A 114,808-nucleotide genomic window follows, 5' to 3' on the forward strand; every position below is an offset into this window, starting at 1 on the left:
CTTTGCAATTTTGCAATTTTAACACCTTTTGTATCTGATTTTCTCAAAAATACCAATTTCCTAATTCAAACATTTAAATGCCAATTCTAACTATTTAATAACTATAAATAATTATTAAATAATATTGTCATTTATTATATTTATTAATTGAACCATACAAAGTATCATAATTAACAAATATGCCCCTATAAACTCTTTCTTTACAATTTCGCCCTTACTTAGTGAAAATTTCACAAATAGACATAGTCTAATTCGTGAATTATAATTGATTAATCAAAACCAATTACATGAGTCTTACAAGCAATATTATCTCAACTAGTGGGGGGACCATGGGTCTATATAACCGAGCTTCCAATAAGTAGATCAAGAATTTAGCACTAAAATTCACTAACTTATTAATTCTTCGTTGAATCCACGCATAGAACTTAGAATTGCACTCTCAGTATATAGAATGCTCTATATGTTCCACCATATAGACACATCATTAGTTATCCATTGTTATAATCCTAATGTGATCAATGATCCTCTATATGAATGATCTACACTGTAAAGGGATTAAATTACCGTTACACCCTACAATGTATTTATTCCTTAAAACACTTGACCCCGTATAAATGATATTTCAGCTTATGTGAAATGAGTACTCCACCATTTATGTTCGTTTGGTCAAGCTCAAAGGAGATCATCCTTTGCTTACTATTCGCCAGATAGAAGCTATAGATTCCATGTTTATGATAGCGCTCCCACTCAATTGCACTACCGTGTTCCCAAAAAGTACGTATCACCCTGACCAAAAGGTAGGCTTAACTAACAATTCAAGGAACACGAATAGCCTTTCAAGATTGAGCCTAATCATAACAGGATTAAGATCATTTGATCTAGGATCAACTAGGCGATATTGACTTGAATAGATTTTACGGTAAGTTTGATTAAATCTAAGTCAAAGTTCAATATCGGTCCCTTCCGATGCATACTCCATGCATCCAACCTGAGCTTTACTTTAACCAATGTTCTGGAAAGAACATAACACTTCTCCAAATGCAAGTAAACTCGGTTGTAGATTATCATATCAGTAAAACCCTGTGTTTGATAAATCTAGGAAAACTTTATTCACATAGTCATGTTTTGTAACGCCCTAATCTATAGGGACGCCACGTGTGTGATTTTATAAACTAGTTTAATACTAATAGAATAATTAATTATTAAAAACCGTGATAATATTAAAAACTTGACTAAAATAAAACACTAAAAATGGACATTATAACTAAGCATAAAAAGTGTGTTCCGGAATCCCTATTGTAAAAAGTTTTGCTAAAGAAATATAGACGACAACCATTTAAACATAAAATCAAAATACACAAGCAGATACAAATTACCTAAAACAACTCCTGGCAACTCGGCACGCAGGCCGGCGAGGTCAATATGTACCTTGCTGGAGAAGACTGCCACCTCATGGTTGATCTAGCTTTTCTTTGCCTTTACCTGCACCACATAGCACCCGTGAGTCACAATGACTCAGCAAGAAAAGTAATAATAACAATCATATAGCTTATTATTTGAATATTGTCATTTATACACAATAAGAATCAAACCATCACACTTTGTTCATAAGATGAAATCCAAATCACTACTGGCATCTGCCACGAATAAACATTAGTATACAAATATTTGGTAATACAAAACCATTATACCAATAATGGAATTCATATTCATTTAATCATATAAATAATATATATGTTACCTCATAAAGCAACCATCTTCATGACATCATGTTGCCTAATTAGGCAAGTCGATGCTTTAATGCGATGATCTTGTATTGTATCGCCCAATCGTGCAAGCCCATGCCATAGCTCGGCACCCATATGTCGCATAACCGCATCACCTAATCGTGTGAGCCTATGCCCAAAAACCCGCAGCCATATATCAGACAATTGCATCACCTAATCCGGTGAGCCCGTGCCACAATCTGGCACCAATATATCGCATCGTCTAATTAGACGAGCTCGTACCTACGCCCGGTACTTATCAGGTCACTGACGCCTGTACTTACGCCCAGTACGTCGCCAGAAAATCGCATCACCTAATCGGGTGAGCCCGTACCTACACTCGGTACTTATCATATATCACTAACACCCGTACTTACGCCCAGTACGTTACCAGGAAAATTGCATCACCTAATCAGGTGAGCCAACATATCACATGCATAATATTATCACATTATCAATACTCAACTAATCAATCTTTTCAATATATAACTATATTAACTATATCTCAATATTAATCAATTCATAACAATACTAATTGTATTACATACAACGTACTATGCAGTACAATATACTTTTCAATATATAACAATATTAACTATATCTCAATATTGATCAATTCATAACAATACTAACTGTATTACATACAACGTACTATGCAAGATAATATACTTTTCTATATATAACAATATTAACTATATCTCAATATTGATCAATTCATAACAATACTAACTGTATTACATACAACGTACTATGCAGTACAATATACTTTTCTATATATAACAATATTAACTATATCTCAATATTGATCAATTCATAACAATACTAACGGTATTACATACAACGTACTATGCAGTACAATATACTTTTCTATATATAACAATATTAACTATATCTCAATATGGATCAATTCATAACAATACTAATTGTATTACATACAGTGTACTATGCAGTACAATATACTTTTCTTACCTTTAATCCAGATTCATATGTTTCAGCCAACCCAAGTGGAGAACTATCCCCGATGATCTCAGCCCTATGTCACAACAACGATAAACCAATAAGTGTTTATCCCAAAACACTGCTTATATTCACATAAGACAATCGAGGGTTTTCTACCGAACCCCGCAGTATAAATACACTAAAATAAAACTTATATTTTGGCTCTAAAACATACACTATGTTGTAGAGCTCGTCGCAATCTTCGAAACGGTATATAGAATGTCCAAAACGGACACCTGAGTCAAAAGTTATGATAAAAATATGATTTCTGATCTCTTAGGAATTTCTATAAACTGTGAAATACGAAAATTTCAATTTTCGCACTCACCGAAACACTACCAAAACTTATCCAAATCACTCCAAACTTCACAGGGTGCATGTATGCCATAAATACTACCATCCTTACGTAACAGAAATAAAAATCGACCCCTTAAATGAAAAACTCCATTAACGTTCGCACTAAGCTTTAAAAAGTTCCAAACTCGATTTCTAACTCAAAAATCACTTCTAATTCAACAAGAAAATATCGAAACTAGTCCCATGACTACCCAAGAACAATTCTATAAGGTCAGAACCTTCATAACTATTCTAATTCACAAAACCCCTATACGAAACCAATTGTTTTTAAACTTAAAACGAAATTAAACCATACCTTAAGCTTTCCCTCTTCAAAGATTTGCTATCCTGCTACTACCAGAGCTTAGATCGCTAAGTTTTGGATTGAAAATTGAAGAAAATAGATATAAGGGGAGAAGGTTTTATCGAAGGAGGGAGAACAAGGGTTTCGTTCGTCGAACTCGATTCGTTTCACCGATAACTTAATATATATATATATATATAAGTTAACTAACTTATATATATAAATAATATTATAATAATAATAATAATAATAATATAATAATATATTAATAATAATAATATAATAATATTAATAAAAATTTTATTATTAATAGTTATCTTATAATTTCTTAGCCATTAAGAAATTTCTATTTCTAAGGTATTTAGCCAACTTCGAGTACTTTAAAATACCCCGATATTTCTAAAATCAACTTATCCTAATAATCTCATCAATATTTCTAACTAAAACTGTTGTGACATTTTTGGCCTCCAATCGGGTCTCCAGGGTCGCCAAACTTGAAAATATTTTTATTTCACAAATAACTCATATTATATCCACGTATTTCAAATAAATCCCCGTAATTAACAAATTACGCTTATGTATCCACTTATTAAGTCTCCGGGGTCGCCCAACTCGAAAATATTTTTATTTCACATATAGCTCATATTACATTCAAACATGCTATATAAATATCCTTAATTAACAAATTACGATTATTTACTTACTTATAGCAAAATTTAAATTTTATATCGAAATAGATTAGTAAGATCATAATCCCACTAATTACCTGATTAACTCATAGTACAATATAAACTCTAATTATTTACCATTAGGCTTATCGGGATATTACAACCATCCCCTCCTTATAAAAAATTTCGTCCTCGAAATTTATTTAAACAATTCGGGATATTACCCCCATATTTATGATTCTAATTCTCAAATTGCTGCTTCTATCTTACGGTTTTTTTTATAGCACTTCCTTAACTAGTAGAATTGTCTCATTTCATCTTTCTAGTCCAAAACCTGGACAAGATATTTTTCTCATATAATAAATTTGTACGAAGTTTAACATCGTCACAACTCGAACATGGGTCGAGTACGATTCATATTTTCTCAACATGGAGACATGAAACACATTATATACTCCGACAACGCAGAGTTAAGGCTAGCTAATAGGCTACCTAGCCTATTTAATCCAGTGAACATGTATATAATATTTCTCTTGTACCACACTTATTAAGGTACCTAACCAGTGGTACATTTAATTATCACTTTTTAAATAAACACCTCATAAGGGAAGATATTATTCTAAGATATTCTAACCTTTATCAAATATGCTCACAGTATATTTCTAATATTCTATTGATCTTCGCAGGTTACCCACCTTTCAAGAATAAAGCATTATACTATTTTCGCTTTAACTTCCATGGTTCTCAATAATCTTCTTTAATTCTTAACATCATAGCCAAAAATATCAACCTTGGAATTTTACAAGATTAGACTATTCCTTTGTATGAATTTTGTATTCTCATTTATAGTATAAATTGTCTACACTGATAGACAACATATTAACTCTGTATGTCCAATCGTTACTACTCGCTCAAAATCATAAGATCGCATAGTACAAAATTCATAATTATGTCTTTCTACTTCTTCTATGAGATCTCCTAAGTTGATCTATGGACTTAACTTAGTAACAAGTTAAGTATTCATTTCTGATAGATATTCAATTAGAGCATTTCTTATTTCCACCCACTTACTTATCTCAATACCTTGTAAATTTCTGCTTATTAACACATCACTTCCTCTTGATAATCTCTGGAACGACTATCGATTCTGCATCCTAATATGAATCATTCTAGCGTACTTTGTCCTCACTCATACGCTTTCCGGGATGACTCCCCGAAAGATTTCCCATCTTGAGATTACCCAAGTTAAGTATGCTTAACTCCAAGGTAAGCTCATGGTGGATTATCAGAAAGTAGAGGCCCCCCTTTTTTTTTGTCGTTCTTAATTGTATTTCTTGCTTTCATTCTTTCATTAATAAAATTAAATTGCCATCACTCCCTTCATAAACCTCTTGCAATTCATCATTGGTTTTTGTTCACTTAAACTTGAGAAATTCCCATCTTATTGTCAACTTAAATCTTATTCATCTCCACTTATTTTAACTTGTATCAATTTCCCTTGAATTGACACAACTTTTAATTAATTAATTTTTTTTTTTCCAATCATTTACGATTAACCACCATTATAAAGTAATTTGATTGAACATATACAGTAGAGGCAACACTGCTCATACCAGGTACCCACAACTAAACTGGAAATACCCATTTCCCGAATTCTCAACTAATAACAATTAATTAAAGATCATTCCTTGATCCTGAAGTTTCTTTTCATCATCACCACTAAGGTTTCACTCCCTGATTCATATGATACCATTGCTTCTCTGCAATCATCACTATCTTCATACTTCGTTAACCACTTTAAAACTTATTCTACACTCAATTATATAACTCGTTGTTTAATAAACAACCTACTTTGTGATCCAACATCCACCAATCACTCAATTACATGTCTATTAAATTGCATCTCAATTCATAAGCTTTTCTCCATTCTAGGTGAGTATGCCTTTCCATAATTGCACAATAAAGTAATCTTTTCCAAGAATGTCAATGGTCTCCTTATATACCATATTGACTATCTAGTCAATTATAAAGTACTCTCCATCATTACCGTATCACCTTAAGGAATTTAGGTAATCTTCTTTACCTTAGTGATACCACTACTCTTCCTGATGTTCTTTTATACGTTACCTCGGCAACGTCACCGCTTCAAGCCTCCATTGAGCCCTCATTCCCACAAATTAATGGCTTTTATACATGACTGCATCACTCTAGTCAAGCTTCGGATCGACGGCGGGTCCCACGGACCAATCCAAGTGTTTCTAACGTGCTTTGCTCTTACTCGCACGCTTCATGGGAAATTTTCTTAAATGAAACCACCCCAAGTCAAGGACACTCAACCATGGAGTTCCGTCATGGTGAGCTACCAAAAAAAGATGCTTCTTGCTAACATAGGTAGTCCCACTCCTACATAATCTCAAAATTACTACACAATCGTCACCTTTAATTCATCTAGGATTCCATACAATACTCATAAATTGTCCCACCTTTGGTAACGCTAGATCACTTCTAAACAAAAGATTTTGTTATTTGAATCAATTAGATCGATGCCTCCATTAACTACTCATTTTCTATATTCCACTAGGGAATATTAACAATTTAACTCATATTGTCATCCTTCTAATCTGTCTACCCCGTTAAATGGGTTACCACTAAATAACATACATGCACAAATCATTCGCATTTCTTAATATCTCTAACTAAATGTATAATGTTTAATATCAATAGCAATTATAATATTGCCCATAAATTCTAACTTGAGTCGGCCGAAGGACCGATATCCCTGTCCCCTTGAGTCATAACCATCACTTGGGCAAGACCCGTACACTTTTCTCCTTTAACATAAGTCCTTCTTAACTACGTGTAGGTTCTTTTCAGATGACCCACTACCCCATAAAAAACAAGAAATGGCTCTACATTGGCTCAAATGGCGCCTTTTTGCATCTTGAACACTCAGGATAAGGTCGCCATTTCTTATACTCACTTTGACCGCTATCATGGTCACCCTAGAACCTTTCGTTCTATCCCATAATTTGTGGTTCATTTAGTTTTTGCTTCTTGATCTACTAGTAAGTTGGCTTCATATATTCCACCACATCCAGTGGTACAACAGGAAGTGTCAGTAGTATAAGAACAGACATAAGATGAGCCTGCCATCTTTTTAAATCTTAGATTATTATTTTTTTTTTCCTTGTCGTCTAATCATGTCCTGTATAACAGAATTTACATGTTCCCAGCATTATGGCAATAAATAATTCTCTTCCATATTGTTTGCCCCGAGCCCAAATAGCTCGCTAATCGACTATTTGATTGCCCTTATTGTATAACTTATCACATATTTAGTCCACATCTTCTAACTATTTAAAACTCAAACGGATATTAATATCAATATGCATATACCATACACATATTCTTATAAAAATTATCATTATGCTACTTTCCAACATACTTTATAATAGCCTAGGCAGGTAATCCAATAGCAATTAATATAAAAACTTACTATACCATGAGTTGACCTGTCCTCGCAGCAAATGTACGTATTCGACCGCCTTCGTGACCTTTAAAACCATGGTCGCTCGATACCAAGTTGTAACGCCCTAATCTATAGGGACGCCACGTGTGTGATTTTATAAACTAGTTTAATACTAATAGAATAATTAATTATTAAAAACCGTGATAATATTAAAAACTTGACTAAAATAAAACACTAAAAATGGACATTATAACGGCATAAAAAGTGTGTTCCGGGAATCCCTATTGTAAAAAGTTTTGCTAAAGAAATATATACGACAACCATTTAAACATAAAATCAAAATACACAGCAGATACGACAAATCTAAAACAACTCCTGGCAACTCGGCACGCAGCCGGCGAGGTCAATATGTACATTGGGAGAAGACTGCCACCTCATGGTTGATCTAGCTTTTCTTTGCCTTTACCTCGCACCACATAGCACCCGTGAGTCACAATGACTCGAAGAAAAGTAATAATAACAATCATATAGCTTATTATTTGAATATTGTCATTTATACACAATAAGAATCAAACCATCACACTTTGTTCATAAGATGAAATCCAAATCACTACTGGCATCTGCCACGAATAAACATTAGTATACAAATATTTGGTAATACAAAACCATTATACCAATAATGGAATTCATATTCATTTAATCATATAAATAATATATATGTTACCTCATAAAGCAACCATCTTCATGACATCATGTTGCCTAATTAGGCAAGTCGATGCTTTAATCCGATGATCTTGTATTGTATCGCCCAATCGTGCAAGCCCATGCCATAGCACGGCACCCATATGTCGCATAACCGCATCACCTAATCAAAGTGAGCCTATGCCCAAAAACACGCACCCATATATCATACAATTGCATCACCTAATCGAGTGAGCCCGTGCCACAACTGCACCAATATATCGCATCGTCTAATTAGACGAGCTCGTACCTACGCCCGGTACTTATCATGTCACTGACGCCTGTACTTACGCCCAGTACGTCGCCAGGAAAATCGCATCACCTAATCAGGTGAGCCCGTACCTACACTCGGTACTTATCATATATCACTAACACCCGTACTTACGCCCAGTACGTTACCAGGAAAATTGCATCACCTAATCAGGTGAGCCAACATATCACATGCATAATATTATCACATTATCAATACTCAACTAATCAATCTTTTCAATATATAACTATATTAACTATATCTCAATATTAATCAATTCATAACAATACTAATTGTATTACATACAACGTACTATGCAGTACAATATACTTTTCAATATATAACAATATTAACTATATCTCAATATTGATCAATTCATAACAATACTAACTGTATTACATACAACGTACTATGCAGTACAATATACTTTTCTATATATAACAATATTAACTATATCTCAATATTGATCAATTCATAACAATACTAACGGTATTACATACAACGTACTATGCAAGATAATATACTTTTCTATATATAACAATATTAACTATATCTCAATATTGATCAATTCATAACAATACTAACGGTATTACATACAACGTACTATGCAGTACAATATACTTTTCTATATATAAAAATATTAACTATATCTCAACATGGATCAATTCATAACAATACTAATTGTATTACATACAGTGTACTATGCAGTACAATATACTTTTCTTACCTTTAATCCAGATTCATATATTTCAGCCAACCCAAGTGGAGAACTATCCCCGATGATCTCAGCCCTATGTCACAACAACGATAAACCAATAAGTGTTTATCCCAAAACACTGCTTATATTCACATAAGACAATCGAGGGTTTTCTACCGAACCCCGCAGTATAAATACACTAAAATAAAACTTATATTTTGGCTCTAAAACATACACCATGTTGTAGAGCTCGTCGCAATCTTCGAAACGGTATATAGAATGTCCAAAACGGACACCTGAGTCAAAAGTTATGACAAAAATATGATTTCTGATCTCTTAGGAATTTCTATAAACTGTGAAATACGAAAATTTCAATTTTCGCACTCACCGAAACACTACCAAAACTTATCCAAATCACTCCAAACTTCACAGGGTGCATGTATGCCATAAATACTACCATCCTTACGTAACAGAAATAAAAATCGACCCCTTAAATGAAAAACGCCATTAACGTTCGCACTAAGCTTTAAAAAGTTCCAAACTCGATTTCTAACTCAAAAATCACTTCTAATTCAACAAGAAAATATCGAAACTAGTCCCATGACTACCCAAGAACAATTCTATAAGGTCAGAACCTTCATAACTATTCTAATTCACAAAACCCCTATACGAAACCAATTGTTTTTAAACTTAAAACGAAATTAAACCATACCTTAAGCTTTCCCTCTTCAAAGATTTGCTATCCTGCTACTACCAGAGCTTAGATCGCTAAGTTTTGGATTGAAAATTGAAGAAAATAGATATAAGGGGAGAAGGTTTTATCGAAGGAGGGAGAACGAGGGTTTCGTTCGTCGAACTGTTCTGTTTCACTGATAACTTAATATATATATATAGGGAAGTTCTAATGTACGGCCGGCCCATTCTTCCTCATGCCATGAGAACATTATTTAAACCAATTAAAAGTAAAAGAAATAAAATGTACTTAAATTATGTTGTATTCATAATAGCCAATATTTATAATGAAAAAAGGTAGTAGAAAGTTGGTCCAATAATAAAAAGACACGGTTATTTTATATATGTCCTTTATATATACATTAAATTAAATGATTTTTTTTCTACTTTATTTTAATTAGATTTGTTATTTTAATTTTTTTATTATTGAAAAAAATATATGTTAAAAAAAATACATATGATTTTAAAAATAGAAAAAAATATATATATTATATTTATAAGAATGTATTATCAAGTGTAATTTATGGCTTGGCTAAATTAAAATTTATGTATAAATAAGAAAAATGTATGAATTCAAGTTTGTATAGATAGTAGCATTAAAAAGTGCATCAGAAGTAGATTTAATTTTGTACATGAAAAAAAATTATTTAACATAGGGATGTTCGCGGTACGGGTGGTGTAATTTTTAGCTTTTTTCAAACCAACCCGCACATGCAGTTTTTTCAATTTCCCAAACCGCACCAGTACGGAAACTAAAAAACTGCAGAAATCGCACCGCAAAAAATGGTGCGGTGCGGTTTTTACAGTTTCTGCGGTTTGGACTATCACCAATAATTAAACTATCACAAATACAACAAAGTTTGAGCAACACTTGTCAAAAATATCATAAGGCTTGAAAATAAATATGAAAAAAAAATTAAGTTTCAATAATACAATAATTAGTGGACTTTGGATTTTTTTTTTTTTTTTTTTTGAGATAAAGTGGGCTTTGGGTTGGACATTCACATATTAGACCTAAATAAATATAAAAATTAGTATTTTTATAATGTGTGGTGCGGTTTGAACCGCAAATTAACAATTCAAAACTGCAAACCGCATTACACCGCGCGGTTTAGGAAAAATTCAAACCGCGACTGCACCATAAAAAATTTCAAACCGTATTTTTTTTGCGGTGCGGGCGGTTTGAGCAATTTGATGAACACTCCTAGTCTAACATAGATAAAATTTTTCTTAAAAATATAAAAGAGTTGTAAGTTTCTCTTTTGAATGGGAATTCCCTTGTGAATATAATTGACTCGGTTTGATTAATAAAAATTATCTTGATAAGAAAAATTAATAAAGTGAATTAATTTAAAAGATAATTATGGTAGAACTATATATGTAAATAAATTAGTGATGTTTTGAAAATAAATATTTATATAAAAATAATTCAAATTATTTTTAAAAAAAAAATAATAATTCAAAATAAAAATTAATAAATTTTTTATTATTAATATTATTTTTTAAAAAATAAATATATAATAAATATTATTATAATATATATGAAGTTTTAATTGTATACAAGCAGTTCTATCGTAAGAGTATAGACTTTATATTATAATAATCACATGATCTAAAATCAATGGTTAAAAAAGCTTCCCTACTGGTAGGGAACTTTTACTAAGTCCTACCATAGTCTTGCCCTATATATATATATAAGTTAACTAACTTATATATATAAATAATATTATAATAATAATAATAATAATAATAATATAATAATAATATATTAATAATAATAATATAATAATATTAATAAAAATTTTATTATTAATAGTTATCTTATAATTTCTTAGCCATTAAGAAATTTCTATTTCTAAGGTATTTAGTCAACTTCGAGTACTTTAAAATACCCCGATATTTCTAAAATCAACTTATCCCAATAATCTCATCAATATTTCTAACTAAAACTGTTGTGACATTTTTGGCCTCCAATCGGGTCTCCAGGGTCGCCAAACTTGAAAATATTTTTATTTCACAAATAACTCATATTATATCTACGTATTTCAAATAAATCCCCGTAATTAACAAATTACGCTTATGTATCCACTTATTAAGTCTCCAGGGTCGCCCAACCTGAAAATATTTTTATTTCACATATAGCTCATATTACATTCACACATGCTATATAAATCTCCGTAATTAACAAATTACGATTATTTACTTACTTATAGCAAAATTTAAATTTTATACTGAAATAGATTAGTAAGATCATAATCCCACTAATTACCTGATTAACTCATAGTACAATATAAACTCTAATTATTTACCATTAGGCTTATCGGGATATTACATGTTTACTTTCCAATGTGTTGACGGCACAATAAACAGGATCAAGTATGTGAAAAGGGTTTCAGATGAATTTATACATTATGTACATATAATCATGAAATAAATCATGTGAACCATGCAACATTAAATGTTATTTCTGATCTATATTAATAAGTAAATCTGATTATATTGAAATGAGTTTTATTTAGGGCATAAAACCCAACAAACACATAAAGACCGTATCTTTTCAGACGTCTGGTCTGAATAACTAATATACGCGACAACTCATCTTGAACCCACGAGTTCTATGCTGTCAGTACATCAATGTTCAATACGCGACCCGTATGGTCGCGGGTGTTTTACCTTATAGATTACCCCGAGTGGTTTTAAGTGGTCCAAAGACCTTATATGTGGATAACATCGAGAGCCCGAAAATTCATATGGTACTCAGGAAAATGAATCTTCCAAAGTCGCATACGTTCAAGTATTAATTAAGAACGGTGGAAACAGTTCTTTCATTTATTCTGTAAACCTTTTTTTATCTAAATCAAATGTAACTAATACTGTAATGTGGTCCTATCTGACCGGTTATGTAATCCAAAGGACCACTTGCTTTCTATATAAAAGAGTGATCGAATTTGAATAAAATCGGATCACAAACTCTTGCAAAAAGTGGACTAAGCAAACTAAGTTCTGACTGAACCACTATAATTCTGTCTCTTTTACATTTTATGTTGTCTTTATTCACATACTCGCTATTTATATTTGAGTATTCACTATTCTAGGTGAATACTCGCAGTTTTGCAAAAGAGTGTTCTTGTTTACCTTGAATACTCGCTATATTTGGTGTTGTCTATTTTCCTCCGACAACAGTAGATATCAACTGAGCCTTTCCATAATTGAGCCAAAAGATGTGCAGCTTGCCATTCCTGTCTGTTATTTTGTTAGGCTTATCTCTTTATTTTTGTCCAGTTTCATTGATAACAACTTTCAGGTTTGATCTTTGCTTTGCTTCACTTTGGCATTTTTGCAGATTCACTGATGATCCACTAGTTATTGTTACTGCTACCAACTGATTGCTTCCTCAATCGATATTATTATCATTAATAATTTGCTTTTCAGTGAGAAAGAAATAATTAGTACTGGTATGTACATGTTCTCCCGTAAACATATAATATTTGTTCGATAAAAGTTTTCATAAATTCAAAAAAAAAAATAATAATAAAAAAGGTTTAAGTTTTCATAAAGTGCGAGAGAAAATGATACCATTTCCATTTAGTATGTTCCTAATTAGGTGTATTTCTTTTAAAGGGTTTGCCTGATACTAATCCTAATTAGGTGTGCTTTGGTGTAGAAGATTAAAGATTGAGGTAAATGTTATGTATTTCTTTGATATTAGGCAAAGCTAACTAAAGGATATATCCATGCCAAAATATTATAGACAATGAAAATAAAATGATAATTTAACAAAAATTATATATTTAATAAGTTTATAAATTCACAATTGCACATCCAAAACTGAAAAATCTATCTCTTATCGGAGATCTTTTCCCATGCCTTTTTGTGAGATTCTTTCTTCTCAAGGGAACCAAGTATTAATGAAATTATACCTATAAAAAATGAAATTATAGAATTAATATATGAACTAGGCCTTATTATTATATGTAGTTATTAATAATTGGAAAAAAAAAAAAACTTATCGTGAGATAGTTCTAGTACATCTTTTATATATACTAGGTGAGTATTCTAGATGCAGCGTAATTTTTCTTATTTTATTTCATTTATACTTTTTGTTTGCTTAACTTTTATTTTATAAATAATTGTAACAAAATTTTATATAATGTAAATTTTGCATCTTAATTATAGTACAAATTATATATTTATTATTATATTGGAGATAAGAGAGTAAGAATAAATCTTTAAAATGGGCATTATAGATTTTTGAACATTGTTTTCTTTTTTCTACTTTTTTTTTAAAAAATAAAATTTGTAATATACCTTTAATAATTAGGTGATTAGGATTTTTGCCCCTCAAGCTTTAACACGTACTAAATCATACCCCTTAACTTTTAAGGTCGTTATATCACTCTATGTGTGTCATGTTTATTTTTAGTAATTTTAAACATTGATTTATATTTATATACATTACTGTTTATAATTTTTATATTTATTTTATTGAAAAAAAAAAACTTATTAGATTATAATAATTCATACTAAAATATATAATAAATATTTATTATTTAATAAAATAAATATTTAATTTGTTTATTTTTTATAAAACTATTTATTATTTATTTAATTAATTTTACGGAATTATTTATTTTGAATTTTTATTATTACTAATATTTAAAATATTAATATAATAAATATAAGGATAAGATATTATAAAATAATATTACCAATATTAATTACATTAATCTATTTATGGTAATTAGTTTAATCATTAATGATTTATATTATTTAATAATTAAAATATATGGTTTTATGTAATAAGTTTTCAAAATGTATAAATTTTTTAAATAATTTTTTTTTGCACATTTTTTGTAATTATTTTGTTTTTGTTGTACATTTATGAAAAAAGTCTTATATATAATTAGTGTACATTTTTGTATCTCATTTTTTTTACAGAAATTAAACTTGTTTTTCTTTTATTTAAACTACTATTTGTTTTTTTTTTTGTTAAAAACTAATTATTTTAATAAAAACAGCAGAAAAAAAAAACCAGTTTCATTAAAATCATCGTGAAAAAAAAAGCAATATAAAAAATCATAATCTCAAAAGAATACAAACTTTAAAAACTAGTTTCATCAACATTGAAAAGAAACTATTAATTTCATTAAAAGAATAAAAAAAAATTGTTTCATCAACAAGATAATGAAAAAAATTACAATCTAAAAACGATACTACCTTTAGAAACTAGTTTCATCAATATTAAAAGAAACTAATTATTTCATTAAAAGAGGCAAAAAAAAAAAAATAGTTTCATCAATAACATAATGAAAAATACACAATACCTAATAGAACTAAACTTTTACAAACGATACTAAATTTAAAAACCAGTTTTGAACATATAAATTTTATATCAATACCTAATAACCAAATTTCTAACTTCATTCTTTATTTTGGCATTTAATTTTTATTTGCTTGCTCAAAAAATATAATTGATTTAAACATACATTATGTAGCAAATATAACAAAGAGAAAAAGAAACTAAAATCAAAGAGAAAAAAAAGAAACAAAAAAAAATTAAAGAGACAAAAATGCAATAAAAACCATAAAAGAATAACAAAAAAAAAACAATGGAATGTGAGAAACCAGTTAGTAAAACAACCAAAATAAAAACAAACAAATAAAAACCAGTTTCTTGAAATAATCAAATAAAAAATTGAAACTTAAAACTCAATTATGAACAACAATAAAAAAACAGTTATGAAAACTAGTTACTTAAAAAAAAACAATTATGAAAATAATAAAATAATATGTGTGTCAGAAACTGATTATTTAAAATAAAATAAAAATTGTTGTTCAAATATCATACAATAATAAAACCAGTGTAACGCCCTTACTTACGTAAAATAAGATGCCATAAATAAACTGGCGTTAAGATACTAATGTTGCCTTTATTAAAAAAATAACAATTTTCAAAACATGGGTACCCAGTTAAAAATAAAGTATTACCACTTAGGGAAAACTAATAGAAAATTTAAACGACAACATCCTCGATAAGTTTAATAAATTAAAAAAAAACTTTCAGCGGAAGATGGCCAAGACCACACGCAGTTACATGATCACACGAGATACACCCCATGCTGCCCGGACTCAACTTGTCACCGAAAGCTTACAGACTTACTTATCTGCACATAGGGGGGTAAATAAGGGGTGAGCTGCAAAGCCCAGTAAGGAAAAATAAAATACTATGTACCAACATTCACACATCATAGCACAAACATATACATCAAACATACAATAAACTAATCATAAGTATAAATAGAGGCAGCCACACAAATACTGAAATACCACACACTCACACTCCAGCTTCCATACAAATCTGGAAGTCTTACGTTCTTAACCAGAACGCAGTACCAATAACCAGTGCACCCTTACGTACACTGCCTCACTTACCACATCACCATACATGTGTGGTTTCCAACCACTTCCAAGTACCTGGAACATGATTAAACAGCCATATACAATCCATCGACAAAACACTAATATTTCACCGAAACTATCACATTCCACAGTTTCAATACAATTTATTCAAGCACTCATACTAGGTACTCAAACCATATAAAAAGCAAGTATAAAGTATAATTATTTTTCCTTACCTCAACTCCGCTGTAATTAATTCCTACGATACCTTCTAGGCCCTATAACATTTAACGAAACCCTTAGTCCACCGATAAACTCAATATATTTATTACTCTTACTGTACAGCAACTTTAGCCTAGAATTTGACTTATAAAACGTTTGAATTAGAAGTCAAACTGTTCACAAAGTTTTTAGTTAATTGAAAGACCTTTCTAACGGTATAAAGATCATCAAATGCGGGCATCCTTTTTCAATAAACTAGCAGCACAAGCTACACTATCTCCGTTACATGTACTCAACAATACCTTCCACTGTTCTTAACCATTCCTCAGCTTCCATTGGATCTGAGCCCCCTTCAAAATTTGGTGGGTGTTGCTTGCGGAACCTTTCATATATTGGTTCCCATCGACCCTCCGCACGGGCGGTGTATTACACCGGCAAAAATCGATGTTGTCCTTGATTGGGTTGTTCCTGACGGTTGTGAGCCTCTTCATCTCGCTTCCTAATTTCTTCCCTGAGACGAGCAACTTCTTGCGCCAAATCTTCTTGTTGTGGTGGCACCACTACAGGGGCGTTTTGGTGTTCTTGACCAACTACCCCAGCAGGGACTTCGTGGTTGCCCCCACCTTGACCTGGTTGTTGTCCATTTACAGGGGAATTTTGATTCTCCTGGATCACCGCCTCGACAGGTACATGCTGGTTTCCCCTGCCTCGACCGCGACCTCGACCGCGAGCACCTCCTCGCCCCCGACCTCTAGCTCGGTCTCTTACAGCTGCTCGACCTCGACCGTGAGATTCTTTCTTCTCAAGGGAACCAAGTATTAATGAAATTATACCTATAAAAAATGAAATTATAGAATTAATATATGAACTAGGCCTTATTATTATATGTAGTTATTAATAATTGGAAAAAAAAAAACTTATCGTGAGATAGTTCTAGTACATCTTTTATATATACTAGGTGAGTATTCTAGATGCAGCGTAATTTTTCTTATTTTATTTCATTTATACTTTTCGTTTGCTTAACTTTTATTTTATAAATAATTGTAACAAAATTTTATATAATGTAAATTTTGCATCTTAATTATAGTACAAATTATATATTTATTATTATATTGGAGATAAGAGAGTAAGAATAAATCTTTAAAATGGGCATTATAGATTTTTGAACATTGTTTTCTTTTTTCTACTTTAAAAATAAAATTTGTAATATACCTTTAATAATTAGGCTGATTAGGATTTTTGCCCCTCAAGCTTTAACACGTACTAAATCATACCCCTTAACTTTTAAGGTCGTTAAAAATGCCCCCTGAACTATTGAGATTGTTAGATTTAAGGACTTTTGTCCAATTTTAGTAAAAAAAAAATCTAACATAGATGAAAGTTCATGAGACATGATTTAGTACATGTCAAAGTTTGAGGGACATGATTTGGTAGATATCAAAGTCTGGGGAGCATGGTTTAGTACCTAAACAATCACTGAAATAGTAAAATTAAAAGTCTTTAAATCTAACAATCTCAATAGTTCGGGAGAAATTTTTAACGGCCAGAAAAGTTCAAGGGAACATGATTCGGTACATGTTAAAATTTAGGGGGCAAAAATCCTAATTAGCCCAATAACTATAATGTGGACAATTATGAAAAAAAAAATAGTTAAAGAATATTTCTAAATATTAAAGCAGTAAAGGGTGTATTGGTGCACCATTTTTTAAGGGTTACACCGTAGATACTTTTTAAGATATATACTACTACTAAATTCTTAACATGTACTTATTTAAATAAATAATATAAAATAAAAAAAAATTAGAGAAAATCCGTAGTAGGAACATAAAAGAGTATTTTGGTAAACCCATTATTTGTTTCGATATTTTGGAGAGTTTTTTAGTCCAATTTTTTTAATGATTCTCTGTGTTATAGTTATTTAGGACCACCTGTAAATTTTTAAAAAAATTCTGAATAGTTTTACCATGCCGAAAAATAAAGTTAAAATAGTTGCTTAATACATATATAAAAAAATATCATGCATGCAACAAAATATTTAATTTTTTTAGCATTGTAAACTAAATTAATTGCAATATATTTGGTAATATATATTAGGTGGGAAAAAAAAGAATTCGATTAGGACATATGTAATTTCTGTTTTCGGGAATATACGATACCCTCGAATGAAGCAATAATAATTCCATACCACAAATGAACTTTAATTCATTTTTTTTTTCAATCATGAACTTTGATTAATTTTGTGATAATATAATAGCTATATTTTTTTTTTATTATTAATTAATCAAATTTGATTATATCTAGCGCCAGTAGTCATGGCGACGGATCGATCAATATGTACAACAAAATATACGTTTTAAGTTTTTTGAACGCGTGTGGTAAACTGTAATATCAAGAACTCTTTTTTCGGTACTGTAAACTATTCAGAATTTTTCAAAAATTTACAAGGATGATACTGTAAATATAACGAACACTGCTATGAAAAAAAAAATTAAAACAAAATATTTCGGCATGTAATTTCGGACATAGAGATTAACTATGAAGTTGTAATTAGCATTTCTCTATTATGAATCTTCGATCGTATGCATGCCTCCTAATAAGCCAACACCTCTACTCCCTAAGGTTAGCCCCAAAATTAAACTATAATATTAATATTATACGGTGCTTTGTGTAATAAAAAAAAATATATTATTTAGTGATGTAATAAAAAATAGTTGCTTGCAACGTGTGGACCGTTAGCCAGGTGAGATGGTGCTTTATAATGAACCCTCAGAGGGTCACATGCTTGTCAACTCTACTCCCCAGGTTGGCAGCGTGCGGTGCTTCAGACTTCAGCCACTTGAAGCTCCTAACCATCTTATAGGAATGGTACCACGTCCCTATAAGGGTGGGCGGAGAGAGCACCATCCATATGACTAGGGAGTACGGCCCACCAGATGCATCCCAACTACTTTGCCCCACTTGGTTACAGGCCCACGTGACTGGACCCGGCGATAGGACTGTATAAAGTAATCAATATAAACATATTAAAAAAGCTATAACAAGTCGATGTGGGATTTTTTCTTCCTTAAACCAAACCAAATCAAAAGTTGTTCTTCTCAGTTAGTGTAAAAATGATGCTATCCGACTCTCCACTCCTCATCTCACTGCACAACAGAGTCAGAGAGACCAAAAACCTCTTTTTCCCTCTCGACCAAGGAACCCAATCACCGGCGGCGGCGCAGTTGCTTCGTCCTCTAAGACCGTGTATGTCGTTTTAGTATTTTTTTTTTCCTTTCTTTCTTTCTTTCTTTCTATGTCTATCTCTTCGTGCCTTATGTATGAATTTTTGTTATTGCTCGGTATTAGTTCTCATAGGGCTTGATTTTCTTCCTTCACGCTGGGTTTATCATACAATACAAGTTTAGAATTAATTTTTTTTGGCTTCGTGTTTCTTTTAACTCGTTGCATTCCATTTTTTAGGATTTAAATCTGTATAACATTTTCTGTATCGTAAAATAGCATAAAATGCCTGAAGGTTTCCACTTAGAACGCCCTCTGTTCGCCGGTGCCTTAACTAGCACCTTCCCTCAAAGGTTCCAGGTATTTTTTTTTTCTTTTTATTTATTTATTTTATTTTAATTTTATCTCACAAAAAAAGTAATATTCGAGAAGTTCCAGATCATCAGGTGAGGACTGAGGAGCTATGCTTCTTTCTAGTTTTCACTTCGTTTCTTTGAATACCCAATTTTTCATTTTAAGCTTCTGGGCATTAAAGATTTGTTTTTTTTCTTTCACTTATGTTGTTTATTTATGCATTATTGATTGTTTTTCTTAATTATTTTGTGGGTTTAAAGGAGGTGTTTGTGGATCCTTCCCGGGATGAAAGTTTGATCTTTGAGATATTAGAATTGAAGGAAGAAGTTGGTGATGATGGAAGTGCTTCATGGTTTCTTCAAGACCTTGCCTCTGAACAAGAATCTGAAGGCTGCGTGGTAATTAAATTTTTCCCTATTATTGTTCACACTCATTAATTGTGTATTCATCTATCAATTGCTAACTTGATCATATTTTCCTTGTCTTAGATTGTTTATGGTTTTATTTTGAAAGGGTTATCCAATTTGTTTCGTATAAATGCGTACATGTTAATTTAGTCCTCTTCAGTTCTTATTCTCTAGTTTCTATCTATGTAAGATGGTAATTAAATGCCGATATATTATGATACTAGCTTTCGCAATATTTGGATATGAGAAAAGTTTCCCCAATAGTAGCTGAGATATGATTCAAACTATTGTGCCAAAGACTAATTTGCCTCAAATTAAAATTCAGGTGATTGAACAGTCAGCAGTGACTTAGGCCCCTGGACTGTGCTATAGGAGCACACCTGCTGTCATTATAACTGCAGTAGGCCAAATGGTATGTGTCCATAGTAATCTTTTAGGTTGTGTTTGCTGTTGGTTATGGGTTTTTACTTTCTTTAGTTTGCCTTCACATTTAAGTAATGGATGATTGGCCTTTGGTCTATTGTGTGGAATCATAAATGTCACCAACCTTGTATCTGTCGTAAACTTGTGATTATTGATGCTAGGTATCTGTTCTTCTACTTCCTTCAATGTGCCTCTTCTGTAGGGACAAAGATGAAAAAACAAAAGGGAAATTGTGTTCAAATATGTATATATTTCAACATTTTCTTTCAAGTAACCTTACATAATATATCCTTTTCCTTTCCTGATGACTGATATGGAATGGAAGAGAAATAGTGAAACAGTGTGCTGCTTCATCACCTGATTAATCATTATCGGTATTGAATATTTTCTTTCCAAATAATTTGTATTGAACTGCCATTAGAAACATTTACGAAGAACTATGATGATTGCAAGAAGTGCTTTTGAAGCATGGCTTGTAGTTTCTCCATTGCATGGAAAATATTCTTTGTTTATCAAACTTCCTTTGAAGAATCTCAAATTTAAACTGTATTAACCTTTTGGGCTCATATCAATTCATTATTTTGGTTACTTGAACATAGGCTATCTCTAAGGGACGGCAAGGTAGGGAAGCACAAAATGTTGTGAGGGTAAGTTATTTCTCTTCTTTTTTTAAATCTAGTTTAGGATTTTCTTTCCACCAGCTAATAACGGTTTAGTGTTTCTGTGCTCTATTAATATTTTATTGTTATCTTGTGGGTATATGTTGCAAATGTTCGTCTTAAAGAAGTTAACACGGATATCCTAATTTCTGCATATGAGCCGATTCATATAAAGTAAGTACTAGGAGTTTGTGTTCTGCTGCAACAAGTTCTCGGTTTTTTGCTTTTCTTTCTGAGAGTACAAATCATTGATTAAATGCTATCACCTATACTTGAATAAATAACACCTAAAAGAAGAGCATCTACACATGAATATACTTACAACATTCAGTCAATTTATGCATATTAGTTGCAAGTGTAAAATTAATGCATCTTTTTCTTCCAAATGTTAAGATGTTGAATTTCAAGGATACAAATTTATTTCCTCTCAACATAAATTTTCCTGCCAGCAGTGCTTTAGTAATGTAAAGAGGCAGAGCATAATCTTCCTCCTCTGCACCCTCCTTGTGTTAGATTCTCCGATTGTGGTTCAGTTCCCAAATGTTTGAACAGAAATAGATGGTAACAACACTGTTTTGTGCTGTGTTAATATTTCCGACACCCTCACACTTTCCTTATTGTTTTCAGTCCATTGAGTGAAAGTGCTACCGCCGTCGGGGCTGGTGCTGCCACTCCTGCTGAGCTTTCTGGATGTGTGCCAATGCTTGAGGTCTTCAAACTTGCTGTCTCAACGTTTAAAGTCAACAACTGGGGCCTTTTTGGAAGTGTATAGATGAGTCATAGGGCCATGTATAGATTATACATGAATAGGGTGGTTGTTTTGGATTTAATGATTATTTTTTGTTCAGAAAGATTGTTGCCAGTCACCAAACTTAGTTTCTGTTGTCATCTTCCATTTTCTTTGAATGTTGAACTGAATGGCTTCTTGGTTTGGTGACTTTGGTCTCAGTCGTTTTTGTAGAGTCTGGATTGTTAAAATTACTTTCGGGTCGTCTTCCTCTCATGCCCTCTCTGCACTGGAGATGTTACTGTTTGTGTGCAGTTTTACACAATAAAAATAAACCCCTAGGGCTTTGTAAATGATATCACTTCTTGTTTTTTTTTAACAAAATTTTGTGTTTGATAAATTGACCAGAATTTCATTGAATTATAAAACTTTAAAACTTAAAACTTTTTGAAAGGACAGTTAGTGACCACATTTTGGGTAATTTTTTTTTCTTCTTTTTGTCATGTATTTTTTAACCTTTTATTTTAATTGATTCAACATGTACTTTTTAACTTGATGAAAGCGCTTTAAGGCCACTCTGGTTAAAGAAATATAACTAATTCGATGTTATATATAGTTTTTAGAAAAATAAAATTTATCCTAAATGTCTTCAATACAATAGTATAAGTGCCCTTTCGAAAAAAAAAAAAAAAAAAAAAAAAAAAAAAAACAATAGTACATAATGCACAATGTTATTTAATAATCCCTTTACTTTAGTTAAATAACATCTCCAATTAAAGGTTGGAAATTGTTGGGAATAATTGTATATAAAAGTATGTTAAGAGTGAGACTAGTATAGTAACGCATACTTATTGAATGGGAAGTGAAGCCGGTTCAATAAGCATGATTAGCGTAAAAGGTAGTAGTACACCTAAAAAGAATAAAGAAATATAATTCTCTTAATTTACGTGGAACTGATTAGTTTATTGGTGCTCATATAGTCATATGTTAGACATGGAAAACAAAGCACAGCAATATGTGTGTGTTGTCTTTAACACGTGGGAAAAGCCTTTGATGTCCTTTGGTAACTAACAACCATATAAAAAAAACTTGGAAACTATGCATTTGATGTTCATCTTCTTAAAGAGTTCTTCAGTAAGCAAGTTCAATACTTCAACACTAAGCAGAGAAAGAGAAAAAGAATGTACAAGTCGAAGCTGCAGGAGCTTTGCCACAAGAATCAATGGGGTTTACCAAAGTACACCTCTATGAGATATGGGCCAGATCATAACCCTCTCTTTGGAGCCTCTGTTTGAGTCAATGGCATTTCTTTTGACTCTTTCGTCGTCTTCAAATCCAACAAACAAGCCCATAACCATGGTGCCATGCTTGCTTTTCTTCACTTCAGTTCTCCACCTCCTGGTTCACTTTCTTTCCTTCTTTCTTGTGTTATATAATGGTTTGTCCCCAATTAGTTTCTTTCATTAAGCATATTGATTCTTATTCGATTGTGTCATCAATGGCATAGGCTGAACATGCTGTTGCAACACCTATGGTTGAAGAAAGCAACCAGAATCTTGATATTCGATCGAATGTTTCTGGCTTGAAAAGTGGTAAGGAGCTTCAACTTAGTAAGTTTTTAAAAGCTTTCTTAAGCTAACTTGATTTACCATACTCAGAAACTACTCCAAAAAAAAATAATGATAATAATAATTGCTTGTTAAGTTAAACAATAGCTGAGATTATAAACCATATCATTTTTTGATGGTACTTCTTTGGCTAATGATGTAGAAACATGTCTCTTAGAAGTATCATATTGCTATTAAAAGGTCATATGTACCTTTATATGTGGTGAAAGATTGATATAGAATAAAAAGGATTGTAAAGATTATGCTGAAATTTGTTGGCTGTAACATCCTTTTGCTTTTCATTATGGTTTAGATTCTTCAACAATAATCAAAACCAACAAGGGAGAACGAAGCATCGAAGAAAAACTGGAGATTCTCAAGATGCAGTCAGATGATTTGGGCATCAGTGTTGGTGATGGTGAGGAGACTAAAGGTACATAATTTCAAAGTATATGTATATATAATTCTATGTTATACAGAAAGGTAATTAGGTAGTATCTATTGAAGTGAAGTTATTTTTGTTGGGATTGTCAATAGTTTAATTTCTCGAGAGTATTATGTTTTAGTCCTAATATTTTAGATTTTTCATTATCTGCAATCATCCATAGTATTCATGTGTTTCTTATTTTAAACTATCAAAGTTCATGGTGTCAACTTCTATAAGTTACACAAAATTGAACTAAAGCACATTAGTCTTTGTTAGAAATGTTCTTTTGAACCCTTAAATTTTTTAAGACTAATGAAATTTCACTCATGTATATATATAAAACTATTGTCCAGTCAAGAAGCAACTGCAGAAATATGCTAGACAGAGAAATTTCGGTTTGCCAGTGTACTTTTGTGAATGTGATCAGTGTCCTGAGGCCACTCAGTTTATGGCAACAGTTACAGTTGGTGACCAAATTTTTGAGAGCTCTGGATCCTTCAACACTTCGAAAGACGCTGAAAGTGATACTGCAAAGGTTGCTTTAATGTCTTTCTTAATGGAAAACTTTCAAGAGGCAAGCACTCCAAAGTAGCTAAGAGCTTTTTCTTTTCTTCACAAATCTTTAGATGCTGCAAAGCTTGGTGTTTTATAGAACTGTAGTTGTATTTAGTTTTAGTGAAGAATGTTTAGAATGGGTTTCTATATTGGAATTTTCTTTCTACTGCTTCAGTTACATGTTCTGCAGCATCATATCTGTGTGGATGAATATATAGAAAATTGTTAGTCTAATTTACTTTTTTCCATCTACAGGACGAGTCTCGAGTTTACAAGAATCTCTTGCAAGAGCTAGTTCAGAGAGAAGATTTAAGCACTCCAGTTTATAAAACTATAAAACGTGGTGAACCCCACAAGCCTATTTTCTTTACTAGTGTGGAGCTGGATGGAGAAATATTCCATGGGAAAGCAGCAAAATCCAAGAAACAAGCAGAGTTGGATGCTGCAAGGGCTGCCTATGTCGCTCTTCAGGAACGTAAGTCCGAAAAAACAGTTCATTCTTTCTAATTGATTCCTTTTGCTGACTCTAATCTTCTATGTTCAAGTGAATCTTATTTTGGTAGTTTGACTAGTTAGGATGTAGCAGCTTTACAAGTAAATCAGAAACTGGAATATACATTAAAAAGGTAACCAATTACCATGAAAATAGTAAATTATGAAATGAATAATGTGTTTATTTTCATGACATCTATCTTCAGGTGGATCAATTCAGAATGTCAACTTCACTTCCTCTAGTTTAGGAGCACATACTCCCAAATCAACTTGGAGCTCTTGTGTGGCCTATGACTTGGGGCAGAGTCTAAAACACCAATGCATTTTGGTTCCACATCAACCTCAGATTTATGTTGAAGCTAAAGAGAAGTTTGGTACATTAGCAGATTCAGCAGAAACCACTGTAAGCACAATGGAAGTGGACAACTCATACCCTGCAATAACATCTCATATGGTAAATTTGAGTTTATATTTTTTTTTTTTTTGGTAAATTGCGGCATAAATACTTAATGTTTCAGATTTTATACACTTAAATACTAAATGTTTACATGGGTTTTTTGCACTATTTTTTGATAGTTTTGATACCTTTTACGACTTTTGTGCCTTTTTTGGCTTTTGTGCCATTTTATGGCTTGTCCCTATTTGTTTAGGGTAATTTTGTAGTTTGGTCAATTGGCAAGAGAAGTGATTTTGCTCATGATTTCTATTTCAACGACTTGTTCTTTTTTGACAGATAAGTATTTTAAGTTTAAGTCCTTATGTTAAATATGGATTTTTTTACTATTGTTATTTCACATTATCTTTTCATTATATTAAATATGATTTCTATTTCAACGACTTGTTCTTTTTTGACAGATAAGTATTTTAAGTTTAAGTCCTTATATTAAATATGGATTTGTTTACTATTGTTATTTCACATTATCTTTTCGTTATATTGTGTAGGAATAAAGTTTTATTTTGTTATTTTGTAGGTTATTTTGTGGAGGGCACCTACAATTACAGAGAATTACTAATAATCCTAATTTTAAACTTAATTTGTTTGATATAATTTTTCAACATTTTTATATTAGGGTGCTAGTTTATTTTTGGAAGCAAAAATACCTAATATTACAATTCTCTTACACCATTACTACCACTTCCGTTAACTCATAAATATGGACACGTGGATGGTTCAGATGCATTACATTTATTTTTATTTTATTTTAAAACTTAATATTCTTAATATCATAAACTAAATGCTACTTGTTTCAAAAAAAAAAACCTGTTCTCATAACAATTTTTATATGATATTGGCACTTCAATTCGATAATAATGTTCCATATACTACACTGGTTCACTCAGCTACGGTAATTTAGTATTGCATCTCTCTTATTTTTTTAAAAAAAACAAATAATATTTAGTTTTTGATATTAAGAATATTAAATTTTAAAATAAAATAAATAAAGTGAAAATTACATAAAATATGAGATTTTGTAAAAAAGTTACAAAAATATGGCATTTATAGGTTTGCCACTCTTCTATGACATTTTTTCACATTTAAGACTTATTATGGTATTTGATATGCCATATTTTTATAAACCTATTATACAAACCCATATTTCATGTTTTTGTTTCTAACTTAATTAGTTTTATTTTTTTTTTAGTTTATTTTACATTTACATTTTAGGGTTTCTTTCTATTTGAAAAATTTACACGAAATACTAACTTTTTTTTTTTCACACATTACAGTTATAATTTGACAAAGAAATTTTTACATTTATACTTTTTTTAATTTTTTTTCTTTTTTTTTAGTTTTTTACTTATTAAAGTTTTAAAAAGCTTTTTTTTGTCGTTTTTATATATTTTTTGGTCAATTTTGGCTCTATTTTTTCTTTTTATTTTTTAAGTCAGTTGTTGACTTTTTTCTTTCTTTCTTTCTCTTCTTTCTCTCTATTTTTCTTTTTAATTTTTTTTTTTAAATTTCTCTGTCTCTCTCTTTCTTTTTTTTTTTTCTCAAACTATTTTTTTTCTCTTTGTATATATATAAATATATAGGGCAATTTACACTAATATATACATTATATAATTTTATTACAATATATGTGCATAATAATTTATTTTCATATAATCATACATTTTATCTATTATGAAGAAAATTATTTTCAATTTATTATACAATATATAAATCGTAAGTATTTGATTATTTAATTTATTATCACTCATTATTATAGTTATTGAATGATATATTAATAATTATTTTATATTTTTATATAATTTTAAAAATCAACCATTATTATAAATATTGAAAGTTTGTATTTAGATTAAATCACTATTTAATTTTTTCCTATAAAGCTATTATTCAAATACATACTATATCCAAATACAATATACTCAAATTTTAAACATTTATGTTTTATAAAAATTATAATAAGAAGATTAGTTTTTTTTTATTTATTTTTATTTATTTACAAGTGTTTTCTTTTTATTTGTATTTTTTGTATTATTATTTGTGTTATAAATGTATGCAAATTTTTTTGTTTATATTTTGTTGATATATTATCACATTTTTATTTATTGTAAATGATTCTCAATATTGATTTTTTCTATAAATAATTTTGTGTTCATTAAGTAAATCATATGCACATATACTTATCTACAATTTATGTTTTATTTTTTCTAATTAAATAATGTTTGAAGTTTATAAAGTTATGTTTGTTTATTTATTTTTTGATGTAAGAATTGTTTTTTAATAGATAAATTTATTCACTAACTCATTAGAAAATAATCAACATATAGAAACAATAGAAAAAAAATATATTTATTTTAGTATAGTATAAATATTAGCTATATGTCTATTTTTATGTTTACAATTATAATAAACATACCAATAATATAAAATATTTTGTATGTATATATGTGTTTCTTTTATTTTCTATTAATTAAACATATTAATTTAATAAACAAAATAATAATATTCACATAGGTTTATTATATCACTGTATGTGTGTCATGTTTATTTTTTAGTAATTTTTTTAGAAAATAAATAATATACATAAAAAAAATTGTTTATCTTTTTTTTTTTTTTTGTGTCTTGTTTATTTTTTCTAATTAAATAATATTTAGAGTTTATAAAGTTATGTTTGTTTATTTATTTTTTGATGTAAGAATTGTATTTCTATAGAAACAATAGAAAGAAAAAATATTTATTTTAGTATAGTATAAATTAGCTATGTCTATTTTTATATTTACAATTATAATAAACATACTAATAATATAAAATACTTTGTATATATATGTTTATTTTATTTTCTATTTATTAAACATAAAATTTAATAAACAAAATAATAATATTCACATATGTTTATTATATCACTCTATGTGTGTCATGTTTATTTTTAGTAATTTTAAACATTGATTTATATTTATATACATTAATGTTTATAATTTTTATATTTATTTTATTGAAAAAAAAAACTTATTAGATTATAATAATTCATACTAAAATATATAATAAATATTTATTATTTAATAAAATAAATATTTAATTTGTTTATTTTTTATAAAACTATTTATTATTTATTTAATTAATTTTACGGAATTATTTATTTTGAATTTTTATTATTACTAATATTTAAAATATTAATATAATAAATATAAGGATAAGATATTATAAAATAATATTACCAATATTAATTACATTAATCTATTTATGGTAATTAGTTTAATCATTAATGATTTATATTATTTAATAATTAAAATATATGGTTTTATGTAATAAGTTTTCAAAATGTATAAATTTTTTAAATAATTTTTTTTTGCACATTTTTTGTAATTATTTTGTTTTTGTTGTACATTTATGAAAAAAGTCTTATATATAATTAGTGTACATTTTTGTATCTCATTTTTTTTACAGAAATTAAACTTGTTTTTCTTTTATTTAAACTACTATTTGTTTTTTTTTTTTTGTTAAAAACTAATTATTTTAATAAAAACAGCAGAAAAAAAAAACCAGTTTCATTAAAATCATCGTGAAAAAAAAAAAAAGCAATATAAAAAATCATAATCTCAAAAGAATACAAACTTTAAAAACTAGTTTCATCAACATTGAAAAGAAACTATTAATTTCATTAAAAGAATAAAAAAAATTGTTTCATCAACAAGATAATGAAAAAAATTACAATCTAAAAACGATACTACCTTTAGAAACTAGTTTCATCAATATTAAAAGAAACTAATTATTTCATTAAAAGAGGCAAAAAAAAAAAATAGTTTCATCAATAACATAATGAAAAATACACAATACCTAATAGAACTAAACTTTTACAAACGATACTAAATTTAAAAACCAGTTTTGAACATATAAATTTTATATCAATACCTAATAACCAAACTTCTAACTTCATTCTTTATTTTGGCATTTAATTTTTATTTGCTTGCTCAAAAAAATATAATTGATTTAAACATACATTATGTAGCAAATATAACAAAGAGAAAAAGAAACTAAAATCAAAGAGAAAAAAAAGAAACAAAAAAAAATTAAAGAGACAAAAATGCAATAAAAACCATAAAAGAATAACAAAAAAAAAACAATGGAATGTGAGAAACCAGTTAGTAAAACAACCAAAATAAAAACAAACAAATAAAAACCAGTTTCTTGAAATAATCAAATAAAAAATTGAAACTTAAAACTCAATTATGAACAACAATAAAAAAACAGTTATGAAAACTAGTTACTTAAAAAAAAAACAATTATGAAAATAATAAAATAATATGTGTGTCAGAAACTGATTATTTAAAATAAAATAAAAATTGTTGTTCAAATATCATACAATAATAAAACCAGTGTAACGCCCTTACTTACGTAAAATAAGATGCCATAAATAACCGGCGTTAAGATACTAATGTTGCCTTTATTAAAAAAATAACAATTTTCAAAACATGGGTACCCAGTTAAAAATAAAGTATTACCACTTAGGGAAAACTAATAGAAAATTTAAACGACAACATCCTCGATAAGTTTAATAAATTAAAAAAAAAACTTTCAGCGGAAGATGGCCAAGACCACACGCAGTTACATGATCACACGAGATACACCCCATGCTGCCCGGACTCAACTTGTCACCGAAAGCTTACAGACTTACTTATCTGCACATAGGGGGGTAAATAAGGGGTGAGCTGCAAAGCCCAGTAAGGAAAAACAAAATACTATGTACCAACATTCACACATCATAGCACAAACATATACATCAAACATACAATAAACTAATCATAAGTATAAATAGAGGCAGCCACACAAATACTGAAATACCACACACTCACACTCCAGCTTCCATACAAATGCGGAAGTCTTACGTTCTTAACCGAACGTTTACAATAACCAAAGTGCACCCTTACGTACACTGCCTCACTTACCACATCACCATACATGTGTGGTTTCCAACCACTTCCAAGTACCTGGAACATGATTAAACAGCCATATACAATCCATCGACAAAACACTAATATTTCACCGAAACTATCACATTCCACAGTTTCAATACAATTTATTCAAGCACTCATACTAGGTACTCAAACCATATAAAAAGCAAGTATAAAGTATAATTATTTTTCCTTACCTCAACTCCGCTGTAATTAATTCCTACGATACCTTCTAGGCCCTATAACATTTAACGAAACCGTTAGTCCACCGATAAACTCAATATATTTATTACTCTTCTTGTACAAAGAACTTTAGCCTAGAATTTGACTTATAAAACGTTTGAATTAGAAGTCAAACTGTTCACAAAGTTTTTAGTTAATTGAAAGACCTTTCTAACGATATAAAGATCATCAAATGCGGGCATCCTTTTTCAATAAACTAGCGAGACAAGCTACACTATCTCCGTTACATGTACTCAACAATACCTTCCACTCGTTCTTAACCATTCCTCGGCTTCCATTGGATCCGAGCCCCCTTCAAAATTTGGTGGGTGTTGCTTGCGGAACCTTTCATATATTGGTTCCCATCGACCCTCCTACGACAGTGTATTACACCGGCAAAAATCGATGTTGTCCTTGATTGGGTTGTTCCTGACGGTTGTGAGCCTCTTCATCTCGCTTCCTAATTTCTTCCCTGAGACGAGCAACTTCTTGCGCCAAATCTTCTTGTTGTGGTGGCACCACTACAGGGGCGTTTTGGTGTTCTTGGCCAACTACCCCAGCAGGGACTTCGTGGTTGCCCCCACCTTGACTGGTTGTTGTCCATTTACGGGGGCATTTTGATTCTCCCGGATCACCGCCTCGACAGTACATGCCGGTTTCCCCGCCTCGACCGCGACCTCGACCGCGAGCACCTCCTCGCCCCCGACCTCTAGCTCGGTCTCTTACAGCTGCTCGACCTCGACCGTGAGATTCTTTCTTCTCAAGGGAACCAAGTATTAATGAAATTATACCTATAAAAAATGAAATTATAGAATTAATATATGAACTAGGCCTTATTATTATATGTAGTTATTAATAATTGAAAAAAAAAAAACTTATCGTGAGATAGTTCTAGTACATCTTTTATATATACTAGGTGAGTATTCTAGATGCAGCGTAATTTTTCTTATTTTATTTCATTTATACTTTTTGTTTGCTTAACTTTTATTTTATAAATAATTGTAACAAAATTTTATATAATGTAAATTTTGCATCTTAATTATAGTACAAATTATATATTTATTATTATATTGGAGATAAGAGAGTAAGAATAAATCTTTAAAATGGGCATTATAGATTTTTGAACATTGTTTTCTTTTTTCTACTTTAAAAATAAAATTTGTAATATACCTTTAATAATTAGGCTGATTAGGATTTTTGCCCCTCGAAGCTTTAACACGTACTAAATCATACCCCTTAACTTTTAAGGTCGTTAAAAATGCCCCGAACTATTGAGATTGTTAGATTTAAGGACTTTTGTCCAATTTTAGTAAAAAAAATCTAACATAGATGAAAGTTCATGAGACATGATTTAGTACATGTCAAAGTTTGAGGGACATGATTTGGTAGATATCAAAGTCTGGGGAGCATGGTTTAGTACCTAAACAATCACTGAAATAGTAAAATTGAATGAAATTAGACAAAACTCTTTAAATCTAACAATCTCAATAGTTCGGGAGAAATTTTTAACGGCCAGAAAAGTTCAAGGGAACATGATTCGGTACATGTTAAAATTTAGGGGGCAAAAATCCTAATTAGCCCAATAACTATAATGTGGACAATTATGAAAAAAAAATAGTTAAAGAATATTTCTAAATATTAAAGCAGTAAAGGGTGTATTGGTGCACCATTTTTTAAGGGTTACACCGTAGATACTTTTTAAGATATATACTACTACTAAATTCTTAACATGTACTTATTTAAATAAATAATATAAAATAAAAAAAAATTAGAGAAAATCCGTAGTAGGAACATAAAAGAGTATTTTGGTAAAGCCATTATTTGTTTCGATATTTTGGAGAGTTTTTTAGTCCAATTTTTTTAATGATTCTCTGTGTTATAGTTATTTAGGACCACCTGTAAATTTTTAAAAAAATTCTGAATAGTTTTACCATGCCGAAAAATAAAGTTAAAATAGTTGCTTAATACATATATAAAAAAATATCATGCATGCAACAAAATATTTAATTTTTTTAGCATTGTAAACTAAATTAATTGCAATATATTTGGTAATATATATTAGGTGGGAAAAAAAAGAATTCGATTAGGACATATGTAATTTCTGTTTTCGGGAATATACGATACCCTCGAATGAAGCAATAATAATTCCATACCACAAATGAACTTTAATTCATTTTTTTTTCAATCATGAACTTTGATTAATTTTGTGATAATATAATAGCTATATTTTTTTTATTATTAATTAATCAAATTTGATTATATCTAGCGCCGATAGTCATGGCGACGGATCGATCAATATGTACAACAAAATATACGTTTTAAGTTTTTTGAACGCGTGTGGTAAATCGTAATATCAAGAACTCTTTTTTCGGTCGTAAACTATTCGTAATTTTTCAAAAATTTACAAGGATGATACCTGTAAATATAACGAACATGCTATGAAAAAAAAATTAAAACAAAATATTTCGGCATGTAATTTCGGACATAGAGATTAACTATGAAGTTGTAATTAGCATTTCTCTATTATGAATCTTCGATCGTATGCATGCCTCCTAATAAGCCAACACCTCTACTCCCTAAGGTTAGCCCCAAAATTAAACTATAATATTAATATTATACGGTGCTTTGTGTAATAAAAAAATATATTATTTAGTGATGTAATAAAAAATAGTTCTTTACGACGTGTGGACCGTTAGCCAGGTGAGATGGTGCTTTATAATGAACCCTCAGAGGGTCACATGCTTGTCAACTCTACTCCCCAGGTTGGCAGCGTGCGGTGCTTCAGACTTCAGCCACTTGAAGCTCCTAACCATCTTATAGGAATGGTACCACGTCCCTATAAGGGTGGGCGGAGAGAGCACCATCCATATGACTAGGGAGTACGGCCCACCAGATGCATCCCAACTACTTTGCCCCACTTGGTTACAGGCCCACGTGACTGGACCCGGCGATAGGACTGTATAAAGTAATCAATATAAACATATTAAAAAAGCTATAACAAGTCGATGTGGGATTTTTCTTCCTTAAACCAAACCAAATCAAAAGTTGTTCTTCTCAGTTAGTGTAAAAATGATGCTATCCGACTCTCCACTCCTCATCTCACTGCACAACAGAGTCAGAGAGACCAAAAACCTCTTTTTCCCTCTCGACCAAGGAACCCAATCACCGGCGGCGGCGCAGTTGCTTCGTCCTCTAAGACCGTGTATGTCGTTTTAGTATTTTTTTTTTCCTTTCTTTCTTTCTTTCTTTCTATGTCTATCTCTTCGTGCCTTATGTATGAATTTTTGTTATTGCTCGGTATTAGTTCTCATAGGGCTTGATTTTCTTCCTTCACGCTGGGTTTATCATACAATACAAGTTTAGAATTAATTTTTTTTGGCTTCGTGTTTCTTTTAACTCGTTGCATTCCATTTTTAGGATTTAAATCTGTATAACATTTTCTGTATCGTAAAATAGCATAAAATGCCTGAAGGTTTCCACTTAGAACGCCCTCTGTTCGCCGGTGCCTTAACTAGCACCTTCCCTCAAAGGTTCCAGGTATTTTTTTTTCTTTTTATTTATTTATTTTATTTTAATTTTATCTCACAAAAAAAGTAATATTCGAGAAGTTCCAGATCATCAGGTGAGGACTGAGGAGCTATGCTTCTTTCTAGTTTTCACTTCGTTTCTTTGAATACCCAATTTTTCATTTTAAGCTTCTGGGCATTAAAGATTTGTTTTTTTCTTTCACTTATGTTGTTTATTTATGCATTATTGATTGTTTTTCTTAATTATTTTGTGGGTTTAAAGGAGGTGTTTGTGGATCCTTCCCGGGATGAAAGTTTGATCTTTGAGATATTAGAATTGAAGGAAGAAGTTGGTGATGATGGAAGTGCTTCATGGTTTCTTCAAGACCTTGCCTCTGAACAAGAATCTGAAGGCTGCGTGGTAATTAAATTTTTCCCTATTATTGTTCACACTCATTAATTGTGTATTCATCTATCAATTGCTAACTTGATCATATTTTCCTTGTCTTAGATTGTTTATGGTTTTATTTTGAAAGGGTTATCCAATTTGTTTCGTATAAATGCGTACATGTTAATTTAGTCCTCTTCAGTTCTTATTCTCTAGTTTCTATCTATGTAAGATGGTAATTAAATGCCGATATATTATGATACTAGCTTTCGCAATATTTGGATATGAGAAAAGTTTCCCCAATAGTAGCTGAGATATGATTCAAACTATTGTGCCAAAGACTAATTTGCCTCAAATTAAAATTCAGGTGATTGAACAGTCAGCAGTGACTTAGGCCCCTGGACTGTGCTATAGGAGCACACCTGCTGTCATTATAACTGCAGTAGGCCAAATGGTATGTGTCCATAGTAATCTTTTAGGTTGTGTTTGCTGTTGGTTATGGGTTTTTACTTTCTTTAGTTTGCCTTCACATTTAAGTAATGGATGATTGGCCTTTGGTCTATTGTGTGGAATCATAAATGTCACCAACCTTGTATCTGTCGTAAACTTGTGATTATTGATGCTAGGTATCTGTTCTTCTACTTCCTTCAATGTGCCTCTTCTGTAGGGACAAAGATGAAAAAACAAAAGGGAAATTGTGTTCAAATATGTATATATTTCAACATTTTCTTTCAAGTAACCTTACATAATATATCCTTTTCCTTTCCTGATGACTGATATGGAATGGAAGAGAAATAGTGAAACAGTGTGCTGCTTCATCACCTGATTAATCATTATCGGTATTGAATATTTTCTTTCCAAATAATTTGTATTGAACTGCCATTAGAAACATTTACGAAGAACTATGATGATTGCAAGAAGTGCTTTTGAAGCATGGCTTGTAGTTTCTCCATTGCATGGAAAATATTCTTTGTTTATCAAACTTCCTTTGAAGAATCTCAAATTTAAACTGTATTAACCTTTTGGGCTCATATCAATTCATTATTTTGGTTACTTGAACATAGGCTATCTCTAAGGGACGGCAAGGTAGGGAAGCACAAAATGTTGTGAGGGTAAGTTATTTCTCTTCTTTTTTAAATCTAGTTTAGGATTTTCTTTCCACCAGCTAATAACGGTTTAGTGTTTCTGTGCTCTATTAATATTTTATTGTTATCTTGTGGGTATATGTTGCAAATGTTCGTCTTAAAGAAGTTAACACGGATATCCTAATTTCTGCATATGAGCCGATTCATATAAAGTAAGTACTAGGAGTTTGTGTTCTGCTGCAACAAGTTCTCGGTTTTTGCTTTTCTTTCTGAGAGTACAAATCATTGATTAAATGCTATCACCTATACTTGAATAAATAACACCTAAAAGAAGAGCATCTACACATGAATATACTTACAACATTCAGTCAATTTATGCATATTAGTTGCAAGTGTAAAATTAATGCATCTTTTTCTTCCAAATGTTAAGATGTTGAATTTCAAGGATACAAATTTATTTCCTCTCAACATAAATTTTCCTGCCAGCAGTGCTTTAGTAATGTAAAGAGGCAGAGCATAATCTTCCTCCTCTGCACCCTCCTTGTGTTAGATTCTCCGATTGTGGTTCAGTTCCCAAATGTTTGAACAGAAATAGATGGTAACAACACTGTTTTGTGTTGTGTTAATATTTCCGACACCCTCACACTTTCCTTATTGTTTTCAGTCCATTGAGTGAAAGTGCTACCGCCGTCGGGGCTGGTGCTGCCACTCCTGCTGAGCTTTCTGGATGTGTGCCAATGCTTGAGGTCTTCAAACTTGCTGTCTCAACGTTTAAAGTCAACAACTGGGGCCTTTTTGGAAGTGTATAGATGAGTCATAGGGCCATGTATAGATTATACATGAATAGGGTGGTTGTTTTGGATTTAATGATTATTTTTTGTTCAGAAAGATTGTTGCCAGTCACCAAACTTAGTTTCTGTTGTCATCTTCCATTTTCTTTGAATGTTGAACTGAATGGCTTCTTGGTTTGGTGACTTTGGTCTCAGTCGTTTTTGTAGAGTCTGGATTGTTAAAATTACTTTCGGGTCGTCTTCCTCTCATGCCCTCTCTGCACTGGAGATGTTACTGTTTGTGTGCAGTTTTACACAATAAAAATAAACCCCTAGGGCTTTGTAAATGATATCACTTCTTGTTTTTTTTTAACAAAATTTTGTGTTTGATAAATTGACCAGAATTTCATTGAATTATAAAACTTTAAAACTTAAAACTTTTTGAAAGGACAGTTAGTGACCACATTTTGGGTAATTTTTTTTCTTCTTTTTGTCATGTATTTTTTAACCTTTTATTTTAATTGATTCAACATGTACTTTTTAACTTGATGAAAGCGCTTTAAGGCCACTGGTTAAAGAAATATAACTAATTCGATGTTATATATAGTTTTTAGAAAAATAAAATTTATCCTAAATGCTTCAATACAATAGTATAAGTGCCCTTTCGAAAAAAAAAAAAAAAAAAAGACAATAGTACATAATGCACAATGTTATTTAATAATCCCTTTACTTTAGTTAAATAACATCTCCAATTAAAGGTTGGAAATTGTTGGGAATAATTGTATATAAAAGTATGTTAAGAGTGAGACTAGTATAGTAACGCATACTTATTGAATGGGAAGTGAAGCCGGTTCAATAAGCATGATTAGCAGAAAAGGTAGTAGTACACCTAAAAAGAATAAAGAAATATAATTCTCTTAATTTACGTAGGAACTGATTAGTTTATTGGTGCTCATATAGTCATATGTTAGACATGGAAAACAAAGCACAGCAATATGTGTGTGTTGTCTTTAACACGTGGGAAAAGCCTTTGATGTCCTTTGGTAACTAACAACCATATAAAAAAACTTGGAAACTATGCATTTGATGTTCATCTTCTTAAAGAGTTTCTTCAGTAAGCAAGTTCAATACTTCAACACTAAGCAGAGAAAGAGAAAAAGAATGTACAAGTCGAAGGCTGCAGGAGCTTTGCCACAAGAATCAATGGGGTTTACCAAAGTACACCTCTATGAGATATGGGCCGGAATCATAACCCTCTCTTTGGAGCCTCTGTTTGAGTCAATGGCATTTCTTTTGACTCTTTCGTCGTCTTCAAATCCAACAAACAAGCCCATAACCATGGTGCCATGCTTGCTTTTCTTCACTTCAATTCTCCACCTCCTGGTTCACTTTCTTTCCTTCTTTCTTGTGTTATATAATGGTTTGTCCCCAATTAGTTTCTTTCATTAAGCATATTGATTCTTATTCGATTGTGTCATCAATGGCATAGGCTGAACATGCTGTTGCAACACCTATGGTTGAAGAAAGCAACTGAATCTTGATATTCGATCGAATGTTTCTGGCTTGAAAAGTGGTAAGGAGCTTCAACTTAGTAAGTTTTTAAAAGCTTTCTTAAGCTAACTTGATTTACCATACTCAGAAACTACTCCAAAAAAAAATAATGATAATAATAATTGCTTGTTAAGTTAAACAATAGCTGAGATTATAAACCATATCATTTTTTGATGGTACTTCTTTGGCTAATGATGTAGAAACATGTCTCTTAGAAGTATCATATTGCTATTAAAAGGTCATATGTACCTTTATATGTGGTGAAAGATTGATATAGAATAAAAAGGATTGTAAAGATTATGCTTAAATTTGTTGGCTGTAACATCCTTTTGCTTTTCATTATGGTTTAGATTCTTCAACAATAATCAAAACCAACAAGGGAGAACGAAGCATCGAAGAAAAACTGGAGATTCTCAAGATGCAGTCAGATGATTTGGGCATCAGTGTTGGTGATGGTGAGGAGACTAAAGGTACATAATTTCAAAGTATATGTATATATAATTCTATGTTATACAGAAAGGTAATTAGGTAGTATCTATTGAAGTGAAGTTATTTTTGTTGGGATTGTCAATAGTTTAATTTCTCGAGAGTATTATGTTTTAGTCCTAATATTTTAGATTTTTCATTATCTGCAATCATCCATAGTATTCATGTGTTTCTTATTTTAAACTATCAAAGTTCATGGTGTCAACTTCTATAAGTTACACAAAATTGAACTAAAGCACATTAGTCTTTGTTAGAAATGTTCTTTTGAACCCTTAAATTTTTTAAGACTAATGAAATTTCACTCATGTATATATATAAAACTATTGTCCGATCCAAGAAGCAACTGCGAAATATGCTAGACGAGAGAAATTTCGGTTTGCCAGTGTACTTTTGTGAATGTGATCAGTGTCCTGAGGCCACTCAGTTTATGGCAACAGTTACAGTTGGTGACCAAATTTTTGAGAGCTCTGGATCCTTCAACACTTCGAAAGACGCTGAAAGTGATACTGCAAAGGTTGCTTTAATGTCTTTCTTAATGGAAAACTTTCAAGAGGCAAGCACTCCAAAGTAGCTAAGAGCTTTTTCTTTTCTTCACAAATCTTTAGATGCTGCAAAGCTTGGTGTTTTATAGAACTGTAGTTGTATTTAGTTCTAGTGAAGAATGTTTAGAATGGGTTTCTATATTGGAATTTTCTTTCTACTGCTTCAGTTACATGTTCTCAAAGATCATATCTGTGTGGATGAATATATAGAAAATTGTTAGTCTAATTTACTTTTTTCCATCTACAGGACGAGTCTCGAGTTTACAAGAATCTCTTGCAAGAGCTAGTTCAGAGAGAAGATTTAAGCACTCCAGTTTATAAAACTATAAAACGTGGTGAACCCCACAAGCCTATTTTCTTTACTAGTGTGGAGCTGGATGGAGAAATATTCCATGGGAAAGCAGCAAAATCCAAGAAACAAGCAGAGTTGGATGCTGCAAGGGCTGCCTATGTCGCTCTTCAGGAACGTAAGTCCGAAAAAACAGTTCATTCTTTCTAATTGATTCCTTTTGCTGACTCTAATCTTCTATGTTCAAGTGAATCTTATTTTGGTAGTTTGACTAGTTAGGATGTAGCAGCTTTACAAGTAAATCAGAAACTGGAATATACATTAAAAAGGTAACCAATTACCATGAAAATAGTAAATTATGAAATGAATAATGTGTTTATTTTCATGACATCTATCTTCGTGTGGATCAATTCGTAATGTCAACTTCACTTCCTCTAGTTTAGGAGCACATACTCCCAAATCAACTTGGAGCTCTTGTGTGGCCTATGACTTGGGGCAGAGTCTAAAACACCAATGCATTTTGGTTCCACATCAACCTCAGATTTATGTTGAAGCTAAAGAGAAGTTTGGTACATTAGCATTCGGCGAAACCACTGTAAGCACAATGGAAGTGGACAACTCATACCCTGCAATAACATCTCATATGGTAAATTTGAGTTTATATTTTTTTTTTTTTTGGTAAATTGCGGCATAAATACTTAATGTTTCAGATTTTATACACTTAAATACTAAATGTTTACATGGGTTTTTTGCACTATTTTTTGATAGTTTTGATACCTTTTACGACTTTTGTGCCTTTTTTGGCTTTTGTGCCATTTTATGGCTTGTCCCTATTTGTTTAGGGTAATTTTGTAGTTTGGTCAATTGGCAAGAGAAGTGATTTTGCTCATGATTTCTATTTCAACGACTTGTTCTTTTTTGACAGATAAGTATTTTAAGTTTAAGTCCTTATGTTAAATATGGATTTTTTTACTATTGTTATTTCACATTATCTTTTCATTATATTAAATATGATTTCTATTTCAACGACTTGTTCTTTTTTGACAGATAAGTATTTTAAGTTTAAGTCCTTATATTAAATATGGATTTGTTTACTATTGTTATTTCACATTATCTTTTCGTTATATTGTGTAGTAATAGAGTTTTATTTTGTTATTTTGTAGGTTATTTTGTGGAGGGCACCTACAATTACAGAGAATTACTAATAATCCTAATTTTAAACTTAATTTGTTTGATATAATTTTTCAACATTTTTATATTAGGGTGCTAGTTTATTTTTGGAAGCAAAAATACCTAATATTACAATTCTCTTACACCATTACTACCACTTCCGTTAACTCATAAATATGGACACGTGGATGGTTCAGATGCATTACATTTATTTTTATTTTATTTTAAAACTTAATATTCTTAATATCATAAACTAAATGCTACTTGTTTCAAAAAAAAAAACCTGTTCTCATAACAATTTTTATATGATATTGGCACTTCAATTCGATAATAATGTTCCATATACTACACTGGTTCACTCAGCTACGGTAATTTAGTATTGCATCTCTCTTATTTTTTAAAAAAAAAACAAATAATATTTAGTTTTTGATATTAAGAATATTACATTTTAAAATAAAATAAATAAAGTGAAAATTACATAAAATATGAGATTTTGTAAAAAAGTTACAAAAATATGGCATTTATAGGTTTGCCACTCTTCTATGACATTTTTTCACATTTAAGACTTTTTATGGTATTTGATATGCCATATTTTTATAAACCTATTATACAAACCCATATTTCATGTTTTTGTTTCTAACTTAATTAGTTTTATTTTTTTTTTAGTTTATTTTACATTTACATTTTAGGGTTTCTTTCTATTTGAAAAATTTACACGAAATACTAACTTTTTTTTTTCACACATTACAGTTATAATTTGACAAAGAAATTTTTACATTTATACTTTTTTTAATTTTTTTTCTTTTTTTTTAGTTTTTTACTTATTAAAGTTTTAAAAAGCTTTTTTTTGTCGTTTTTATATATTTTTTGGTCAATTTTGGCTCTATTTTTTCTTTTTATTTTTTAAGTCAGTTGTTGACTTTTTTCTTTCTTTCTTTCTCTTCTCTCTCTCTAATTTTCTTTTTTTTTTTTTTCTAATTTCTCTTTGTGTCTCTCTCTCTTTTTTTTTTTTTTCTCAAACTATTTTTTTTCTCTTTGTATATATATAAATATATAGGGCAATTTACACTAATATATACATTATATAATTTTATTACAATATATGTGCATAATAATTTATTTTCATATAATCATACATTTTATCTATTATGAAGAAAATTATTTTCAATTTATTATACAATATATAAATCGTAAGTATTTGATTATTTAATTTATTATCACTCATTATTATAGTTATTGAATGATATATTAATAATTATTTTATATTTTTATATAATTTTAAAAATCAACCATTATTATAAATATTGAAAGTTTGTATTTAGATTAAATCACTATTTAATTTTTTCCTATAAAGCTATTATTCAAATACATACTATATCCAAATACAATATACTCAAATTTTAAACATTTATGTTTATAAAAATTATAATAAGAAGATTAGTTTTTTTTTATTTATTTTTATTTATTTACAAGTGTTTTCTTTTTATTTGTATTTTTTGTATTATTATTTGTGTTATAAATGTATGCAAATTTTTTTGTTTATATTTTGTTGATATATTATCACATTTTTATTTATTGTAAATGATTCTCAATATTGATTTTTTCTATAAATAATTTTGTGTTCATTAAGTAAATCATATGCACATATACTTATCTACAATTTATGTTTTATTTTTTCTAATTAAATAATGTTTGAAGTTTATAAAGTTATGTTTGTTTATTTATTTTTTGATGTAAGAATTGTTTTTTAATAGATAAATTTATTCACTAACTCATTAGAAAATAATCAACATATAGAAACAATAGAAAAAAATATATTTATTTTAGTATAGTATAAATATTAGCTATATGTCTATTTTTATGTTTACAATTATAATAAACATACCAATAATATAAAATATTTTGTATGTATATATGTGTTTCTTTTATTTTCTATTAATTAAACATATTAATTTAATAAACAAAATAATAATATTCACATAGGTTTATTATATCACTGTATGTGTGTCATGTTTATTTTTTAGTAATTTTTTTAGAAAATAAATAATATACATAAAAAAATTGTTTATCTTTTTTTTTTTTTTTGTGTCTTGTTTATTTTTTCTAATTAAATAATATTTAGAGTTTATAAAGTTATGTTTGTTTATTTATTTTTTGATGTAAGAATTGTATTTCTATAGAAACAATAGAAAGAAAAAATATTTATTTTAGTATAGTATAAATTAGCTATGTCTATTTTTATATTTACAATTATAATAAACATACTAATAATATAAAATACTTTGTATATATATGTTTATTTTATTTTCTATTTATTAAACATAAAATTTAATAAACAAAATAATAATATTCACATATGTTTATTATATCACTCTATGTGTGTCATGTTTATTTTTAGTAATTTTAAACATTGATTTATATTTATATACATTAATGTTTATAATTTTTATATTTATTTTATTGAAAAAAAAAACTTATTAGATTATAATAATTCATACTAAAATATATAATAAATATTTATTATTTAATAAAATAAATATTTAATTTGTTTATTTTTTATAAAACTATTTATTATTTATTTAATTAATTTTACGGAATTATTTATTTTGAATTTTTATTATTACTAATATTTAAAATATTAATATAATAAATATAAGGATAAGATATTATAAAATAATATTACCAATATTAATTACATTAATCTATTTATGGTAATTAGTTTAATCATTAATGATTTATATTATTTAATAATTAAAATATATGGTTTTATGTAATAAGTTTTCAAAATGTATAAATTTTTTAAATAATTTTTTTTTGCACATTTTTTGTAATTATTTTGTTTTTGTTGTACATTTATGAAAAAAGTCTTATATATAATTAGTGTACATTTTTGTATCTCATTTTTTTACGTAAATTAAACTTGTTTTTCTTTTATTTAAACTACTATTTGTTTTTTTTTTTGTTAAAAACTAATTATTTTAATAAAAACAGCAAGAAAAAAAAACCAGTTTCATTAAAATCATCGTGAAAAAAAAAGCAATATAAAAAATCATAATCTCAAAAGAATACAAACTTTAAAAACTAGTTTCATCAACATTGAAAAGAAACTATTAATTTCATTAAAAGAATAAAAAAAATTGTTTCATCAACAAGATAATGAAAAAAATTACAATCTAAAAACGATACTACCTTTAGAAACTAGTTTCATCAATATTAAAAGAAACTAATTATTTCATTAAAAGAGGCAAAAAAAAAAATAGTTTCATCAATAACATAATGAAAAATACACAATACCTAATAGAACTAAACTTTTACAAACGATACTAAATTTAAAAACCAGTTTTGAACATATAAATTTTATATCAATACCTAATAACCAAACTTCTAACTTCATTCTTTATTTTGGCATTTAATTTTTATTTGCTTGCTCAAAAAATATAATTGATTTAAACATACATTATGTAGCAAATATAACAAAGAGAAAAAGAAACTAAAATCAAAGAGAAAAAAAAGAAACAAAAAAAAATTAAAGAGACAAAAATGCAATAAAAACCATAAAAGAATAACAAAAAAAAAACAATGGAATGTGAGAAACCAGTTAGTAAAACAACCAAAATAAAAACAAACAAATAAAAACCAGTTTCTTGAAATAATCAAATAAAAAATTGAAACTTAAAACTCAATTATGAACAACAATAAAAAAACGCTTATGAAAACTAGTTACTTAAAAAAAAAACAATTATGAAAATAATAAAATAATATGTGTGTCGAAGCGATTATTTAAAATAAAATAAAAATTGTTGTTCAAATATCATACAATAATAAAACCGATGTAACGCCCTTACTTACGTAAAATAAGATGCCATAAATAAAAGGCGTTAAGATACTAATGTTGCCTTTATTAAAAAAATAACAATTTTCAAAACATGGGTACCCAGTTAAAAATAAAGTATTACCACTTAGGGAAAACTAATAGAAAATTTAAACGACAACATCCTCGATAAGTTTAATAAATTAAAAAAAAACTTTCAGCGGAAGATGGCCAAGACCACACGCAGTTACATGATCACACGAGATACACCCCATGCTGCCCGGACTCAACTTGTCACCGAAAGCTTACAGACTTACTTATCTGCACATAGGGGGGTAAATAAGGGGTGAGCTGCAAAGCCCAGTAAGGAAAAACAAAATACTATGTACCAACATTCACACATCATAGCACAAACATATACATCAAACATACAATAAACTAATCATAAGTATAAATAGAGGCAGCCACACAAATACTGAAATACCACACACTCACACTCCAGCTTCCATACAAATGCGGAAGTCTTACGTTCTTAACCGAACGCAAGCACCAATAACCAGTGCACCCTTACGTACACTGCCTCACTTACCACATCACCATACATGTGTGGTTTCCAACCACTTCCAAGTACCTGGAACATGATTAAACAGCCATATACAATCCATCGACAAAACACTAATATTTCACCGAAACTATCACATTCCACAGTTTCAATACAATTTATTCAAGCACTCATACTAGGTACTCAAACCATATAAAAAGCAAGTATAAAGTATAATTATTTTTCCTTACCTCAACTCCGCTGTAATTAATTCCTACGATACCTTCTAGGCCCTATAACATTTAACGAAACCCTTAGTCCACCGATAAACTCAATATATTTATTACTCTTACTGTACAGCAACTTTAGCCTAGAATTTGACTTATAAAACGTTTGAATTAGAAGTCAAACTGTTCACAAAGTTTTTAGTTAATTGAAAGACCTTTCTAACGATATAAAGATCATCAAATGCGGGCATCCTTTTTCAATAAACTAGCAGCACAAGCTACACTATCTCCGTTACATGTACTCAACAATACCTTCCACTTGTTCTTAACCATTCCTCGGCTTCCATTGGATCCGAGCCCCCTTCAAAATTTGGTGGGTGTTGCTTGCGGAACCTTTCATATATTGGTTCCCATCGACCCTCCGCACGGGCGGGTATTACACCGCAAAAATCGATGTTGTCCTTGATTGGGTTGTTCCTGACGGTTGTGAGCCTCTTCATCTCGCTTCCTAATTTCTTCCCTGAGACGAGCAACTTCTTGCGCCAAATCTTCTTGTTGTGGTGGCACCACTACAGGGGCGTTTTGGTGTTCTTGGCCAACTACCCCGGCGGGGACTTCGTGGTTGCCCCCACCTTGACCCGGTTGTTGTCCATTTACGGGGGCATTTTGATTCTCCCGGATCACCGCCTCGACAGTACATGCCGGTTTCCCGCCTCGACCGCGACCTCGACCGCGAGCACCTCCTCGCCCCCGACCTCTAGCTCGGTCTCTTACCGCTGCTCGACCTCGACCGTGAGATTCTTTCTTCTCAAGGGAACCAAGTATTAATGAAATTATACCTATAAAAAATGAAATTATAGAATTAATATATGAACTAGGCCTTATTATTATATGTAGTTATTAATAATTGAAAAAAAAACTTATCGTGAGATAGTTCTAGTACATCTTTTATATATACTAGGTGAGTATTCTAGATGCAGCGTAATTTTTCTTATTTTATTTCATTTATACTTTTTGTTTGCTTAACTTTTATTTTATAAATAATTGTAACAAAATTTTATATAATGTAAATTTTGCATCTTAATTATAGTACAAATTATATATTTATTATTATATTGGAGATAAGAGAGTAAGAATAAATCTTTAAAATGGGCATTATAGATTTTTGAACATTGTTTTCTTTTTTCTACTTTTTTTTAAAAATAAAATTTGTAATATACATTTAATAATTAGGTGATTAGGATTTTTGCCCCTCGAAGCTTTAACACGTACTAAATCATACCCCTTAACTTTTGGTCGTTAAAAATTTCTCCTGAACTATTGAGATTGTTAGATTTGAGGACTTTTGTCCAATTTTAGTAAAAAAAATTTAACATGAATGAAAGTTCAGAGGGTATAATTTAGCACATATCAAAGTTCGAGTGACATGATTGGGTAGATATTAAAGTCTGAAGAGCATGGTTTAGTACATAAACAATCACTGAAATAGTAAAATTGAATGAAATTAGACAAAAGTCCTTAAATCTAACAATCTCAATAGTTCTGGGAGAAATTTTTAACGACGTAAAAGTTCAAGGGAACATGATTCGGTACATGTTAAAATTTAGGGGGCAAAAATCCTAATTAGCCCAATAACTATAATGTGGACAATTATGAAAAAAATAGTTAAAGAATATTTCTAAATATTAAAGCAAGAAAGGGTGTATTGGTGCACCATTTTTTAAGGGTTACACCGTAGATACTTTTTAAGATATATACTACTACTAAATTCTTAACATGTACTTATTTAAGTAAAATAATATAAAATAAAAAAAAATTAGAGAAAATCCGTAGTAGGAACATAAAAGAGTATTTTGGTAAACCCATTATTTGTTTCGATATTTTGGAGAGTTTTTTAGTCCAATTTTTTTAATGATTCTCTCGTGTTATAGTTATTTAGGACCACCCGTAAATTTTTAAAAAATTCGAATAGTTTTACCATGCCGAAAAATAAAGTTAAAATAGTTGCTTAATACATATATAAAAAAATATCATGCATGCAACAAAATATTTAATTTTTTTAGCATTGTAAACTAAATTAATTGCAATATATTTGGTAATATATATTAGGTGGGAAAAAAAAGAATTCGATTAGGACATATGTAATTTATGTTTTCGGGAATATACGATACCCTCGAATGAAGCAATAATAATTCCATACCACAAATGAACTTTAATTCATTTTTTTTTCAATCATGAACTTTGATTAATTTTGTGATAATATAATAGCTATATTTTTTTTTATTATTAATTAATCAAATTTGATTATATCTAGCGCCAGTAGTCATGGCGACGGATCGATCAATATGTACAACAAAATATACGTTTTAAGTTTTTTGAACGCGTGTGGTAAACTGTAATATCAAGAACTCTTTTTTCGCATCGTAAACTATTCGAATTTTTCAAAAATTTACAAGGATGATACCGTAAATATAACGAACACTCGCTATGAAAAAAAATTAAAACAAAATATTTCGGCATGTAATTTCGGACATAGAGATTAACTATGAAGTTGTAATTAGCATTTCTCTATTATGAATCTTCGATCGTATGCATGCCTCCTAATAAGCCAACACCTCTACTCCCTAAGGTTAGCCCCAAAATTAAACTATAATATTAATATTATACGGTGCTTTGTGTAATAAAAAAATATATTATTTAGTGATGTAATAAAAAATAGTTGCTTTGCAACGTGTGGGCCAGATTAGCCAGGTGAGATGGTGCTTTATAATGAACCCTCAGAGGGTCACATGCTTGTCAACTCTACTCCCCAGGTTGGCAGCGTGCGGTGCTTCAGACTTCAGCCACTTGAAGCTCCTAACCATCTTATAGGAATGGTACCACGTCCCTATAAGGGTGGGCGGAGAGAGCACCATCCATATGACTAGGGAGTACGGCCCACCAGATGCATCCCAACTACTTTGCCCCACTTGGTTACAGGCCCACGTGACTGGACCCGGCGATAGGACTGTATAAAGTAATCAATATAAACATATTAAAAAAGCTATAACAAGTCGATGTGGGATTTTTTCTTCCTTAAACCAAACCAAATCAAAAGTTGTTCTTCTCAGTTAGTGTAAAAATGATGCTATCCGACTCTCCACTCCTCATCTCACTGCACAACAGAGTCAGAGAGACCAAAAACCTCTTTTTCCCTCTCGACCAAGGAACCCAATCACCGGCGGCGGCGCAGTTGCTTCGTCCTCTAAGACCGTGTATGTCGTTTTAGTATTTTTTTTCCTTTCTTTCTTTCTTTCTTTCTATGTCTATCTCTTCGTGCCTTATGTATGAATTTTTGTTATTGCTCGGTATTAGTTCTCATAGGGCTTGATTTTCTTCCTTCACGCTGGGTTTATCATACAATACAAGTTTAGAATTAATTTTTTTTGGCTTCGTGTTTCTTTTAACTCGTTGCATTCCATTTTTTAGGATTTAAATCTGTATAACATTTTCTGTATCGTAAAATAGCATAAAATGCCTGAAGGTTTCCACTTAGAACGCCCTCTGTTCGCCGGTGCCTTAACTAGCACCTTCCCTCAAAGGTTCCAGGTATTTTTTTTCTTTTTATTTATTTATTTTATTTTAATTTTATCTCACAAAAAAAGTAATATTCGAGAAGTTCCAGATCATCAGGTGAGGACTGAGGAGCTATGCTTCTTTCTAGTTTTCACTTCGTTTCTTTGAATACCCAATTTTTCATTTTAAGCTTCTGGGCATTAAAGATTTGTTTTTTTCTTTCACTTATGTTGTTTATTTATGCATTATTGATTGTTTTTCTTAATTATTTTGTGGGTTTAAAGGAGGTGTTTGTGGATCCTTCCCGGGATGAAAGTTTGATCTTTGAGATATTAGAATTGAAGGAAGAAGTTGGTGATGATGGAAGTGCTTCATGGTTTCTTCAAGACCTTGCCTCTGAACAAGAATCTGAAGGCTGCGTGGTAATTAAATTTTTCCCTATTATTGTTCACACTCATTAATTGTGTATTCATCTATCAATTGCTAACTTGATCATATTTTCCTTGTCTTAGATTGTTTATGGTTTTATTTTGAAAGGGTTATCCAATTTGTTTCGTATAAATGCGTACATGTTAATTTAGTCCTCTTCAGTTCTTATTCTCTAGTTTCTATCTATGTAAGATGGTAATTAAATGCCGATATATTATGATACTAGCTTTCGCAATATTTGGATATGAGAAAAGTTTCCCCAATAGTAGCTGAGATATGATTCAAACTATTGTGCCAAAGACTAATTTGCCTCAAATTAAAATTCAGGTGATTGAACAGTCAGCAGTGACTTAGGCCCCTGGACTGTGCTATAGGAGCACACCTGCTGTCATTATAACTGCAGTAGGCCAAATGGTATGTGTCCATAGTAATCTTTTAGGTTGTGTTTGCTGTTGGTTATGGGTTTTTACTTTCTTTAGTTTGCCTTCACATTTAAGTAATGGATGATTGGCCTTTGGTCTATTGTGTGGAATCATAAATGTCACCAACCTTGTATCTGTCGTAAACTTGTGATTATTGATGCTAGGTATCTGTTCTTCTACTTCCTTCAATGTGCCTCTTCTGTAGGGACAAAGATGAAAAAACAAAAGGGAAATTGTGTTCAAATATGTATATATTTCAACATTTTCTTTCAAGTAACCTTACATAATATATCCTTTTCCTTTCCTGATGACTGATATGGAATGGAAGAGAAATAGTATAACAGTGTGCTGCTTCATCACCTGATTAATCATTATCGGTATTGAATATTTTCTTTCCAAATAATTTGTATTGAACTGCCATTAGAAACATTTACGAAGAACTATGATGATTGCAAGAAGTGCTTTTGAAGCATGGCTTGTAGTTTCTCCATTGCATGGAAAATATTCTTTGTTTATCAAACTTCCTTTGAAGAATCTCAAATTTAAACTGTATTAACCTTTTGGGCTCATATCAATTCATTATTTTGGTTACTTGAACATAGGCTATCTCTAAGGGACGGCAAGGTAGGGAAGCACAAAATGTTGTGAGGGTAAGTTATTTCTCTTCTTTTTTAAATCTAGTTTAGGATTTTCTTTCCACCAGCTAATAACGGTTTAGTGTTTCTGTGCTCTATTAATATTTTATTGTTATCTTGTGGGTATATGTTGCAAATGTTCGTCTTAAAGAAGTTAACACGGATATCCTAATTTCTGCATATGAGCCGATTCATATAAAGTAAGTACTAGGAGTTTGTGTTCTGCTGCAACAAGTTCTCGGTTTTTTGCTTTTCTTTCTGAGAGTACAAATCATTGATTAAATGCTATCACCTATACTTGAATAAATAACACCTAAAAGAAGAGCATCTACACATGAATATACTTACAACATTCAGTCAATTTATGCATATTAGTTGCAAGTGTAAAATTAATGCATCTTTTTCTTCCAAATGTTAAGATGTTGAATTTCAAGGATACAAATTTATTTCCTCTCAACATAAATTTTCCTGCCAGCAGTGCTTTAGTAATGTAAAGAGGCAGAGCATAATCTTCCTCCTCTGCACCCTCCTTGTGTTAGATTCTCCGATTGTGGTTCAGTTCCCAAATGTTTGAACAGAAATAGATGGTAACAACACTGTTTTGTGTTGTGTTAATATTTCCGACACCCTCACACTTTCCTTATTGTTTTCAGTCCATTGAGTGAAAGTGCTACCGCCGTCGGGGCTGGTGCTGCCACTCCTGCTGAGCTTTCTGGATGTGTGCCAATGCTTGAGGTCTTCAAACTTGCTGTCTCAACGTTTAAAGTCAACAACTGGGGCCTTTTTGGAAGTGTATAGATGAGTCATAGGGCCATGTATAGATTATACATGAATAGGGTGGTTGTTTTGGATTTAATGATTATTTTTTGTTCAGAAAGATTGTTGCCAGTCACCAAACTTAGTTTCTGTTGTCATCTTCCATTTTCTTTGAATGTTGAACTGAATGGCTTCTTGGTTTGGTGACTTTGGTCTCAGTCGTTTTTGTAGAGTCTGGATTGTTAAAATTACTTTCGGGTCGTCTTCCTCTCATGCCCTCTCTGCACTGGAGATGTTACTGTTTGTGTGCAGTTTTACACAATAAAAATAAACCCCTAGGGCTTTGTAAATGATATCACTTCTTGTTTTTTTTTAACAAAATTTTGTGTTTGATAAATTGACCAGAATTTCATTGAATTATAAAACTTTAAAACTTAAAACTTTTTGAAAGGACAGTTAGTGACCACATTTTGGGTAATTTTTTTTTCTTCTTTTTGTCATGTATTTTTTAACCTTTTATTTTAATTGATTCAACATGTACTTTTTAACTTGATGAAAGCGCTTTAAGGCCACTCTGGTTAAAGAAATATAACTAATTCGATGTTATATATAGTTTTTAGAAAAATAAAATTTATCCTAAATCTGCTTAAATACAATAGTATAAGTGCCCTTTCAGAAAAAAAAAAAAAAAAAAAAAAAAAAAGAAAAGAAAACAATAGTACATAATGCACAATGTTATTTAATAATCCCTTTACTTTAGTTAAATAACATCTCCAATTAAAGGTTGGAAATTGTTGGGAATAATTGTATATAAAAGTATGTTAAGAGTGAGACTAGTATAGTAACGCATACTTATTGAATGGGAAGTGAAGCTGGTTCAATAAGCATGATTAGCAGAAAAGGTAGTAGTACACCTAAAAAGAATAAAGAAATATAATTCTCTTAATTTACGTAGGAACCGATTAGTTTATTGGTGCTCATATAGTCATATGTTAGACATGGAAAACAAAGCACAGCAATATGTGTGTGTTGTCTTTAACACGTGGGAAAAGCCTTTGATGTCCTTTGGTAACTAACAACCATATAAAAAAACTTGGAAACTATGCATTTGATGTTCATCTTCTTAAAGAGTTCTTCAGTAAGCAAGTTCAATACTTCAACACTAAGCAGAGAAAGAGAAAAAGAATGTACAAGTCGAAGCTGCAGGAGCTTTGCCACAAGAATCAATGGGGTTTACCAAAGTACACCTCTATGAGATATGGGCCAGATCATAACCCTCTCTTTGGAGCCTCTGTTTGAGTCAATGGCATTTCTTTTGACTCTTTCGTCGTCTTCAAATCCAACAAACAAGCCCATAACCATGGTGCCATGCTTGCTTTTCTTCACTTCAATTCTCCACCTCCTGGTTCACTTTCTTTCCTTCTTTCTTGTGTTATATAATGGTTTGTCCCCAATTAGTTTCTTTCATTAAGCATATTGATTCTTATTCGATTGTGTCATCAATGGCATAGGCTGAACATGCTGTTGCAACACCTATGGTTGAAGAAAGCAACCAGAATCTTGATATTCGATCGAATGTTTCTGGCTTGAAAAGTGGTAAGGAGCTTCAACTTAGTAAGTTTTTAAAAGCTTTCTTAAGCTAACTTGATTTACCATACTCAGAAACTACTCCAAAAAAAAAATAATGATAATAATAATTGCTTGTTAAGTTAAACAATAGCTGAGATTATAAACCATATCATTTTTTGATGGTACTTCTTTGGCTAGTGATGTAGAAACATGTCTCTTAGAAGTATCATATTGCTATTAAAAGGTCATATGTACCTTTATATGTGGTGAAAGATTGATATAGAATAAAAAGGATTGTAAAGATTATGCTGAAATTTGTTGTAACATCCTTTTGCTTTTCATTATGGTTTAGATTCTTCAACAATAATCAAAACCAACAAGGGAGAACGAAGCATCGAAGAAAAACTGGAGATTCTCAAGATGCAGTCAGATGATTTGGGCATCAGTGTTGGTGATGGTGAGGAGACTAAAGGTACATAATTTCAAAGTATATGTATATATAATTCTATGTTATACAGAAAGGTAATTAGGTAGTATCTATTGAAGTGAAGTTATTTTTGTTGGGATTGTCAATAGTTTAATTTCTCGAGAGTATTATGTTTTAGTCCTAATATTTTAGATTTTCCATTATACGCAATCATCCATAGTATTCATGTGTTTCTTATTTTAAACTATCAAAGTTCATGGTGTCAACTTCTATAAGTTACACAAAATTGAACTAAAGCACATTAGTCTTTGTTAGAAATGTTCTTTTGAACCCTTAAATTTTTTAAGACTAATGAAATTTCACTCATGTATATATATAAAACTATTGTCCAGTCAAGAAGCAAGCTGAGAAATATGCTAGACGAGAGAAATTTCGGTTTGCCAGTGTACTTTTGTGAATGTGATCAGTGTCCTGAGGCCACTCAGTTTATGGCAACAGTTACAGTTGGTGACCAAATTTTTGAGAGCTCTGGATCCTTCAACACTTCGAAAGACGCTGAAAGTGATACTGCAAAGGTTGCTTTAATGTCTTTCTTAATGGAAAACTTTCAAGAGGCAAGCACTCCAAAGTAGCTAAGAGCTTTTTCTTTTCTTCACAAATCTTTAGATGCTGCAAAGCTTGGTGTTTTATAGAACTGTAGTTGTATTTAGTTTTAGTGAAGAATGTTTAGAATGGGTTTCTATATTGGAATTTTCTTTCTACTGCTTCAGTTACATGTTCTGCAGCATCATATCTGTGTGGATGAATATATAGAAAATTGTTAGTCTAATTTACTTTTTTCCATCTACAGGACGAGTCTCGAGTTTACAAGAATCTCTTGCAAGAGCTAGTTCGGGAGAGAAGATTTAAGCACTCCAGTTTATAAAACTATAAAACGTGGTGAACCCCACAAGCCTATTTTCTTTACTAGTGTGGAGCTGGATGGAGAAATATTCCATGGGAAAGCAGCAAAATCCAAGAAACAAGCAGAGTTGGATGCTGCAAGGGCTGCCTATGTCGCTCTTCAGGAACGTAAGTCCGAAAAAACAGTTCATTCTTTCTAATTGATTCCTTTTGCTGACTCTAATCTTCTATGTTCAAGTGAATCTTATTTTGGTAGTTTGACTAGTTAGGATGTAGCAGCTTTACAAGTAAATCAGAAACTGGAATATACATTAAAAAGGTAACCAATTACCATGAAAATAGTAAATTATGAAATGAATAATGTGTTTATTTTCATGACATCTATCTTCAGGTGGATCAATTCAGAATGTCAACTTCACTTCCTCTAGTTTAGGAGCACATACTCCCAAATCAACTTGGAGCTCTTGTGTGGCCTATGACTTGGGGCAGAGTCTAAAACACCAATGCATTTTGGTTCCACATCAACCTCAGATTTATGTTGAAGCTAAAGAGAAGTTTGGTACATTAGCAGATTCAGCAGAAACCACTGTAAGCACAATGGAAGTGGACAACTCATACCCTGCAATAACATCTCATATGGTAAATTTGAGTTTATATTTTTTTTTTTTGGTAAATTGCGGCATAAATACTTAATGTTTCAGATTTTATACACTTAAATACTAAATGTTTACATGGGTTTTTTGCACTATTTTTTGATAGTTTTGATACCTTTTACGACTTTTGTGCCTTTTTTGGCTTTTGTGCCATTTTATGGCTTGTCCCTATTTGTTTAGGGTAATTTTGTAGTTTGGTCAATTGGCAAGAGAAGTGATTTTGCTCATGATTTCTATTTCAACGACTTGTTCTTTTTTGACAGATAAGTATTTTAAGTTTAAGTCCTTATGTTAAATATGGATTTTTTTACTATTGTTATTTCACATTATCTTTTCATTATATTAAATATGATTTCTATTTCAACGACTTGTTCTTTTTTGACAGATAAGTATTTTAAGTTTAAGTCCTTATATTAAATATGGATTTGTTTACTATTGTTATTTCACATTATCTTTTCGTTATATTGTGTAGTAATAGAGTTTTATTTTGTTATTTTGTAGGTTATTTTGTGGAGGGCACCTACAATTACAGAGAATTACTAATAATCCTAATTTTAAACTTAATTTGTTTGATATAATTTTTCAACATTTTTATATTAGGGTGCTAGTTTATTTTTGGAAGCAAAAATACCTAATATTACAATTCTCTTACACCATTACTATCACTTCCGTTAACTCATAAATATGGACACGTGGATGGTTCAGATGCATTACATTTATTTTTATTTTATTTTAAAACTTAATATTCTTAATATCATAAACTAAATGCTACTTGTTTCAAAAAAAAAAAAACCTGTTCTCATAACAATTTTTATATGATATTGGCACTTCAATTCGATAATAATGTTCCATATACTACACTGGTTCACTCAGCTACGGTAATTTAGTATTGCATCTCTCTTATTTTTTAAAAAAAAACAAATAATATTTAGTTTTTGATATTAAGAATATTAAATTTTAAAATAAAATAAATAAAGTGAAAATTACATAAAATATGAGATTTTGTAAAAAAGTTACAAAAATATGGCATTTATAGGTTTGCCACTCTTCTATGACATTTTTTCACATTTAAGACTTTTTATGGTATTTGATATGCCATATTTTTATAAACCTATTATACAAACCCATATTTCATGTTTTTGTTTCTAACTTAATTAGTTTTATTTTTTTTTTTAGTTTATTTTACATTTACATTTTAGGGTTTCTTTCTATTTGAAAAATTTACACGAAATACTAACTTTTTTTTTTTCACACATTACAGTTATAATTTGACAAAGAAATTTTTACATTTATACTTTTTTTAATTTTTTTTCTTTTTTTTTAGTTTTTTACTTATTAAAGTTTTAAAAAGCTTTTTTTTGTCGTTTTTATATATTTTTTGGTCAATTTTGGCTCTATTTTTTCTTTTTATTTTTTAAGTCGATTTGTTGACTTTTTTCTTTCTTTCTTTCTCTTCTCTCTCTCTAATTTTCTTTATTTTGTTTTCTAATTTCTCTTTGTGTCTCTCTTTTTTTTTTTTTCTCAAACAATTTTTTTTTTCTCTTTGTATATATATAAATATATAGGGCAATTTACACTAATATATACATTATATAATTTTATTACAATATATGTGCATAATAATTTATTTTCATATAATCATACATTTTATCTATTATGAAGAAAATTATTTTCAATTTATTATACAATATATAAATCGTAAGTATTTGATTATTTAATTTATTATCACTCATTATTATAGTTATTGAATGATATATTAATAATTATTTTATATTTTTATATAATTTTAAAAATCAACCATTATTATAAATATTGAAAGTTTGTATTTAGATTAAATCACTATTTAATTTTTTCCTATAAAGCTATTATTCAAATACATACTATATCCAAATACAATATACTCAAATTTTAAACATTTATGTTTATAAAAATTATAATAAGAAGATTAGTTTTTTTTTATTTATTTTTATTTATTTACAAGTGTTTTCTTTTTATTTGTATTTTTTGTATTATTATTTGTGTTATAAATGTATGCAAATTTTTTTGTTTATATTTTGTTGATATATTATCACATTTTTATTTATTGTAAATGATTCTCAATATTGATTTTTTCTATAAATAATTTTGTGTTCATTAAGTAAATCATATGCACATATACTTATCTACAATTTATGTTTTATTTTTTCTAATTAAATAATGTTTGAAGTTTATAAAGTTATGTTTGTTTATTTATTTTTTGATGTAAGAATTGTTTTTTAATAGATAAATTTATTCACTAACTCATTAGAAAATAATCAACATATAGAAACAATAGAAAAAAAATATATTTATTTTAGTATAGTATAAATATTAGCTATATGTCTATTTTTATGTTTACAATTATAATAAACATACCAATAATATAAAATATTTTGTATGTATATATGTGTTTCTTTTATGTTCTATTAATTAAACATATTAATTTAATAAACAAAATAATAATATTCACATAGGTTTATTATATCACTGTATGTGTGTCATGTTTATTTTTTAGTAATTTTTTTAGAAAATAAATAATATACATAAAAAAATTGTTTATCTTTTTTTTTTTTGTGTCTTGTTTATTTTTTCTAATTAAATAATATTTAGAGTTTATAAAGTTATGTTTGTTTATTTATTTTTTGATGTAAGAATTGTATTTCTATAGAAACAATAGAAAGAAAAAATATTTATTTTAGTATAGTATAAATTAGCTATGTCTATTTTTATATTTACAATTATAATAAACATACTAATAATATAAAATACTTTGTATATATATGTTTATTTTATTTTCTATTTATTAAACATAAAATTTAATAAACAAAATAATAATATTCACATATGTTTATTATATCACTCTATGTGTGTCATGTTTATTTTTAGTAATTTTAAACATTGATTTATATTTATATACATTAATGTTTATAATTTTTATATTTATTTTATTGAAAAAAAAAACTTATTAGATTATAATAATTCATACTAAAATATATAATAAATATTTATTATTTAATAAAATAAATATTTAATTTGTTTATTTTTTATAAAACTATTTATTATTTATTTAATTAATTTTACGGAATTATTTATTTTGAATTTTTATTATTACTAATATTTAAAATATTAATATAATAAATATAAGGATAAGATATTATAAAATAATATTACCAATATTAATTACATTAATCTATTTATGGTAATTAGTTTAATCATTAATGATTTATATTATTTAATAATTAAAATATATGGTTTTATGTAATAAGTTTTCAAAATGTATAAATTTTTTAAATAATTTTTTTTTGCACATTTTTTGTAATTATTTTGTTTTTGTTGTACATTTATGAAAAAAGTCTTATATATAATTAGTGTACATTTTTGTATCTCATTTTTTTTACAGAAATTAAACTTGTTTTTCTTTTATTTAAACTACTATTTGTTTTTTTTTTGTTAAAAACTAATTATTTTAATAAAAACAGCAGAAAAAAAAAACCAGTTTCATTAAAATCATCGTGAAAAAAAAAGCAATATAAAAAATCATAATCTCAAAAGAATACAAACTTTAAAAACTAGTTTCATCAACATTGAAAAGAAACTATTAATTTCATTAAAAGAATAAAAAAAATTGTTTCATCAACAAGATAATGAAAAAAATTACAATCTAAAAACGATACTACCTTTAGAAACTAGTTTCATCAATATTAAAAGAAACTAATTATTTCATTAAAAGAGGCAAAAAAAAAAAAATAGTTTCATCAATAACATAATGAAAAATACACAATACCTAATAGAACTAAACTTTTACAAACGATACTAAATTTAAAAACCAGTTTGAACATATAAATTTTATATCAATACCTAATAACCAAACTTCTAACTTCATTCTTTATTTTGGCATTTAATTTTTATTTGCTTGCTCAAAAAAATATAATTGATTTAAACATACATTATGTAGCAAATATAACAAAGAGAAAAAGAAACTAAAATCAAAGAGAAAAAAAAGAAACAAAAAAAAATTAAAGAGACAAAAATGCAATAAAAACCATAAAAGAATAACAAAAAAAAAACAATGGAATGTGAGAAACCAGTTAGTAAAACAACCAAAATAAAAACAAACAAATAAAAACCAGTTTCTTGAAATAATCAAATAAAAAATTGAAACTTAAAACTCAATTATGAACAACAATAAAAAAACAGTTATGAAAACTAGTTACTTAAAAAAAAAAACAATTATGAAAATAATAAAATAATATGTGTGTCAGAAACTGATTATTTAAAATAAAATAAAAATTGTTGTTCAAATATCATACAATAATAAAACCAGTGTAACGCCCTTACTTACGTAAAATAAGATGCCATAAATAAAGCTGGCGTTAAGATACTAATGTTGCCTTTATTAAAAAAATAACAATTTTCAAAACATGGGTACCCAGTTAAAAATAAAGTATTACCACTTAGGGAAAACTAATAGAAAATTTAAACGACAACATCCTCGATAAGTTTAATAAATTAAAAAAAAACTTTCAGCGGAAGATGGCCAAGACCACACGCAGTTACATGATCACACGAGATACACCCCATGCTGCCCGGACTCAACTTGTCACCGAAAGCTTACGGTACTTACTTATCTCGCACATAGGGGGTAAATAAGGGGTGAGCTGCAAAGCCCAGTAAGGAAAAACAAAATACTATGTACCAACATTCACACATCATAGCACAAACATATACATCAAACATACAATAAACTAATCATAAGTATAAATAGAGGCAGCCACACAAATACTGAAATACCACACACTCACACTCCAGCTTCCATACAAATCTGGAAGTCTTACGTTCTTAACCAGAACGCAGTACCAATAACCAGTGCACCCTTACGTACACTGCCTCACTTACCACATCACCATACATGTGTGGTTTCCAACCACTTCCAAGTACCTGGAACATGATTAAACAGCCATATACAATCCATCGACAAAACACTAATATTTCACCGAAACTATCACATTCCACAGTTTCAATACAATTTATTCAAGCACTCATACTAGGTACTCAAACCATATAAAAAGCAAGTATAAAGTATAATTATTTTTCCTTACCTCAACTCCGCTGTAATTAATTCCTACGATACCTTCTAGGCCCTATAACATTTAACGAAACCCTTAGTCCACCGATAAACTCAATATATTTATTACTCTTACTGTACAGCAACTTTAGCCTAGAATTTGACTTATAAAACGTTTGAATTAGAAGTCAAACTGTTCACAAAGTTTTTAGTTAATTGAAAGACCTTTCTAACGATATAAAGATCATCAAATGCGGGCATCCTTTTTCAATAAACTAGCAGCACAAGCTACACTATCTCCGTTACATGTACTCAACAATACCTTCCACTCGTTCTTAACCATTCCTCGGCTTCCATTGGATCTCGAGCCCCCTTCAAAATTTGGTGGGTGTTGCTTGCGGAACCTTTCATATATTGGTTCCCATCGACCCTCCGGCACAGGCAGGTATTACACCGGCAAAAATCGATGTTGTCCTTGATTGGGTTGTTCCTGACGGTTGTGAGCCTCTTCATCTCGCTTCCTAATTTCTTCCCTGAGACGAGCAACTTCTTGCGCCAAATCTTCTTGTTGTGGTGGCACCACTACAGGGGCGTTTTGGTGTTCTTGGCCAACTACCCCAGCAGGGACTTCGTGGTTGCCCCCACCTCGACTCGGTTGTTGTCCATTTACGGGGGCATTTTGATTCTCCGGATCACCGCCTCGACGGTACATGCCGGTTTCCCCGCTCGACCGCGACCTCGACCGCGAGCACCTCCTCGCCCCGACCTCTAGCTCGGTCTCTTACGAGCTCGACCTCGACCGTGAGATTCTTTCTTCTCAAGGGAACCAAGTATTAATGAAATTATACCTATAAAAAATGAAATTATAGAATTAATATATGAACTAGGCCTTATTATTATATGTAGTTATTAATAATTGAAAAAAAAAAAACTTATCGTGAGATAGTTCTAGTACATCTTTTATATATACTAGGTGAGTATTCTAGATGCAGCGTAATTTTTCTTATTTTATTTCATTTATACTTTTTGTTTGCTTAACTTTTATTTTATAAATAATTGTAACAAAATTTTATATAATGTAAATTTTGCATCTTAATTATAGTACAAATTATATATTTATTATTATATTGGAGATAAGAGAGTAAGAATAAATCTTTAAAATGGGCATTATAGATTTTTGAACATTGTTTTCTTTTTTCTACTTTTTTTTAAAAATAAAATTTGTAATATACCTTTAATAATTAGGCTGATTAGGATTTTTGCCCCTCAAGCTTTAACACGTACTAAATCATACCCCTTAACTTTTAAGGTCGTTAAAAATGCCCCCTGAACTATTGAGATTGTTAGATTTAAGGACTTTTGTCCAATTTTAGTAAAAAAAAAATTTAACATAGATGAAAGTTCATGAGACATGATTTAGTACATGTCAAAGTTTGAGGGACATGATTTGGTAGATATCAAAGTCTGGGGAGCATGGTTTAGTACCTAAACAATCACTGAAATAGTAAAATTGAATGAAATTAGACAAAAGTCTTTAAATCTAACAATCTCAATAGTTCGGGAGAAATTTTTAACGGCCAGAAAAGTTCAAGGGAACATGATTCGGTACATGTTAAAATTTAGGGGGCAAAAATCCTAATTAGCCCAATAACTATAATGTGGACAATTATGAAAAAAAAATAGTTAAAGAATATTTCTAAATATTAAAGCAAGATAAAGGGTGTATTGGTGCACCATTTTTTAAGGGTTACACCGTAGATACTTTTTAAGATATATACTACTACTAAATTCTTAACATGTACTTATTTAAATAAATAATATAAAATAAAAAAAAATTAGAGAAAATCCGTAGTAGGAACATAAAAGAGTATTTTGGTAAACCCATTATTTGTTTCGATATTTTGGAGAGTTTTTTAGTCCAATTTTTTTAATGATTCTCTGTGTTATAGTTATTTAGGACCACCTGTAAATTTTTAAAAAATTCTGAATAGTTTTACCATGCCGAAAAATAAAGTTAAAATAGTTGCTTAATACATATATAAAAAAATATCATGCATGCAACAAAATATTTAATTTTTTTAGCATTGTAAACTAAATTAATTGCAATATATTTGGTAATATATATTAGGTGGGAAAAAAAAGAATTCGATTAGGACATATGTAATTTCTGTTTTCGGGAATATACGATACCCTCGAATGAAGCAATAATAATTCCATACCACAAATGAACTTTAATTCATTTTTTTTTTCAATCATGAACTTTGATTAATTTTGTGATAATATAATAGCTATATTTTTTTTTTTATTATTAATTAATCAAATTTGATTATATCTAGCGCCAGTAGTCATGGCGACGGATCGATCAATATGTACAACAAAATATACGTTTTAAGTTTTTTGAACGCGTGTGGTAAACTGTAATATCAAGAACTCTTTTTTCGGTACTGTAAACTATTCAGAATTTTTCAAAAATTTACAAGGATGATACTGTAAATATAACGAACACTGCTATGAAAAAAAAAATTAAAACAAAATATTTCGGCATGTAATTTCGGACATAGAGATTAACTATGAAGTTGTAATTAGCATTTCTCTATTATGAATCTTCGATCGTATGCATGCCTCCTAATAAGCCAACACCTCTACTCCCTAAGGTTAGCCCCAAAATTAAACTATAATATTAATATTATACGGTGCTTTGTGTAATAAAGAAAAATATATTATTTAGTGATGTAATAAAAAATAGTTGCTTGCAACGTGTGGACCGTTAGCCAGGTGAGATGGTGCTTTATAATGAACCCTCAGAGGGTCACATGCTTGTCAACTCTACTCCCCAGGTTGGCAGCGTGCGGTGCTTCAGACTTCAGCCACTTGAAGCTCCTAACCATCTTATAGGAATGGTACCACGTCCCTATAAGGGTGGGCGGAGAGAGCACCATCCATATGACTAGGGAGTACGGCCCACCAGATGCATCCCAACTACTTTGCCCCACTTGGTTACAGGCCCACGTGACTGGACCCGGCGATAGGACTGTATAAAGTAATCAATATAAACATATTAAAAAAGCTATAACAAGTCGATGTGGGATTTTTTTCTTCCTTAAACCAAACCAAATCAAAAGTTGTTCTTCTCAGTTAGTGTAAAAATGATGCTATCCGACTCTCCACTCCTCATCTCACTGCACAACAGAGTCAGAGAGACCAAAAACCTCTTTTTCCCTCTCGACCAAGGAACCCAATCACCGGCGGCGGCGCAGTTGCTTCGTCCTCTAAGACCGTGTATGTCGTTTTAGTATTTTTTTTTTCCTTTCTTTCTTTCTTTCTTTCTATGTCTATCTCTTCGTGCCTTATGTATGAATTTTTGTTATTGCTCGGTATTAGTTCTCATAGGGCTTGATTTTCTTCCTTCACGCTGGGTTTATCATACAATACAAGTTTAGAATTAATTTTTTTTGGCTTCGTGTTTCTTTTAACTCGTTGCATTCCATTTTTAGGATTTAAATCTGTATAACATTTTCTGTATCGTAAAATAGCATAAAATGCCTGAAGGTTTCCACTTAGAACGCCCTCTGTTCGCCGGTGCCTTAACTAGCACCTTCCCTCAAAGGTTCCAGGTATTTTTTTTTTCTTTTTATTTATTTATTTTATTTTAATTTTATCTCACAAAAAAAGTAATATTCGAGAAGTTCCAGATCATCAGGTGAGGACTGAGGAGCTATGCTTCTTTCTAGTTTTCACTTCGTTTCTTTGAATACCCAATTTTTCATTTTAAGCTTCTGGGCATTAAAGATTTGTTTTTTTCTTTCACTTATGTTGTTTATTTATGCATTATTGATTGTTTTTCTTAATTATTTTGTGGGTTTAAAGGAGGTGTTTGTGGATCCTTCCCGGGATGAAAGTTTGATCTTTGAGATATTAGAATTGAAGGAAGAAGTTGGTGATGATGGAAGTGCTTCATGGTTTTCTTCAAGACCTTGCCTCTGAACAAGAATCTGAAGGCTGCATGGTAATTAAATTTTTCCCTATTATTGTTCACACTCATTAATTGTGTATTCATCTATCAATTGCTAACTTGATCATATTTTCCTTGTCTTAGATTGTTTATGGTTTTATTTTGAAAGGGTTATCCAATTTGTTTCGTATAAATGCGTACATGTTAATTTAGTCCTCTTCAGTTCTTATTCTCTAGTTTCTATCTATGTAAGATGGTAATTAAATGCCGATATATTATGATACTAGCTTTCGCAATATTTGGATATGAGAAAAGTTTCCCCAATAGTAGCTGAGATATGATTCAAACTATTGTGCCAAAGACTAATTTGCCTCAAATTAAAATTCAGGTGATTGAACAGTCAGCAGTGACTTAGGCCCCTGGACTGTGCTATAGGAGCACACCTGCTGTCATTATAACTGCAGTAGGCCAAATGGTATGTGTCCATAGTAATCTTTTAGGTTGTGTTTGCTGTTGGTTATGGGTTTTTACTTTCTTTAGTTTGCCTTCACATTTAAGTAATGGATGATTGGCCTTTGGTCTATTGTGTGGAATCATAAATGTCACCAACCTTGTATCTGTCGTAAACTTGTGATTATTGATGCTAGGTATCTGTTCTTCTACTTCCTTCAATGTGCCTCTTCTGTAGGGACAAAGATGAAAAAACAAAAGGGAAATTGTGTTCAAATATGTATATATTTCAACATTTTCTTTCAAGTAACCTTACATAATATATCCTTTTCCTTTTCGGATGACTGATAATGGAATGGAAGAGAAATAGTGAAACAATGTGCTGCTTCATGACCTGATTAATCATTATCGATATTGAATATTATCTCCAAATAATTTGTATTGAACTACCATTAGAAACATTTACGAAGAACTATGATGATTGCAAGAAGTGCTTTTGAAGCATGGCTTGTAGTTTCTCCATTGCATGGAAAATATTCTTTGTTTATCAAACTTCCTTTGAAGAATCTCAAAGTTAAACTGTATTAACCTTTTGGGCTCATATCAATTCATTATTTTGGTTACTTGAACATAGGCTATCTCTAAGGGACGGCAAGGTAGGGAAGCACAAAATGTTGTGAGGGTAAGTTATTTCTCTTCTTTTTTAAAGCTAGTTTACTATTTTCTTTCCACCAGCTAATTACGGTTTAGTGTTTCTGTGCTCTATTAATATTTTATTGTTATCTTGTAGGTATATGTTGCAAATGTTCGTCTTAAAGAAGTTAACACGGATATCCTAATTTCTGCATATGAGCCGATTCATATAAAGTAAGTACTAGGAGTTTGTGTTCTGCTGCAACAAGTTCTCGGTTTTTTGCTTTTCTTTCTGAGAGTACAAATCATTGATTAAATGCTATCACCTGTACTTGAATAAATAACACCTAAAAGAAGAGCATCTACACATGAATATACTTACAACATTCAGTCAATCTATGCATAATTTCTCTTGTATTTCAATAATTTTAAACAACTAACAAGTTGAAACATGTTATATTAATTGCAAGTGTAAAATTAATGCCTCTTTTTCTTCCAAATGTTAAGATGTTGAATTTCAAGGATACAAATGTATTTCCTCTCAACATAAATTTTCCTGCCACTAGTGCTTTAGTAATGTAAAGAGGCAGAGCATAATCTTCCTCCTCTGCACCCTCCTTGTGTTAGATTCTCCGATTGTGGTTCAGTTCCCAAATGTTTGAACAGAAATAGATGGTAGATGGTAACAACACTGTTTTGTGCTGTGTTAATATTTCCGACGCCCTCACGCTTTCCTTATTGTTTTCAGTCCATTGAGTGAAAGTGCTACCGCCGTCGGGGCTGGTGCTGCCACTCCTGCCGAGCTTTCTGGATGTGTGCCAATGGTTGAGGTCTTCAAACTTGCTGTCTCAACGTTTAAAGTCAACAACTGGGGCCTTTTTGGAAGTGTATAGATGAGTCATAGGGCCATGTATAGATTATACATGAATAGGGTGGTTGTTTTGGATTTAATGATTATTTTTTGTTCAGAAAGATTGTTGCCAGTCACCAAACTTAGTTTCTGTTGTCATCTTCCATTTTCTTTGAATGTTGAACTGAATGGCTTCTTGGTTTGGTGACTTTGGTCTCAGTCCTTTTTGTAGAGTTTGAATTGTTAAAATTACTTTCGGGTCGTCTTCCTCTCATGCCCTCTCGCACTGGAGATGTTACTGCTTGTGTTCAGTTTTACACAATAAAAATTAACCTCATGGTAGGGCTTTGTAAATGATATCACTTCTTTTTTATTTTTTTAACAAATTTTTGTGTTTCATAAATTGACCGGAATTTCATTGAATTATAAAACTTTAAAACTTCAACTTTTTGAAAGAAGAGTTAGTGACCACATTTCAGGTGTAATTTTTTTTTCTTTTTTTTAGTCATGTATTTTTTAACTTTTTTTTTTTTTTGATTCAACATGTACTTTTTAACTTGATGAAAGCGCTTTAAGGCCACTCGGTTAAAGAAATATAACTAATTCGATGTTATATATAGTTTTTAGAAAAATAAAATTTATCCTAAATCTCGCTTAAATACAATAGTATAAGTGCCCTTTCGTAAAAAAAAAAAAAAAAAAAAAAAAAAAAAAAGAAAAGAAAACAATAGTACATAATGCACAATGTTATTTAATAATCCCTTTACTTTAGTTAAATAACATCTCCAATCAAAGGTAGGAAATTGATGAGCATAATTGTATATAAAAGTATATGTTAAGAGTGAGACTAGTATAGTAACTCATACTTATTGAATGGGAAGTGAAGTTGGTTCAATAAGCATGATTAGCGAGAACCGGAAAAGGTAGTAGTACACCTAAAAAGAATAAAGAAATATAATTCTCTTAATTTCTGTGGAACTGATTAGTTTATTGGTGCTCATATAGTCATATGTTAGACATGGAAAACAAAGCACAGCAATATGTGTGTGTTGTCTTTAACACGTGGGAAAAGCCTTTGATGTCCTTTGGTAACTAACAACCATATAAAAAAACTTGGAAACTATGCATTTGATGTTCATCTTCTTAAAGAGTTCTTCAGTAAGCAAGTTCAATACTTCAACACTAAGCAGAGAAAGAGAAAAAGAATGTACAAGTCGAAGCTGCAGGAGCTTTGCCACAAGAATCAATGGGGTTTACCAAAGTACACCTCTATGAGATATGGGCCAGATCATAACCCTCTCTTTGGAGCCTCTGTTTGAGTCAATGGCATTTCTTTTGACTCTTTCGTCGTCTTCAAATCCAACAAACAAGCCCATAACCATAATGCCATGCTTGCTTTTCTTCACTTCAATTCTCCACCTCCTGGTTCACTTTCTTTCCTTCTTTCTTGTGTTATATAATGGTTTGTCCCCAATTAGTTTCTTTCATTAAGCATATTGATTCTTATTCGATTGTGTCATCAATGGCATAGGCTGAACATGTCACAGTTGCAACACCTATGGTTGAAGAAAGCAACCAGAATCTTGATATTCGATCGAATGATCCTGGCTTGAAAAGTGGTAAGGAGCTTCAACTTAGTAAGTTTTTAAAAGCTTTCTTAAGCTAACTTGATTTACCATACTCAGAAACTACTCCAAAAAAAAAATAATGATAATAATAATTGCTTGTTAAGTTAAACAATAGCTGAGATTATAAACCATATCATTTTTTGATGGTACTTCTTTGGCTAATGATGTAGAAACATGTCTCTTAGAAGTATCATATTGCTATTAAAAGGTCATATGTACCTTTATATGTGGTGAAAGATTGATATAGAATAAAAAGGATTGTAAAGATTATGCTGAAATTTGTTGGCTGTAACATCCTTTTGCTTTTCATTATGGTTTAGATTCTTCAACAATAATCAAAACCAACAAGTGGAGAATCGAAGCATCGAAGAAAACGGAGATTCTCAAGATGCAGTCAGATGATTTGGGCATCAGTGTTGGTGATGGTGAGGAGACTAAAGGTACATAATTTCAAAGTATATGTATATATAATTCTATGTTATACAGAAAGGTAATTAGGTAGTATCTATTGAAGTGAAGTTATTTTTGTTGGGATTGTCAATAGTTTAATTTCTCGAGAGTATTATGTTTTAGTCCTAATATTTTAGATTTTTCATTATCTGCAATCATCCATAGTATTCATGTGTTTCTTATTTTAAACTATCAAAGTTCATGGTGTCAACTTCTATAAGTTACACAAAATTGAACTAAAGCACATTAGTCTTTGTTAGAAATGTTCTTTTGAACCCTTAAATTTTTTAAGACTAATGAAATTTCACTCATGTATATATATATAAACTATTGTCCAACAAGAAGCAACCGTAAATATGCTAGACAGAGAAATTTCGGTTTGCCAGTGTACTTTTGTGAATGTGATCAGTGTCCTGAGGCCACTCAGTTTATGGCAACGATTCTGAGTTGGTGACCAAATTTTTGAGAGCTACGGATCCTTCAACACTTCGAAAGACGCTCGAAAGTGATACTGCAAAGGTTGCTTTAATGTCTTTCTTAATGGAAAACTTTCAAGAGGCAAGCACTCCAAAGTAGCTAAGAGCTTTTTCTTTTCTTCACAAATCTTTAGATGCTGCAAAGCTTGGTGTTTTATAGAACTGTAGTTGTATTTAGTTTTAGTGAAGAATGTTTAGAATGGGTTTCTATATTGGAATTTTCTTTCTACTGCTTCAGTTACATGTTCTGCAGCATCATATCTGTGTGGATGAATATATAGAAAATTGTTAGTCTAATTTACTTTTTTCCATCTACAGGACGAGTCTCGAGTTTACAAGAATCTCTTGCAAGAGCTAGTTCGTAGAGAAGATTTAAGCACTCCGCTTTATAAAACTATAAAACGTGGTGAACCCCACAAGCCTATTTTCTTTACTAGTGTGGAGCCGGATGGAGAAATATTCCATGGGAAAGCAAAGAAATCCAAGAAACAAGCAGAGTTGGATGCCGCAAGAGTCGCCTATGTCGCTCTTCGAGAACGTAAGTCCGAAAAACAAGCTTCATTCTTTCTAATTGATTCCTTTTGCTGACTCTAATCTTCTATGTTCAAGTGAATCTTATTTTGGTAGTTTGACTAGTTAGGATGTAGCAGCTTTACAAGTAAATCAGAAACTGGAATATACATTAAAAAGGTAACCAATTACCATGAAAATAGTAAATTATGAAATGAATAATGTGTTTATTTTCATGACATCTATCTTCAGGTGGATCAATTCAGAATGTCAACTTCACTTCCTCTAGTTTAGGAGCACATACTCCCAAATCAACTTGGAGCTCTTGTGTGGCCTATGACTTGGGGCAGAGTCTAAAACACCAATGCATTTTGGTTCCACATCAACCTCAGATTTATGTTGAAGCTAAAGAGAAGTTTGGTACATTAGCAGATTCAGCAGAAACCACTGTAAGCACAATGGAAGTGGACAACTCATACCCTGCAATAACATCTCATATGGTAAATTTGAGTTTATATTTTTTTTTTTTTTTGGTAAATTGCGGCATAAATACTTAATGTTTCAGATTTTATACACTTAAATACTAAATGTTTACATGGGTTTTTTGCACTATTTTTTGATAGTTTTGATACCTTTTACGACTTTTGTGCCTTTTTTGGCTTTTGTGCCATTTTATGGCTTGTCCCTATTTGTTTAGGGTAATTTTGTAGTTTGGTCAATTGGCAAGAGAAGTGATTTTGCTCATGATTTCTATTTCAACGACTTGTTCTTTTTTGACAGATAAGTATTTTAAGTTTAAGTCCTTATGTTAAATATGGATTTTTTTACTATTGTTATTTCACATTATCTTTTCATTATATTAAATATGATTTCTATTTCAACGACTTGTTCTTTTTTGACAGATAAGTATTTTAAGTTTAAGTCCTTATATTAAATATGGATTTGTTTACTATTGTTATTTCACATTATCTTTTCGTTATATTGTGTAGTAATAGAGTTTTATTTTGTTATTTTGTAGGTTATTTTGTGGAGGGCACCTACAATTACAGAGAATTACTAATAATCCTAATTTTAAACTTAATTTGTTTGATATAATTTTTCAACATTTTTATATTAGGGTGCTAGTTTATTTTTGGAAGCAAAAATACCTAATATTACAATTCTCTTACACCATTACTATCACTTCCGTTAACTCATAAATATGGACACGTGGATGGTTCAGATGCATTACATTTATTTTTATTTTATTTTAAAACTTAATATTCTTAATATCATAAACTAAATGCTACTTGTTTCAAAAAAAAAAAAAACCTGTTCTCATAACAATTTTTATATGATATTGGCACTTCAATTCGATAATAATGTTCCATATACTACACTGGTTCACTCAGCTACGGTAATTTAGTATTGCATCTCTCTTATTTTTTAAAAAAAAACAAATAATATTTAGTTTTTGATATTAAGAATATTAAATTTTAAAATAAAATAAATAGTGAAAATTACATAAAATATGAGATTTTGTAAAAAAGTTACAAAAATATGGCATTTATAGGTTTGCCACTCTTCTATGACATTTTTTCACATTTAAGACTTTTTATGGTATTTGATATGCCATATTTTTATAAACCTATTATACAAACCCATATTTCATGGTTTTGTTTCTAACTTAATTAGTTTTATTTTTTTTTTAGTTTATTTTACATTTACATTTTAGGGTTTCTTTCTATTTGAAAAATTTACACGAAATACTAACTTTTTTTTTTCACACATTACAGTTATAATTTGACAAAGAAATTTTTACATTTATACTTTTTTTAATTTTTTTCTTTTTTTTTTTTTAGTTTTTTACTTATTAAAGTTTTAAAAGCTTTTTTTGTCGTTTTTATATATTTTTTGGTAAATTTTGGCTCTATTTTTTCTTTTTATTTTTTAAGTCAGTTGTTGACTTTTTTCTTTCTTTCTTTCTCTCTCTCTCTCTCTAATTTTCATTTTTTTTTTTCTAATTTCTCTTTGTGTCTCTCTCTCTTTTTTTTTTTTTTCTCAAACTATTTTTTTTCTCTTTGTATATATATAAATATATAGGGCAATTTACACTAATATATACATTATATAATTTTATTACAATATATGTGCATAATAATTTATTTTCATATAATCATACATTTTATCTATTATGAAGAAAATTATTTTCAATTTATTATACAATATATAAATCGTAAGTATTTGATTATTTAATTTATTATCACTCATTATTATAGTTATTGAATGATATATTATTAATTATTTTATATTTTTATATAATTTTAAAAATCAACCATTATTATAAATATTGAAAGTTTGTATTTAGATTAAATCACTATTTAATTTTTTCCTATAAAGCTATTATTCAAATACATACTATATCCAAATACAATATACTCAAATTTTAAACATTTATGTTTATAAAAATTATAATAAGAAGATTAGTTTTTTTTTATTTATTTTTATTTATTTACAAGTGTTTTCTTTTTATTTGTATTTTTTGTATTATTATTTGTGTTATAAATGTATGCAAATTTTTTTGTTTATATTTTGTTGATATATTATCACATTTTTATTTATTGTAAATGATTCTCAATATTGATTTTTTCTATAAATAATTTTGTGTTCATTAAGTAAATCATATGCACATATACTTATCTACAATTTATGTTTTATTTTTTCTAATTAAATAATGTTTGAAGTTTATAAAGTTATGTTTGTTTATTTATTTTTTGATGTAAGAATTGTTTTTTAATAGATAAATTTATTCACTAACTCATTAGAAAATAATCAACATATAGAAATAATAGAAAAAATATATTTATTTTAGTATAGTATAAATATTAGCTATATGTCTATTTTTATGTTTACAATTATAATAAACATACCAATAATATAAAATATTTTGTATGTATATATGTGTTTCTTTTATTTTCTATTAATTAAACATATTAATTTAATAAACAAAATAATAATATTCACATAGGTTTATTATATCACTGTATGTGTGTCATGTTTATTTTTTAGTAATTTTTTTAGAAAATAAATAATATACATAAAAAAATTGTTTATCTTTTTTTTTTTTTTGTGTCTTGTTTATTTTTTCTAATTAAATAATATTTAGAGTTTATAAAGTTATGTTTGTTTATTTATTTTTTGATGTAATTGTATTGTATTTCTATAGAAACAATAGAAAGAAAAAATATTTATTTTAGTATAGTATAAATTAGCTATGTCTATTTTTATATTTACAATTATAATAAACATACTAATAATATAAAATACTTTGTATATATATGTTTATTTTATTTTCTATTTATTAAACATAAAATTTAATAAACAAAATAATAATATTCACATATGTTTATTATATCACTCTATGTGTGTCATGTTTATTTTTAGTAATTTTAAACATTGATTTATATTTATATACATTAATGTTTATAATTTTTATATTTATTTTATTGAAAAAAAAACTTATTAGATTATAATAATTCATACTAAAATATATAATAAATATTTATTATTTAATAAAATAAATATTTAATTTGTTTATTTTTTATAAAACTATTTATTATTTATTTAATTAATTTTACGGAATTATTTATTTTGAATTTTTATTATTACTAATATTTAAAATATTAATATAATAAATATAAGGATAAGATATTATAAAATAATATTACCAATATTAATTACATTAATCTATTTATGGTAATTAGTTTAATCATTAATGATTTATATTATTTAATAATTAAAATATATGGTTTTATGTAATAAGTTTTCAAAATGTATAAATTTTTTAAATAATTTTTTTCCACATTTTTTGTAATTATTTTGTTTTTGTTGTACATTTATGAAAAAAGTCTTATATATAATTAGTGTACATTTTTGTATCTCATTTTTTTTACGTAAATTAAACTTGTTTTTCTTTTATTTAAACTACTATTTGTTTTTTTTTGTTAAAAACTAATTATTTTAATAAAAACAGCAGAAGAAAAAAAAACCAGTTTCATTAAAATCATCGTGAAAAAAAAAGCAATATAAAAAATCATAATCTCAAAAGAATACAAACTTTAAAAACTAGTTTCATCAACATTGAAAAGAAACTATTAATTTCATTAAAAGAATAAAAAAAATTGTTTCATCAACAAGATAATGAAAAAAATTACAATCTAAAAACGATACTACCTTTAGAAACTAGTTTCATCAATATTAAAAGAAACTAATTATTTCATTAAAAGAGGCAAAAAAAAAAAAATAGTTTCATCAATAACATAATGAAAAATACACAATACCTAATAGAACTAAACTTTTACAAACGATACTAAATTTAAAAACCAGTTTTGAACATATAAATTTTATATCAATACCTAATAACCAAACTTCTAACTTCATTCTTTATTTTGGCATTTAATTTTTATTTGCTTGCTCAAAAAATATAATTGATTTAAACATACATTATGTAGCAAATATAACAAAGAGAAAAAGAAACTAAAATCAAAGAGAAAAAAAAGAAACAAAAAAAAATTAAAGAGACAAAAATGCAATAAAAACCATAAAAGAATAACAAAAAAAAACAATGGAATGTGAGAAACCGATTAGTAAAACAACCAAAATAAAAACAAACAAATAAAAACCAAGCTTTCTTGAAATAATCAAATAAAAAATTGAAACTTAAAACTCAATTATGAACAACAATAAAAAAACAAGCTTATGAAAACTAGTTACTTAAAAAAAAACAATTATGAAAATAATAAAATAATATGTGTGTCGAAACCGATTATTTAAAATAAAATAAAAATTGTTGTTCAAATATCATACAATAATAAAACCGATTGTAACGCCCTTACTTACGTAAAATAAGATGCCATAAATAAACCGGCGTTAAGATACTAATGTTGCCTTTATTAAAAAAATAACAATTTTCAAAACATGGGTACCCAAATTAAAAATAAAGTATTACCACTAGTAGGGAAAACTAATAGAAAATTTAAACGACAACATCCTCGATAAGTTTAATAAATTAAAAAAAAACTTTCAGCGGAAGATGGCCAAGACCACACGCAGCTACATGATCACACGAGATACACCCCATGCCGCCGGACTCAACTTGTCACCGAAAGCTTACGTACTTACTTATCTCGCACATGTGGGTAAATAAGGGGTGAGCCGCAAAGCCCGCAAGGAAAAACAAAATACTATGTACCAACATTCACACATCATAGCACAAACATATACATCAAACATACAATAAACTAATCATAAGTATAAATAGAGGCCACACAAATACCGAAATACCACACACTCACACTCCAAAGCTTCCATACAAATCTGGAAGTCTTACGTTCTTAACCGTAACGCAAGCACCAATAACCAAGTGCACCCTTACGTACACCGCCTCACTTACCACATCACCATACATGTGTGGTTTCCAACCACTTCCAAGTACTGGAACATGATTAAATGACCATATACAATCCATCGACAAAACACTAATATTTCACCGAAACTATCACATTCCACAGCTTCAATACAATTTATTCAAGCACTCATACTAGGTACTCAAACCATATAAAAAGCAAGTATAAAGTATAATTATTTTTCCTTACCTCAACTCCGCTGTAATTAATTCCTACGATACCTTCTAGGCCCTATAACATTTAACGAAACCCTTAGTCCACCGATAAACTCAATATATTTATTACTCTTACCGTACAAACAACTTTAGCCTAGAATTTGACTTATAAAACGTTTGAATTAGAAGTCAAACTCGTTCACAAAGTTTTTAGTTAATTGAAAGACCTTTCTAACGATATCAAGATCATCAAATGCGGGCATCCTTTTTCAATAAACTAGCGGACAAGCTACACTATCTCCGTTACATGTACTCAACAATACCTTCCACTGGTCTTAGCCATTCCTCAGCTTCCATTGGATCTGAGCCCCCTTCAAAATTTGGTGGGTGTTGCTTGCGGAACCTTTCATATATTGGTTCCCATCGACCCTCCCAAGACAAAGTGTATTACACCGGCAAAAATCGATGTTGTCCTTGATTGGGTTGTTCCTGACGGTTGTGAGCCTCTTCATCTCGCTTCCTAATTTCTTCCCTGAGACGAGCAACTTCTTGCGCCAAATCTTCTTGTTGTGGTGGCACCACTACAGGGGCGTTTTGGTGTTCTTGGCCAACTACCCCAGCAGGGACTTCGTGGTTGCCCCCACCTTGACCTCGGTTGTTGTCCATTTACGGGGGCATTTTGATTCTCCCGGATCACCGCCTCGACAGTACATGCCGGTTTCCCCGCCTCGACCGCGACCTCGACCGCGAGCACCTCCTCGCCCCGACCTCTAGCTCGGTCTCTTACGCCGCTCGACCTCGACCGTGAGATTCTTTCTTCTCGAGGAACCAAGTATTAATGAAATTATACCTATAAAAAATGAAATTATAGAATTAATATATGAACTAGGCCTTATTATTATATGTAGTTATTAATAATTGAAAAAAAAAAAACTTATCGTGAGATAGTTCTAGTACATCTTTTATATATACTAGGTGAGTATTCTAGATGCAGCGTAATTTTTCTTATTTTATTTCATTTATACTTTTTGTTTGCTTAACTTTTATTTTATAAATAATTGTAACAAAATTTTATATAATGTAAATTTTGCATCTTAATTATAGTACAAATTATATATTTATTATTATATTGGAGATAAGAGAGTAAGAATAAATCTTTAAAATGGGCATTATAGATTTTTGAACATTGTTTTCTTTTTTCTACTTTTTTTTAAAAATAAAATTTGTAATATACCTTTAATAATTAGGCTGATTAGGATTTTTGCCCCTCAAGCTTTAACACGTACTAAATCATACCCCTTAACTTTTAAGGTCGTTAAAAATGCCCCCTGAACTATTGAGATTGTTAGATTTAAGGACTTTTGTCCAATTTTAGTAAAAAAAAAATCTAACATAGATGAAAGTTCATGAGACATGATTTAGTACATGTCAAAGTTTGAGGGACATGATTTGGTAGATATCAAAGTCTGGGGAGCATGGTTTAGTACCTAAACAATCACTGAAATAGTAAAATTGAATGAAATTAGACAAAAGTCTTTAAATCTAACAATCTCAATAGTTCGGGAGAAATTTTTAACGGCCAGAAAAGTTCAAGGGAACATGATTCGGTACATGTTAAAATTTAGGGGGCAAAAATCCTAATTAGCCCAATAACTATAATGTGGACAATTATGAAAAAAAAAATAGTTAAAGAATATTTCTAAATATTAAAGCAAGAAAGGGTGTATTGGTGCACCATTTTTTAAGGGTTACACCGTAGATACTTTTAAGATATATACTACTACTAAATTCTTAACATGTACTTATTTAAATAAAATAATATAAAATAAAAAAATTAGAGAAAATCCGTAGTAGGAACATAAAAGAGTATTTTGGTAAACCCATTATTTGTTTCGATATTTTGGAGAGTTTTTTAGTCCAATTTTTTTAATGATTCTCTGTGTTATAGTTATTTAGGACCACCTGTAAATTTTTAAAAAAATTCTGAATAGTTTTACCATGCCGAAAAATAAAGTTAAAATAGTTGCTTAATACATATATAAAAATATCATGCATGCAACAAAATATTTAATTTTTTTAGCATTGTAAACTAAATTAATTGCAATATATTTGGTAATATATATTAGGTGGGAAAAAAAAGAATTCGATTAGGACATATGTAATTTCTGTTTTCGGGAATATACGATACCCTCGAATGAAGCAATAATAATTCCATACCACAAATGAACTTTAATTCATTTTTTTTTTCAATCATGAACTTTGATTAATTTTGTGATAATATAATAGCTATATTTTTTTTTTATTATTAATTAATCAAATTTGATTATATCTAGCGCCAGTAGTCATGGCGACGGATCGATCAATATGTACAACAAAATATACGTTTTAAGTTTTTTGAACGCGTGTGGTAAACCGTAATATCAAGAACTCTTTTTCGCATCGTAAACTATTCATAATTTTTCAAAAATTTACAAGGATGATACTGTAAATATAACGAACACTGCTATGAAAAAAAAAATTAAAACAAAATATTTCGGCATGTAATTTCGGACATAGAGATTAACTATGAAGTTGTAATTAGCATTTCTCTATTATGAATCTTCGATCGTATGCATGTCCTAATTAGCCCAATAACTATAATGTGGACAATTATGAAAAAAAAATAGTTAAAGAATATTTCTAAATATTAAAGCAGTAAAGGGTGTATTGGTGCACCATTTTTTAAGGGTTACACCGTAGATACTTTTTAAGATATATACTACTACTAAATTCTTAACATGTACTTATTTAAATAAATAATATAAAATAAAAAAAAATTAGAGAAAATCCGTAGTAGGAACATAAAAGAGTATTTTGGTAAAGCCATTATTTGTTTCGATATTTTGGAGAGTTTTTTAGTCCAATTTTTTTAATGATTCTCTGTGTTATAGTTATTTAGGACCACCTGTAAATTTTTAAAAAAATTCTGAATAGTTTTACCATGCCGAAAAATAAAGTTAAAATAGTTGCTTAATACATATATAAAAAAATATCATGCATGCAACAAAATATTTAATTTTTTTAGCATTGTAAACTAAATTAATCGTAATATATTTGGTAATATATATTAGGTGGGAAAAAAAAGAATTCGATTAGGACATATGTAATTTCTGTTTTCGGGAATATACGATACCCTCGAATGAAGCAATAATAATTCCATACCACAAATGAACTTTAATTCATTTTTTTTTTCAATCATGAACTTTGATTAATTTTGTGATAATATAATAGATATATTTTTTTTTTTATTATTAATTAATCAAATTTGATTATATCTAGCGCCAGTAGTCATGGCGACGGATCGATCAATATGTACAACAAAATATACGTTTTAAGTTTTTTGAACGCGTGTGGTAAACTGTAATATCAAGAACTCTTTTTTCTTGTTCGTAAACTATTCGTAATTTTTCAAAAATTTACAAGGATGATACCGTAAATATAACGAACAACTCGCTATGAAAAAAAAAATTAAAACAAAATATTTCGGCATGTAATTTCGGACATAGAGATTAACTATGAAGTTGTAATTAGCATTTCTCTATTATGAATCTTCGATCGTATGCATGCCTCCTAATAAGCCAACACCTCTACTCCCTAAGGTTAGCCCCAAAATTAAACTATAATATTAATATTATACGGTGCTTTGTGTAATAAAAAATATATTATTTAGTGATGTAATAAAAAATAGTTAACGCGTGTGGACCGTTAGGGTGAGATGGTGCTTTATAATGAACCCTCAGAGGGTCACATGCTTGTCAACTCTACTCCCCAGGTTGGCAGCGTGCGGTGCTTCAGACTTCAGCCACTTGAAGCTCCTAACCATCTTATAGGAATGGTACCACGTCCCTATAAGGGTGGGCGGAGAGAGCACCATCCATATGACTAGGGAGTACGGCCCACCAGATGCATCCCAACTACTTTGCCCCACTTGGTTACAGGCCCACGTGACTGGACCCGGCGATAGGACTGTATAAAGTAATCAATATAAACATATTAAAAAAGCTATAACAAGTCGATGTGGGATTTTTTCTTCCTTAAACCAAACCAAATCAAAAGTTGTTCTTCTCAGTTAGTGTAAAAATGATGCTATCCGACTCTCCACTCCTCATCTCACTGCACAACAGAGTCAGAGAGACCAAAAACCTCTTTTTCCCTCTCGACCAAGGAACCCAATCACCGGCGGCGGCGCAGTTGCTTCGTCCTCTAAGACCGTGTATGTCGTTTTAGTATTTTTTTTCCTGTCTTTCTTTCTTTCTTTCTATGTCTAGCTCTTCGTGCCTGATGTATGAATTTTTGTTATTGCTCGGTATTAGTTCTCATAGGGCTTGATTTTCTTCCTTCACGCTGGGTTTATCATACAATACAAGTTTAGAATTAATTTTTTTGGCTTCGTGTTTCTTTTAACTCGTTGCATTCCATTTTTTAGGATTTAAATCTGTATAACATTTTCTGTATCGTAAAATAGCATAAAATGCCTGAAGGTTTCCACTTAGAACGCCCTCTGTTCGCCGGTGCCTTAACTAGCACCTTCCCTCAAAAGGTTCCAGGTATTTTTTTTTCTTTTTATTTATTTATTTTATTTTAATTTTATCTCACAAAAAAAGTAATATTCGAGAAGTTCCAGATCATCAGGTGAGGACTGAGGAGCTATGCTTCTTTCTAGTTTTCACTTCGTTTCTTTGAATACCCAATTTTTCATTTTAAGCTTCTGGGCATTAAAGATTTGTTTTTTTCTTTCACTTATGTTGTTTATTTATGCATTATTGATTGTTTTTCTTAATTATTTTGTGGGTTTAAAGGAGGTGTTTGTGGATCCTTCCCGGGATGAAAGTTTGATCTTTGAGATATTAGAATTGAAGGAAGAAGTTGGTGATGATGGAAGTGCTTCATGGTTTCTTCAAGACCTTGCCTCTGAACAAGAATCTGAAGGCTGCGTGGTAATTAAATTTTTCCCTATTATTGTTCACACTCATTAATTGTGTATTCATCTATCAATTGCTAACTTGATCATATTTTCCTTGTCTTAGATTGTTTATGGTTTTATTTTGAAAGGGTTATCCAATTTGTTTCGTATAAATGCGTACATGTTAATTTAGTCCTCTTCAGTTCTTATTCTCTAGTTTCTATCTATGTAAGATGGTAATTAAATGCCGATATATTATGATACTAGCTTTCGCAATATTTGGATATGAGAAAAGTTTCCCCAATAGTAGCTGAGATATGATTCAAACTATTGTGCCAAAGACTAATTTGCCTCAAATTAAAATTCAGGTGATTGAACAGTCAGCAGTGACTTAGGCCCCTGGACTGTGCTATAGGAGCACACCTGCTGTCATTATAACTGCAGTAGGCCAAATGGTATGTGTCCATAGTAATCTTTTAGGTTGTGTTTGCTGTTGGTTATGGGTTTTTACTTTCTTTAGTTTGCCTTCACATTTAAGTAATGGATGATTGGCCTTTGGTCTATTGTGTGGAATCATAAATGTCACCAACCTTGTATCTGTCGTAAACTTGTGATTATTGATGCTAGGTATCTGTTCTTCTACTTCCTTCAATGTGCCTCTTCTGTAGGGACAAAGATGAAAAAACAAAAGGGAAATTGTGTTCAAATATGTATATATTTCAACATTTTCTTTCAAGTAACCTTACATAATATATCCTTTTCCTTTCCTGATGACTGATATGGAATGGAAGAGAAATAGTGAAACAGTGTGCTGCTTCATCACCTGATTAATCATTATCGGTATTGAATATTTTCTTTCCAAATAATTTGTATTGAACTGCCATTAGAAACATTTACGAAGAACTATGATGATTGCAAGAAGTGCTTTTGAAGCATGGCTTGTAGTTTCTCCATTGCATGGAAAATATTCTTTGTTTATCAAACTTCCTTTGAAGAATCTCAAATTTAAACTGTATTAACCTTTTGGGCTCATATCAATTCATTATTTTGGTTACTTGAACATAGGCTATCTCTAAGGGACGGCAAGGTAGGGAAGCACAAAATGTTGTGAGGGTAAGTTATTTCTCTTCTTTTTTAAATCTAGTTTAGGATTTTCTTTCCACCAGCTAATAACGGTTTAGTGTTTCTGTGCTCTATTAATATTTTATTGTTATCTTGTGGGTATATGTTGCAAATGTTCGTCTTAAAGAAGTTAACACGGATATCCTAATTTCTGCATATGAGCCGATTCATATAAAGTAAGTACTAGGAGTTTGTGTTCTGCTGCAACAAGTTCTCGGTTTTTTGCTTTTCTTTCTGAGAGTACAAATCATTGATTAAATGCTATCACCTATACTTGAATAAATAACACCTAAAAGAAGAGCATCTACACATGAATATACTTACAACATTCAGTCAATTTATGCATATTAGTTGCAAGTGTAAAATTAATGCATCTTTTTCTTCCAAATGTTAAGATGTTGAATTTCAAGGATACAAATTTATTTCCTCTCAACATAAATTTTCCTGCCAGCAGTGCTTTAGTAATGTAAAGAGGCAGAGCATAATCTTCCTCCTCTGCACCCTCCTTGTGTTAGATTCTCCGATTGTGGTTCAGTTCCCAAATGTTTGAACAGAAATAGATGGTAACAACACTGTTTTGTGTTGTGTTAATATTTCCGACACCCTCACACTTTCCTTATTGTTTTCAGTCCATTGAGTGAAAGTGCTACCGCCGTCGGGGCTGGTGCTGCCACTCCTGCTGAGCTTTCTGGATGTGTGCCAATGCTTGAGGTCTTCAAACTTGCTGTCTCAACGTTTAAAGTCAACAACTGGGGCCTTTTTGGAAGTGTATAGATGAGTCATAGGGCCATGTATAGATTATACATGAATAGGGTGGTTGTTTTGGATTTAATGATTATTTTTTGTTCAGAAAGATTGTTGCCAGTCACCAAACTTAGTTTCTGTTGTCATCTTCCATTTTCTTTGAATGTTGAACTGAATGGCTTCTTGGTTTGGTGACTTTGGTCTCAGTCGTTTTTGTAGAGTCTGGATTGTTAAAATTACTTTCGGGTCGTCTTCCTCTCATGCCCTCTCTGCACTGGAGATGTTACTGTTTGTGTGCAGTTTTACACAATAAAAATAAACCCCTAGGGCTTTGTAAATGATATCACTTCTTGTTTTTTTTTAACAAAATTTTGTGTTTGATAAATTGACCAGAATTTCATTGAATTATAAAACTTTAAAACTTAAACTTTTTGAAAGGACAGTTAGTGACCACATTTTGGGTAATTTTTTTTTCTTCTTTTTGTCATGTATTTTTTAACCTTTTATTTTAATTGATTCAACATGTACTTTTTAACTTGATGAAAGCGCTTTAAGGCCACTCTGGTTAAAGAAATATAACTAATTCGATGTTATATATAGTTTTTAGAAAAATAAAATTTATCCTAAATCTGCTTCAATACAATAGTATAAGTGCCCTTTCGTAAAAAAAAAAAAAAAAAAAAAAAAAAAAAAATAGTACATAATGCACAATGTTATTTAATAATCCCTTTACTTTAGTTAAATAACATCTCCAATTAAAGGTTGGAAATTGTTGGGAATAATTGTATATAAAAGTATGTTAAGAGTGAGACTAGTATAGTAACGCATACTTATTGAATGGGAAGTGAAGCTGGTTCAATAAGCATGATTAGCAGAAAAGGTAGTAGTACACCTAAAAAGAATAAAGAAATATAATTCTCTTAATTTCTGTGGAACTGATTAGTTTATTGGTGCTCATATAGTCATATGTTAGACATGGAAAACAAAGCACAGCAATATGTGTGTGTTGTCTTTAACACGTGGGAAAAGCCTTTGATGTCCTTTGGTAACTAACAACCATATAAAAAAACTTGGAAACTATGCATTTGATGTTCATCTTCTTAAAGAGTTCTTCGCAAGCAAGTTCAATACTTCAACACTAAGCAGAAAGAGAAAAAGAATGTACAAGTCGAAGCCGCAGGAGCTTTGCCACAAGAATCAATGGGGTTTACCAAAGTACACCTCTATGAGATATGGGCCGTATCATAACCCTCTCTTTGGAGCCTCTGTTTGAGTCAATGGCATTTCTTTTGACTCTTTCGTCGTCTTCAAATCCAACAAACAAGCCCATAACCATGGTGCCATGCTTGCTTTTCTTCACTTCAATTCTCCACCTCCTGGTTCACTTTCTTTCCTTCTTTCTTGTGTTATATAATGGTTTGTCCCCAATTAGTTTCTTTCATTAAGCATATTGATTCTTATTCGATTGTGTCATCAATGGCATAGGCTGAACATGCCGTTGCAACACCTATGGTTGAAGAAAGCAACCGAATCTTGATATTCGATCGAATGTTTCGGCTTGAAAAGTGGTAAGGAGCTTCAACTTAGTAAGTTTTTAAAAGCTTTCTTAAGCTAACTTGATTTACCTTACTCAGAAACTACTCCAAAAAAAAATAATGATAATAATAATTGCTTGTTAAGTTAAACAATAGCTGAGATTATAAACCATATCATTTTTTGATGGTACTTCTTTGGCTAGTGATGTAGAAACATGTCTCTTAGAAGTATCATATTGCTTTATTAAAAGGTCATATGTACCTTTATATGTGGTGAAAGATTGATATAGAATAAAAAGGATTGTAAAGATTATGCTGAAATTTGTTGGCTGTAACATCCTTTTGCTTTTCATTATGGTTTAGATTCTTCAACAATAATCAAAACCAACATGGGAGAACGAAGCATCGAAGAAAAACTGGAGATTCTCAAGATGCAGTCAGATGATTTGGGCATCAGTGTTGGTGATGGTGAGGAGACTAAAGGTACATAATTTCAAAGTATATGTATATATAATTCTATGTTATACAGAAAGGTAATTAGGTAGTATCTATTGAAGTGAAGTTATTTTTGTTGGGATTGTCAATAGTTTAATTTCTCGAGAGTATTATGTTTTAGTCCTAATATTTTAGATTTTCCATTATCTGCAATCATCCATAGTATTCATGTGTTTCTTATTTTAAACTATCAAAGTTCATGGTGTCAACTTCTATAAGTTACACAAAATTGAACTAAAGCACATTAGTCTTTGTTAGAAATGTTCTTTTGAACCCTTAAATTTTTTAAGACTAATGAAATTTCACTCATGTATATATATAAAACTATTGTCCAGTCAAGAAGCAACTGCAGAAATATGCTAGACAGAGAAATTTCGGTTTGCCAGTGTACTTTTGTGAATGTGATCGTTGTCCCGAGGCCACTCGGTTTATGGCAACAAGCATGTTGGTGACCAAATTTTTGAGAGCTCTGGATCCTTCAACACTTCGAAAGACGCTGAAAGTGATACTGCAAAGGTTGCTTTAATGTCTTTCTTAATGGAAAACTTTCAAGAGGCAAGCACTCCAAAGTAGCTAAGAGCTTTTTCTTTTCTTCACAAATCTTTAGATGCTGCAAAGCTTGGTGTTTTATAGAATTGTAGTTGTATTTAGTTTTAGTGAAGAATGTTTAGAATGGGTTTCTATATTGGAATTTTCTTTCTACTGCTTCAGTTACATGTTCTCAAAGATCATATCTCGTGTGGATGAATATATAGAAAATTGTTAGTCTAATTTACTTTTTTCCATCTACAGACGAGTCTCGAGTTTACAAGAATCTCTTGCAAGAGCTAGTTCGTAGAGAAGATTTAAGCACTCCGGTTATAAAACTATAAAACGTGGTGAACCCCACAAGCCTATTTTCTTTACTAGTGTGGAGCCGGATGGAGAAATATTCCATGGGAAAGCAAAGAAAATCCAAGAAACAAGCAGAGTTGGATGCCGCAAGTGGCCGCCTATGTCGCTCTTCGAGAACGTAAGTCCGAAAAACAGCTTCATTCTTTCTAATTGATTCCTTTTGCTGACTCTAATCTTCTATGTTCAAGTGAATCTTATTTTGGTAGTTTGACTAGTTAGGATGTAGCAGCTTTACAAGTAAATCAGAAACTGGAATATACATTAAAAAGGTAACCAATTACCATGAAAATAGTAAATTATGAAATGAATAATGTGTTTATTTTCATGACATCTATCTTCAGGTGGATCAATTCAGAATGTCAACTTCACTTCCTCTAGTTTAGGAGCACATACTCCCAAATCAACTTGGAGCTCTTGTGTGGCCTATGACTTGGGGCAGAGTCTAAAACACCAATGCATTTTGGTTCCACATCAACCTCAGATTTATGTTGAAGCTAAAGAGAAGTTTGGTACATTAGCAGATTCAGCAGAAACCACTGTAAGCACAATGGAAGTGGACAACTCATACCCTGCAATAACATCTCATATGGTAAATTTGAGTTTATATTTTTTTTTTTTTTGGTAAATTGCGGCATAAATACTTAATGTTTCAGATTTTATACACTTAAATACTAAATGTTTACATGGGTTTTTTGCACTATTTTTTGATAGTTTTGATACCTTTTACGACTTTTGTGCCTTTTTTGGCTTTTGTGCCATTTTATGGCTTGTCCCTATTTGTTTAGGGTAATTTTGTAGTTTGGTCAATTGGCAAGAGAAGTGATTTTGCTCATGATTTCTATTTCAACGACTTGTTCTTTTTTGATGATAAGTATTTTAAGTTTAAGTCCTTATGTTAAATATGGATTTTTTTACTATTGTTATTTCACATTATCTTTTCATTATATTAAATATGCTTTCTATTTCATCGACTTGTTCTTTTTTGACAGATAAGTATTTTAAGTTTAAGTCCTTATATTAAATATGGATTTGTTTACTATTGTTATTTCACATTATCTTTTCGTTATATTGTGTAGTAATAGAGTTTTATTTTGTTATTTTGTAGGTTATTTTGTGGAGGGCACCTACAATTACAGAGAATTACTAATAATCCTAATTTTAAACTTAATTTGTTTGATATAATTTTTCAACATTTTTATATTAGGGTGCTAGTTTATTTTTGGAAGCAAAAATACCTAATATTACAATTCTCTTACACCATTACTACCACTTCCGTTAACTCATAAATATGGACACGTGGATGGTTCAGATGCATTACATTTATTTTTATTTTATTTTAAAACTTAATATTCTTAATATCATAAACTAAATGCTACTTGTTTCAAAAAAAAAAAAAACCTGTTCTCATAACAATTTTTATATGATATTGGCACTTCAATTCGATAATAATGTTCCATATACTACACCGGGTTCACTCAAATACGGTAATTTAGTATTGCATCTCTCTTATTTTTTTAAAAAAAACAAATAATATTTAGTTTTTGATATTAAGAATATTAAATTTTAAAATAAAATAAATAAAGTGAAAATTACATAAAATATGAGATTTTGTAAAAAAGTTACAAAAATATGGCATTTATAGGTTTGCCACTCTTCTATGACATTTTTTCACATTTAAGACTTTTTATGGTATTTGATATGCCATATTTTTATAAACCTATTATACAAACCCATATTTCATGTTTTTGTTTCTAACTTAATTAGTTTTATTTTTTTTTAGTTTATTTTACATTTACATTTTAGGGTTTCTTTCTATTTGGAAAATTTACACCAAATACTAACTTTTTTTTTTCAAACATTACATTTATAATTTGACAAAGAAATTTTTACATTTATACTTTTCTTAATTATTTTTTCTTTTTTACTGATTTTTACTTATTAAAGTTTTAAAAAGCTTTTTTTTGTCGTTTTTATATATTTTTTGGTCAATTTTGGCTCTATTTTTTCTTTTTATTTTTTAAGTCAGTTGTTGACTTTTTTCTTTCTTTCTTTCTCTTCTCTCTCTCTAATTTTCTTTTTTTTTTTTTCTAATTTCTCTTTGTGTCTCTCTCTTTTTTTTTTTTTTTCTTTTTTTTTCTCTTTGTATATATATAAATATATAGGGCAATTTACACTAATATATACATTATATAATTTTATTACAATATATGTGCATAATAATTTATTTTCATATAATCATACATTTTATCTATTATGAAGAAAATTATTTTCAATTTATTATACAATATATAAATCGTAAGTATTTGATTATTTAATTTATTATCACTCATTATTATAGTTATTGAATGATATATTAATAATTATTTTATATTTTTATATAATTTTAAAAATCAACCATTATTATAAATATTGAAAGTTTGTATTTAGATTAAATCACTATTTAATTTTTTCCTATAAAGCTATTATTCAAATACATACTATATCCAAATACAATATACTCAAATTTTAAACATTTATGTTTATAAAAATTATAATAAGAAGATTAGTTTTTTTTTATTTATTTTTATTTATTTACAAGTGTTTTCTTTTTATTTGTATTTTTTGTATTATTATTTGTGTTATAAATGTATGCAAATTTTTTTGTTTATATTTTGTTGATATATTATCACCTTTTTATTTATTGTAAATGATTCTCAATATTGATTTTTTCTATAAATAATTTTGTGTTCATTAAGTAAATCATATGCACATATACTTATCTACAATTTATGTTTTATTTTTTCTAATTAAATAATGTTTGAAGTTTATAAAGTTATGTTTGTTTATTTATTTTTTGATGTAAGAATTGTTTTTTAATAGATAAATTTATTCACTAACTCATTAGAAAATAATCAACATATAGAAACAATAGAAAAAAATATATTTATTTTAGTATAGTATAAATATTAGCTATATGTCTATTTTTATGTTTACAATTATAATAAACATACCAATAATATAAAATATTTTGTATGTATATATGTGTTTCTTTTATTTTCTATTAATTAAACATATTAATTTAATAAACAAAATAATAATATTCACATAGGTTTATTATATCACTGTATGTGTGTCATGTTTATTTTTTAGTAATTTTTTTAGAAAATAAATAATATACATAAAAAAATTGTTTATCTTTTTTTTTTTTTGTGTCTTGTTTATTTTTTCTAATTAAATAATATTTAGAGTTTATAAAGTTATGTTTGTTTATTTATTTTTTGATGTAAGAATTGTATTTCTATAAAAACAATAGAAAGAAAAAATATTTATTTTAGTATAGTATAAATTAGCTATGTCTATTTTTATATTTACAATTATAATAAACATACTAATAATATAAAATACTTTGTATATATATGTTTATTTTATTTTCTATTTATTAAACATAAAATTTAATAAACAAAATAATAATATTCACATATGTTTATTATATCACTCTATGTGTGTCATGTTTATTTTTAGTAATTTTAAACATTGATTTATATTTATATACATTAATGTTTATAATTTTTATATTTATTTTATTGAAAAAAAAAACTTATTAGATTATAATAATTCATACTAAAATATATAATAAATATTTATTATTTAATAAAATAAATATTTAATTTGTTTATTTTTTATAAAACTATTTATTATTTATTTAATTAATTTTACGGAATTATTTATTTTGAATTTTTATTATTACTAATATTTAAAATATTAATATAATAAATATAAGGATAAGATATTATAAAATAATATTACCAATATTAATTACATTAATCTATTTATGGTAATTAGTTTAATCATTAATGATTTATATTATTTAATAATTAAAATATATGGTTTTATGTAATAAGTTTTCAAAATGTATAAATTTTTTAAATAATTTTTTTTTGCACATTTTTTGTAATTATTTTGTTTTTGTTGTACATTTATGAAAAAAGTCTTATATATAATTAGTGTACATTTTTGTATCTCATTTTTTTTACAGAAATTAAACTTGTTTTTCTTTTATTTAAACTACTATTTGTTTTTTTTTTTGTTAAAAACTAATTATTTTAATAAAAACAGCAGAAAAAAAACCAAGCTTCATTAAAATCATCGTGAAAAAAAGCAATATAAAAAATCATAATCTCAAAAGAATACAAACTTTAAAAACTAGTTTCATCAACATTGAAAAGAAACTATTAATTTCATTAAAAGAATAAAAAAAATTGTTTCATCAACAAGATAATGAAAAAAATTACAATCTAAAAACGATACTACCTTTAGAAACTAGTTTCATCAATATTAAAAGAAACTAATTATTTCATTGAAATAGGCAAAAAAAAATAGTTTCATCAATAACATAATGAAAAATACACAATACCTAATAGAACTAAACTTTTACAAACGATACTAAATTTAAAAACCAGTTTTGAACATATAAATTTTATATCAATACCTAATAACCAAACTTCTAACTTCATTCTTTATTTTGGCATTTAATTTTTATTTGCTTGCTCAAAAAATATAATTGATTTAAACATACATTATGTAGCAAATATAACAAAGAGAAAAAGAAACTAAAATCAAAGAGAAAAAAAAGAAACAAAAAAAAATTAAAGAGACAAAAATGCAATAAAAACCATAAACGAATAACAAAAAAAACAATAGAATGTGAGAAGCCAGTTAGTAAAATAACCAAAATAAAAACAAACAAATAAAAACCAGTTTTCTTGAAATAATCAAATAAAAAATTGAAACTTAAAACTCAATTATGAACAACAATAAAAAAACAGTTATGAAAACTAGTTACTTAAAAAAAAAAACAATTATGAAAATAATAAAATAATATGTGTGTCAGAAACTGATTATTTAAAATAAAATAAAAATTGTTGTTCAAATATCATACAATAATAAAACCAGTGTAACGCCCTTACTTACGTAAAATAAGATGCCATAAATAAACCGGGCGTTAAGATACTAATGTTGCCTTTATTAAAAAAATAACAATTTTCAAAACATGGGTACCCGCTTAAAAATAAAGTATTACCACTTAGGGAAAACTAATAGAAAATTTAAACGACAACATCCTCGATAAGTTTAATAAATTAAAAAAAAAACTTTCAGCGGAAGATGGCCAAGACCACACGCAGTTACATGATCACACGAGATACACCCCATGCTGCCCGACTCAACTTGTCACCGAAAGCTTACGTACTTACTTATCTGCACATAGGGGGGTAAATAAGGGGTGAGCTGCAAAGCCCAGTAAGGAAAAACAAAATACTATGTACCAACATTCACACATCATAGCACAAACATATACATCAAACATACAATAAACTAATCATAAGTATAAATAGAGGCAGCCACACAAATACTGAAATACCACACACTCACACTCCAAACCTTCCATACAAATCTGAAGTCTTACGTTCTTAACCGTAACGCAAGACCAATAACCAAAGGCACCCTTACGTACACTGCCTCACTTACCACCTCACCATACATGTGTGGTTTCCAACCACTTCCAAGTACCTGAACATGATTAAACAAACCCATATACAATCCATCGACAAAACACTAATATTTCACCGAAACTATCACATTCCACAATTTCAATACAATTTATTCAAGCACTCATACTAGGTACTCAAACCATATAAAAAGCAAGTATAAAGTATAATTATTTTTCCTTACCTCAACTCCGCTGTAATTAATTCCTACGATACCTTCTAGGCCCTATAACATTTAACGAAACCCTTAGTCCACCGATAAACTCAATATATTTATTACTCTTACTGTACAGCAACTTTAGCCTAGAATTTGACTTATAAAACGTTTGAATTAGAAGTCAAACTGTTCACAAAGTTTTTAGTTAATTGAAAGACCTTTCTAACGATATAAAGATCATCAAATGCGGGCATCCTTTTTCAATAAACTAGCAGCACAAGCTACACTATCTCCGTTACATGTACTCAACAATACCTTCCACTGTTCTTAACCATTCCTCAGCTTCCATTGGATCTGAGCCCCCTTCAAAATTTGGTGGGTGTTGCTTGCGGAACCTTTCATATATTGGTTCCCATCGACCCTCCGCAAGACAGTATTACACCGCAAAAATCGATGTTGTCCTTGATTGGGTTGTTCCTGACGGTTGTGAGCCTCTTCATCTCGCTTCCTAATTTCTTCCCTGAGACGAGCAACTTCTTGCGCCAAATCTTCTTGTTGTGGTGGCACCACTACAGGGGCGTTTTGGTGTTCTTGGCCAACTACCCCAGCAGGGACTTCGTGGTTGCCCCCACCTCGACCTCGGTTGTTGTCCATTTACAGGGGCATTTTGATTCTCCTGGATCACCGCCTCGACAGGTACATGCTGGTTTCCCCTGCCTCGACCGCGACCTCGACCGCGAGCACCTCCTCGCCCCCGACCTCTAGCTCGGTCTCTTACAGCTGCTCGACCTCGACCGTGAGATTCTTTCTTCTCAAGGGAACCAAGTATTAATGAAATTATACCTATAAAAAATGAAATTATAGAATTAATATATGAACTAGGCCTTATTATTATATGTAGTTATTAATAATTGAAAAAAAAAAAACTTATCGTGAGATAGTTCTAGTACATCTTTTATATATACTAGGTGAGTATTCTAGATGCAGCGTAATTTTTCTTATTTTATTTCATTTATACTTTTTGTTTGCTTAACTTTTATTTTATAAATAATTGTAACAAAATTTTATATAATGTAAATTTTGCATCTTAATTATAGTACAAATTATATATTTATTATTATATTGGAGATAAGAGAGTAAGAATAAATCTTTAAAATGGGCATTATAGATTTTTGAACATTGTTTTCTTTTTTCTACTTTTTTTTAAAAATAAAATTTGTAATATACCTTTAATAATTAGGCTGATTAGGATTTTTGCCCCTCAAGCTTTAACACGTACTAAATCATACCCCTTAACTTTTAAGGTCGTTAAAAATGCCCCCTGAACTATTGAGATTGTTAGATTTAAGGACTTTTGTCCAATTTTAGTAAAAAAAAAATCTAACATAGATGAAAGTTCATGAGACATGATTTAGTACATGTCAAAGTTTGAGGGACATGATTTGGTAGATATCAAAGTCTGGGGAGCATGGTTTAGTACCTAAACAATCACTGAAATAGTAAAATTGAATGAAATTAGACAAAAGTCTTTAAATCTAACAATCTCAATAGTTCGGGAGAAATTTTTAACGGCCAGAAAAGTTCAAGGGAACATGATTCGGTACATGTTAAAATTTAGGGGGCAAAAATCCTAATTAGCCCAATAACTATAATGTGGACAATTATGAAAAAAATAGTTAAAGAATATTTCTAAATATTAAAGCAAGAAAGGGTGTATTGGTGCACCATTTTTTAAGGGTTACACCGTAGATACTTTTTAAGATATATACTACTACTAAATTCTTAACATGTACTTATTTAAATAAAATAATATAAAATAAAAAAATTAGAGAAAATCCGTAGTAGGAACATAAAAGAGTATTTTGGTAAACCCATTATTTGTTTCGATATTTTGGAGAGTTTTTTAGTCCAATTTTTTTAATGATTCTCTCGTGTTATAGTTATTTAGGACCACCCGTAAATTTTTAAAAAATTCTGAATAGTTTTACCATGCCGAAAAATAAAGTTAAAATAGTTGCTTAATACATATATAAAAAAATATCATGCATGCAACAAAATATTTAATTTTTTTAGCATTGTAAACTAAATTAATTGCAATATATTTGGTAATATATATTAGGTGGGAAAAAAAAGAATTCGATTAGGACATATGTAATTTCGTTTTCGGAATATACGATACCCTCGAATGAAGCAATAATAATTCCATACCACAAATGAACTTTAATTCATTTTTTTCAATCATGAACTTTGATTAATTTTGTGATAATATAATAGCTATATTTTTTTTATTATTAATTAATCAAATTTGATTATATCTAGCGACAGTAGTCATGGCGACGGATCGATCAATATGTACAAAAAAATATACGTTTTAAGTTTTTTGAACGCGTGTGGTAAACTCGTAATATCAAGAACTCTTTTTTCTAAGACGTAAACTATTCGTAATTTTTCAAAAATTTACAAGGATGATACCGTAAATATAACGAACACTCGCTATGAAAAAAAAATTAAAACAAAATATTTCGGCATGTAATTTCGGACATAGAGATTAACTATGAAGTTGTAATTAGCATTTCTCTATTATGAATCTTCGATCGTATGCATGCCTCCTAATAAGCCAACACCTCTACTCCCTAAGGTTAGCCCCAAAATTAAACTATAATATTAATATTATACGGTGCTTTGTGTAATAAAAAATATATTATTTAGTGATGTAATAAAAAATAGTTGCTTTGCAACGTGTGGGCCGATTGCCAGGTGAGATGGTGCTTTATAATGAACCCTCAGAGGGTCACATGCTTGTCAACTCTACTCCCCAGGTTGGCAGCGTGCGGTGCTTCAGACTTCAGCCACTTGAAGCTCCTAACCATCTTATAGGAATGGTACCACGTCCCTATAAGGGTGGGCGGAGAGAGCACCATCCATATGACTAGGGAGTACGGCCCACCAGATGCATCCCAACTACTTTGCCCCACTTGGTTACAGGCCCACGTGACTGGACCCGGCGATAGGACTGTATAAAGTAATCAATATAAACATATTAAAAAAGCTATAACAAGTCGATGTGGGATTTTTTCTTCCTTAAACCAAACCAAATCAAAAGTTGTTCTTCTCAGTTAGTGTAAAAATGATGCTATCCGACTCTCCACTCCTCATCTCACTGCACAACAGAGTCAGAGAGACCAAAAACCTCTTTTTCCCTCTCGACCAAGGAACCCAATCACCGGCGGCGGCGCAGTTGCTTCGTCCTCTAAGACCGTGTATGTCGTTTTAGTATTTTTTTTTTCCTTTCTTTCTTTCTTTCTTTCTATGTCTATCTCTTCGTGCCTTATGTATGAATTTTTGTTATTGCTCGGTATTAGTTCTCATAGGGCTTGATTTTCTTCCTTCACGCTGGGTTTATCATACAATACAAGTTTAGAATTAATTTTTTTTGGCTTCGTGTTTCTTTTAACTCGTTGCATTCCATTTTTTAGGATTTAAATCTGTATAACATTTTCTGTATCGTAAAATAGCATAAAATGCCTGAAGGTTTCCACTTAGAACGCCCTCTGTTCGCCGGTGCCTTAACTAGCACCTTCCCTCAAAGGTTCCAGGTATTTTTTTTCTTTTTATTTATTTATTTTATTTTAATTTTATCTCACAAAAAAAGTAATATTCGAGAAGTTCCAGATCATCAGGTGAGGACTGAGGAGCTATGCTTCTTTCTAGTTTTCACTTCGTTTCTTTGAATACCCAATTTTTCATTTTAAGCTTCTGGGCATTAAAGATTTGTTTTTTTCTTTCACTTATGTTGTTTATTTATGCATTATTGATTGTTTTTCTTAATTATTTTGTGGGTTTAAAGGAGGTGTTTGTGGATCCTTCCCGGGATGAAAGTTTGATCTTTGAGATATTAGAATTGAAGGAAGAAGTTGGTGATGATGGAAGTGCTTCATGGTTTCTTCAAGACCTTGCCTCTGAACAAGAATCTGAAGGCTGCGTGGTAATTAAATTTTTCCCTATTATTGTTCACACTCATTAATTGTGTATTCATCTATCAATTGCTAACTTGATCATATTTTCCTTGTCTTAGATTGTTTATGGTTTTATTTTGAAAGGGTTATCCAATTTGTTTCGTATAAATGCGTACATGTTAATTTAGTCCTCTTCAGTTCTTATTCTCTAGTTTCTATCTATGTAAGATGGTAATTAAATGCCGATATATTATGATACTAGCTTTCGCAATATTTGGATATGAGAAAAGTTTCCCCAATAGTAGCTGAGATATGATTCAAACTATTGTGCCAAAGACTAATTTGCCTCAAATTAAAATTCAGGTGATTGAACAGTCAGCAGTGACTTAGGCCCCTGGACTGTGCTATAGGAGCACACCTGCTGTCATTATAACTGCAGTAGGCCAAATGGTATGTGTCCATAGTAATCTTTTAGGTTGTGTTTGCTGTTGGTTATGGGTTTTTACTTTCTTTAGTTTGCCTTCACATTTAAGTAATGGATGATTGGCCTTTGGTCTATTGTGTGGAATCATAAATGTCACCAACCTTGTATCTGTCGTAAACTTGTGATTATTGATGCTAGGTATCTGTTCTTCTACTTCCTTCAATGTGCCTCTTCCGTAGGGACAAAGATGAAAAAACAAAAGGGAAATTGTGTTCAAATATGTATATATTTCAACATTTTCTTTCAAGTAACCTTACATAATATATCCTTTTCCTTTCCTGATGACTGATATGGAATGGAAGAGAAATAGTGAAACAGTGTGCTGCTTCATCACCTGATTAATCATTATCGGTATTGAATATTTTCTTTCCAAATAATTTGTATTGAACTGCCATTAGAAACATTTACGAAGAACTATGATGATTGCAAGAAGTGCTTTTGAAGCATGGCTTGTAGTTTCTCCATTGCATGGAAAATATTCTTTGTTTATCAAACTTCCTTTGAAGAATCTCAAATTTAAACTGTATTAACCTTTTGGGCTCATATCAATTCATTATTTTGGTTACTTGAACATAGGCTATCTCTAAGGGACGGCAAGGTAGGGAAGCACAAAATGTTGTGAGGGTAAGTTATTTCTCTTCTTTTTTAAATCTAGTTTAGGATTTTCTTTCCACCAGCTAATAACGGTTTAGTGTTTCTGTGCTCTATTAATATTTTATTGTTATCTTGTGGGTATATGTTGCAAATGTTCGTCTTAAAGAAGTTAACACGGATATCCTAATTTCTGCATATGAGCCGATTCATATAAAGTAAGTACTAGGAGTTTGTGTTCTGCTGCAACAAGTTCTCGGTTTTTTGCTTTTCTTTATGAGAGTACAAATCATTGATTAAATGCTATCACCTATACTTGAATAAATAACACCTAAAAGAAGAGCATCTACACATGAATATACTTACAACATTCAGTCAATTTATGCATATTAGTTGCAAGTGTAAAATTAATGCATCTTTTTCTTCCAAATGTTAAGATGTTGAATTTCAAGGATACAAATTTATTTCCTCTCAACATAAATTTTCCTGCCAGCAGTGCTTTAGTAATGTAAAGAGGCAGAGCATAATCTTCCTCCTCTGCACCCTCCTTGTGTTAGATTCTCAGATTGTGGTTCAGTTCCCAAATGTTTGAACAGAAATAGATGGTAACAACACTGTTTTGTGTTGTGTTAATATTTCCGACACCCTCACACTTTCCTTATTGTTTTCAGTCCATTGAGTGAAAGTGCTACCGCCGTCGGGGCTGGTGCTGCCACTCCTGCTGAGCTTTCTGGATGTGTGCCAATGCTTGAGGTCTTCAAACTTGCTGTCTCAACGTTTAAAGTCAACAACTGGGGCCTTTTTGGAAGTGTATAGATGAGTCATAGGGCCATGTATAGATTATACATGAATAGGGTGGTTGTTTTGGATTTAATGATTATTTTTTGTTCAGAAAGATTGTTGCCAGTCACCAAACTTAGTTTCTGTTGTCATCTTCCATTTTCTTTGAATGTTGAACTGAATGGCTTCTTGGTTTGGTGACTTTGGTCTCAGTCGTTTTTGTAGAGTCTGGATTGTTAAAATTACTTTCGGGTCGTCTTCCTCTCATGCCCTCTCTGCACAGGAGATGTTACTGTTTGTGTGCAGTTTTACACAATAAAAATAAACCCCTAGGGCTTTGTAAATGATATCACTTCTTGTTTTTTTTTAACAAAATTTTGTGTTTGATAAATTGACCAGAATTTCATTGAATTATAAAACTTTAAAACTTAAAACTTTTTGAAAGGACAGTTAGTGACCACATTTTGGGTAATTTTTTTTTCTTCTTTTTGTCATGTATTTTTTAACCTTTTATTTTAATTGATTCAACATGTACTTTTTAACTTGATGAAAGCGCTTTAAGGCCACTCTGGTTAAAGAAATATAACTAATTCGATGTTATATATAGTTTTTAGAAAAATAAAATTTATCCTAAATCTGCTTAAATACAATAGTATAAGTGCCCTTTCAGGAAAAAAAAAAAAAAAAAAAAAAAAAAAAAAGAAAAGAAAACAATAGTACATAATGCACAATGTTATTTAATAATCCCTTTACTTTAGTTAAATAACATCTCCAATTAAAGGTTGGAAATTGTTGGGAATAATTGTATATAAAAGTATGTTAAGAGTGAGACTAGTATAGTAACGCATACTTATTGAATGGGAAGTGAAGCTGGTTCAATAAGCATGATTAGCAGAAAAGGTAGTAGTACACCTAAAAAGAATAAAGAAATATAATTCTCTTAATTTCTGTGGAACTGATTAGTTTATTGGTGCTCATATAGTCATATGTTAGACATGGAAAACAAAGCACAAAGAATATGTGTGTGTTGTCTTTAACACGTGGGAAAAGCCTTTGATGTCCTTTGGTAACTAACAACCATATAAAAAAACTTGGAAACTATGCATTTGATGTTCATCTTCTTAAAGAGTTCTTCAGTAAGCAAGTTCAATACTTCAACACTAAGCAGAGAAAGAGAAAAAGAATGTACAAGTCGAAGCTGCCAGGAGCTTTGCCACAAGAATCAATGGGGTTTACCAAAGTACACCTCTATGAGATATGGGCCAGATCATAACCCTCTCTTTGGAGCCTCTGTTTGAGTCAATGGCATTTCTTTTGACTCTTTCGTCGTCTTCAAATCCAACAAACAAGCCCATAACCATGGTGCCATGCTTGCTTTTCTTCACTTCAATTCTCCACCTCCTGGTTCACTTTCTTTCCTTCTTTCTTGTGTTATATAATGGTTTGTCCCCAATTAGTTTCTTTCATTAAGCATATTGATTCTTATTCGATTGTGTCATCAATGGCATAGGCTGAACATGCTGTTGCAACACCTATGGTTGAAGAAAGCAACCAGAATCTTGATATTCGATCGAATGTTTCTGGCTTGAAAAGTGGTAAGGAGCTTCAACTTAGTAAGTTTTTAAAAGCTTTCTTAAGCTAACTTGATTTACCATACTCAGAAACTACTCCAAAAAAAAATAATGATAATAATAATTGCTTGTTAAGTTAAACAATAGCTGAGATTATAAACCATATCATTTTTTGATGGTACTTCTTTGGCTAATGATGTAGAAACATGTCTCTTAGAAGTATCATATTGCTATTAAAAGGTCATATGTACCTTTATATGTGGTGAAAGATTGATATAGAATAAAAAGGATTGTAAAGATTATGCTGAAATTTGTTGGCTGTAACATCCTTTTGCTTTTCATTATGGTTTAGATTCTTCAACAATAATCAAAACCAACAAGGGAGAACGAAGCATCGAAGAAAAACTGGAGATTCTCAAGATGCAGTCAGATGATTTGGGCATCAGTGTTGGTGATGGTGAGGAGACTAAAGGTACATAATTTCAAAGTATATGTATATATAATTCTATGTTATACAGAAAGGTAATTAGGTAGTATCTATTGAAGTGAAGTTATTTTTGTTGGGATTGTCAATAGTTTAATTTCTCGAGAGTATTATGTTTTAGTCCTAATATTTTAGATTTTTCATTATCTGCAATCATCCATAGTATTCATGTGTTTCTTATTTTAAACTATCAAAGTTCATGGTGTCAACTTCTATAAGTTACACAAAATTGAACTAAAGCACATTAGTCTTTGTTAGAAATGTTCTTTTGAACCCTTAAATTTTTTAAGACTAATGAAATTTCACTCATGTATATATATAAAACTATTGTCCAGTCAAGAAGCAACTGCAGAAATATGCTAGACAGAGAAATTTCGGTTTGCCAGTGTACTTTTGTGAATGTGATCAGTGTCCTGAGGCCACTCAGTTTATGGCAACAAGCACGATGCTTGGTGACCAAATTTTTGAGAGCTCGGATCCTTCAACACTTCGAAAGACGCTGAAAGTGATACTGCAAAGGTTGCTTTAATGTCTTTCTTAATGGAAAACTTTCAAGAGGCAAGCACTCCAAAGTAGCTAAGAGCTTTTTCTTTTCTTCACAAATCTTTAGATGCTGCAAAGCTTGGTGTTTTATAGAACTGTAGTTGTATTTAGTTTTAGTGAAGAATGTTTAGAATGGGTTTCTATATTGGAATTTTCTTTCTACTGCTTCAGTTACATGTTCTGCAGCATCATATCTGTGTGGATGAATATATAGAAAATTGTTAGTCTAATTTACTTTTTTCCATCTACAGACGAGTCTCGAGTTTACAAGAATCTCTTGCAAGAGCTAGTTCAGAGAGAAGATTTAAGCACTCCAGTTTATAAAACTATAAAACGTGGTGAACCCCACAAGCCTATTTTCTTTACTAGTGTGGAGCTGGATGGAGAAATATTCCATGGGAAAGCAGCAAAATCCAAGAAACAAGCAGAGTTGGATGCTGCAAGGGCTGCCTATGTCGCTCTTCAGGAACGTAAGTCCGAAAAAACAGTTCATTCTTTCTAATTGATTCCTTTTGCTGACTCTAATCTTCTATGTTCAAGTGAATCTTATTTTGGTAGTTTGACTAGTTAGGATGTAGCAGCTTTACAAGTAAATCAGAAACTGGAATATACATTAAAAAGGTAACCAATTACCATGAAAATAGTAAATTATGAAATGAATAATGTGTTTATTTTCATGACATCTATCTTCAGGTGGATCAATTCAGAATGTCAACTTCACTTCCTCTAGTTTAGGAGCACATACTCCCAAATCAACTTGGAGCTCTTGTGTGGCCTATGACTTGGGGCAGAGTCTAAAACACCAATGCATTTTGGTTCCACATCAACCTCAGATTTATGTTGAAGCTAAAGAGAAGTTTGGTACATTAGCAGATTCAGCAGAAACCACTGTAAGCACAATGGAAGTGGACAACTCATACCCTGCAATAACATCTCATATGGTAAATTTGAGTTTATATTTTTTTTTTTTTTGGTAAATTGCGGCATAAATACTTAATGTTTCAGATTTTATACACTTAAATACTAAATGTTTACATGGGTTTTTTGCACTATTTTTTGATAGTTTTGATACCTTTTACGACTTTTGTGCCTTTTTTGGCTTTTGTGCCATTTTATGGCTTGTCCCTATTTGTTTAGGGTAATTTTGTAGTTTGGTCAATTGGCAAGAGAAGTGATTTTGCTCATGATTTCTATTTCAACGACTTGTTCTTTTTTGACAGATAAGTATTTTAAGTTTAAGTCCTTATGTTAAATATGGATTTTTTTACTATTGTTATTTCACATTATCTTTTCATTATATTAAATATGATTTCTATTTCAACGACTTGTTCTTTTTTGACAGATAAGTATTTTAAGTTTAAGTCCTTATATTAAATATGGATTTGTTTACTATTGTTATTTCACATTATCTTTTCGTTATATTGTGTAGTAATAGAGTTTTATTTTGTTATTTTGTAGGTTATTTTGTGGAGGGCACCTACAATTACAGAGAATTACTAATAATCCTAATTTTAAACTTAATTTGTTTGATATAATTTTTCAACATTTTTATATTAGGGTGCTAGTTTATTTTTGGAAGCAAAAATACCTAATATTACAATTCTCTTACACCATTACTATCACTTCCGTTAACTCATAAATATGGACACGTGGATGGTTCAGATGCATTACATTTATTTTTATTTTATTTTAAAACTTAATATTCTTAATATCATAAACTAAATGCTACTTGTTTCAAAAAAAAAAACCTGTTCTCATAACAATTTTTATATGATATTGGCACTTCAATTCGATAATAATGTTCCATATACTACACTGGTTCACTCAGCTACGGTAATTTAGTATTGCATCTCTCTTATTTTTTAAAAAAAAACAAATAATATTTAGTTTTTGATATTAAGAATATTAAATTTTAAAATAAAATAAATAAAGTGAAAATTACATAAAATATGAGATTTTGTAAAAGTTACAAAAATATGGCATTTATAGGTTTGCCACTCTTCTATGACATTTTTTCACATTTAAGACTTTTTATGGTATTTGATATGCCATATTTTTATAAACCTATTATACAAACCCATATTTCATGGTTTTGTTTCTAACTTAATTAGTTTTATTTTTTTTTTTAGTTTATTTTACATTTACATTTTAGGGTTTCTTTCTATTTGAAAAATTTACACGAAATACTAACTTTTTTTTTCAAACATTACATTTATAATTTGACAAAGAAATTTTTACATTTATACTTTTTTTAATTTTTTTTCTTTTTTTTTTTAGTTTTTTACTTATTAAAGTTTTAAAAAGCTTTTTTTTGTCGTTTTTATATATTTTTTGGTCAATTTTGGCTCTATTTTTTCTTTTTATTTTTTAAGTCAGTTGTTGACTTTTTTCTTTCTTTCTTTCTCTTCTCTCTCTCTAATTTTCTTTTTTTTTTTTTTCTAATTTCTCTTTGTGTCTCTCTCTTTTTTTTTTTTTTCTCAAACTATTTTTTTTCTCTTTGTATATATATAAATATATAGGGCAATTTACACTAATATATACATTATATAATTTTATTACAATATATGTGCATAATAATTTATTTTCATATAATCATACATTTTATCTATTATGAAGAAAATTATTTTCAATTTATTATACAATATATAAATCGTAAGTATTTGATTATTTAATTTATTATCACTCATTATTATAGTTATTGAATGATATATTATTAATTATTTTATATTTTTATATAATTTTAAAAATCAACCATTATTATAAATATTGAAAGTTTGTATTTAGATTAAATCACTATTTAATTTTTTCCTATAAAGCTATTATTCAAATACATACTATATCCAAATACAATATACTCAAATTTTAAACATTTATGTTTATAAAAATTATAATAAGAAGATTAGTTTTTTTTTATTTATTTTTATTTATTTACAAGTGTTTTCTTTTTATTTGTATTTTTTGTATTATTATTTGTGTTATAAATGTATGCAAATTTTTTTGTTTATATTTTGTTGATATATTATCACATTTTTATTTATTGTAAATGATTCTCAATATTGATTTTTTCTATAAATAATTTTGTGTTCATTAAGTAAATCATATGCACATATACTTATCTACAATTTATGTTTTATTTTTTCTAATTAAATAATGTTTGAAGTTTATAAAGTTATGTTTGTTTATTTATTTTTTGATGTAAGAATTGTTTTTTAATAGATAAATTTATTCACTAACTCATTAGAAAATAATCAACATATAGAAACAATAGAAAAAAATATATTTATTTTAGTATAGTATAAATATTAGCTATATGTCTATTTTTATGTTTACAATTATAATAAACATACCAATAATATAAAATATTTTGTATGTATATATGTGTTTCTTTTATTTTCTATTAATTAAACATATTAATTTAATAAACAAAATAATAATATTCACATAGGTTTATTATATCACTGTATGTGTGTCATGTTTATTTTTTAGTTATTTTTTTAGAAAATAAATAATATACATAAAAAAATTGTTTATCTTTTTTTTTTTTTTGTGTCTTGTTTATTTTTTCTAATTAAATAATATTTAGAGTTTATAAAGTTATGTTTGTTTATTTATTTTTTGATGTAAGAATTGTATTTCTATAGAAACAATAGAAAGAAAAAATATTTATTTTAGTATAGTATAAATTAGCTATGTCTATTTTTATATTTACAATTATAATAAACATACTAATAATATAAAATACTTTGTATATATATGTTTATTTTATTTTCTATTTATTAAACATAAAATTTAATAAACAAAATAATAATATTCACATATGTTTATTATATCACTCTATGTGTGTCATGTTTATTTTTAGTAATTTTAAACATTGATTTATATTTATATACATTAATGTTTATAATTTTTATATTTATTTTATTGAAAAAAAAAACTTATTAGATTATAATAATTCATACTAAAATATATAATAAATATTTATTATTTAATAAAATAAATATTTAATTTGTTTATTTTTTATAAAACTATTTATTATTTATTTAATTAATTTTACGGAATTATTTATTTTGAATTTTTATTATTACTAATATTTAAAATATTAATATAATAAATATAAGGATAAGATATTATAAAATAATATTACCAATATTAATTACATTAATCTATTTATGGTAATTAGTTTAATCATTAATGATTTATATTATTTAATAATTAAAATATATGGTTTTATGTAATAAGTTTTCAAAATGTATAAATTTTTTAAATAATTTTTTTTTGCACATTTTTTGTAATTATTTTGTTTTTGTTGTACATTTATGAAAAAAGTCTTATATATAATTAGTGTACATTTTTGTATCTCATTTTTTTTACAGAAATTAAACTTGTTTTTCTTTTATTTAAACTACTATTTGTTTTTTTTTTTTTTGTTAAAAACTAATTATTTTAATAAAAACAGCAGAAAAAAAAAACCAGTTTCATTAAAATCATCGTGAAAAAAAAAAGCAATATAAAAAATCATAATCTCAAAAGAATACAAACTTTAAAAACTAGTTTCATCAACATTGAAAAGAAACTATTAATTTCATTAAAAGAATAAAAAAAATTGTTTCATCAACAAGATAATGAAAAAAATTACAATCTAAAAACGATACTACCTTTAGAAACTAGTTTCATCAATATTAAAAGAAACTAATTATTTCATTAAAAGAGGCAAAAAAAAAAAAATAGTTTCATCAATAACATAATGAAAAATACACAATACCTAATAGAACTAAACTTTTACAAACGATACTAAATTTAAAAACCAGTTTTGAACATATAAATTTTATATCAATACCTAATAACCAAACTTCTAACTTCATTCTTTATTTTGGCATTTAATTTTTATTTGCTTGCTCAAAAAATATAATTGATTTAAACATACATTATGTAGCAAATATAACAAAGAGAAAAAGAAACTAAAATCAAAGAGAAAAAAAAGAAACAAAAAAAAATTAAAGAGACAAAAATGCAATAAAAACCATAAAAGAATAACAAAAAAAAAAACAATGGAATGTGAGAAACATGTTAGTAAAACAACCAAAATAAAAACAAACAAATAAAAATAAGTTTCTTGAAATAATTAAATAAAAAATTGAAACTTAAAACTCAATTATGAACAACAATAAAAAAACAGTTATGAAAACTAGTTACTTAAAAAAAAAAAACAATTATGAAAATAATAAAATAATATGTGTGTCAGAAACTGATTATTTAAAATAAAATAAAAATTGTTGTTCAAATATCATACAATAATAAAACCAAGTTGTAACGCCCTTACTTACGTAAAATAAGATGCCATAAATAAACAGGCGTTAAGATACTAATGTTGCCTTTATTAAAAAAATAACAATTTTCAAAACATGGGTACCCGCTTAAAAATAAAGTATTACCACTTAGGGAAAACTAATAGAAAATTTAAACGACAACATCCTCGATAAGTTTAATAAATTAAAAAAAAACTTTCAGCGGAAGATGGCCAAGACCACACGCAGTTACATGATCACACGAGATACACCCCATGCCGCCCGACTCAACTTGTCACCGAAAGCTTACGTACTTACTTATCCGCACATGGGGTAAATAAGGGGTGAGCTGCAAAGCCCAGTAAGGAAAAACAAAATACTATGTACCAACATTCACACATCATAGAACAAACATATACATCAAACATACAATAAACTAATCATAAGTATAACAGAGTAAGTGCCTACACAAATACCGAAATACCACACACTCACACTCCAAGCCTTCCATACAAATCTGAAGTCTTACGTTCTTAACCGTAACGCAAGACCAATAACCAAAGGTGCACCCTTACGTACACTCGCCTCACTTACCACATCACCATACATGTGTGGTTTCCAACCACTTCCAAGTACTGAACATGATTAAACAAACCATATACAATCCATCGACAAAACACTAATATTTCACCGAAACTATCACATTCCACAAGCTTCAATACAATTTATTCAAGCACTCATACTAGGTACTCAAACCATATAAAAAGCAAGTATAAAGTATAATTATTTTTCCTTACCTCAACTCCGCTGTAATTAATTCCTACGATACCTTCTAGGCCCTATAACATTTAACGAAACCCTTAGTCCACCGATAAACTCAATATATTTATTACTCTTACTGTACAGCAACTTTAGCCTAGAATTTGACTTATAAAACGTTTGAATTAGAAGTCAAACTCGTTCACAAAGTTTTTAGTTAATTGAAAGACCTTTCTAACGATATAAAGATCATCAAATGCGGCATCCTTTTTCAATAAACTAGCAAGACAAGCTACACTATCTCCGTTACATGTACTCAACAATACCTTCCACTGTTCTTAACCATTCCTCGGCTTCCATTGGATCCGAGCCCCTTCAAAATTTGGTGGGTGTTGCTTGCGGAACCTTTCATATATTGGTTCCCATCGACCCTCCGCACAGCAGTGTATTACACCGGCAAAAATCGATGTTGTCCTTGATTGGGTTGTTCCTGACGGTTGTGAGCCTCTTCATCTCGCTTCCTAATTTCTTCCCTGAGACGAGCAACTTCTTGCGCCAAATCTTCTTGTTGTGGTGGCACCACTACAGGGGCGTTTTGGTGTTCTTGGCCAACTACCCCAGCAGGGACTTCGTGGTTGCCCCCACCTTGACCTGGTTGTTGTCCATTTACAGGGGCATTTTGATTCTCCTGGATCACCGCCTCGACAGGTACATGCTGGTTTCCCCTGCCTCGACCGCGACCTCGACCGCGAGCACCTCCTCGCCCCCGACCTCTAGCTCGGTCTCTTACAGCTGCTCGACCTCGACCGTGAGATTCTTTCTTCTCAAGGGAACCAAGTATTAATGAAATTATACCTATAAAAAATGAAATTATAGAATTAATATATGAACTAGGCCTTATTATTATATGTAGTTATTAATAATTGAAAAAAAAAAAACTTATCGTGAGATAGTTCTAGTACATCTTTTATATATACTAGGTGAGTATTCGTAGATGCAAACAGTAATTTTTCTTATTTTATTTCATTTATACTTTTTGTTTGCTTAACTTTTATTTTATAAATAATTGTAACAAAATTTTATATAATGTAAATTTTGCATCTTAATTATAGTACAAATTATATATTTATTATTATATTGGAGATAAGAGAGTAAGAATAAATCTTTAAAATGGGCATTATAGATTTTTGAACATTGTTTTCTTTTTTCTACTTTTTTTTAAAAATAAAATTTGTAATATACCTTTAATAATTAGGCTGATTAGGATTTTTGCCCCTCAAGCTTTAACACGTACTAAATCATACCCCTTAACTTTTAAGGTCGTTAAAAATGCCCCCTGAACTATTGAGATTGTTAGATTTAAGGACTTTTGTCCAATTTTAGTAAAAAAAAAATTTAACATAGATGAAAGTTCATGAGACATGATTTAGTACATGTCAAAGTTTGAGGGACATGATTTGGTAGATATCAAAGTCTGGGGAGCATGGTTTAGTACCTAAACAATCACTGAAATAGTAAAATTGAATGAAATTAGACAAAAGTCTTTAAATCTAACAATCTCAATAGTTCGGGAGAAATTTTTAACTACCGAAAAGTTCAAGGGAACATGATTCGGTACATGTTAAAATTTAGGGGGCAAAAATCCTAATTAGCCCAATAACTATAATGTGGACAATTATGAAAAAAAAATAGTTAAAGAATATTTCTAAATATTAAAGCAGTAAAGGGTGTATTGGTGCACCATTTTTTAAGGGTTACACCGTAGATACTTTTTAAGATATATACTACTACTAAATTCTTAACATGTACTTATTTAAATAAAATAATATAAAATAAAAAAATTAGAGAAAATCCGTAGTAGGAACATAAAAGAGTATTTTGGTAAACCCATTATTTGTTTCGATATTTTGGAGAGTTTTTTAGTCCAATTTTTTTAATGATTCTCTGTGTTATAGTTATTTAGGACCAATTCGTAAATTTTTAAAAAAATTCGAATAGTTTTACCATGCCGAAAAATAAAGTTAAAATAGTTGCTTAATACATATATAAAAAAATATCATGCATGCAACAAAATATTTAATTTTTAGCATTGTAAACTAAATTAATTGCAATATATTTGGTAATATATATTAGGTGGGAAAAAAAAGAATTCGATTAGGACATATGTAATTTCTGTTTTCGGGAATATACGATACCCTCGAATGAAGCAATAATAATTCCATACCACAAATGAACTTTAATTCATTTTTTTTTTTCAATCATGAACTTTGATTAATTTTGTGATAATATAATAGCTATATTTTTTTTTATTATTAATTAATCAAATTTGATTATATCTAGCGCCAGTAGTCATGGCGACGGATCGATCAATATGTACAACAAAATATACGTTTTAAGTTTTTTGAACGCGTGTGGTAAACTGTAATATCAAGAACTCTTTTTTCGGTACTGTAAACTATTCAGAATTTTTCAAAAATTTACAAGGATGATACTGTAAATATAACGAACACTGCTATGAAAAAAAAAATTAAAACAAAATATTTCGGCATGTAATTTCGGACATAGAGATTAACTATGAAGTTGTAATTAGCATTTCTCTATTATGAATCTTCGATCGTATGCATGCCTCCTAATAAGCCAACACCTCTACTCCCTAAGGTTAGCCCCAAAATTAAACTATAATATTAATATTATACGGTGCTTTGTGTAATAAAAAAAAATATATTATTTAGTGATGTAATAAAAAATAGTTGCTTGCAACGTGTGGACCGTTAGCCAGGTGAGATGGTGCTTTATAATGAACCCTCAGAGGGTCACATGCTTGTCAACTCTACTCCCCAGGTTGGCAGCGTGCGGTGCTTCAGACTTCAGCCACTTGAAGCTCCTAACCATCTTATAGGAATGGTACCACGTCCCTATAAGGGTGGGCGGAGAGAGCACCATCCATATGACTAGGGAGTACGGCCCACCAGATGCATCCCAACTACTTTGCCCCACTTGGTTACAGGCCCACGTGACTGGACCCGGCGATAGGACTGTATAAAGTAATCAATATAAACATATTAAAAAAGCTATAACAAGTCGATGTGGGATTTTTTCTTCCTTAAACCAAACCAAATCAAAAGTTGTTCTTCTCAGTTAGTGTAAAAATGATGCTATCCGACTCTCCACTCCTCATCTCACTGCACAACAGAGTCAGAGAGACCAAAAACCTCTTTTTCCCTCTCGACCAAGGAACCCAATCACCGGCGGCGGCGCAGTTGCTTCGTCCTCTAAGACCGTGTATGTCGTTTTAGTATTTTTTTTCCTTTCTTTCTTTCTTTCTTTCTATGTCTATCTCTTCGTGCCTTATGTATGAATTTTTGTTATTGCTCGGTATTAGTTCTCATAGGGCTTGATTTTCTTCCTTCACGCTGGGTTTATCATACAATACAAGTTTAGAATTAATTTTTTTTGGCTTCGTGTTTCTTTTAACTCGTTGCATTCCATTTTTTAGGATTTAAATCTGTATAACATTTTCTGTATCGTAAAATAGCATAAAATGCCTGAAGGTTTCCACTTAGAACGCCCTCTGTTCGCCGGTGCCTTAACTAGCACCTTCCCTCAAAGGTTCCAGGTATTTTTTTTCTTTTTATTTATTTATTTTATTTTAATTTTATCTCACAAAAAAAGTAATATTCGAGAAGTTCCAGATCATCAGGTGAGGACTGAGGAGCTATGCTTCTTTCTAGTTTTCACTTCGTTTCTTTGAATACCCAATTTTTCATTTTAAGCTTCTGGGCATTAAAGATTTGTTTTTTTTCTTTCACTTATGTTGTTTATTTATGCATTATTGATTGTTTTTCTTAATTATTTTGTGGGTTTAAAGGAGGTGTTTGTGGATCCTTCCCGGGATGAAAGTTTGATCTTTGAGATATTAGAATTGAAGGAAGAAGTTGGTGATGATGGAAGTGCTTCATGGTTTCTTCAAGACCTTGCCTCTGAACAAGAATCTGAAGGCTGCATGGTAATTAAATTTTTCCCTATTATTGTTCACACTCATTAATTGTGTATTCATCTATCAATTGCTAACTTGATCATATTTTCCTTGTCTTAGATTGTTTATGGTTTTATTTTGAAAGGGTTATCCAATTTGTTTCGTATAAATGCGTACATGTTAATTTAGTCCTCTTCAGTTCTTATTCTCTAGTTTCTATCTATGTAAGATGGTAATTAAATGCCGATATATTATGATACTAGCTTTCGCAATATTTGGATATGAGAAAAGTTTCCCCAATAGTAGCTGAGATATGATTCAAACTATTGTGCCAAAGACTAATTTGCCTCAAATTAAAATTCAGGTGATTGAACAGTCAGCAGTGACTTAGGCCCCTGGACTGTGCTATAGGAGCACACCTGCTGTCATTATAACTGCAGTAGGCCAAATGGTATGTGTCCATAGTAATCTTTTAGGTTGTGTTTGCTGTTGGTTATGGGTTTTTACTTTCTTTAGTTTGCCTTCACATTTAAGTAATGGATGATTGGCCTTTGGTCTATTGTGTGGAATCATAAATGTCACCAACCTTGTATCTGTCGTAAACTTGTGATTATTGATGCTAGGTATCTGTTCTTCTACTTCCTTCAATGTGCCTCTTCTGTAGGGACAAAGATGAAAAAACAAAAGGGAAATTGTGTTCAAATATGTATATATTTCAACATTTTCTTTCAAGTAACCTTACATAATATATCCTTTTCCTTTTCGGATGACTGATAATGGAATGGAAGAGAAATAGTGAAACAATGTGCTGCTTCATGACCTGATTAATCATTATCGATATTGAATATATCTCCAAATAATTTGTATTGAACTACCATTAGAAACATTTACGAAGAACTATGATGATTGCAAGAAGTGCTTTTGAAGCATGGCTTGTAGTTTCTCCATTGCATGGAAAATATTCTTTGTTTATCAAACTTCCTTTGAAGAATCTCAAAGTTAAACTGTATTAACCTTTTGGGCTCATATCAATTCATTATTTTGGTTACTTGAACATAGGCTATCTCTAAGGGACGGCAAGGTAGGGAAGCACAAAATGTTGTGAGGGTAAGTTATTTCTCTTCTTTTTTAAAGCTAGTTTACTATTTTCTTTCCACCAGCTAATTACGGTTTAGTGTTTCTGTGCTCTATTAATATTTTATTGTTATCTTGTAGGTATATGTTGCAAATGTTCGTCTTAAAGAAGTTAACACGGATATCCTAATTTCTGCATATGAGCCGATTCATATAAAGTAAGTACTAGGAGTTTGTGTTCTGCTGCAACAAGTTCTCGGTTTTTTTGCTTTTCTTTCTGAGAGTACAAATCATTGATTAAATGCTATCACCTGTACTTGAATAAATAACACCTAAAAGAAGAGCATCTACACATGAATATACTTACAACATTCAGTCAATCTATGCATAATTTCTCTTGTATTTCAATAATTTTAAACAACTAACAAGTTGAAACATGTTATATTAATTGCAAGTGTAAAATTAATGCCTCTTTTTCTTCCAAATGTTAAGATGTTGAATTTCAAGGATACAAATGTATTTCCTCTCAACATAAATTTTCCTGCCACTAGTGCTTTAGTAATGTAAAGAGGCAGAGCATAATCTTCCTCCTTTGCACCCTCCTTGTGTTAGATTCTCCGATTGTGGTTCAGTTCCCAAATGTTTGAACAGAAATAGATGGTAGATGGTAACAACACTGTTTTGTGCTGTGTTAATATTTCCGACGCCCTCACGCTTTCCTTATTGTTTTCAGTCCATTGAGTGAAAGTGCTACTGCCGTCGGGGCTGGTGCTGCCACTCCTGCCGAGCTTTCTGGATGTACGCCAATGGTTGAGGTCTTCAAACTTGCTGTCTCAACGTTTAAAGTCAACAACTGGGGCCTTTTTGGAAGTGTATAGATGAGTCATAGGGCCATGTATAGATTATACATGAATAGGTTGTTTTAGATTTAATGATTATTTTTTGTTCAGAAAGATTGTTGCCAGTCACCAAACTTAGTTTCTGTTGTCATCTTCCATTTTCTTTGAATGTTGAACTGAATGGCTTCTTGGTTTGGTGACTTTGGTCTCAGTCCTTTTTGTAGAGTTTGAATTGTTAAAATTACTTTCTGATCATCTCCCTCTCTCCACTGTAGATGTTACTGCTTGTGTTCAGTTTTACACAATAAAAATTAACCTCATGGTAGGGCTTTGTAAATGATATCACTTCTTTTTTATTTTTTTAACAAATTTTTGTGTTTCATAAATTGACCGGAATTTCATTGAATTATAAAACTAAAAAACTTCAACTTTTTGAAAGAAGAGTTAGTGACCACATTTCAGGTGTTTTTTTTTCTTTTTTTTAAGTCACGTATTTTTTAACTTTTTTTTTTTTTTTTTGATTCAACATGTATATTTTTACTTGATGAAAACACTTTGGTTCCATAAAAAAAAAGGGTGACTCTGGTTAAAGAAATAAAACTAATTCGATGTTATATACAGTTTTTAGAAAAAAATTTTATCATAAATCTGCTTCAATACAGCAGTATAAGTGCCCTTTTAAAAAAAAAATTTATAAATGCACAATGTCATTTAATATTCCATCTCCAATCAAAGGTAGGAAATTGATGAGCATAATTGTATTTAAAAGTATATGTTAAGAGGGAGACTAGTATAGTAACTCATATTTACTGGGAAGGGAAGTTGGTTCAATAAGTATGATTAGCAGAACCAGAAAAGGTAGTAGTACACCAAAAAAGAATAAAGAAAAATAATTCTCTTAATTTCTTTTGAACTGATTAGTTTACTGGTGCTCATAGAGTCATATGTTAACATGAAAAATAAAGCACAGCAGTATGTGTGTTGTCTTTAACACGTAGGAAAAGCCTTTGATATCCTTTGGTAACTAACAACCATATAAAAAAACTTGGAAACTATGCATTTGATGTTCATCTTCTTAAAGAGTTCTTCAGTAAGCAAGTTCATTACATCAACACTAAGCAGAGAAAGAATGTACAAGTCGAAACTGCAGGAGCTTTGCCACAAGAATCAATAGGGTTTACCAAAGTACACCTCTATGAGATATGGGCCAGACCATAACCCTCTCTTTGGAGCATCTGAGATTATAAACCATATCATTTTTTGATGGTACTTCTTTGGCTAATGATGTAGAAACATGTCTCTTAGAAGTATCATATTGTTATTAAAAGGTCATATGTACCTATATATGTGGTGAAAGATTGATATAGAATAAAAAGGATTGTGAAGATTATGCTGAAATTTGTTGGCTGTAACATCCTTTTGCTTTTCATTATGGTTTAGATTCTTCAACAATAATCAAAACCAACAAGGGAGAACGAAACATCGAAGAAAAACAGGAGATTCTCGAGATGCAGTCAAATGATTTGGGCATCAGTGATGGTGAGGAGACTGAAGGTACAAAATTTTAAAGTATGTGTACAGATAATTCTATGTTATGCACAAAGGTAATTAGTGTCTCTTGAAGTGAAGTTATTTTTGTTGGGATTGTCAATAGTTTAATTTCTCAGGGATTTATTATGTTTTAGTCCTAATATTTTAGATTTTTCATTATCTACAGTCATCCATAGTATTCATGTATTTCTTATTTTAAACTATCAAAGTTCATGGTGGCAACTTCTATAAGTTACACAAAATTGAACTAAAGCACAATAATCTTTGTTAGAAATGTTCTGTTGAACCCTTAAATTTTTTAAGACTAATGAAATTTCACTCATGTATATATATATATAAACTATTGTCCAGTCAAGAAGCAACTGCAGAAATATGCTAGACAGAGAAATTTCGGTTTGCCAGTGTACTTTTGTGAATGTGATCAAGGATGAGGCCACTCAGTTTAAGGCAACAGTTACAGTTGGTGACCAAATTTTTGAGAGCTCTGGATCCTTCAACACTTCGAAAGACGCTGAAAGTGATGCTGCAAAGGTTGCTTTAATGTCTTTCTTAATGGAAAACTTTCAAGAGGCAAGCACTCCAAAGTAGCTAAGAGCTTTTTCTTTTCTTCACAAATCTTTAGATGCTGCAAAGCTTGGTGTTTTATAGAACTGTTAGTGTATTTAGTTTTAGTGAAGAATGTTTAGAATGGGTTTCTATATTGCAAAGCTTGTTCTACAGCATCATATCTATGTGGATGAATGTATAGAAAATTGTAAGTCTAATATTATTTAGGAGCTAATAGTTAGAATGAGTGGAGGAGACATACCAACCAATATTATTTAGCTCTCCAGTTAGAGGATACTTTGGTAGGTTTTCTGCATGAGAAATGTTGTAATGCTTATTTATGTCTGCATTTTAGTTATTTGTCATAGAAATAAAAATAATGAACTTGATTATTCTATGGGTGACTAACAGGAGCACAAGCATAATAATAAAGATGTGCTTTATCATGAAATGAAATTACTCAATTTCATGATAAAACACATTTTAATTATGTTCTGTGCTCGTGTGAGTTTTGATCGAATTTGATCAAATGCCTTGACCCTTAAAATTGTATATATATTTTTATTATTATTATTTGTAGTTGAAATTAACAGATGTTTATGTTGCAAATTATTTTACCAGGATCTTAGATCTACTCACAAGTATGTTGATTAACATCCTAAATATGAACTTCTAAAACGATTATAAAATAAACACATATAAAGTATGAGAAACCTTACATTGGGTGCAGCGGAATAAAATGTCTCCTTCCGTTCAGATCTCTAACCCTTGTATCCTTTCTATCGCAAAGTATTATCAAGATCTGAACCTGGATCTCTTTCTCTCCTTTCTTTAGTGCTGAAACTCCTTCTTGTTGAATATCTTTCTTCACGATCTTCCTCACTATGATTGAGGTATCACTTGCTGTGTGTGGGCACTACTCTAACACTAAGAGGTTCGAAATTATTCAAGGAAGAAGAAGAGTATGAAGGTGGCGGCTAGGGTTTAGAAAGAGAAGGCTCAGGTTTTTCTCTGAAGGAAACCAGAAGTAAAAGTGTCAATTTCCTGAAGCCTTCACTATCTATTTATAGCATTCCACATAGGGTTAGGTTTGAATTATTTGGCATTAAAATAATGAAAAATATCAGATGATAAAGCCTATAAAAGTGGCCGGCCATGGCTATATGGATTTGGGCCTCACTTTTTGCAATTTTGCAGTTTTATCATTTCTGCATCTCATTTTCTCAAAAATGCCAATTTTCAAATTCAACCATTTAAATGCCAATTCTAACTATTTAATAACTATAAATAATTATTAAATAATATTGTCATTTATCATATTTATTAATTGAACCATACAAAGTATCATAATTAACAAATATGTCCTAAAAACTCTTTCTTCACAATTTTGCCCTTACTTAGTGAAAAATTCACAAATAGACATAGTCTAATTTGAGAATTATAATTGATTAATCAAAACCAATTAAATGAGTCTTACAAGTAATATTGTCTCAACTAGTGGGGGGACCATGGGTCTATATAACCGAGCTTCCAATAAGCAGATCAAGAATTTATAACCTAAATTCACTGACTTATTTATTCTTCGTTGAATCCACGCATAGAACTTAGAATTGCACTCTTAGTATATAGAACGCTCTATATGTTCCACCATATAGACACGTCATTAGTTATCCATTGTTATAATCCTAATTTGATCAATGATCCTCTATATGAATGATCTACACTGTAAAAGGATTAGATTACCGTAACACCCTACAATGTATTTTATCCTTAAAACACTTAACCCCGTATAAATGATATTTCAGCTATGTGAAATGAGTACTCCACCATTTATTTTCGTTTGGTCAAGCTCGAAGGAGATCATCCTTTACTTTCTATTCGCGAGATAGAAGCTATAGATTCCATATCTATGTTAGCGCTCTCACTCAATTGCACTACAGTGTTCCCAAAATGTACGTATCACCCTGACCCAAAAGTAGGCTTAACTAACAAATCAAAGAACACGAATAACACTCTTGAGATTGAGCCTAATCACATTAGGATTAAGATCATTTGATCTAGGATCAACTAGGCGATATTGACTTGAATAGATATTACGGTAAGTTTGATAAATCTATGTCAAAGTTCAATATCGGTCCCTTCTGATGCATACTCCATGCACCCAACCTGAGCTTTACTTTAACCAATGCTCTGGAAAGAACATAGCATTTCTCCAAATGCAAGTAAACTCTGTTGTAGATTATCATATCAGTGAAACCCTGTGTCTGATAAATCTAGGAATCTTTATTCAGATAGTCATGTTTACTTTCCAATGTGTTGACAACACAATAAACATGATCAAGTATGTGAAAAGAGTTTCAGATGAATTTATAAATCAAATAGACAAGCAATTGATAAGATGAACCAAAACATACACAAATGAATGAAAGATACTTCTGTTTCTTTATTGATGATGAATAAAATGGATTACATTGAAATGGAGTTTTATTTAGGGCATAAAACCCAACAGTTTAGGTTAATAAAATAGACAAAATGTT

The 114,808-nt window shown here is 29.8% G+C and overlaps 2 protein-coding genes, 2 long non-coding RNA genes and 7 pseudogenes across 4 annotated transcripts; all 11 read left to right on the forward strand.

Annotated features, from left to right (window-relative positions):
• Positions 1 to 18,399: 18,399 nt before the first annotated feature.
• LOC133034714 (uncharacterized) lies at positions 18,400 to 22,728 on the forward strand (annotated as a pseudogene).
• Positions 22,729 to 23,295: 567 nt separating this feature from the next.
• On the forward strand, positions 23,296 to 26,661 carry LOC133034713 (double-stranded RNA-binding protein 3-like). Its single transcript, XM_061110062.1, has 5 exons — positions 23,296 to 24,412; positions 24,760 to 24,980; positions 25,217 to 25,436; positions 25,660 to 25,907; positions 26,425 to 26,661. Exons 1-5 carry the CDS (start codon positions 24,361 to 24,363, stop codon positions 26,464 to 26,466), a joined length of 783 nt encoding a protein of 260 aa, XP_060966045.1. The 5' UTR covers positions 23,296 to 24,360; the 3' UTR covers positions 26,467 to 26,661.
• Positions 26,662 to 34,077: 7,416 nt separating this feature from the next.
• LOC133034715 (uncharacterized) lies at positions 34,078 to 37,171 on the forward strand (annotated as a pseudogene).
• Positions 37,172 to 39,210: 2,039 nt separating this feature from the next.
• LOC133034102 (double-stranded RNA-binding protein 2-like) lies at positions 39,211 to 40,618 on the forward strand. Its single transcript, XM_061109123.1, has 4 exons — positions 39,211 to 39,411; positions 39,648 to 39,867; positions 40,133 to 40,335; positions 40,532 to 40,618. The coding sequence occupies exons 1-4, from the start codon at positions 39,211 to 39,213 to the stop codon at positions 40,616 to 40,618; spliced, it is 711 nt and encodes a 236-aa protein (XP_060965106.1).
• Positions 40,619 to 48,190: 7,572 nt separating this feature from the next.
• Positions 48,191 to 51,588, forward strand: LOC133034716 (uncharacterized; annotated as a pseudogene).
• Positions 51,589 to 62,589: 11,001 nt separating this feature from the next.
• On the forward strand, positions 62,590 to 63,528 carry LOC133034717 (uncharacterized). Its single transcript, XR_009686093.1, has 2 exons — positions 62,590 to 63,149; positions 63,365 to 63,528. It is a non-coding gene; the product is annotated as an uncharacterized LOC133034717 (long non-coding RNA).
• Positions 63,529 to 63,872: 344 nt separating this feature from the next.
• Positions 63,873 to 65,963, forward strand: LOC133034718 (uncharacterized). The gene is made up of 2 exons (XR_009686094.1): positions 63,873 to 64,954; positions 65,063 to 65,963. It is a non-coding gene; the product is annotated as an uncharacterized LOC133034718 (long non-coding RNA).
• Positions 65,964 to 66,678: 715 nt separating this feature from the next.
• Positions 66,679 to 69,603, forward strand: LOC133034103 (double-stranded RNA-binding protein 1-like; annotated as a pseudogene).
• Positions 69,604 to 78,998: 9,395 nt separating this feature from the next.
• Positions 78,999 to 81,567, forward strand: LOC133034719 (uncharacterized; annotated as a pseudogene).
• An 11,023-nt stretch (positions 81,568 to 92,590) lies between these two features.
• LOC133034720 (uncharacterized) lies at positions 92,591 to 96,018 on the forward strand (annotated as a pseudogene).
• Positions 96,019 to 106,649: 10,631 nt separating this feature from the next.
• On the forward strand, positions 106,650 to 110,511 carry LOC133034721 (uncharacterized; annotated as a pseudogene).
• Positions 110,512 to 114,808: the final 4,297 nt, after the last annotated feature.

The sequence above is a fragment of the Cannabis sativa genome, chromosome 2 (genome assembly GCF_029168945.1).
Source record: "Cannabis sativa cultivar Pink pepper isolate KNU-18-1 chromosome 2, ASM2916894v1, whole genome shotgun sequence".
Classification (NCBI taxonomy): Eukaryota; Viridiplantae; Streptophyta; class Magnoliopsida; order Rosales; family Cannabaceae; genus Cannabis; species Cannabis sativa.

What these genes read in the sequence shown, in the direction of transcription:
- LOC133034102 (XM_061109123.1), top strand. Translation starts at nt 39,211, where the DNA reads ATGCTAGACGAGAGAAATTTCGGTTTGCCAGTGTACTTTTGTGAATGT. An exon ending in TAATGGAAAACTTTCAAGAG is followed by an intron (nt 39,412 to 39,647) that starts GCAAGCACTCCA and finishes TTCCATCTACAG; the next exon opens with GACGAGTCTCGAGTTTACAA. An exon ending in CTGCAATAACATCTCATATG is followed by an intron (nt 40,336 to 40,531) that starts GTAAATTTGAGT and finishes CTATTTGTTTAG; the next exon opens with GGTAATTTTGTAGTTTGGTC.
- LOC133034713 (XM_061110062.1), top strand. Translation starts at nt 24,361, where the DNA reads ATGCAGTCAGATGATTTGGGCATCAGTGTTGGTGATGGTGAGGAGACT. An exon ending in TAATGGAAAACTTTCAAGAG is followed by an intron (nt 24,981 to 25,216) that starts GCAAGCACTCCA and finishes TTCCATCTACAG; the next exon opens with GACGAGTCTCGAGTTTACAA. An exon ending in CTATGTCGCTCTTCAGGAAC is followed by an intron (nt 25,437 to 25,659) that starts GTAAGTCCGAAA and finishes ATCTATCTTCAG; the next exon opens with GTGGATCAATTCAGAATGTC.